At 42.0% G+C, this 121,031-nt stretch overlaps 32 protein-coding genes across 32 annotated transcripts; 22 read left to right on the top strand and 10 right to left on the bottom strand.

Moving 5' to 3' along the window:
- Nucleotides 1-20,527: 20,527 nt before the first annotated feature.
- PG994_008187 (uncharacterized protein) lies at nt 20,528-20,770 on the top strand (the record flags this gene model as incomplete). Its single annotated transcript, XM_066859596.1, has 1 exon — nt 20,528-20,770. The coding sequence occupies one exon, from the start codon at nt 20,528-20,530 to the stop codon at nt 20,768-20,770; it is 243 nt and encodes an 80-aa protein (XP_066715083.1).
- Nucleotides 20,771-21,862: 1,092 nt separating this feature from the next.
- On the top strand, nt 21,863-22,780 carry PG994_008186 (uncharacterized protein; the record flags this gene model as incomplete). The annotated part of the gene is made up of 2 exons (XM_066859595.1): nt 21,863-22,413; nt 22,693-22,780. The coding sequence occupies 2 exons, from the start codon at nt 21,863-21,865 to the stop codon at nt 22,778-22,780; spliced, it is 639 nt and encodes a 212-aa protein (XP_066715082.1).
- A 3,195-nt stretch (nt 22,781-25,975) lies between these two features.
- PG994_008185 (uncharacterized protein) lies at nt 25,976-27,718 on the bottom strand (the record flags this gene model as incomplete). The annotated part of the gene is made up of 4 exons (XM_066859594.1): nt 25,976-26,624; nt 26,682-27,443; nt 27,491-27,591; nt 27,653-27,718. 4 exons carry the CDS (start codon nt 27,716-27,718, stop codon nt 25,976-25,978), a joined length of 1,578 nt encoding a protein of 525 aa, XP_066715081.1.
- Nucleotides 27,719-28,743: 1,025 nt separating this feature from the next.
- PG994_008184 (uncharacterized protein) lies at nt 28,744-30,197 on the top strand (the record flags this gene model as incomplete). Its single annotated transcript, XM_066859593.1, has 4 exons — nt 28,744-28,872; nt 28,925-29,384; nt 29,436-29,528; nt 29,581-30,197. 4 exons carry the CDS (start codon nt 28,744-28,746, stop codon nt 30,195-30,197), a joined length of 1,299 nt encoding a protein of 432 aa, XP_066715080.1.
- Nucleotides 30,198-30,877: 680 nt separating this feature from the next.
- PG994_008183 (uncharacterized protein) lies at nt 30,878-31,704 on the bottom strand (the record flags this gene model as incomplete). Its single annotated transcript, XM_066859592.1, has 2 exons — nt 30,878-31,319; nt 31,682-31,704. 2 exons carry the CDS (start codon nt 31,702-31,704, stop codon nt 30,878-30,880), a joined length of 465 nt encoding a protein of 154 aa, XP_066715079.1.
- Nucleotides 31,705-31,916: 212 nt separating this feature from the next.
- PG994_008182 (cytochrome P450) lies at nt 31,917-33,711 on the top strand (the record flags this gene model as incomplete). Its single annotated transcript, XM_066859591.1, has 4 exons — nt 31,917-32,036; nt 32,099-32,406; nt 32,460-32,588; nt 32,643-33,711. The coding sequence occupies 4 exons, from the start codon at nt 31,917-31,919 to the stop codon at nt 33,709-33,711; spliced, it is 1,626 nt and encodes a 541-aa protein (XP_066715078.1).
- An 824-nt stretch (nt 33,712-34,535) lies between these two features.
- PG994_008181 (MFS general substrate transporter) lies at nt 34,536-36,179 on the top strand (the record flags this gene model as incomplete). Its single annotated transcript, XM_066859590.1, has 1 exon — nt 34,536-36,179. One exon carries the CDS (start codon nt 34,536-34,538, stop codon nt 36,177-36,179), a length of 1,644 nt encoding a protein of 547 aa, XP_066715077.1.
- A 31,576-nt stretch (nt 36,180-67,755) lies between these two features.
- On the top strand, nt 67,756-68,337 carry PG994_008180 (uncharacterized protein; the record flags this gene model as incomplete). Its single annotated transcript, XM_066859589.1, has 4 exons — nt 67,756-67,785; nt 67,830-68,079; nt 68,161-68,197; nt 68,262-68,337. 4 exons carry the CDS (start codon nt 67,756-67,758, stop codon nt 68,335-68,337), a joined length of 393 nt encoding a protein of 130 aa, XP_066715076.1.
- A 656-nt stretch (nt 68,338-68,993) lies between these two features.
- On the top strand, nt 68,994-69,494 carry PG994_008179 (HET-domain-containing protein; the record flags this gene model as incomplete). The annotated part of the gene is made up of 1 exon (XM_066859588.1): nt 68,994-69,494. One exon carries the CDS (start codon nt 68,994-68,996, stop codon nt 69,492-69,494), a length of 501 nt encoding a protein of 166 aa, XP_066715075.1.
- Nucleotides 69,495-71,598: 2,104 nt separating this feature from the next.
- PG994_008178 (uncharacterized protein) lies at nt 71,599-72,374 on the top strand (the record flags this gene model as incomplete). Its single annotated transcript, XM_066859587.1, has 2 exons — nt 71,599-72,060; nt 72,162-72,374. 2 exons carry the CDS (start codon nt 71,599-71,601, stop codon nt 72,372-72,374), a joined length of 675 nt encoding a protein of 224 aa, XP_066715074.1.
- Nucleotides 72,375-74,301: 1,927 nt separating this feature from the next.
- Nucleotides 74,302-75,625, top strand: PG994_008177 (uncharacterized protein; the record flags this gene model as incomplete). Its single annotated transcript, XM_066859586.1, has 5 exons — nt 74,302-74,542; nt 74,568-74,725; nt 74,794-74,906; nt 74,977-75,405; nt 75,484-75,625. The coding sequence occupies 5 exons, from the start codon at nt 74,302-74,304 to the stop codon at nt 75,623-75,625; spliced, it is 1,083 nt and encodes a 360-aa protein (XP_066715073.1).
- Nucleotides 75,626-75,979: 354 nt separating this feature from the next.
- PG994_008176 (uncharacterized protein) lies at nt 75,980-77,661 on the bottom strand (the record flags this gene model as incomplete). Its single annotated transcript, XM_066859585.1, has 8 exons — nt 75,980-76,021; nt 76,112-76,273; nt 76,346-76,379; nt 76,445-76,534; nt 76,601-76,775; nt 76,819-77,062; nt 77,185-77,311; nt 77,372-77,661. The coding sequence occupies 8 exons, from the start codon at nt 77,659-77,661 to the stop codon at nt 75,980-75,982; spliced, it is 1,164 nt and encodes a 387-aa protein (XP_066715072.1).
- A 529-nt stretch (nt 77,662-78,190) lies between these two features.
- On the bottom strand, nt 78,191-79,907 carry PG994_008175 (cytochrome P450; the record flags this gene model as incomplete). The annotated part of the gene is made up of 6 exons (XM_066859584.1): nt 78,191-78,629; nt 78,677-78,696; nt 78,809-79,302; nt 79,370-79,513; nt 79,593-79,728; nt 79,782-79,907. Coding segments are annotated over 6 exons (1,359 nt in total), but the record flags the coding sequence as incomplete, so codon positions are not given.
- Nucleotides 79,908-80,912: 1,005 nt separating this feature from the next.
- On the top strand, nt 80,913-82,024 carry PG994_008174 (uncharacterized protein; the record flags this gene model as incomplete). Its single annotated transcript, XM_066859583.1, has 4 exons — nt 80,913-81,267; nt 81,321-81,422; nt 81,478-81,629; nt 81,701-82,024. 4 exons carry the CDS (start codon nt 80,913-80,915, stop codon nt 82,022-82,024), a joined length of 933 nt encoding a protein of 310 aa, XP_066715070.1.
- Nucleotides 82,025-82,198: 174 nt separating this feature from the next.
- On the bottom strand, nt 82,199-82,939 carry PG994_008173 (uncharacterized protein; the record flags this gene model as incomplete). Its single annotated transcript, XM_066859582.1, has 1 exon — nt 82,199-82,939. One exon carries the CDS (start codon nt 82,937-82,939, stop codon nt 82,199-82,201), a length of 741 nt encoding a protein of 246 aa, XP_066715069.1.
- A 362-nt stretch (nt 82,940-83,301) lies between these two features.
- Nucleotides 83,302-84,824, top strand: PG994_008172 (uncharacterized protein; the record flags this gene model as incomplete). Its single annotated transcript, XM_066859581.1, has 3 exons — nt 83,302-83,643; nt 83,698-84,615; nt 84,645-84,824. 3 exons carry the CDS (start codon nt 83,302-83,304, stop codon nt 84,822-84,824), a joined length of 1,440 nt encoding a protein of 479 aa, XP_066715068.1.
- Nucleotides 84,825-85,332: 508 nt separating this feature from the next.
- On the bottom strand, nt 85,333-86,880 carry PG994_008171 (uncharacterized protein; the record flags this gene model as incomplete). The annotated part of the gene is made up of 3 exons (XM_066859580.1): nt 85,333-85,791; nt 86,176-86,591; nt 86,652-86,880. 3 exons carry the CDS (start codon nt 86,878-86,880, stop codon nt 85,333-85,335), a joined length of 1,104 nt encoding a protein of 367 aa, XP_066715067.1.
- A 323-nt stretch (nt 86,881-87,203) lies between these two features.
- On the top strand, nt 87,204-87,816 carry PG994_008170 (P450 monooxygenase; the record flags this gene model as incomplete). The annotated part of the gene is made up of 2 exons (XM_066859579.1): nt 87,204-87,282; nt 87,314-87,816. 2 exons carry the CDS (start codon nt 87,204-87,206, stop codon nt 87,814-87,816), a joined length of 582 nt encoding a protein of 193 aa, XP_066715066.1.
- An 11-nt stretch (nt 87,817-87,827) lies between these two features.
- Nucleotides 87,828-88,860, top strand: PG994_008169 (Cytochrome P450 monooxygenase 1; the record flags this gene model as incomplete). The annotated part of the gene is made up of 3 exons (XM_066859578.1): nt 87,828-88,271; nt 88,301-88,447; nt 88,495-88,860. The coding sequence occupies 3 exons, from the start codon at nt 87,828-87,830 to the stop codon at nt 88,858-88,860; spliced, it is 957 nt and encodes a 318-aa protein (XP_066715065.1).
- Nucleotides 88,861-89,107: 247 nt separating this feature from the next.
- PG994_008168 (uncharacterized protein) lies at nt 89,108-89,719 on the bottom strand (the record flags this gene model as incomplete). The annotated part of the gene is made up of 4 exons (XM_066859577.1): nt 89,108-89,325; nt 89,373-89,436; nt 89,491-89,538; nt 89,666-89,719. The coding sequence occupies 4 exons, from the start codon at nt 89,717-89,719 to the stop codon at nt 89,108-89,110; spliced, it is 384 nt and encodes a 127-aa protein (XP_066715064.1).
- Nucleotides 89,720-90,104: 385 nt separating this feature from the next.
- PG994_008167 (uncharacterized protein) lies at nt 90,105-92,198 on the top strand (the record flags this gene model as incomplete). Its single annotated transcript, XM_066859576.1, has 8 exons — nt 90,105-90,366; nt 90,428-90,878; nt 90,934-90,999; nt 91,048-91,138; nt 91,203-91,490; nt 91,576-91,758; nt 91,800-91,963; nt 92,030-92,198. 8 exons carry the CDS (start codon nt 90,105-90,107, stop codon nt 92,196-92,198), a joined length of 1,674 nt encoding a protein of 557 aa, XP_066715063.1.
- Nucleotides 92,199-95,513: 3,315 nt separating this feature from the next.
- PG994_008166 (uncharacterized protein) lies at nt 95,514-97,201 on the bottom strand (the record flags this gene model as incomplete). The annotated part of the gene is made up of 7 exons (XM_066859575.1): nt 95,514-95,720; nt 95,780-96,128; nt 96,201-96,447; nt 96,517-96,703; nt 96,758-97,003; nt 97,043-97,101; nt 97,156-97,201. The coding sequence occupies 7 exons, from the start codon at nt 97,199-97,201 to the stop codon at nt 95,514-95,516; spliced, it is 1,341 nt and encodes a 446-aa protein (XP_066715062.1).
- A 466-nt stretch (nt 97,202-97,667) lies between these two features.
- PG994_008165 (UDP-glucoronosyl and UDP-glucosyl transferase family protein) lies at nt 97,668-99,300 on the top strand (the record flags this gene model as incomplete). The annotated part of the gene is made up of 4 exons (XM_066859574.1): nt 97,668-98,227; nt 98,305-98,922; nt 98,981-99,170; nt 99,295-99,300. The coding sequence occupies 4 exons, from the start codon at nt 97,668-97,670 to the stop codon at nt 99,298-99,300; spliced, it is 1,374 nt and encodes a 457-aa protein (XP_066715061.1).
- A 486-nt stretch (nt 99,301-99,786) lies between these two features.
- PG994_008164 (uncharacterized protein) lies at nt 99,787-100,874 on the top strand (the record flags this gene model as incomplete). Its single annotated transcript, XM_066859573.1, has 2 exons — nt 99,787-99,924; nt 99,999-100,874. The coding sequence occupies 2 exons, from the start codon at nt 99,787-99,789 to the stop codon at nt 100,872-100,874; spliced, it is 1,014 nt and encodes a 337-aa protein (XP_066715060.1).
- Nucleotides 100,875-101,060: 186 nt separating this feature from the next.
- PG994_008163 (uncharacterized protein) lies at nt 101,061-102,215 on the bottom strand (the record flags this gene model as incomplete). The annotated part of the gene is made up of 1 exon (XM_066859572.1): nt 101,061-102,215. The coding sequence occupies one exon, from the start codon at nt 102,213-102,215 to the stop codon at nt 101,061-101,063; it is 1,155 nt and encodes a 384-aa protein (XP_066715059.1).
- Nucleotides 102,216-104,248: 2,033 nt separating this feature from the next.
- Nucleotides 104,249-106,492, top strand: PG994_008162 (polyketide synthase; the record flags this gene model as incomplete). Its single annotated transcript, XM_066859571.1, has 1 exon — nt 104,249-106,492. One exon carries the CDS (start codon nt 104,249-104,251, stop codon nt 106,490-106,492), a length of 2,244 nt encoding a protein of 747 aa, XP_066715058.1.
- A 321-nt stretch (nt 106,493-106,813) lies between these two features.
- PG994_008161 (polyketide synthase) lies at nt 106,814-107,962 on the top strand (the record flags this gene model as incomplete). The annotated part of the gene is made up of 1 exon (XM_066859570.1): nt 106,814-107,962. The coding sequence occupies one exon, from the start codon at nt 106,814-106,816 to the stop codon at nt 107,960-107,962; it is 1,149 nt and encodes a 382-aa protein (XP_066715057.1).
- A 218-nt stretch (nt 107,963-108,180) lies between these two features.
- Nucleotides 108,181-110,869, top strand: PG994_008160 (uncharacterized protein; the record flags this gene model as incomplete). The annotated part of the gene is made up of 2 exons (XM_066859569.1): nt 108,181-110,375; nt 110,431-110,869. The coding sequence occupies 2 exons, from the start codon at nt 108,181-108,183 to the stop codon at nt 110,867-110,869; spliced, it is 2,634 nt and encodes an 877-aa protein (XP_066715056.1).
- A 314-nt stretch (nt 110,870-111,183) lies between these two features.
- PG994_008159 (uncharacterized protein) lies at nt 111,184-111,571 on the top strand (the record flags this gene model as incomplete). Its single annotated transcript, XM_066859568.1, has 2 exons — nt 111,184-111,286; nt 111,462-111,571. 2 exons carry the CDS (start codon nt 111,184-111,186, stop codon nt 111,569-111,571), a joined length of 213 nt encoding a protein of 70 aa, XP_066715055.1.
- Nucleotides 111,572-111,773: 202 nt separating this feature from the next.
- Nucleotides 111,774-113,670, top strand: PG994_008158 (beta-galactosidase; the record flags this gene model as incomplete). The annotated part of the gene is made up of 3 exons (XM_066859567.1): nt 111,774-112,122; nt 112,480-112,902; nt 112,979-113,670. 3 exons carry the CDS (start codon nt 111,774-111,776, stop codon nt 113,668-113,670), a joined length of 1,464 nt encoding a protein of 487 aa, XP_066715054.1.
- Nucleotides 113,671-113,754: 84 nt separating this feature from the next.
- Nucleotides 113,755-114,165, top strand: PG994_008157 (beta-galactosidase b; the record flags this gene model as incomplete). Its single annotated transcript, XM_066859566.1, has 1 exon — nt 113,755-114,165. The coding sequence occupies one exon, from the start codon at nt 113,755-113,757 to the stop codon at nt 114,163-114,165; it is 411 nt and encodes a 136-aa protein (XP_066715053.1).
- A 1,003-nt stretch (nt 114,166-115,168) lies between these two features.
- Nucleotides 115,169-115,722, bottom strand: PG994_008156 (uncharacterized protein; the record flags this gene model as incomplete). Its single annotated transcript, XM_066859565.1, has 2 exons — nt 115,169-115,541; nt 115,718-115,722. 2 exons carry the CDS (start codon nt 115,720-115,722, stop codon nt 115,169-115,171), a joined length of 378 nt encoding a protein of 125 aa, XP_066715052.1.
- Nucleotides 115,723-121,031: the final 5,309 nt, after the last annotated feature.

Genomic DNA, 121,031 nt, shown 5'->3' with positions numbered 1-121,031 from the left:
TATTTCTTACCCTTTATCGTAATTATATAGCGGTGTTGAGATATTTAAAACTTAGTAAGTAAATAGGAATAATTTAAGTCCTATTTTTCCGATACGTGTTTATATTAAGACCGACGCTTTATATTTAAATATATCGTTATAACGACGGTACGCTTTTTAATTTAATGGCGACTTTATAGCTAGTTCGTAGCGGCTTCGCGTTAGAGTAACGGTGTAGAATTATTTTTATTCTTATTTCTTTTTAAGCGTTTATTTAACCGTTTAACCGCCTAGTTAATATTTAATTAATATTAATTAATCGTTACTTAGTTATAAAGTTATAGGAGCTTTGTTAATAGCTTTTTAAAGTCTTTTTTATATCCTCCTTTTTACGTTACGTTTTTTATTAATAATTTTTACCGTTTTTATATAAGCGTTACGTAAGAACTAGCTTTTTAATAGCCTTTATACGTATTTCGAAGCTAGCTGCCCTCGTATTTAGATAAAGGTTAAGGGGAGGAATTACTGCTTTAGTTTTTAGGTAGCGTTAAGGGGTCGTTTTATATGCTTTTATTACGGTTTAAAAATAGGAGTTCTAAATTATTATAAGGTTACGGACTAGCCCTTTTTCCGTATCGGCTATTTTATACTAAGCCGACGCTCCGTATACGAGTACGTTACGTATTATTTTTATATAGAGCTTTTTCGTTTTTCGTACCGAATATCTTTATATTAATATTGCGAGCTTAATAAAAGCTAATAAGTTATTATTTTCGCTTTAATTTTAAAGATATAGTTTTTTTATTATAATTTCTAATAGAGTTATACGTCGAGGAATTTCGTAAAGCTTATTAGTAAAATAATAGTGTTCTTAAGTTGTACTTATAACGTATAAGCTTTTCGTGTTCGAGTAAAATAAATAAGCTCGCTTTTTTTAAATTCGAACTCTATTTTTCTCGTGTATACTTAGCGGTTATAAGTTTTTTAAGCTCTTTTAAGTTATAATAATTCGTAGCGTAATCCGGCTTTATAATAATAAGGTTTATATTATTTATAAACTTAATAATAATAAGTTATTTATACGCTTTTAATTTTTTATATAAAGTAACGATATAAAGAATAAAAAAGATCGGTAATAACGAGGAGCTTTACGGAATATTAACGCGGAGCTAGATTTTTTTTAATAATTTACCGTTAAAATAAAAGCGGACCGATTTATTTGTAATAACGTTTTCGATTTATTAATAAATTTAGTCCGGTAGCCTTTTTTTGTAAAATATAGCGATTAGTTTTTATTAATTTATTATATTAAAGGCGCTTTTAATATCGAGCTAGAAGAGGGAGGCGATACCTTTTTATTTTTATATTATATAAATAATATTGGTAATTAATTAGATAATAAGCTCGGTAGATCGTTACGTTTAATTCTTTATTTAGCTTTTAAATAAAAGCGAGCACTTTTCGGCTATATTAGTAATTCGCCGGTTTATAGCCGTTTTTATTATTTTCCCGATCGTATTAAGTAATAAAATAAGTTTTTATTTACCGGGTATCTATTTTTTAAATGCCGTTTTATTTAACTTAGAGATTACGATAACTTTTACTGTATAGAAACGTTTAAAGAAGTAAGTAAGTTAAGAAGCTCGCGGTCGTTAAGCCGGTTAATGTCTAGAAAAAAGGTTCCCCGCACGCTTTAAAAAAGCCGGTAAATAGAAGGTCCTCCCTTAGAGCTTTTTAAAGTCCTATTTATTTAATAATATCTTTTATTTCCTTAACCGTTACCTTTATTTCGATCGAGGGAAGGCTAAAGGCGTAGCTCGTTACGTTATTTAAATCCGTAAGGTCGGCCTTTAGGTTAGGGAAGAACCTTTCCGAAAAGAGCGTAGCTTTCTCGTCGTAGCGTCGCGCTTCGATAATAGCTCCTTCGTAACGTCTTAATTCTGGGGTACCGGCTATTTATAGTGGCGTTTAGCTCCGTAATCGGGCCTATTATTCGAGCGACTAAAGTGTTTTAGAGTCGTAAAAGGTAGCGGCGACTATATAGCGCTAGCTTTTCGTTTTCGCTTTTTAAACGATTCTTTTTAAGTTCGTTTTCGATTCGGTATATTAATTCTAAATATATTATAAAAGTATTATAAAATAGGCTCGATATTATTATTTCGTTATAATTTACATTTTTTAAACCTTTAATAATTATTAAAACGTATTTTTATTAATATAAAAGGTTTTTTTAACGTTATTACGTTAGTAATCTCTTATAAAACGTTTATAAAGTTATTAATAGCTTAATTTGATTTTTCCAGGCTTATTAACTTAATAAGATCGATTAAACGTACTCCGGCTTCCGCTTTTATTAACCCTTTATTTAATATTATTTAATTTTATTTTTTTATTTTTACTTTATTACTTCGTAACGAGTTAATTTTTAATTTAATACGTATAACTTACGCCTTATAATTAAAACTTTTTAAGCTAAAATCTTTTTCGTATAAAATTATCGTTCTTTTTATTATTTAAGCTAGGTTTAGCGTAAACTCTCTTTATTTATAACGTTATTTTATAATTTCTTTATATAGCGTAGCTAGTTTTAAATTCTATCGGTCCGTAAAGGTAAAAAGGTTATTTATTTTATATAATTTCTTACCGTGTATATTTTAAAGCGAATAATATGTATTAAAGTTTTTAATGAACAAGTGTCGCCCGGGGTACGAAGCCTTATCGAAGTCGCGTAAAAGGCTCTATTATCGGGAAATTTCTTAGATTAGTAAATATATAAATTATATTATTAAACGGTTTCGATTTTCCGTCGGTATTATAACGGTAGCTTAATCGGGGCCTGCTTTAATTTTTAATTTATTAATATCGAGTCGTTTATATATATAAATAGCCGCTCGGCCTTCGCCGTAAATTATTTAATACCTAGTTATTTTTAAATAATATATAATTTATATATAAAGGTTTATTTATACTTCTTATAATATTAATATATTATACTTCTTTTAATTAACTAAAATAAATACTATTATTATTTTTAATATTATAAGGTTTTAATATATTACTTATAAATTTATAATAATAAAACTATAATAATATTTTACGTTAATAAAAGAGCGGTAGCGCCTCGTCAGCTTTACGAGCGTGTTTCTCTACTTTAATTGCTCGTTATTAAATTAAACCGTAAGCGGCCTCTTTTCCGGGAAATTATTATATACCTTTTTTTATTATTAATAAAAAATATCGCCGGTAATAATAAACGCCCTGTTCTTACCGAGTTATTACCGGTATTACGGACTTTAAACTAGCGTAGCCAATAAGTATAAACTTCCTTTATACGCTCTCTTTATTAAATTATTACGGAGTAGCTACGATCCTACGTCGTATATTCCCTACCGTAATTAACGTAACGTTTCTTACCTCGTGGTCCTTTTTAAGGGCACTCCTAGTCTCTTCTGGGATATGTTATTATAAAGTAGTAGCCGTACCGTTACTATTTCCGATAATATTTCGCTACGTAGCTATAATTATAATAACGGTAATATTATTAGATACAGAAGCTGGCGTTATACGGTTCGTAATTAAAGATTTCCGCGTTTTGTATTAAATTATTATTATATAAATTCTTTATAGCTTAAATAAAGTTTATATATAGGATAAGAGAAGCGTAATATATTTTAAAGTTTTTTAATAAATTACGTTTATATTTCGAAATTCTTTTCGAGTTATATTTATTTACGAATAAATTACATAATAATATAGCTTCGTTATAAATATTCCGTAATTTCTTCGCTAAAATCTTTTTCGTAATAATTATAAATTCTTTATACGTAAGTTATATATTATTTCCGAAAATGTTTAAAACTTATTTATTATTTTTTATACATTTCTTCGCCTCGTTTTTAAAAATAAAAACGATATCGTTATTAAATAACTTCCTCATTATAATAACTTCGCTATATTTAATTACTATATTTATATTCTATATAATATTTATTAATTTCTTTTTTTATATATTACTCGATTAATTTACGTTTTTAATTATTACTTCGTAAATTCGACGGGTTAAAACGATAATTTTCGGTTATTAAATAACGAGGTCGCTATTACATAATAACGCGGTTATAACTTAAACTTAAGACTTAATTTATACGGTTTTAAAATTCTATATAGTTTAAATAACAGCTTCCCCGACTATTTTTTATAATTCCTCGCGGGTTATCGGCGTATTATCGTCGTTATCGAGATACGGTCGTAATTCGGTCGTTTCGGTACAAAGTTCCTTAATTATTTAAAAAATCTCTTTACGCTTATTATTAAAAGCTACTAAATTAGCGATTAGTTTTTTTAAATACTTTAATATTTTTTCGATACCTTTTCTCGAATTATTTTCGCTATTAGGGCGCGTTTAAGGCGTTTATGGTCCTTAGTTATACGCCGCGACGTTACTACGCGGGTAGTGCTAACTCTACGCGAGTCCGGCGCGACCAGCGTTAATAACTATCGGATCATTCATCGGATCATTTATACCGTAGCGCCTTAGCTGCGTCCCCTTAATAAAAGTTCGGCTAAATTAATTCGACCTTATAGATTTAAATAATAACGTTTGTTTTCAATTATTCGATAATTCGATCGAGTTATTAATAATTTTTATTCGTTAAGCTAAAGCACCCCTCCACGGACCACCCCTTCGCGGACTAGAAAACCTACTAAACATACACTTTTAATTTAAAGTCATTTCTATAGCTAAAATTAGTTAGGATATTCTATTTTCTAATATTGCTAATAATAATATAGTCCTTTATCTCCGTTTTATCGTCTTTTATTTCGTCTATATCGTTCTGCGGCCTGCTTAGCAACTTAACGTTAGTGGATTCGTCCTTAAATATAACCCTACCCCTTAGCCTTTGCTTGGCCCGTCGTATATTAGCTATACGAATAAATCGCTATCCCGGTGCGATTATTACCTTTTAATGTATCTTAATAGTCTTCTTACTAAGTTTAGTTTAAAAATAGTTAATTTAAGCTTCGAGGCTTGCGATTTTATTAGTTTATTCGTTAAGGGCCTTACTAGCTTTACGAGTAAAGAGTTTTTAAGAAAAGAGGTTAAAAGTAGGGTCTATAGCGGCTAGTTTTCGACTATTATTTTTTAATACCTAATTATTAGAGGATATTTTAATAAGCGTTGAGGTTAATTTAGCGACGAAATCGGGCGTTAATTCTTTATTAACTGCCGGGGGTAGCTTTAGACGTAGTTAGGCGATACCCTTATCCTTTAAGATAATATATTTCGATAATAAAGGTTTCGATCGATCCCGCGGATAAATCCTAGCTATTTTTTAAGCATTTTAAATTATTAAAAGAGTTAAAACGTTAATCCTAGCCTAGCGGTATGTTTTTAATATATCTAATTTAATAGGCTTAAGTTTAAGGACCGCGTTTAGATATATTTTTAAAAGAATCCTTAGCTTTTTTTTTAATAGCTTAAAGACCCCTATATTTAAAACCTGTACGATATAATTATAGTATAGCTTATAAAAGACAAGCTAACGTATCCTATAAGCGAATATCCTATATAAGCGAATGTGTCATTTTTTTATACCTTTTTTAATAAAATATAAGTTAATTTTATTATAACGTATTTAATATATTAAAATTAATCGGAATCCTTATCTCTAGATATTTTTATATTATTTTAATAAGTACGTGTATTATGCCCGGGCTCTCCGTAGATTTTATAGCGTTATAAGCGTGTCCTAAACGTTTTTATATAATTATTTCTTTAATGCGATTCGTTTTATAACTATTTATTAATATCTTTTAAAATCATAAATCTTTTTTAGTTTATATATAAAGTGATTTTTTATTTTATAGCCGTTTTTTTTTCGTACGGCGGCGCTAGCTAAGTATTTTATTTATTTTTCGAAGTATCGCGTTTTTATTTTTTAAAAGAGTAACTCGGTATATAATATACGTTATAGTTTTTACGATTTAATTAAAACTAATTAAAATAAATATCGGAGAGTTATTTTAATACTGTATAATACGGTTTCGAATATATTCGGTTTAAAATTAAACTTTAATTAGGTTATTTAAAGTTTTTAATTCTTAAAGAATAAATAGGCCGAAAAACGTCCTTAAAAGTATTAAAATATATAGCTTTATATCTAATTATAAAATAATATATTCCGGATTATGTAAAACGAGTCCTATCTTTTAAAAGCTTTTTCGTATATTCGAAACGGTGAAAATCGCCTAAAACGCTTTTAAAAACGCTAGTAAGAAGTCTTCCTTTAAAACATAAATAATATACGCCCGTATAAAACATTTAATTTCTTTTCCGTATACTTTTTTTAATATATAAAAAATAGCCGATATTAAAAGGTTAAAGTTTATATAATAAATAAGAAAATATATAAAGTATAATAATTAAGTTCTTTTTATAATAGAGCTCGAAAGTTATTAAGTAATGGCTTTCGTAGCCGTTTAGAACTAAAAAGCGATAATACCCTTTCGTACGAGACTTAATATATTAATTAAAATATCGAATTTAATCCTCGCTTTTTTTATTTATAATTTAATTATTTTTAATAATTATAATTACTTAATCCTTCGGTAATAAATTGTTTTCGTATTAAAAAAAGAGTTGCGTTTTCTCGGTAAAAATAATATATAAAGGGATAACGTAACTATATAATTTAACGCCTTAAATAATTATAATTTATTCCCGGTTCTTTTATTATATTATTTTAAGCTTTCCGTATTAATCAGAGGTGGTTATAATTATTTTAAACGAGATTTAATTTATAAAAAAGCCGGTCTTATTAAAATTATAAATAACCTCTTTTTAAATCCCGTATTTATAAATTATATTCTATACGAGAATAAATTACGTATAATACGTATCGAGATCTTTATAAAAAACTTTTTAATAATCAATTTTTCGATTAAAACGCGTCCAGAGGTTTAATTATTATTATATAAAATTAAAAGCTTAATTAATATTAACACGTTCCGCGTTACGTAAACTAAATAATCGATTCGTTATATCTTCTATACTATTTAACCGGGAAAGAAATGATCACGTATTTAAATTAATAATATATTAAATAATCGCATTTTTTTTAAAATTTAAAAGTTTTCGAAAATTCGTAAATATTTCGCGTTATATAGGTTAATTATTTTATCTATGCTATAAAGTTTTTAATAAAACGTAATAGATTAATACAGCTTTTTATATATTTAAAATTATATTATTCTTTTTTTAAAGTTATAATATTTTCAGACGTAAAAGAATATAAAAAAAGGTTAAGGTTATAAAGAAATTTATAAAAGTAAGATATTTACTTATATAAGATATTCGTTTATAAGATACATTAACGTATCCTAAAAGCGAATGTCCCATACAAGCGAATGTCCTACTTTTATAAATTTCCTTATAGCCTCAACCTTTTTTTATATTCTTTTACGTCCGAAAATATTATAACTTTAAAAAGAGAGTAATATAATTCTAGTGTTTTAAGCGCTTTAAAAAGACTTAATTTTAAGCGTATAAAAGGCTATATTAATTTATTACGTTTTATTAAAAACCTTATAGCGTAAACGAAATAGTTAACCTATACGACACGAAATATTTATAAATTTTTAAAAGCTTTTAAATTTTAAAAGAAATACGATTATTTAATATATTATTAATTTAAATACGCGATCGTTTCCTCCCCGGTTAAATAATATAAAAGATATAATAAATCGATTATTTAGTTTACGCGATACGAAACGCGTCGATATTAATTAAGCTTTTAATTTTATATAATAATAACTAGACCTCTAGACACGTTTTAATTAAAAAATCGATTATTAAAAAGTCCTTTATAAAGATCCCGACGTATATCGCGTATAATTTACCTTCGTATAAAATATAATTTATAAATACGGGATCTAAAAAAAGGATATTTATAACTTTAATAAAACCGGCTTTTTTATAAATTAAATCTCGTTCGAAATAATCGTAACTACCTCCGATTAACGCGAAAAGCCTAAGGTAATATAATAAAAGAACCGGGAATAGGTTATAATTATCCAAAACGTCGGATTACACGGTTACGCTATCCCTCTATATATCATTTTTACCGAGAAAACGCACCTCTTTTCCTAATATAAAAACAGCCTATTGCCGAAGGATTGGGTAATCGCAGTTATTAAAAATAACTAAACTACGAATAAAAGAAACAAGGACTAAATTCGATATTTTAATTAATATACCAGGTCTCGTATAAAGGGTTATTATCGCCTCTTAATCCTGGACGGCCACGAAAGCTACCACTTAATAACTTTCGAACTTTATTATAAAAAGAACTTAATTATTATACTTTATATATCTTCTTATTTATTATATAAACTTTAACTTTTTAATATCGGCTATTTTTATATATTAAAAAAGATATACGGGAAAGAAATTAAATATTTTATACGGGCGTATATTATTTATATCTTAAAAAAGGACTTCCTATTAGCGTTTTTAAAAGCGTTCTAAGCAATTTTTATTATTTCGAATATACGAGAAAGCTTTTAAAAGATAGGACTTATCCCGTATAATCCGGAATATATTATTTTATAATTAGATATAAAGCTATATATTTTAATACTTTTAAGGACGTTTTCCGTCCTATTTATTTCTTAAGAATTAAAAACTTTAAATAACCCGATTAAGGCTTAATCTTAAACCGAATACGTTTAAAACCGTATCGTACAGTATTAAAATAGCTTTCCGACGTTTATTTTAATTAGCTTTAACTAGATCGCAAAAGCTATAATATATATTATATACCGAGTTACTCTTTTAAAAAGTAAAAACGCGACACTTCGAAAAATAAATAAGATGCTTAGCCGGCGCCGCCGTACGAAAAAAAAACGGCTATAAGATGAAGGATCACTTTGTATATAAGTTAGAAAAAACCTACAGTTTTAAAAGGACGTTAATAAATAATTATAAAACGAATCGCGTCGGAAGAGTGGTCGTACGAAGACGTTTAGGACACGCTTACAACGCTATAGAATCTGTAGAGAACCCGGGTATAATACGCGTACTTATTAAAATAATATAAAAGTATCTAGAGATGAGGATTCTAATTAATTTTAAAATATTAAATACGTTATGGTAAAATTAACTTATATTTTATTAAAAAGGGTATAAAAGAATGGGATATTCGCTTATATAGGATATTCGCTTATAGGATACGTTATATTTTATTAATAAGATAAAGCTATATTTTATTAATAAGATAAAGCTATAGAAAATCTTCGTTTATATATAAATTATAGCCGTTATAGATTAAAACGACTTATTTATTACCGTGACGAGACCGAATATAAGGAATAAAAATATTTTAAATCTAATCTAATACTATAAGATTATTAGTCCACCTTTTAGGCGATGCTTTAAACCGCTAGTTATCCTAAAGATGGCCATCTTAATCTGGAAACTACTGGCTTTGGACGTCGGCCCCTTTGAAAATAACCAGCGGCGGGAGGGCTACCCCATTACAGCCTACACACTTCAGGGTAGTAATCTATTCCTTTTTCTCGACGTCTTTTTTAAAGGCCAGATGGCTGGTAGCTTCGGCAACTACCTAGTGGTTACCGCCAACGCCTTAGCCGATACCTATTTCGTCGGTATTATAAAAGCGTTTAGAAGGGATATTAGCCAGCTCCGGGGTATTAAGTTTATTAAAAAAAACGTTAATATTAGCGATAATTACTTTATTAACGCGGCTATAATTAATTATTTTAAACTTAATAGTTTTAACGGACTCGTTTTTAATTAAAAATCGGGTATATTAACGTTACCTTAGCGTATAGGACGCCCTAGAAACGTTTAATATCCGTTAAGTTATATATTTAAACTTAATAAGTATTAATACGAAGCCTAGTTTAGCCTAGCCGATAACTTAATTTATTAATTAAGTCTCAAGAAATAGTAACAATACCTACTAATCCTTATTTAGCTCTTATTACGTCGGTATACTGGCTAGGCGCCGTATAACGTAGGATCGGTTGGTATCTTATCTACGGACGGCTTCGCGAACACCTAGTCCGAACTTTACGTCACGTATCGTAACTTACGCGCGTCTTTAAGTATTAAATAACGATATAAAGAAATAACTAGAAAAAAACGTATAAAATAATAATAATATATATAGTTAAGAGGTAAAGGTGGTAAGAGAAATCTATATTATTATCTAAAGGTTTAACGCGTTTATAAAGCGAAACGCGGTGGTTCGTAAAGGGGTGGTCCGTAGAGGGGTGCTTTAGCTTATTTAATAGGGTCCTTCCACTTTATATAATAGCTTAATTTAGCTCTTCCGGGCTTGTTAGCTCGATAATATTAGTTAAACGTGCTCCGGCTTCTGCTCGTACTAACCCCTTATTTAGTATCGTCTAGTTCTATCCTTCTATTTTCGCTTTTTTACCTCGTAACGAATTAGTTTCTAATTCGATGCGAATAACCTGCGTTTTATAATTAAAACTCTCTAGGCTAAGCTCTTTTTTATATAAGATTATTATTCCTCGTATTATTTAAGCTAGATTTAGCATAAATTTTTTTTATTTATAGCATTATTTCGTAATTTCTTTATATAGTATAATTAATTCTAAGTTTTATCGGTCTATAAAAATAAGAAGGTTATTTATTCCGTACGATTTCTTACCGTGCACGTTTTAAAGCGGATAATATATATTAAAGTTTTTCATAAGTAAGTATCGCCCGGGGTATAAGGTCGTATCGAGGTCGTTTAAGGGGCTCCGTTATTAGGAAGTTTTTTAAATCGGCGAGTATATAAATTATATAATAAAACGGCTATTTTTTTTATCGGTATTATAACGATAATTTAGTCGGGGCTTGCTTTAATTTTTAATTTAGCGATATTAAATCGTTTATATATATAAATAACTGCTCGGCCCTCGCTATAAATTATTTAATACTTAGCTATTTCTAAGTAATACGCGGTTTATATATAAAGGTTTATTTATATTTCTTATAATATTAATATATTATATTTTTTTAATTAATTAAAATAAATACCGTTATTATTTTTAATATTATAACGTTTTAATATATTATTTATAAGTTTATAATTATAAAATTATAATAGTATTTTATATTATTTTAAAAGCGGCGGTACCGCGCCGGCTTTACGAGCATATCTCTTTATTTTAATTACTCGTTATCGAATTAAATCGCGAGCGGCTTTTTTTCCGCGAAATTATTATATACCCTTTTTTATCGTTAATAAGAAGCGTCGCCGGTAATAATAAATACTTTATTCCTACCGAGCTATCGCCGGTGTTACGGATTTCGAACTAGCGAGGCCGGTAGGTATAAGCTTTTCTTACGCGTTCTCTTTATTGGATCGCTACGGGGTAGCCGCGATCTTACGCCGTATATTTTTTATCGTAATTAACGTAACGTTTCTTACTTCGTAATCCTTTTTAGGGGTACTTTTAATCTCTTTTAAAGTGTGCTATTATAAAATAGTAGCCGTATCGCTGCTATTTCTAATAATATTTAGCTATGTAGTTATAGCTATAATAGCGGTAATATTATTAGATACGAAGGCTGGCGTTATACGGTTCGTAATTAAAAATTTCAGAGTTTTATATTAAACCGTTATCGTATAAATTCTTTATAATTTAAACGGAGCTTATATATAAAATAAGGGATACGTAACGCGTTTCGGGATTTTTTAATAAGTTATGTTTATATTTCGAGATTTTTTTTAAATTATATTTATTTACGAGTAAACTATATAATAACGCGGCTTCGTTTTAGATATCTTATAATTTCTTTAATAAAATCCCTTTCGTAATAATTATTAGTTTTTTATAAGTAAGTTACGCGTTATTTTTAAAAGCGTTTAAAACTTATTTATTATTCTTTATATATTTTTTCGCCTTGTTTTTAAAAATAAAAACGATATCGCCGCTAAGTAACTTTTTTATTACGATAGCCTCGTTATACCCGATTATTATATTTACGCTTTATATAATATTTATTAGCTTCTTTTTTTATATATCGCTCGATTAATTTATATTTTTAATTATTACTTCGCGGGTTCGACGGGCTGGGACGATGACTTTTAACTACTAGGTAACGGGGTTGCTACCACGTAGTAGCACGGTTATAACTTAAGCCCAGGACTTAGTTTATATAGCTTCAGGATCTTATATAGCTTAGGCGATAGCTTCTCCGATTATTTTTCGCAATTCTTCGCGGGTTACCGGCGCGTTATTATCGTTATCGAGATACGGTCGTGGCTCGGTTGTTTCGGTGCGAAGTTCTTTAATTATTTAGAAAATCTTTTTACGGATCCTTTTAGGGGCTATTAAATTAGTAATTAATCTTTTTAAATATTCGATCGCTTTTTCGATACCTCTTTTCGATTTATTATTATTACTAGGACGCGTTTAAGGCGTTTAAGGTCCTTAGTTATACGCCGCGATGTTACTACGCGAGTAGTGCTAACTCTAAGCGAGTTCGGCGCGACCGGCGTCAATACCTAGAAACTTTTATATTACTATAATCAGGTAGGTAACGAGTCTATTTAGCGGATAATATATACCTTATAACTATTACGCAGTACTAGGTTTATACCTTAAACTAGCCTTATTTATAAACTAATCTCTAAGTTAACCGATATACGTATCCGTCCTTTCCGGCTATAATATAATCTCGTAACGCTCTTAATTCCTTTACGAAAACTACGAGTAATCGCTTTCTACCGGCGATACCCTAATTAATTAAAAACGCCCCTTAATATAATCGAATACGGTTACTTCTTTTAATTCTTATTTTTAACCGGTTTTATTAGCGATTACCTTTAATACGAGTAAGGAGCGTTCTATTATTACCGCGAAATCGTTCGTAAATCGCTTACGTCTCGTCACCGTATCGATCCACGGCCTAATACTAATCCCTAAGCGTAACCCCGGGAGCGTTTTCCCGTTATTATTATTATCTCTAGGCGCTCCGATATTTTTTATATATATAGAGTCTATATTATTTAATAGCCGATTAAACTTTTTTACTCTACTCTTTTTAAACTATTACGTCGGCGTAGTTTTAAAATAAGTTTATAATTAACCGACCTCGATCTACCCCGTATATCGTATAAGCGGCGGTACGTTATATTTAAATAAACGGCTAGCCGTAACTTTTCGAGCTTTAATAATTCCGTATCTATTATATTTAATAACTTCTTTTACCCCTTATAAATTCGTAAACTTACGTTTAACGCCTTCGTATCGAAACTAGTTATTATTACCCGACGGCCTAGAGCTCGGCGGGGCCTAAAAATATCCTATTATTATTCGAGAACCGAATAATATCGGATAGTTCTAAACTTATTCCTTCAAATAAGGAGGTATACTTATTATATAATCGTTTCGAGATCGTTTCGTAATCGATTCCTCGCCGTATCGGTTTATTATCGGACTATTAATAGTTAAGCGCGTGTAAAAACTTTTCGTACGAGGTTAAAATACTTTACTTCTTAATTATCATAACTACGATCACTTTAACCACCTCTCCACGACCGCGTAATAACTACGCCCCGGTATACTTATATATAATACGTTTTTAATTCAGCTCCCTCTAATTATATACCGAATTAAAAGGGTTCCTAACTGGCGCTACGAGGAGGTATCAGAATTCGACTTCGCCAGCCTTTTAGAAATCTTACTAGATAAGCTGTAATTCGTATAACGAGCCCTCGGAAAGGGATTTGAAAAAAAGATCGCTCTCTATACCTTAATCGTACGAGCTTACCGAGGAGTTCTAGAGCTTACACAGGCCCTTATTAATTAAAAACTAATATATAAAGCGTTATTCTTAAACCTTCGCGTATTACTAAATATAATAATAGATTAAAAATTATCGGAACGATATTTAATAAAGGAATTATATCGAAACCCGGCTATAAATACGTACTTAATTAATAAACGGTTTATAAATAACCGTACGAAAGGAAACCGACCAGCTTATAATAATAAATTATTATATAACAGCCGACCACTAGGACAGGATAGGAACCAGCGACTTATAAACATATTCCGACCCAGGCTATCGCATAAAATTCGGTAATTTAAATAAAAAACCTGCCGAATCTACTATAAATAAAGCTATGAATTAATAAACTACCTAGCCGAAAAACGAACTGGTATAATAACCTAATACCTTTAAACGTATAATAACATTAAATAAAAACTCTTTACCTAAAACGAATACGAGGATTTCGTCTAAGACTAAAAAAGGAAAAAAAAAGGAGCTAAAAAATAATAAAAAAGAGTACGACTACCTTAATCTAAAAAACATATAATAAAACATTACTTACTTAATAAACGCCGCGTTTTACCACCGGCTTACTAATAAAGATATCTACTCTTTAGAAATTACTATATAAACTAACTAATTTAACCTTAATAGCTTATATAACTAGACTTATTAAAAAAAGCTTTAAAATACTAGCGCTGCCTTACTTTTAATAATCGAAAAGTTTTAAATAGAGGCCTACATACGAAAAAACCTAGATATATAAATTAATTAAACCTTAAAAAGCGCCTAAATTAAGTTCGAAAGTTTAAAACTTAACTTATTAATTAAAATAATTAATATATAAAACCGATTAAAAATAACTAAGCATTATATCTTAAATATTATAACCCCTTTTCTATTCTTATTATATAATATTAATTAGTTTAAAACGTATTATAATAATATCCTCGATCTTATCGTATAAAAAATAGCGAAATACTTTTTATAATTAAAAAATAAAGATATCTATTCTTTAATACCGGCCATATAAAAACAATATTATATTTCACTAAACAACAGCTTTAACACCTTTATTAACGGTTTAAATACCCTCGTATAAAGAAGCTCTATACGTTTTTAAAAAACACCGGCTATAACGACATTAACCCTACTATTTTTAACAAAATCTAAAAGTTCTGCTCCTAATACTAATCGTACGATCCGGCGCTATAAAGATTTAAATTCTCGCTATAAAATAAATATAAGTTTAATTAAGAAATTATTATAAATACTATTTATATTAATAAATAAAACATATTCTATATAATTAATTCGAATACGTCTTTTTAAACGATTATATTCTTATATTCGCTTAATATATAAAATACTTAAAATACCCTTTATAAATACTAAATATACGTATATTAGAAACCCCTTAACTATATCTCGTATAATCCGGGTATATATTTTTAAAAATAATTTTAAAATTATATATAAATAATAAGAATTACTTATTAAAACTTATTAAATAATAAGTAAAATTATACGAACGTATATTTCGTTATATAAAACTTTTAATATTTTATAAAAAAATCTCGGTTATTATATAAATACCGAAATGATATTTTAAATAATAATTAAAATACTAAATAACACGGCTAGCTTTAATAGTTTAATACTTACCCTGCTCGTATTTAAAATATACCCCTATATTAATAAGAACTTATTACCGTTATTAAAGATTTAAATACGACGAAAAGCCGTATAAAAAATAATAAAAATACTCCGGAAAATATATATAGACGGCGAATTTTACCGAGCTTTAAATACTCGGAACAGACCGGCTATCCACAATATCTTAATATTCCCGCTCCGGAGCGAAGTCCTAGTTTAATAAGAAAAAGAAAAATAAATTAAACTATATAAAATAGTAGCTATTAAAGATTATATAATTTAAATAAATAATTTAAACGGTTCGAAAGCTTTTCGAATAATTTAAATTAAGCCGTATTATTAAAAAAAACTAGAAAACTACACGACTAACCGGAATTATAAATAGATCCGAAATAGCCGGTAAATACCTTAAATACCGAACCGATAATCGAGGAAATTACGGTAGCTCCGGTACGCCGTAACTAGGAACGACCGAGAAAATACCTACTCCGGAACGTTCGAGCCGCCCTATTCCTTACTTAAAAAGAATAAAAAAATTACAACCTAGCGGTAAAGTTTTAACAAGACGGGGTTATTATTTTATCCGGATACCCGTTTTAAAAATCTAACGCGGAAGAGATTAATAACTTCGCCGTATAAAGAGTTTTCGAATTTATCCGATTCGACCCGGTAAATATACCGGCTAGAAGATCTTTAAAACCCGACTAGTACGAGAAATTAAGGGTAAAACTATAAAGCTATACGAGAAATCTAGGCTCGTAATATAAGGCTATAAAGATATAAAAAAGGAAGCTATTTTAACCTAGTTACCGATAATTTAGCGAATAAGCTAAAAGCTCCTTTTAACCCTTAGACCGACCGTAATTCGAAACTTTAACGTATAAAGCGAGCTACGTAATATTATATAAACGTATACTTAGTCGTATAATAAACTAAACCGACTAGTTTACGCACGCTTATTAATAAAACTAAAAACTTAATATCTCGAAGGGAAGCTACTTTAGATCGTATTACCCCTATACGGACTAATAGAGTTAAGACTTTACTAGTTTAAAACATATTATAATCATTACGTACGAAATTTAGAAATAATAATTTTAATATATAACGCTTACTTATTATTTATTACGAAAGGACCGGACACCTTCGGTATTATAATAATATAAACCGACGATATATTTAGCTTCGCTATAACCCCTTTTTTTTAAAAAGAGAAACAAAAGCTAGTAAAGGAATAATTCCGTATAAAGCTAAAAAATATCTTAACTAAAAACACGCTAATTGAGTTTAACGGAGGTAAGGTTTAATTAAAATTATACGATATTTTTTTTAAATAAAAAAGATAAGCTAACTAATTAAAACTTATTAATTTAAAAACTATTAATAAAAACTAGTAATATATCTCTTAATATATAAGATGAGTATATTTAGCTTTTATTTATTAATTAGAGGCAGCGTATAACTTATTTATTGCCGCTTAAATATAAACCTTAAAAAATAAGGATATTAAGAGCTTAAACGAGTATATTAATTAATAAATTTAAAACTCGATACGCGGCTTAAGATATATCCCGCTTAACCTTTATCGTATAAAGATATATATCTTTACCGACGGCTCGTTCGCGAATAACGAAGACTTGACTTCTTAACTTAAATATTTATTCTTATTAAGCTAGGAGATAAATCGTACGAAAAACTAGTTCGAAATCTAAAGTAATATTATTTATTAAAGCTCGACGAAATATAAAAGAGTTATATAGAGCGTATTAACTAACGAACTATACGGCACGACTTTCGATATAAATAACAGTATCGCACTAAATACTATATTTAAAAGAATCGTATAAACCTCAGGATTTTAAGATATACTAATAACCTTTTATATAAATTCGAAGTCTTTTTATAACTATTTAATTAAGTTAAGTATAATAAATAAAAAGAGGTTTATAATTAATATTATATCCCTTTAAAAGTTATACGAGAGAAAAAGAAATCTTATAGATCTATTATATCGATAATAAGGATAACCCGGTAGACGCCCTTAATAAGGTATCCTTAAACAAGGCCCTCGAGTAAATGGTCTCGATAAACAGCCTTATCGTACGTATAAAAGCGTATATCGAAAAGCTGGACTCGCATATCCTTAATAAGGTATAACATATCGCGATATACGACCGTATTTATTATCATTATTACTTTTAAACAGTTTTTTTTAATTTATAATAAAAAGGAATACGCCTTAACGTATAATAATTTTTTCTTATTCTCGTTATTATTATTAAATAATTAAAATAACTAATTAAAAGAACTTATTATTTAATAAAATTAATATTAAAATGGTATAGTATCACTTATACGGCTTAAGTAAATACCGAATACCGGATTAGCGTAACCCATCTATACGAGGCCTTTAAAAAGAGAAGGCCCGTATTTAAAAAAAGGAATAAACTAATTCTATCGCAAAAATAAAAAACTACTAATATTAGAATAGCTAGAACTAAAGCTATTTATACTACTTTAAAAAGGGTGCTACGTACTTGCGCGTATAAACCCCTTTTCTATTTTATTAAAAAGTGTATACGATACCCTTCGTAGCTCGTACTAAGAATAGACATAAATATAAGAATATAGTAATATAACCTCGATTAAACTCGAAACCCACTTATACGTACGTACGAAAGCTTATTTAATAGTTTTATTAATATAAAATATTAAAAATAATTAATATAATAATCGAAAACGACCTGAAAAAATAATATACGTTTTAATTAATAATATATTATAATTAATATTAAAAAAGTATATTAATTAAAGGCGTTAAACTTAATGTTTTTATTAATTAAATTAAAATAACCTTATTACATGATATTAATTACTTTAAAAAAATAATAAGAAATTATATAAAGGATTATTTATTAATTAATATAGAATTATAAATTTAATTCTTAAAAAAATTAAAGCTTATAAAGCTTCGAAAATAACGAAGGGTATAAATTAATTAAAATTTAAAATTCGTATTAACGTACCCCACAAGCGAGCTGCGTATATAAACGAGCTACGCACTTTTTATTATTAAGCCTTATAAGTTATAAATTAATTTAATTATAACGCTTAAAATTAATTAAATATATTAATAATTATTATTTTTAAAGGTTTTTATATTATTCTAATAAGTACGTATATTATACCCGGGCTCTCCGTAAATTCTATAGCGTTATAAACGTGTCCTAAACGTTCTCGTATAATTACTCCTCCGACGCGATTCGTTTTATAATTATTTATTAACGTCCTTTTAAAACTATAAATCTTTTTTAGCTTATATACGAAATAATTCTCTATTTTATAGCCGTTTCTTTTTTATATGGCGGCGCTAGCTAAATATCTTATTTATTTTTCAAAGTATCGCGTTCTTACTTTTTAAAAAAATAACTCGGTATATAATTTATATTATAACCTTTACGATTTAATAAAAACTAGTTAAAATAAATATCGGAAAATTATTTTAATACTATACGGTACGGTTTCGAACGTATTCGGTTTAGAACTAGTCCTTAATCGAGTTATTTAAAGTTTTTAATTCTTAAGGGATAAATAGGCCGAAAAATATCACCTAAAGTGTTAAAATATATAGCTTTATATCTAATTATAAAATAATATATTCCGGATTATACGAAACGATTCTTATTTTTTAAAAGCCTCCTTATATATTCGAAATAATAAAAATCGCTTAAAACGCTTTTAAAAACATTAATAAGAAGTTTTCTTTAAATATATAAGTAATATACGCCCGTATAAAACCTTTAATTTCTTTTTCGTATACTCTTTTTAATATATAAAAATAGCCAATATTAAAAGCTTAAAGCTTATATAATAAATAAAAAAGTATATAAAATATAATAATCGAGTTCTTTTTATAATAGAGCTCGAAAGTTATTAAGTGGTGGTTTTCGTGGCCGTCTAAGACTAAGAGGCGATAACAACCCTTCGTATAAGACTTAATATATTAATTAAAATATCGAATCTAATCCTCGCCTTTTTTATTCGTAATTTAGTTATTTTTAATAACTACGATTACCTAGTCCTTCGGTAATAAGCTGTTTTTATATTAAAAAGAAGGGTACGTTTTCCCGGTAAAGATAATATATAAAAGAACGGCGTAACTACTTAATCCAACGCTTTAAATAATTATAACTTATTCCCGGTTCTTTTATTATATTACTCTAGGCTTTCCGCGTTGATCAGAAGTGGTTACGATTATTTCGAACGAGATTTAATTTATAAAAAACCCGGTCTCGTCGAAATTATATATATCCTCTTTTTATATCCTATACTTATTAATTATATTCCGTACGAAAATAAACTACACGCGATACGCGTTAAGATCTTTATAAAAAACTCTTTAATAATTAATTCTTCGATTAAAACGCGTCCGGAGGTCTAGTTATCGTCGTATAAAGTTAGAGGCTTAATTAACGTTAACACGTCCCGCGTCGCGTAAGTTAAATAATCAATTCGTTATATCTTTTATACTACTTAACCGGGGAGGAAACGATCGCGTATTTAAATTAATAATATATCGAATAATTAATTCCTTTTTAAAATTAAAAAACTTTCGAAAATTTATAGAGATTTCGGATCGTGATCGAATTCCGCGTTATCGGCTACGTAACGTCGACTCTAAGATATAATATATCGCTGCAGCTTTTCGTATATATAATTTCGGGTTATTTTATAACGTTTAAAGCGTTAAATTAAACCTTTTTTCTTTATTTTTTAATTCTATACTTATTAAGAGAGAAAAGTTAATTATAAAAAAGTTAATTAAAAGTACGCAGCTCGCTTATATACGTAGCTCGCTTATAAGGTACATTAATTAAAAATATATAATATATAAAAGAGAAACTAAACTAGGTTAAAATTAAAGAATCGAATTTTAAGATATCTATTATATTTATAGTCGAAAGCGATTATATTATAGTTTAAAATTAAAGGAATAGTAGCCATTTAAAGTTGGTGGTCGTTTTCCGCGTTCTATTTTAATAGGGTGTCGGTTATGAGGTGACATACGTTACAATGCCCATCGCTCATATGGAGATCCAGAAAACCCAGGCATGGAAGAAGCTCCTGCCCGCAAATACGACGGACTCGAGCCTGAGTGACGTCTGTGTCGCGACTGATAAGCCGTGGGCTCGCCTCCAGCTAGCTGAGGAGTGCGAAAATGCTGTACTGGGGCCAAGACAACATCGATATCCCGAGTATGAGCAGTACCGACGACCAGATCCATTCCCGAAGATATACAAAGCGGAGAACTGGTAAGCATAAACAGGCCAAGGAGCGCTTGGAAGTTTTTCCTCACAGTGCTGACTATGGTATCTAGCAAGCAGGAGCCGCCTATTAACGGGGGAGATCAAGCCGCAGTGGACTTTGGCGAGGAAGATCTGAATGAGAGGCTTCGTGCAGTTGAAGCTGAACGCGCTGCTATGCCTGCCGTTCCCAGATAGTATGGTGGCCTGAACGTCAAATTCGTCTTTACAGATGCCCTGTTGGGGCTTTCGCCTAGTCCATGGGACTTGATTGGTGCCTTTTTGCGTTTTGCAAGCGGCGTGCGACACGATGCTGTCAGCTAGTTTTAGACCGGATGGCCTGTGTTAAATCGACATTGGGCTGTCCGCTCTTAACAAGTACTGTGAGCATTCGGTCAGCGTGGTAGGTCCTGGGAGGCGGGGGTTCAAAGCCTTGGGTTTCGCATCTATCTACTGGGTCTATCTCATGTTATATATACAGGTCCTTGGTGTCTGAGCGGATACTAATTCATCCCTTCTGAACATGCGCTCACTGCATGGGGCACATAAGGCCTTCCTAAACCTTGACGTGCCTTCATCTCGCACTGAACCATGCTGTAGCGTGCTGCCATATTAGATTAGTTGCTCACAGATTATATATATTAATTATTATTAAAAAACACCTTTTTAAAACTAAGGTATAAAGTTATTTATATTAATAGGTATTTTTTATTAAGAAAACCTTACGTAATAAACGTTTATTTAATTCGTTTTAAAAAAATTCTCTCGACTTATTATTATTAATATAAATATATTACTTATTTATATAAATCTTATACTTAATTTACGTGTTAAAATATATAATTAATTATTATAATTATTAAAAACGCTATTAATAATTATTTTAACTATTAATTTTATTTTAATATAAAAACTTATAAGTATAATCTAAAGAATTAAAGGTATTACGGCAAGTTAAAGGCCTACTTATAAATAGATCTAGACATATTTAAAATCCTAAGAGATTTAACACGGGAAGAACTTTCTCCTGTTCAAGCGGGAACACCGAGAGGGTACTCACGTGTGCGAGCTGCGGAGGAAGAATACCAGACAGTTTCCAGGCACAATGCTCACACCACCGTTTCCACCGAGCTCGGAGCTAACCGGCATAGACCGCTGGGACGGCCGACATGCCCAAGACTGCTGCAACAAGTCCCTCGCCTTGTACACCATCGGCCACGATCCAATGCCAATATCCAACTACCTGTATCGCAAATGGCTGCGACCGTTCAAGAATCCGGTCGAGTTTGGGCAGTTCATTGCCAAGATCGTGGAGATTGACCTTGGTCAGTGTCTCCGAGTCGTCTCGGAACCGAATTCCGTCGAAAAAGTACGCGGGGTGGTGAAAGACATCCTCAGGATCCACCAGCAAGTTTTGCATGATATCGACGAAGAATGCCGCGCCGATCCGGACTACTACGGCATCTTGCCGCTTTTTTACTCGATGATCATTGTCACCAAGGAGTTCCCCAATGGAGTGCAGAACGACATTTCGCAGATGCAGGTCTACCTCGTTCTCACGGGCGATACTGAGCAGATGTACGACCCGGCCAGATTTCAACCCAACATCGTGCGCGAGAAGAGAGGCGGACAAATAGAAAAGGAGGTCGAAGATGTGTCTTTGGGCGTGATAACTTTACGTGCTTACGCAATTACCTTTTTTTCTTTTCACCTTTTCCAGTTCAATGCCAGCCAAAGCCAACAGACACAAAAGACTCGCACAGAGCAGATAACCGTCAAATACATGAACTCAAATAGAGGTAACTGCTTAACAGTGAGTCATTGATTTGCGGAATTGCCACCGAGAAAGCTAACTGTCCGTGGTATGAGGGCTGGATGCACCTTGCCCCCTTCATAATATCTTTAACTAAGCGAAGTTAACACAAAAGGCTTCAGCTCAAAGCTGGTTACGCTGGAATCTGCAACCCCCCAAAACCCCATCATTCCAGATGCCTCCGAAAGTCTCAAACTTACCCCAACATAAGCGAATCCCAATTCCCATGGATCAATAAAACCCTCAGAACAACCTCCGGAGATTGCAAAAATGCAATAGCAGATAGCTCTGCTGTGATAACAACTTGCAAAAGGAGGTGGTGGTCCAAAGAAGATGAGTCGGAATGGAAATTGTTTGCCAAGCATGCAGTTGGGTGCCTCCAGTGGCCGGTCACCTTGAGCTCTCGTATGATGATGTAGAAGTCGGGAACCACCGAAATGGATGGTTGGTGTGCCAGATCCCTGTCACGCTGTCCACTCAGACGGTTTTCCGATATGCCGATCCCACCCGGGGGGGGTTCATCTTGGGCAGTGCTTACCACGGCGTTCTCGTCATTTAATCCAACGTCAGACAATGGGTCATGTGTACTTAAAATAGACTTACTTTGGCAGACCAACGTCTCCTCTATCTCGAAGATCGGTACTTAAAGCAGCTCCTCCAGTAGGCTTGGATACTCAGAATTCACCCTTTTCAAACCACGCACACTATCTCTTCTCTTTCAATTGCTGTGCCCAACCAACGCAACAAACACTCGCGTAATCACCAAGCAGCTATCAATTAACACCAACCATGAACGAGACTAGATGCTATTCAAAGGGTAAGTGCCATCGTTTTGATCCCTAGATTTAGCGAACAGCGCGAAGGAAATACTAATTGATTGTCGTCAGAGGAGGTGCCAAGGGCTCAGACAAGAAAGGACGAGAGAGCTGAAGAGCGGCAATATCCCCCGGTCGCATTTCAGCCTTTTTTCTGCGTATACTGTTCCCACCATCATACAGCTCGATCCTGCAGCATAGGACTATTGGCGATGAGCACACTAGAACCAGCCACTCCTGATTACTGAGTTTGGAGACGACTGGACTTGGGACAGCAGCTCCAACGGGTTCTTCCTCTCACTCTCTAGAGGAAGGGAGGTCTTTGCGAAATGGAAGAAATCATTGGCATGGTACTTCAAGGGCGTCTGGCTCGGTTCAGAGCGATGCGAATATTGGAATAAGCTAGGCTGGGTTTTCATTATTCCAATGTCGAGAGACGCGATTGGATGTTGCGGGTTGCAGATAGATCACTGTCATTTCCGGTAATCGCCCACATCACGCCCTGGTTGGTTGGATTTGGTATGCCCATCATCTGGGTTTATGGGTGTGGATATTTGGCCACAACCGTGAGTCTGGAGGAACACAGAAGGGAGACTGAATGAAACATTATGAACGACGGAACAAGCTCCATGATAGTGGTAGGCTTCAAGCTGGTGCAAACTGAGGGTGTCCTACTGACCCATATAGCCATGCCACTATGAAGCCGTCAATCTTACTCACTGTCTGGCTCAATTGGTTCGAGTTACTGGTGGTACGAAGGTTGATCTACATGTCAAGGTCCGATAGTCAATAGTCTGCCAAATCAGATCTACCATATCGGAAGGTCTCCCCCGTGTCTAGCTGTGTTACTGATGCGACTTCGTTATTATTGATCGTGATTAACTTGATGAAAGTCGTGATATGTGCCCGCGGATCTAGGGGCTTCCTAAACCTGCAGGCGAAGTCCAACGGATTCCGAGCCTGTGATTTAGCCATCCATATCCCGAGCGTCATCCTGGCTGCAAGTCATTCTCAAGGCAGACGACCAAGTGCACTGTGATTCAGTATGTGACTCCATCAGGCGCCAAATGCCCCGGACTGCTCTGCGGAGTGGAGTGCAGGTACCACCTTCCACATAGACTCCTGTGCCGGCAATCATAAGATGAAGTCAAGCAAATGCGTCGCATTAGTCCTCTTGGGTGACTCTCTAGGCGCAGTTGGTTCTGTAGACGCAGACGCTGATATGAGGAGGAACGTTCGGCATATGGTATGGGTAGCATGGTGCTATGTTTGCGCCGCAATCAAGGCGGCGCGGCGCGTCGCGTAAGCATGCGGGCAATCGGGCAGTGTCTGCAACGTGCCATCCCGGGTGATTCAGATACATTTTTGTAAGTAGGTACTTCGTGGAGGCAGACAGCTACCGGCTTAGCGGTACCGCACATAGCGATTTGCTGAGATTGGTCGTTGAGCCGCGGAGCTTTCGAACCTGGGGGCCGATACGACGTGTGGGTTCCAAGATGATCAAAGCGGTAGGCCAGGGCCAACTGAGGGGCCTCCCGCCCCCTGGCCCCCCTCCCTCCACTGGCAACAGTGGCACAGGTCCGCACCTTTCCGGCTATTGACAGGATCGCACCTGCGGGCACATCTTCAAGGGTAAATGTCACCCCACCTTTCACCGGTGATTTCTCCAAGAAGCTCGTCGCAGCAGTCGAACCAACAGTCACACTTTTGTTTTACCAATAGCTTATCTGCCACGCAAAATATCTAATGCAAGGACCCCAACCAACTACCTGGCTTAGTAGATACGAAAGTCACGCATCTCATCATCATCCAGCATCGAAACTCTGGCGATGGTGGTTTTGTGTGACTCAAGGCTTTGCCGCCGTAATCGATCCCCTTCAGCCACACGCATTGAACAGGCAATATTTCATCGCAACTTATTACCATCTCTCAGTCCCGCGAGTTGCCTCCAAAGTGGGGGCCCAAAATCTGCCCTTATCACACGACATCAACGTATGATCCATTCTAGAACAGCATGTTGGAGGCACACCCGGATGTGTATTACATGTAACATCACGGCGTACAAGAAAGGCTTTTACCGTTCACTATGGTGAAGTATCTATGACAGCCGGAATCACCAGCACATCCCGTTTCTGACTCTGTGTGAAGCGAGTGATCGTGTTTAAATTATACAGAACCTAGGAATCCAAGTAATCTTCAATACTATCTAGTTCTCGTAGTATCAAAGATACTGGGTGTAAAACAGGAAAAAAAATGATCAAATGTGACACACAGCTGAGCATCCGTTATGCAAGGATACAACTTTGACGATATAGTGTTAGATCGAAAGTATACCCTTGGTTAAAGACCGTCCCGATTGTTAAGCATCCATCTCTGATTATGCCCCTTCCCGTAGCAGCGGAATACAAAGTGGGTTTACGCAAGCCTCCATAGAAACAGAAACACCCCTGATACTAAGCGCAATATACCGAAACGAGGAAACATCATGACGTTTTCTACCAACAAGGGTTTGCCATCCCATTATGCCGAGGCGGCACTGAAATCCCAACCATAAAAGGAAACTCGATCGCACAGGTTCAAAGCCAGATCGTTAAGGTAAGTTTCGTCGCCTGATCTTGACTGGAACCTTTCCGCAAGGAGAGACCGACCCGAATGGATAAGCCCCAGGCGGCGCTCCAAGATTTTGCTGACCTGCCAGCACTTCACAGTCATATAGGGTGACCATGAGGGCTAGTGTCAGTATGTTCAGACGCTTGGCGAAAACCGACCGGGGCATGCGTGGGGGCCGCCCCCGAAAGGCACCCACGAGCCCTCGGTGCCGGCAAGTGAGAATTTGAGAGTTTCCGTACCAGGCTCCCTCCGAGAGGAATCTGCCGGGCCAGAACTCATTCACTCCATGGGATGCGTTCTCTCCGGTACACCAGAACTCGGGATCCATATGAGCTGGGGTAGAGCTGGCAATGCACAAGTGCTTTCGAGGTATGGTCCAGTTGTTGACGGTTCTGTCTTCTTCCGGCCAACGGACGAGGAAGCCGTGAACATGGAGCCTTAGGGTCTCTGCAAAGACCGCCTGTAAGAGTGGCTGATGCACAAGTTTGTCAACGTCGAACCTGAGCGGATGATCCCCATTTTCTTGTATACAGGAGCTAACCTCCTCTCTGACAGCTTGAAGGAGTGACGGGTCGAGGAAGGTCTCGACGGTGATCCAGAAGGAATTTATGATTCCATTAGTGTTAGAACTGTAAAATGTGTTAGATCATGTTCTCGTCGCACAATATCAAAAAATCGTCTCTTACCTCCAGATGAAGGAAAGGTCCGCCGATGCCTTTGCTGCTGCATCAAACCCATCCATGTTGGAAAATGCCTCCTCTCTCTCGCGGAAGAAGCTGCTTCCCCAAAAAGGATCGTTCCCTTCTTCGTCAACCGCTTTAGGTGTAAAGTTGCGGGCTGCCCAAGCCCGCCAGTCAAGCACGGCTGCTAGGGCTCTATCCCGAGCTTGATGGGCCTTGCGGTTCATGAACCGGGGTCTCTTTTGAATGAAGTCTGTGATATTTTCGTCGATCAACCACATGTCCCTGGCAAAAGAGGGATGGCGCTGTATCACAGCGGGTCCGGCTAAAGCGTCTACCGCAGCTGTCGTCAAGTCAGACTTGAATATGTCCATGATATCTGGCAACTCAGTCCACTCCTGGCTTATTTGCAAAGAGGAGAGGCGCTTGGTCACATTGGAGCTCATTCTATGGAAAAGAGTCGATTGCCCACGTCCCAGGAGTAGGCGGTTCTGGATAACACGGCCATGGAAGTCAATCCGATTATGGGGCTTTACAGAGCTTCCGGCCCGCGGCGTGAAGTGTTCTCCTGAGTCGTCCAAGCGGCAGGTTTCTGCTGCCTCTTTAGGAGGAAGAAATGCATTCCTCAGGAACACATGGTGGAGAGATCTGGTCGAAAGGCTACGCTGCTTGAGGAGGGCAAAAATGTTTTGAGCGCCCTGGATGATGTAGACTTCTTGGAATAGGGCCTTGAGGCGCACAGGCTCTCGCTGCCAGAATACAGGAGACCTGTGTGGTTGTCAGCGGATGTTTACCAGGTGAAAGTGATTACCTACGTTAGCGCATACTGAAGCGGGTCTTGGAAGAAGCCGAAGGGCACACGTCCCAGAAGAGGTATCGTATGAGGGACTAGAGGAGGTCGGTGGTCCTTCTCCGTCTCCATTCGTTTAGAATGATATGTGGCTCTTGTCACCCAGTAGCACAACAAGAGCACACACAAGGTACCGAAGACGGCGTAAGCCGTGAGTAACTTGAGGGGTGGAGGATGTGTGATAGTTCTCCATGGCTTGATCGAGTAGACTTGATTCTCACATGGGTCAGTTCTATCAGTGGAGAGAACGTGGAATCTCAACCATCCGACTTTTGAGCTTAAATATGACTATAAGACTTACTTTTGTATTACACGTCTATTTAGTTGCACACCTCTACTTGGTATATCGTGTGATAGACAGACGCCCTTGAATTGGGGTGTTGGTTCTAGGACTCTGTATACACGCACGCGGGCCGGCGCGCACATGTAAAAACTGCACTTGACTAGTCCTCGGATGTCTCTCGATTGTTGCCTAATGGCCCCCATGCGAAGTAGCACTTCTACTTACGTGTAGTTACTTGGATACATCTTCGATAGCGATATTGCAATATCTCCCCCATCACCTATCATCCACTAGTGGCAGTCAGCGCCTCACCTCAGCCCCCCATTCACAGATGTGATCAGCCAAATACCCTAAGAGGGTTGTAGTGCATATAAAAGGCAGAAAATAAGTGTTATTCATAGTGCACGCCATTTTCACATCGCCCGCTGCAGATGGTGCGATTGACGTGTGATGTGGGGAGGACACGGGACCCGAGATTTTCAGCCCCCATCAATACCACCTTGTCCATCCAACTGATATGATCAGCTCCGCGGTGGGGGGTGGTAAGGCACGTCCCGGTCTTGCGTCAATGATTCATCAACCAACCTTGGACACTCATAGGCGAGCGCTTGAGCCAGGAATTTCCCGCGGTGTATGCACGTCGCAGGAAATGCGCATGACCTTTCCACATCCGTGGGCAGATCCACGCCGCTTGTCCATGTTCTCCGACTCTAGGGGCCAAAATAACGGCATACTAATCGGCTTATATCATCCCAATTAGGCATCATATGCGGCTTCGGGGCTATCCGCTGCCGGTGTTGGTTGGGGCTCGAAACCAGCATCTTGCTAGTCTTCTGTGTTGGTCATCCTCAATATAAAGTCGAAGGATCAACCATCTGCCACGCCATCTCCTTGTTACATACCACTATAACCAAGTTGACTCTCAGCCTGACAACATGGACGCCAGCCAATCCTTGAACTGGACTCTCATCAATCAGATGGCCGCTGCTCTTACTCCAGAGCAGCGTGACCAAGCTGAATGGAGCATTCGCAATACCGGTAAGATCCGATTGAACGACTTCCAGGTACGTCTTACGTCCCCTTTTCACCTGTACCTGCTGACCACTTCCTTCGTAGATGGCGATCGGCTTTCTTTTTGCACTTGCCTCTCTGGCCTTCTTTGGCCGTATCACCATCCGTCTCTGGTCTCGTCGGCGAATCTACCTGGATGACGGTCTCCTGATTGTGGGATATGTATCCCTGATTTTGGTGACGGCCATCTTCTACAAGCGAGCTCGGATAATCTACCTTGTCTTTTCTTTGATGCGAGGAGATCAAGTTGTTTCTTTGATAGCTATCCAGGAAATCCAAGACGTGTATAACCAGATGTATTGGTCCTTCTGCTATATCACATTTATGTGGACGACCATCTACATGGTGAAACTGTGCTACTTCGCGTTTTTCCGAACACTTCTTTCACGGATGCCAAGACCCCTGATCAGATACTATTGGGTCTGCGTTGTTTTCACCATCATTGCTTGGTTGTTTTGCGTCCTGCAGCAGCTAATCAACTGCCCATACTTTGGGGCAAGCTCATGTGAGTCCGAATTCTTCGGATGCTGGGAGCTTCCACTAATCAAACGTGTAGCGAAATGCTTCCCTACGCTACCAATCTCAGACTCGCTTCTGAGCTTTACCTTCTGGATTGGACCAGTTCTGGATGCGTTGACAGATGCTGCAAGTAAGTTTGAGAGCCAGGTGTGTGTCATGATATGATCTCTGACTGTCTCCAGTTGTCTCAATCCCGATTCTCGTCCTTCGCAAGTCACAAATGGCATTGCTCACTAAGATCGGGCTCGCTGTCTTTCTGTGTCTCTCGCTGTTCATGCTGGCCTGCTCGATCATCCGCGCGGCGGGAATGTACTACCATGGTATTCTTGATACACCCTGGGGTGTGTTTTGGTGTCATACCGAGGCCTGCATCGGTGTGCTCATGGCCTCGATCACCGCATACCGATCAGTGCTGATGGGGTCGGGGAAGTTCTTCAGAAATTTCCAGAGATACGTGGACAGGGTAATACTGATGCGGGCACATGAGGCCGAGCAGCCTATGAATGCCCAAAAGCAGGCGTCGACTGTCCGGGACCGCTTTTGCTATTTCCTGCTGTCTAAGATACCGAGTGCGACCCTGACGGGTCTGTCCTCCATGTTGGCCGAGTCAACGCGCGCACAAGAGACGAACAGCTACTTGTCGGCAACGGAAACAACACTGGATGTGGAAGTGGCAGATTATCATTCCCATCTGAAGAGCAATCGCTCTACGGAATCTGCCCCGGCTCGAACTGAAGCTGAGCATTCTCGAAGTTCCCACCAAGGTACTTCACCATTCTTTCAATCTTACCAAGGGTGACGGGCATCGAGAGATACTAATTCGTCCTTAGATTCATCAGATGCACCTAGCTCCGGAGCCGGGGCCGGGGCCCTGAGTTCGGAAGAGCCTGGAGATCACCAACGTCCACCCGGTCGCGTTGCTGCTTTCTTTCTACATTTATTATTCCCGCCTTCCTACCAACAGATCCTGCAGCATAGGGCTATCGGCGCAGAGCGCAGGGAAAGTACAATCCTTGATTCCTGCAATCTGGCTTACCCTTAAAACGGCAACATTACAAATATGTTACTTGATGCTACTTATAAGCTAGTGTGGCCACGAGAGAGCGATACTTGACCTATATTTCTTTATCTTGTTGAAAGTGTTCATTTGAGATGGCTTAACGACGGAAGTCCCTGCGTACAAGGTCGAGATCTCCTTTCATTCTCTTAGTGTTGTTGCTTTCCGATTCTACTAGTTGTCCAGAGCGCTTAACATGCGGGGACATTACTAGGAGCGTGAATAATATTATTATTATTAATAGTACGCCGTAGGCCGAAGGCCTTCGGTACATCTACCTAGTCCCTCGTGTAATAAACCGTGCCGAAGCTGGACTAAAAATACACGCTGCCGATATCGAAAAATCTACCTCACGTGCTCGACGTTACCGTGCTGGTTCTCACCTACCAGCCTAGTGACCCTTGCTTTAGGGCCTGAAGAGATTATCCGGGTTCAGGTGGTCCCCCGATCTCCATTGCTAGCTTATACAGCGGCAGTCGACCGGTCCGTAGGAGCCACTTTGCGATTACCCTTGCTGTATCCTTCTTTGCAGTAAGCGCCGCTAGATCGCGGCGAGTTCGCAGTGGACTAGGTGCTAGCTGTCTAGCTAGCTGCTCTTGCCTTTCCTCGAGGTCTTTGCAGTATAGAATCAGGTGTTCAGCTGTCTCCCGCCCTTCACCGCAGTTGCATAGCGGCGTCGGGACGTCTGGAACCCGGCAGGTGAACAGGAACGACCTAAGTCCTATTCTTCCGGTACGTGCTTGCATTAGGACCGACGCTTCGTGCTTGAGCATATCGTCATAACGACGGCACGCTCCCCAGTCTGGCGGCGACTCTGCAGCTAGTTCGCGGCGGCCTCGCGTAGGAGTGACGGCGTGGAACCATCTTTGCGTGAATAATATTTAGTCAGTGAATACAGATTTTGGGATCACGTGCAAGATACACCTATAATTTTTTTTTGTTTGTTTTGACCAAATGAAATGCATAGTACGAGAGTGCCAGGAACGGATCGTTAGCATTCTGATCTGGCCACGATATGGTTGTGCGAGGAGTCCTGCAGCTTGGCTTGTTTCGGGTCCATTTTTGGGCCTGCGAAGATCGGCGGATAGACGGGAGACATCCATGGTTAATTTGTTATTTTGGGGGCGGTAGTGAGTCGGGGGGCCCTGTGCCGGATTGTCAGTTTGGTGGAGAAGTGACTGCGCATACCTGAAGCGCTAACCCTATGTTATCACTCACTTACTTACCTTATGTACCTAGGTAGGTACATTATGTACTTATTTAATGCATGCGACCGCAGGTTGTTTAGGTGGGCAGTTAGGCGGGCAGGGGCAACTCGATGCAACCAACAACGTAAGGGATAGGACATAGGGATACTTCAAGTGCCTAATTTACTGGATATTCTTGCACTCTCCCCCAACCTGTGGTATTCTCCCTTCCTCAGCATCTTCCCCATCTTCATTGACCGCCCGAAAGTCGAAAATGTCATGGCACACGATTCTGTCAACGGCAGGCATCCTGCTGAGCACTTCCCTCGGATACCTTATCCATGTCGTCTATAACCATCGCCGCAAGATCAATGAACTTCGCAAGCAAGGTGTAGTGAGTTAAACACAAGCACACACACAATTGTGTCAAATGTACATGACTGACCCGGCTGGAAGCCCATGCCAAAGGAATGGAGCTGGTTTACCGGCCACCTCCTCGTACTTCAAGAGTACGTGAATCGAATTCCTCCCGACTGTTCTGTGCAGTTTGCCATGCGGGATCTCTGCCAGGAGTATGCCAACACCGAGGTTTTCCTCATGGACTTCTGGCCAGTCTACCCGGCACTATTCACGGTCTTCGGCCCGGAACCGGTCAATCAAATCTGCAATAAGTACAACCTACCGAAAACGGACGTTGCCGTTAGGTTTATGCACCCAATCACCGGTGGCCCTAACCTTCAGGGTATGAACGGCGACGAATGGAAGTACTGGAGATCCTGTTCAATCCCGGGTTTAGCACTGGAGCCATGCTCAACAGCGTTCCTTATATTGTCGATTCGATGCTGGTTTTTCGCGAGAAGCTCATCGAAAAGATTGGGAAAGGGATGTTCCCACTCGATCAGTTCACAAGTAAGCTGACCGAGGAAATCATCTTGAAGGTCACGTTGTAAGTTCCGTCAATGTTCATCTGGCGATCTCTTCCTCGGACTGATGATTAAAGGGACGACGATTCAAACGCACAGCGACGTCAAAATCCTTTGACGGCGGCACTTGGGCGTATCTTGAGCTGGCACTCCTTCTGGGATCCTCGCGTGCTTATGAACCCGCTCCGACCGTTGATCCAGAAGTACAATGGATACCTAGTGAACACCTACATCCGCAAGGAATTGGACAAACGGTTCCAAGAGATCAAGAGTGAGAGTCTTTCGGGTGATTTCAAGGAGAGCCCCAAGTCCATCAAGTCCGTTGTTAGGTTGGCCATCGAAGCGTACTTAGCCGAGAACCAGGCTACGGGCGCCACACAAAAGAATGCCCTCGACGAGACTTTCGCGGCATATACTTCCTACCAAATCAGACTGTTCCTTTTTGGTGGCACCGACTCAACCGCCTCTCTGATGGTCTACTTATATCATATGCTTGCAAAGCATCCGGACTGGCTTGACAAGCTGAGACAAGAGCACGACGAGGTTTTCGGCAAGATCCCCGACGACGCCTCGCACCTCTTGAAGGAGAACCCAAGCCTGCTGAACAGCTGCAAGGTCACCCAAGCGTTCATCAAGGAGACGTTGCGAGTCTATGCGCCCGCTGGAACAATGCGCGCCGGACGTCCAGGAGCGACCATCAAGGACCTGGAGGGGACCGAACTACCCATAGACTATGTTGGCGCGAACATCCTCCACCAGGCGCTACATACCAATCCCCGCATTTGGCCGAGAGCCCGTGAGTTTCTGCCGGACCGGTTTCTTGTTGGACCTGAGCACGAGTTGCATGCAGATCCATCTGCATTCCGCCCCTTTGAACAGGGCCCAAGGAACTGCATTGGCCAGACATTGGTTTGGAATGAGCTCAGGACGGCCTTGATCCTGACTTGCAGGGACCTCAAGATCACAGATGCATATGATGAATTTGATGCCAAGAACGAGGCAGCAATGGGCATGTTGGCGAGATTGAAGAGACGGGTGTTTGGCGAGCCGATCAGAACCCTGTATGGAGATCGCGCGTACCAAACGGACACTGGAGGGCTGCACCCCGTCAATGGCTACCCATGTCATGTCGAGTGGGCAAAATAGCCCCCAAGAAGACGGAAGGCGGGAGAGGTTTAGTGATCTAGTTATGTTTCATTGCAGCAGATGAATGGGTCGATTTAGCCGGTACCGAGCTGATAGTACATTGATTGAATTGCGATTATCTCTCCATCAATTCGCCAGTTTTCATTTCGGCCCCGCAACCCCGTAATTATTGATTCACATTCTGGGCGACCGGCAGATCCAGGTGGTGCTGAATTGACGCCCGGATCTCCCCGGATCAGAAGGCACAGCCAACTGCTAGGGGGCTGAGCAGGCATGTGGTGCTGGGGGATGGGGGCCGCCTGAACCGTTGGTTACATCCAACGCAGCCAACATTTCAATTATATGCAGCCCGACCGTGTCAGCGTGTGGTGGTGTCGCGGCTTTATCCACGCCCTGCAACGGATTCCTGCAACGAGTTGCAGTGTACCCGCGTATTTGCCAAGTATCACCAGAGCCGAGATGAATATATTTTTGCCGCGCATGGCGTGCCGTGATCAGCGAGCGACCGAGGCGTGCCGTGCAGCCTTGTCACATCATCTACTCAGGTGCCTGACCGGTTGCCTGATTCTGCCTTCGTTTTTCGCGGCGGTGGGTGGTACTTCCCATGCATTGCCACTCCTGTCTCTGGGTGTCAGGGCAACCCCCGAGTTAGGACCTTATCGATCAAGCCATCCTTCACGCTTGATGCTTCTGATCCAATTACCCTAGCAACATAGCTATAATCAGTCACATCATTCATTCGTGCCCAACAGTTTGATGGTAATACCCTCCACTTACACCTGGTGAAGGAGAAACCTGATGCCCCTCACAATAGATCATTCCAAATGGCATCACCGATGACTTCAAACGAGAAATCCGACACTGGCCAGAGCGTGACGCCGGCATCTTCTCCCAAAAGCGCATCGTTTTGGCTCGTGATCATATCCCTCTGTCTCATTGCCCTGACGGCGTCCCTCGATGGATCCATAATTGCCATTGCGCTCCCGCACATATCGTCCACCCTCTACATAGGCGACAAGTACGTTGAGGTGGCCAACTGCTTCGTTTTCGCACAAACCGTGGTGCAGCCGGGTATCGCCCAACTATGCGACATTTTCGGGCGTCGCTGGCCCATGATCATTTCTGTCACCATCTTCGCGCTCGGGAGCGGCATTGCGGGCGGTGCCAATGGCACTGCGACCATGATAGCCGGTCGCACAGTCCAGGGTCTCGGAAGCGGCGGCATCATGCTCTTGGTCGAGTTGATTGTCTGCGATATGGTCCCGCTGAGGGAAAGGGGGAAGTACTTGGGCATCGTGCTGTCTACTGCTGCAATGGGCTCGATACTAGGCCCCGTCGTGGGTGGTGCTATCGCGGATCGAGCGTGGCGCTGGTGCTTCTTTCTCAACCTTCCCATCTGTGGCCTTGTTCTCCCGGTTATGTTCTTCCTGCTTCGAATCAAGCACATTCCAACCCCTCTGAAAGATCTAGGTGTGAAGGTAGACTGGGTCGGCAACGTCATCTTCATCGGGTCGATCGTCTCTCTACTCGTCGGTCTCACCTTTGGTGGTACAGTGCATCCGTGGTCATCCTGGCACACCATCGTTCCCATAGTGGTGGGATGCGTGGGCTGGGCGTGTTTCCACGGCTACGAGCGTCTCATCAAAAACGCGAACCCGTGCGTGCCTCCACATATCTTCTACAACAGGACCTCGGCAGCGGCCTTCTACATGATCTTCGTGACCTCGATGCTTCTTCAGTGGGTGTGCTTCTTCTGGCCGGTCTACTTCCTGGCGATCCGGGGCACGACCCTGCTGCAGACCGGCGTCAACTTCATGCCGTTCATGTTCCTGCTCATCCCCGGGTCCGCCGTCGCCGGCATCGGCCTCTCTAAAACGGGACACTACCGCGGCCTCCACTTGATCGGCTTCGTCTTGAGCACGCTCGGGCCCGGTCTCAACACCCTGCTCGGCCTGCACACGCACGCCGGCGGCTGGGCCATGCTCCAGATCGTCGATGCCCTTGGCCGCGCCTGCATCCTTCCAACCACGCTACCAGCCATACTGGCCAGCATGCCCGAGAAAGACGTCGCGGCGGCCACGGGCGTCTACTCCTTCCTACGAAGCTTCGGCTACGTTTGGGGCATTACGGTCCCGGGCATCATCTTCAACAACCGCTTCGGCCAGCTGTCCTACCGGATCTCGAACCCCGTCGCCCGGGAGGCGCTGGGCGGTGGCAGGGCGTATGAACTCGCGAGCGGGCCCTACGTCCAGACCCTGAGCCCCGGGGTCAAGTCCGAGGTCCTGGGCGTGTATCTGGATGTGCTCAAGGCGGTCTGGTTCGGGGCCATGGCGTTTGGCGCCACGGGGCTGATCGCGGTCGCCGTGGAGAAGCATGTGCCCCTGAGGACTGAGCTCGAGACGGACTACGGCCTGGAAGGGGAGAAGCGCGAAGATGTGGAAGACTCCAGTAAGATCGTGAATGCGTGATGATGACACGCATTTGGGGATATGAGACTCGAATGCATATGAGGGACAGTCAAAGTAGCGTTAGGAGGGCATAGAGGATCTGTGGTTTATTACTCTACAAATAGGCTCCTTAGAAGAGGTGTTTTGGCTACTTGATATTATACCATGTGCAGGGCTTTCCGAAAGATACGAGCTCGGCTTCATGCGTAGATTTCAATAGAGAGTGTGTTGCACGAAAGAGAGCGTCAGATAGGGTATAAAGTGCTAACTAAAGGAAGAGAAAAGGATCACAAAAGAGAAGTGCCATGTGCTGCTTATATGTACAAAGGAAATGCTAGTATAGCGCGCTAGCCGCGTTAAGGAGCGTACCCTGTCTACCTCTCACTGCAACAGAGTGATATGATGGATTCCCAACTCAGATAGAGGTGAGCTGCATACAAAGAAGATTATATCAATGTCCGAATACATACCCGGACACTTCGAGAGCCGCGGATTAGGAGTGTCCTACTAGGTCGGTTTAGCCTATCTCGCGTTTTTGCAACGCTGAGAAGAGATGGGTAGGTGGTTTATGGCCCGTGTGTATCCACCTTTGATACGACGGGGTCTTCCGGAGGTTTGAAGACATCCAAGGGAGACATATGTGATTAACTTGGATTGCCGACGGAGTGTTGCTAATTGAAGATGGGTATGGTACGCTGCACATCAACTATAAGCGGTGGAATAGAAGGTGCTGCTGACTTCTGCTGACTTCTACATGACGTGTTTGGTGTTCTAGTGCACAGCGGCAGTCTTGCGGGGCATGGCCGGTATAATAGACGAGTGTCACAATTTTAGAGTAGGACACCAAGTGGGCGACTTTCAAGGTCCATATCAGAACCTTTTTACGTGGGTCCAATGGGATTCAAACATTGAGGCACCAAGTCGGACGGCATGCGCTGTGGGGAGTCAAAGTAAGTATGTAGGTAATGTAGCAGGGCCAGAGAACCTAGTCCAGCATGGTGGCTGACGTAACTAGGTGCACGTGCACACATCGGCTTATAAGCCAAAAAAAATAGTTCATTTCACTACAGAGCAGATAGATCAGACATACACACCACTTTTCACTGAATTATGCGTTTGATTGCAGTCGTCATACGATGAATTTTACCGAACAGAAGGCCGCGTTCTGACAGGAATAGCTCCTGTTTAGAGAGTGCCGACCACAGCACCATAGAGCATACGTGTTGTGTGTTTTCATCACCAAAGTTAACACCAACCTAACTACTATTTTTAATAATAAATTAAGGAAAAATTACAAAAATATAATCTCAGCGAATTTCTATTTCAATACAGCTGGTAATATCAGAGTCACTCTCAGAATCGGAACTAATAGCCTGGATCTTCTCATCTACGTCACTTTTAGCTGGGGGGTCCTGCTGTTGAACCCCCATCCCCTGCTTGACTTCCATGATGTCCCGTATCGTAACGTAAGCCCCATTGGGGCTCTTAACTGCCTGACGGGGTTTGGGCTTGCATAATTTATGCAACTCAGCTTGCAGTCGGTCCCTCTCCTGTTCTAAGCTGGCTATCTGGGCGTTCAAGGTATTAAGCCCCTTTCCAAGATTGCGAACCAAAAGCCTCCTGCGGGCGCCATCCAACTGCGCGCCCCCATCCCGAGCCAGGACTTCGATTTGGCGCATATGACGGCGTGGGCGCTTCCCGGAGAAGGGTCAGCTCGTTAGGAGGTGGACTGGGGGGCGGAGGGACTGCCCCTGGGGCTTGGCCTTGCTCGTATCTGCGCAACCTGGATTTCAGGGGCTTAGAGATATCTCTTGGGTGAATTCCGGTAACTTACCACCCACTAGCTATTACTTTTTCTTTAAAATTAGACTCGCGGGCCTTATGCTACGCTTAAATAAAGTTCGTTTTATTCACGTTTATATTAAATATTAATTAATAGCGGAGAGTTAAATAATTACGCACTCATCGCTTAAACATCGAAAAGGGGTTTATATTTAAAGGCTGCAGCACGTGGGAAATGTGCGCAGGTAAATATAGCAGTTAAACTTTACTTATAATACACTTTTTTATAAAGTAGTCCTAGGCGTGGCTGCCGTGGCCATCTAAGATAAGCAGGCGCAATTAGTTAGGGTCCTACGGCTTAGTCCGCGGCAGATAGATATTAAGCAGCTATACTATAGCTAGCTCGTTATTAATTTATCCTTTTAAAGACGCGGCGAATAGCTAGTCTTTAATATCGATAATTAAGTCGAAAAACTCGTCGCTTAAGTTTAAGACTATTATTATTATACGTTAACGCCTTTAAATATAATTAAAAGAGGTAGCGTAATATTATTAGTGTTAATAAACTCGATAGCCGTCGCTTATTCTCCGTGGGCGGTATTTTAAATAAAAACCTTAAATAATTTTAACGGGCCGATTATATAGTAAGTACTTTTTAAGCCTATAATATTATTAATCTTATTCGTATTATAAATAAATTTAAAGGGGATATATTAATAAATGCGTAAAAGAGATTATAAAGAGAATAATACTTAAATATTATATACGTAAAAGGATTAAAAGGGTTAAAAAGACTAATTTAATAAAGTTCGTTTTTTTAGATTTATTAAAGAGATTCGCAGCGCGACATTTTCCTTGTGTACTTATATACGCACCTTGACCTAGCTAGTTTAGAAATTATTAATATAAAAACTAATAATATTTATTATTTCAAGGACTTATTAAATAAATCGTTATAGGACGCCGTTATAAAATCTATACTAAGGAAATTAAAAAACTGCTTAATATTTTCTTCGAATATATAATTAACGCGCTTAAAATCCATGGTCTAAGAGAGTATAGTTTTAATCTTAAGATATCGAGTAATAAATCTTTTTACTTAATAAATTTTAAAGGTATAAAGGGTCTCGTTAGCTTTCAGTATACGGTTAATAAAAGGTTTAAATATGTTATGCTTAAAGGTAAAGCTTAGGTTCGTTTATCGAAGATCCAGGGTACGAAATGTATCTCTTAAGCAGTAAATAGTATTAAACATAAGCTTAAATTTAAGCTTAGTACCTTTTATTAATAATACTTTAATATAGCCTTTCGGCTTTATATTAATTAATTAATAGTAGCGTACGTAGTTTTAAATATATAAGCTTTAATATTATTATTAAGCTTTAATACTTAAGCTTAATATAGCTTTAAAGCTTTAATTAAGTTATTATTACACTTTAAAAAATATAACCGACGCTGTGATTAAATTTTATTAATAACCTTTAAGGCTGAATTTTTTTTTCTTTATTAGCCTTAACGTTAAGTCTTAATTAATCTTATTAAATTTAAATTAAATAAACTCCTTTAATAAGACTTAAAAAGCTTAAATAATTTATAAATATAATTTATTCTCTCTTTCTTTAAACAGTTTCTATTAGAACAGCTGGAACTAAAGCTGTTTATATTGCTCTAAAATAGGTGCCACGTGCCTGCGCGTACGAACCCCTTTTCTGTTTTTAAGAGGGGCATACGATGCCCATCGTAACTAGTATTATAAATAGATATGAACAATAGAATATAGTAACATAGCACCACTTAAACCCTATAACGAACGCTATCTAGGTTCTAAAAGAAACCTAGTAAAGACGTACTAGGGTTTATATTAATAATACGAGAGAGTATCTAAACGTGCGGTAGAAGTCGCTTTTATTAATATAATGAGTAATAGTTTATAAAAACGAAGGTAATTAAGGGGCGTAGGCTTAAGGGTATATATAATAGTTTTATTAAAGCTGTTTATTTTATTAATAAGTTAAGATTAATATTTAAATTAATTATTAAAATAGAAAGTATTTATATAAAATATATAAAATATATAAAATATATAAAAAACGTTTATCGTTATATATCTAATCCCTCTTTTATTAATCCGAGTTAGGTCGCTAGGAGCGTCGTAATCCCGTCGCTCCTAGATTACCGGGAGCGTCGTGATCTCGTCGCTCCTGGATTACTAGGAGCGTCGTGATCTTATAGCTCCCTTATCTTATTTATACGTAACTTTTAAGCTATCTTTTATTATTTGCCTTATCTTATTTATCTATTCTTATTTATTTATTTTTATCTGTCCACTTTAATCTATCCTCAGTTAGCTGATCGTGGTATATTATTATCGTATTATTACTTATTAACGTTCTATAGCGGTGTAGTAGGGCTATTATTATTAACTAGCTTTTTATATAGGGTTTCGTAAGCGCCTCGGGTTATCCTGGCTCCGTGCCGGATAATGGATTTTAGCCGCCTGTTTAGGTTAGGTTATAATACTATTTCTCCTCTCTTTATTACTTTGTTTTTAAAGTAATTAGTCGTTATAAGTACTCGTTATTCTCCTATCGTATCGGGATTTTTTATAAGTTTTCCTTTTTTTTATTTTATTATAATATATATTTATTATAATATATATTTATTATAATATATATTTATTATAATATATATTTATTATAATATATATTTATTATAATATTAGGTTGTATTAAAAAGTTTTTTATTAAAGCTTATAAGCGTTCTTTTTTTTATTATTTTATTATTTTTAATGGTCGCTTAGCCGATATACTTTATTCGTATTATTTTAAGAATAAGAAGTTTAATTACTATATTTCGGATCGTTTTTTACGCTACGAAAAATATGTAAGTCGTGGTTATTTATACGATAATTTTTTAGTAGCTTCGTTTTTAAAAAAGGTTTTAACGTAATAGCGTAAGCTAGACGAAGATAAAGAGGTTATAAACTAAAAACTTCTATCGCTATATTCGGAATTAATTAAGCTTTAGTTTTAGCTTACTAGAGCGGCGGGTCGGTTATTACGGATCCGGAAGATTCGTCGGAAAGTAAAAGAAAGGGGTGCCGATTTATTTAGTCGTAATATAGAGGAATTAGATAAGGAGGACGACATCCTCCCTATTTTAAAGGGCTACGAAAGTTGTTTGGTAGGGGACCTCTAGTTTATGGGCGTTCCTCTTAACGTGGACTGGGCTTCCTTAGGTCTGGCTGATTTCGGGGGTCTGGGCCCTCTGGTACCTCCCGCTGATCCTGCTGTTCGAACTCCCGAAGCTCTTCCGCGGCGTTCGTCAGGTGTTTTTTAAGTAGGTAACCCTTTTATTAAACGAGGTATTAGTACCTCCGTTTAGTTTTTTTTTATTAATAATTTTTTCGACTTCGTATTCGTATTAATTTATTATAACTTTTAGTTATGTATTGATCGGGGTATTTTCGGAGGCTGGCTTAAATAAAGAGATATAAAATATAGGGTGTATTTGTATTATTTTAAGTAGTAATAATCGATAATTAGTTTTTAAAATGATTTTTACGATTTTAAATAGTCCGATTTTTTAAAGTTTAGTTTATCGCTTAGTCGCTTAGTTTTTATGTTTCGTTATAAGAGATATACCTTTTTTTTTCTTTTAAGGTTAGTCTTTTTAATTTAGTTTAATCGGCATACTTTTTTATTCGTTATTAGAAGAAAGTGAGGTCTTATTATAACGTAATTTAGAGTTTTTTTAATTTTTCGATTTAAATGGTCGCGATTAATACTAGCTCTTTTTCTAAGGGTTTTCGGGTAATTTCCGGATTATATCCGTAGTTCGCTCGGAATAATAATATGCGTATAGTTTCGTTATCCGCGTTATTATAAACGAATTAAATTATAAATAATAATCGTACCTAGTTGTCTTATTTATAATTAATATAATAGCGTAAATATTATTTTAAAGTCTAGTTTATTCGCTCGGTTTATTTATTCGTCTAAGGGTAGTAAGCCGTCGATAGCTTATGTTTAACGACGAGTTGTGTTATAAATGACCTCTAGAATTTAGCGGTAAACAACTTGTTTCTATCAGAGATAATCGTTTCGGGTAGTCCGTACTAACTGACGATTGTTCGAAGGAATGTGTAAGCTAGGTCACTAGTATTACTAAATTCCTTATACGGTAAGAAGTAAGTATATTTCGTGAATTTATTCGTAATAATTAAGATGCTATTATAATTAACCTTAGTTATGGGTTTTTTTAATAGGGGCAGCTTAATTACGAAGTTAAGTGCGATTGTCTTCCACGCCTTATTTAGCGGTAGGATCGGCTGTAATTCTTCATATGGTTGATGTCTAGCGGCCTTAGCTTTGTTATAAAGGTCGTATTTATTAATTACTTTAGCCACGATCGGCTTGAGGGTTTTTATAGTCGAATTATTTAGTAATTCGTTTCCAGGTTTTAAATATTCTTTAATATCTATGTATAGGGTATTTATAGAATTCTTTAATAAAGTTTTTACGATATTATTTAGGGATATAGATCTTGTTTTAATAAAAGGTAAAACCGTTATAGTTTTCGAGATAATTTTTAAAGTAATTCGTAGGGTCGAGGTTTTAATTAAATTATTAAAACTTAATAACTTATTTATTATTACATTAAACGTGGTTCGTAACGTTTAGTTATTCTAAGGGTGCGAGGTTATTATTTTAATCGTAGGTGAGAATTGTTCGCGTTTCGGGCGGAACCTCTTTTTAATAGTCCGGTTGTCGGCTTAGTATATTCGGCGCGACCGTTCTCGTTACTTTTTTAATAAATAATAGTGAGGTTAAATTTTAAAAAGAATTTAAACTATCGTATTTATTATTTATTTAACTCTTTAATAATAATAAATATTATAAGGTTTTTATAATCGGTATAAACTTTAATTAGTTTTTTTATTTCGTTAAAATAATATCTTTATTTTTTATAAGTTTTAATAATAGTTATTAATTTTTTATTATAGATTTAATAATTAAATTCTAGTTTATTAAGCTTTTTCGAGAAGAATACGACAGGGTGCGACTTTCCGTTATCGTTTCGTTAGCTTAGTTATTTTTTAATCGTATAATCCAATGTATCGGTTTCGACTTTAAAGGGTTTAGACGGATTTGCTACGCGAAATATTAGTTCGTTAAGGATCCGTTTTTTATATCGTGAGAGGCCTTATCTTCTTTTTTTATTTATTAAAATAGTTCGTCTTTCTTTATTAAGTTCGTTAGGGGTGTCGCTATCCTGCTAAATCCGGGGACGAAAATCCGGTAATAGTTAGCTAATCTTAAGAAGGATCTGACTTCTGTAGCGCTTATGGGCGTAGGCTACTCCCTAACTGTTGAGATTTTCGAAGGTTCTATTCATATTTCGCCTGGGGATATTATATATCTTATAAAGGTGACGGATCGTTAGTGGAATTCGCTCTTTTCTAGGTTAACTAATAGGTTAGCGTCCTGTAGCTTTTAGAGTATTAATTTTACGTGTTTTTTATATTATCCTTTATTTTCTAAATAAATAAGTATATTATTAAGGTATATTACGATAAACTTATCGAGGTATTTTTATAAGATATGGTTAATTATTAATTAAAAGCTAGCTAGTATATTAATTAAGCCGAACGGTATAGCCTAGTATTCGAAATATTTATACTTAGTTCGGAACGCGGTTTTCTATTCTTTTTTTTTAATACGGATTAAGTTATACGCGTTAAGGAGGTCGAGTACTATAAAAATTTTAGCGTATAGTAGTTTATTTTATAAATCGCTAATTAAAGGTAAAAAGTACCGGTTTTTAACAATAATTTCGTTAAGTTTTTAATAATCGATATATATACATTATTTAAGTTTCCCGTCCTTGCTCTTTTTTAAAACGAAAAGGATAGGGAAGCCTGCTAATAATATAAATATGTTACAACCCGACCTAACCATGCGGCTAAAAAGACCCTACTTACCGGCACGGAACTATTATGCCCCGAATAGGCTACGATACTATAGCCACGGACCGCACCGCTAGCTATACTAATACGAAGCTAGACCTTCCTTAATAACGAGTAACGCTATTACCGCGTTTAGCGATAAAACGAACGCGCTTATAAAGTAACGGCGACCGTTAATAAGTTACGTAACACGGTAAACGATTAGGCGAGATCACTAAGTAGTATAAAACGTAATTAAGCGAGATTACTAAGTAGCGCAGAACGTGATTAGGCGAGATCACTAAGTAACGTAGAGCGTGATTAAAAGAGATCATTAAGCGATAATAAATTAATAAAAGAGGGATTAAATATATAACGACGGGCGTTCCCTTTATATATTTTATATAAATATTCTTTATTTTAGTAATTAATTTAAGTATTAATTTTAACCTATTAATAAAATAAATAACCTTAATAAAACGATTATAAATACCCTTAAATCTACGCACTTTAATTACTTTTGTTTTTACTAATTATTACCCGTTATATTAATAAAAGCGATTTTTATCGCACGTTTAAATACTCTTTTATATTATTAATATAAACCTTAATATATTTTACTAGGTTTTTTTTAAAACTTAAATAATATTCGTTATATTTTAATTATTTTTATTCTTACGAATTATTATTTAAATTTTTAAATAATAATATTATAAAAACTATATTTATATTTAGCCTTAATAACACCGTCTAATAAGGAAAGACTCTTATTACTACCTTTAATACCTCTTAACGGGACCTTGTTATAAATGTTAATAATAATAATAATAATAACGAGCTTATATAATAAACGCTAGTTAAGCGAATTAAAGAATTCGAATAAAAGAACGCTAATTACTAGCATTATTACGTTAAACTTAAAAAGGAGTATAACGAGCTCTTAATTAAAGGCAATTTAAAATAAACACCTTATAATATTAATAAGCTACGCGAGAAAATACGTCTCCTTTATATAATTATTAATATTATTTAAACCCTTATCGTATTAAAGAAGGGTATAAATATTAGTACGTTAACCCCTTTTAACGGGATAAGCGGGAACTTTTAAAACTTTTTTATTCAAGTTAAAGCTTATTAATAGTTTTATAAAAGAACGTTCTAAAACTTTACTTAATAAGTTATTTATATTACCTCGTTTTTTAAAAGTAAGATATTCGCTTAGTTCGAACCTAATTTAAACGAACTTATAAAAAATAATTAGTAAGTCGAGTTATGTCGTATAGAGGTATAACGTATTTTCGAGAGTTACGACGGCTTCGAGCAAGCTTTTAAGTCGTTTTTCTAAAACTTTGACGAAAAGAGATAGGCGGAGAAGGAGTTAAAAACCTTTAAATAAAAAGGATTAGCCGCTTTTTATATAGCTAAGTTCTAATGTATGATAGCTTGATTAAATTGTACCGAAGTTATGAAGATTATGATGTATTATTAAGGATTGAAGGACGATATTAAGGACGAATTTAGCCGGCTTGACGCCCCCGATAATTTTCTTTCGTATATAGAGTTTATTATTAAGATCGATATTTGTATATATAAACGACGCCGCGAAAAGCAGGGCGGACTTTAGCGGTGAATTAGTCGAACCTTAATTAATATAAGGCGACTATGTTAATATAATTATATACCGTTTAAGAATATTACGATATATAATTATTATAATAAGCTTATAAATTTTAACGCTATTAAGTATAATAAATAAGATAAGAAGTTACGCGGTATTTATTATAACTATTAAAAATTAGGATATTATATTCGAAAATATTAAGTATTAAGGAAAGATTTCGACGAGTTTTAAAAAAACGATATATTAATATTATTAAAATAGAAAATACTTTTATAATAATTATTAAAAATAATAACGCTATTATTAAATACGGCAGCCTATTCTAAATAGCTTATTATAATAATAGGTATATTTTTATTTAGCGGATAAAGAAGGTACTAAATAATTCTTTAAAGCCCCGGAAGGTAAGGAAGGCTATAGCCGAAGCGTTATAATAATACGAAAGGAACGACCCTTCCTTTATAACGAAGGTAGCGATTTAATAAACGATATTATAAGTTTATTAAAATAATTAATAGATTACAAACAATTAGTAAGTATATTAACGGACGAGTTAATAAACGAGATCGTTAAATTTAAAGACCTTAAAATTAATAAATAGTTAGCTATTCCTAATATTTCCTACCCCGATTCGAAATACCTACGCTAAATACTTATTACGGCCGGTTTTAATTAAAGAATTTATAGTAATTACGTAATAAAAGACGATTTATAAATTTCTTTTACTTATAAAAAATACTTTATATTTTTATAAATTTTATATATATATAACGCTTATATAGAACACCTCGTAAAAAAACTCGAATATAAATAATATTTTTAAAAGATTAATAAATAACTTATTACGTAACTATACCCGGATTATATTATTAAAAAAATTTGAACGTTAATTTTAAACGGACGACGCGTATACTTATTAATATAAAAAAACTTATAGTAATTATAATAATATTACTTAAAAAAACGAGATTAAAAGGAGTATTTTAAAAATTAATACCTCGAATACGTTTAAAAAAAATCGCGAGCTTATAAACGTTTAAAAGAGAGTACTTAATATTTTTAAAATATATAAATATATACTTGATAAAAAGACCCTTTTAATATATTAAAGAATTTATAAAACGTTTATAAATTATTACGAACTTAATAAACTTTCGAATCGTTTAAAAGACCCGAATTTTAAGTATTAAGGATAATACTTCGTATAAGGAGGAGTATAGAAACACCCTTATTAATATATTAAAAAGCGCTTTAAAAAGAATAAAAAGAATAATAACGACGATACGAAGATTGATCGTAAGGAATTATTAATTACTTATAAGAGCAGCGTCTAAAAAATAAACGCCGCTTATTATAAAAAGACGATAAAAGGCGGACTAAGATAGGTCCTTATATTAAATAACAAATAATTAAATTATTTATAAATATATTATATTAATAATAAATATAAAAAGAGTTTATATTAAAGCGTTACTTAATAACGAAGCGTAAAAAAACTATATTTTATTACGAATCGTTAATTACTTTAAATTCGAATAATAGGAGAAAAACGCCTTATACTAATTTAAAACTATTAATAAAGGATTTATAATTTATAATAATAAAAAAGTATAAAAAGAAGTTGTAAACTTTTCGATTAATATTAAAAAACGTTATAAACGAATTACGTATAATATTACGGACGTTATAAAATACGATATAATTTTAAAGATACCTTAATTACGGGTAAATAATTTTAAAATTAATTAAAAAATAAGTTAATTTTAATAAAATATATTAAAAAAAAGTTTAATTAATAAATAACGGTTTAAAAAATAACCTCTTAATAAATTTAAAGTTTTTAAAATATATATTATTATTAAAAAGCTTAAATTAAACGTTATAACGATTATATTAAAAAAGTACCGGTAATTTAAAGCTCTTTTTAACGAGAAACTAAAAATAGGCTTACTACTTTACACACGGTGGGATTATAAGATACCTTTTAAAAATAGGAAGGAACCCTTATTTATACTTATATATAAACTTAACCAGGAGTACGAACAAGCTTTAAAAGAGTATATTACGGAAAATCTCGAGAAAGGAGTTATTTAACCATCTATATTAGTAGTAGGCTTCCTCATCCTCTTCGTTCTAAAAAAAGAGCAAGGACGGGAAATTTAAATAACGTATATATATTAATTATTAAAAGCTTAACGAAATTATTATTAAGAACCGGTACTTTTTACTTTTAATCGGCGATTTATAGAATAAATTATTATACGTTAAAATTTTATAATACTCGACCTCTTTAATACGTATAACTTAATTTAAATTAAAAAAAGAAAAGAATAAAAGACCGCGTTCCGAACTAAATACGGCTATTTCGAGTATTAAGTTATACCGTTTAACTTAATTAATATATTAATTAGCTTTTAACTTATAATTAACCATGTTTTACGAGAATACCTCGATAAGTTCGTTATAATATACCTCGACGATATCATTATTTACTCCGAGAACAACTAATAGTACCGAGAGTACGTAAAGCTAGTATTCGAGAAGCTATAAGACACTAACTTATTAATTAATTTAAAAAAAAGCGAATTCTATTAACGATCCGTTACCTTTATAAGATATATAATATCCCCAGGCGAAATCCGAATAGAATTTTTAAAAATCTTAATAGTTAAGGAATAGCCTACAACTATAAGCGCTATAAAAGTTAGATCCTTCTTAAAACTAGTTAATTATTACCGGATTTTCGTTTCCGGATTTAATAAAATAACGACACTTTTAATAAACCTAATAAAGAAGGATAAACTATTTTAATAAATAAAAAAAAGAAAATAAGGCCTTTTATAATATTAAGGAACGGATCCTTAACGAACTAATACTTCGCGTAATAGATCCGTTTAAACCCTTTAAAATCGAAACCGATATATCGGTTTATACGATCGGAGGATAACTAAACTAACGAGACGATAACGGAAAATCGCACCCTATCGCATTTTTCTCGAAAAAACTTAATAAATTAGAACTTAATTATTAGGTTTATAATAAAAAATTAATAACTATTATTAAAACTTATAAAGAATAGAAATATTATTTTAACGGAATAAAAAAACTAGTTAAGGTTTATACCGATTATAAAAACTTTATAACGTTTATTATTATTAAAAAACTAAATAAATAATAAGTATAATAATTTAAATTCCTTTCAAAATTTAACCTTACCATTATTTACTAAAAGGGTAATAAGAACGGTCGCGCTAACGTACTAAGCCGACAACCGGACCACTAAAAGGAGGTTCCGCTCGAAACGCGAATAATTCTCACTTATAACTAAAACGGCAACCTCGCACCCTTAAAATAACTAAACGTTACGAACCACGTTTAATATAATAACGAATAGGTTATTAAATTCTGATAATTTAATTAAAACCTCGACCCCACGAACTACCCTAAGGATCGCTTCAAAGACCGCGACGGTCTCACCTTCTACCGAGACAAGATCCATATCCTTCAGCGGTATCGCGAAGACTTTATTAAAGAATTCCATAAACATCCTGTACACGGACACTAAAGGATATTTAAAACCTGGAAAAGGATTACTAAATAATTCGATTATAAAAACTTCAAGCTAACCGTGGCTAAAGTGATCGGTAAATACAACCTCTACAATAAAGCCAAAGCCACTCGACACCGACTACATAGAGAATTATAGCCGATCCTATTACTAAATAAAGTATAGAAAACTATTATACTTAACTTTATTATTAAGCTACCCCTATTAAAAGAACCCCTAACTAAGATTAATTACGATAATATCCTAATAATTACGAATAAACTCACGAAATATACCTACTTTTTATTATATAAGGAATTTAGCGATATTAATAACTTAACGTATATATTCCTTCGAATAATTATTAATTAGTACGGACTGCCCGAAATAATTATCTCCGATAAAAATAAACTATTTACCGCTAAATTCTAGAAGTTATTTATAATATAACTTGGAATTAAATATAAACTATTTACGGCGTACTACCCCTAAACGAATAAATAAATCGAGCGGATAAATTAAACTTTAAAATAATACTTACGTTATTACGTTAATTACGAATAAAATAATTAAATATAATTATTATTTATAACTTAATTTATTTATAATAACGTAGATAACGAAGCTACGCGTATTTTATTATTTTGAATAAATTACGGGTACGACTTAAAAATTATTAAAAAAACCTTTAGAAAGAGAGCTAATATTAATCGCGACTATATAAATCGAAAAATTAAGGGAATTCTAAATTATATCATAATAAAACCTTGAATTCCTCTAATAATAAGTAAAAGGATATACCGATTAAATAAGGTTAAAGGGATTAATTTTTAAAAAAGGAGAAAAAGTTTACTTTTTACGACGAAATATTAAAATAAAACGATTAAGTAATAAATTAAATTTTAAAAAGATAGGATTATTTAAAATTATAAAAGCTATTTTAAAAACTAATTACTAATTATTATTATTTAAAATAATACGGATATACCTTATATTTTATATTTTATTATTCGAGCTAACGGTTAAAGAAACCTTAATCGATATATAGTTAGAAGTTGAAATAGATTAATATAAGTACGAAATTGACGAGATTATTAATAAAAAAAAGAAAAAACGAAGCTTTTAATACCTCGTTTAATAAAAAGGTTACTTATTAGAAGATAATACTTAGGAATTTAAGAAACACCTGGCGAATATTATTAAGAAGCTGCGGACGTTTAAATAATAACCTCGGGGATCGGTTTAAAAGAGAAATCGGTCGCGTTTTAGTTTATAATATTAAAACCCCCGTGAACTTAGACGGTTATAACGGTTTTAAACTTTTAACGCTCTTGCTTTTTTAATTCGTTTAAAGAGCGTAAACTACGCTATATTAACTTAACCCTTTAAGTACGAGCTATCTCTTTTTATTTACGGAAACGAATAAGGCGAGTAACGGCCTCGTTAGTTTGGCGTTAGAGCTTTAAGAAGTGAGCCTTTACGGCGGACTTTTTTTGAGATAAGCGGTCGTGCTTATTTTATATACGCCGTAAAGAAGATAGTAAAACCCCGGTATTATTATACGTATAATTAGCACGAATATACTTTTTATACTTATTAACGCTTTTTATTATTATATAAAATTATCCTTTTATAAAATAACGACTGTAAAGTATGACTTCGAAACTAAATTTAGAAAAGGCTTTGACAAAGTCTATACGACGAACGGTGGAGGAACGATTAGGTTTGATTCGAGATTTTTCGACGCGATTATTTATAATAAGTATATATTATAATAAAAGCGATAAGGAAGGAAGAATTTATTATAAATTATAATAAACGGACGGCTAGGGTATTTATAGAGTTAATATTTTAAGGATAAAATAATTAAAAAGAAGAGAATAATATTATAACCCGACTTAATTATACGGCTAAAAAAACCTTACTTACCGGCACGGAATTACCATACCCCGAATAGGCTACGATATTATAACTATAGACCGTACTGCCAGCTATACTAATACGAAGCTAAACCCTTTTTAATAACGAGCAACGCTACCACCGCGTTTAGTAATAAGGCGAACGCGCTTATAAAGTAACGGCGACCGTTAATAAGTTACGTAGCACAGTAAACGATTAAGCGAGATTATTAAATAGCGTAAAGCGTAATTAGGCGAGATTATTAAATAATATAAAGCGTAATTAAAAGAGATCACTAAGCGATAATAAATTAATAAAGGAGGAACTAGATATATAACGACGGGCGTTCTTTTTATATATTTTATATAAATACTCTTTATTTTAATAATTAATTTAAACATTAATTTTAATTTATTAATAAAGTAAACAGCTTTAATAAAACTATTATAAATACCTTTAAATCTATATATTTTAATTACCTTCGTTCTTACTAATTATTACTTATTATATCGATAGAAGCGACTTCTATCGCACGTTTAGATACTCTCTCGTATTACTAATATAAACCCCAGTACGTCTTACTAGGTTTCTTTTAGAACCCAGATAGCGTTCGTTACAAAATAGTTAAATAACTCTTTTTTCGAGATTTTCCGTGATATACTTTTTTAAAGCTTATTCGTGCTCCTGGTTAAGTTTATATATAGGTATAAATAAGGGTTCCTTCCTATTCTTAAAGGGTATCTTATAATTTTACCGTATATAAAGCGGTAAGCCCGTTTTTAGTTTTTTATTAAAGAGAGTTTCGAATTATCGGTACTTTTTTAGTATAATTATTATAACGTTCGGTTTAAGCTTTTTAATAATAATATATATTTTAAAGATTTTAAGTTTATTAAGGGGTTACTTCTTAAACCGCTATCTATTAATTAAACCTTTTTTTAATATATTTTATTAAAGTTAACTTATTTTTTAATTAATTTTAGAATTATTTATTTATAATTAAAGTATTTTTAAAATTATATCGTATTTTATAACGTCCGTAATATTATACGTAATTCGTTTATAACGTTTTTTAATATCGATCGGAAAGTTCGCGATTTTTTTCCGTACTTCTTTATTATTATAAGTTATAAATTCTTTATCGACGGTTTTAAATCGATATAAAACGTTTTTCTTTTATTATTCGAATTTAAGGCAATTAACGATTCGTAATAAAATATAGTTTCTTTACGTTTCGCTATCGAGTAACGCTTTAATATAAACTCTTTTTATATTTATTATTAATATAATATATTTATAAATAGCTCGATTATTTATTATTTAATATAGGGACCTGTTTTAATCCGCCTATTGTCGTCCCTCTATAATAAGCGGCGTCCGTTTCCCGAACGTTATATTTATAAGTAATTAATAATATTTTATAATCGATCTTTATATCGTCGTTATTATTCCTTTCGTTCTTTATAAAGTATTTTTTAATATATTAGCGGATGTGTTTCTATACTCCTCTTTATACAAAATATTATCTTTAATATTTAAAATTCGGGTTCTTTTAATAATTCGAAAATTTATTAAATTCGTAATAATTTATAAATGTTTTATAGGTTCTTTAATATATTAAAAGGGTTCTTTTATTAAGTATATGTTTATATATTTTAAAAGTATTAAACGTTTTTTTTTAAACGTTTATAAGTTTATAATTTTTTTTAAGCGTATTTAAAGTATTAGTTTTTAAAATACTCTTTTTAATCTCGTTTTTTTAAGTAATATTATTATAATTACTATAAGTCTTTTTATATTAATAAGTACGCGCGTTATTTATTTAGGATTAATGTTTAAATTTTTTTAGTAATATAATCCGGGTATAGTTACGTAATAGGTCGCTTATTAATTTTTCGGGGAAACTATTCGTATTTAAGTTTCTTTGCGAGGTGTTCCGTATAAACGTTATATATATACGAGATTTATAAGAATATAAAGTATTTTTTATATATAAAAAAGATTTATAAATTATTTTTTATTATGTAATTATTATAAATTTTTTGGTTAAAACCGGCCGTAATAAGTATTTAATGTAAATATTTCGAGTCGGGGTAAAGAATATTAAGGATAGTTAACTATCCGTCGGTCTTAAGGTCTCTAAATTTAACGATCTTATTTATTAGTTCGTTTATTAATATATTTATTAAACGTTCGTAGTTTATTAATTATTTTAACTGGCTTATAATATTATTTATTGAATTATTATTTTCGTTATAAGGAAGGAGTTACTCCCTTTGTATTATCGCGACGTTTCGGCTATGGTCCTCCTCGTTTTTCGAGGCTTTAAGGAATTATCCGGTATTTTCTTTATCCGTTAAATAAGAGGTATACTTATTATTATAATAAGCTATTTAAAATAGATTATTATATTTAATAATAGTGTTATTATTTTTAATAATTATTATAAAAGTATTTTTTATTTTAATAACCTTAACGTATCGTTTTTTTAAAACTTGTCGGAAATCTTTTTTTAATATTCGATATTATCGAATATAATTTCTTAGTTTTTAATAATTATTATAAGTACCGCGTAATTTTTTATTTTATTTATTATATTTAATAGTGTCGAAATTTATAGGCTTATTATAGTAGTTATATGCCGTGGTATTTTTAAGCGGTACGTAGTTATATTATCGTGATCGCCCCGTATTAATTTAGGTTCGATTAGTTTACCGCTAGGGTCCGCTTTACTTTTCGCGGCGTTACTCGTATATACGGGTATCGATTTTAATAGTGAATTCTATATATAAGAGGAAGTTATTAGGGGCGTTAAGCCGGCTAAGTTTATTTTTAATATTATATTTTAATTCTTAATAATATATTATAATTTTTATAATTTTAATATAATTTAATCGAATTATAATACGTCGGAACTCGGCTATATAAAAAGCGGCTAATCCTTTTTGTTTAAAGGTTTCTAGTTCTTTTTCCGCTTATTTCTTTTCGTCGGGGTTTTAAAAGAGCGATTTAAAAGCTTGCTCGAAGCCGTCGTAACTTTCAAAAATACGTTATACCTTTATACGGTATAGTTTAACTTATTAATCGTTTTTTATAAGTTTATTTAAATAAGGTTCGAATTAAGCGAGTATTTTATTTTTAAAAAACGAGGCGGCGTAAATAACTTATTAGGTAAAGTTTTAAAACGTTTTTTTATAAAATCGTTAATAAGCTTTAATTTAGATAAAAAAACCTCGGAAATTTCCGCTTCTCTTATTAAATAGTATTAACGTGCTAATCTTTATACTTTTTTTAAATATAATAAGGGTTTAGATAATATTAATAATTATATAAAAAAAACGTATTTTTTCGCGTAATTTATTAATATTATAAGGTATTTATTTTAAAATGCCCTTAGTTAGGAGCTCGTTATACTCCTTTTCGAGCTTAGCGTAGTAATATTAATAGTTGGTACTTTTTTATTCGAGTTTTTTAATTTGCTTAACTAACGCTTATCGTATAGGTTCGTTATTATTATCGTTATTATTAACGTTTATAGTAAGGTCCCATTAAGAGGTATTAAAGGTGGCGATAGGAGTCTTTCCTTATTAGATAATATTATTAAGGCCAGGCGTAGATATAGTTCTTATAATATTATTATTTAAAAGTTTAAATAATAATTCGTAAGAATAAAATTAATTAAAATATAACGCACGTTATTTAAGTTTTAAAAGAAACTTAATAAAAACGTACTAAAGTTTATATTAATAATACGAGAAAGTATTTAAACGTGCGGTAGAAATCGCTTTTATCGATATAATAGGTAATAGTTTATAAAAACGAAGGTAATTAAAAAGCGTAGGCTTAAAAGTATATATAATGGTTTTATTAAAATTGTTTACTTTATTAATAAACTAAGATTAATATTTAAATTAATTACTAAAATAAAAAATATTTATATAAAATATATAAAAAACGTTTATCGTTATATATCTAATCCCTCTTTTATTAATCCGAATTAGGTCGCTAAGAGCGTCGTAATACCGTCGCTCCTAAATTACCGGGAGCGTCGTGATCTCGTCGCTCCTAAATTACTAGGAGCGTTATAATCTTATAGCTCCTTTATTTTATTTACACGTAACTTTTAGGCCATCCTTTATTATCTACCTTATCCTATTTATCTATTCCTATTTATTTATTCTTATTTATCTACCTTAATCTATCCTTAATTAGCTGATCGTGGTGTACTATTATCGTATTATTGCTTATCGACGTTCTATAGCGGTACAATAGGGCTATTATTATTAACTAGCTCTTTATATAGGGTTTCGTAAGCGCCTCGGGTTATTCTAGCTCCGTGCCGGATGGTGGATCTTGGCCGCCTGTTTAGGTCAGGTCGTAACAAACCCCTACTTATAACGAAAGCTTATTTAATAGTTTCTTTTAAAAGGTTATAATATTAACGTACCCTATAGTTTAACTAATTACATGGTTTAATTAACTATTTTCTCGTAATTCTTTATAACTAAGTTTATTTTATCTCTTTTTTATTATTTTATTACAGTTAATAATAATAAAAAAAGCGATATATAATTAATGTTTTAAACGCTTCGAAATAGTTTTAAATTAAGTTTTTAATTTATAGTATAAGTTTATAATATCTTTTATATAACTTTATATCTTCGATATCGCGGCGGTATTTCATAATAAAATAACGTATCTGTTAAATGGCTCTCGTACGTACGGTGGTTCCGGTTTTAATCGGGGTTCAATCGTTCTTATTCTATTATTTATATTTATTTTTAATACGAGCTACGAAAGGCATCGTATACCCCTTTTAATAAAATAGGAAAGGGGTTCGTACGCGTAAATACGTAACACCCCTTTTAAAATAATATAGATAGCTTTAGTTCTAGTTATTCTAATACTAGCAGTTTTTTATTTTGGCGATAAAATTAGCCTGTTCCCCTTTTTGGATACAAGTCTTCCCCTTACGAAAGTCTCGTACGGTTGGGTTATTCTAATCCGGTATTAGGTACCTATTTAAACCGTATAAATAATACTATACTTTTTTAACGTCGTTTTAGCTAGGTAGCAGGTTTACTCGATTAATTATTCTAATCGTTTATTTAAAAGTAATAATAATAATGGAAGGATCGTTATATATTTTAATATATTATACCCCGTAAAGGATTAGTAAGAGTAGTTTTATAAGTAAATATTCCTTTATATATAAATAATTCGTATAGTATAAATTCTTTTTTTTTATATATATATATATTTTTTTTTTTAAAATATTATACGAAAATAAATTATATACCTATATATATATTTATAAATATATATATATATATTCGCGCCATATTTAATTAATAAATTATTAATTCTTTCGGCGCTATTATTATTAACGTAATCGATCGTAATTAACGCTAAATAATATTACCGACTTTTTCGGTTTAAAATTAGTAAGCTATACTTATACTTTATATTAATATATAATATTTTTTTTTTTTTTTAGTTTTTAACGTTTATTAATTTCGTGTAATAAAATAAGGAAGTTTGTGTTTATAACTTACCGAGCCGCGATATCGAGATACGCGTACCGGTAAACGACGATATTCGTCGCCTATTTGCTCGTATTATTCGTTACGAGGGCTATTTCCGTGCGGTTCTCGTTTAATCGCGCGGTAATATTAATAACGTTTATAATAATCGGTGCGTCTAGTCCTATATTTCGTTTCGTAAATATGTTCGTTTCGACGGATATTAGGACGGCGCTTATGCTTTGTGCGTTTAAGCTTCGCACGGTAACCGGTGTTCATATTATAGCTTACGATTTATGAACCTTGATCCCGATAATAACGAGAATAAAAATAGTAATAATAAAGTTAAAATAATAGTTATATAACGATAAGTTAGTAATAAATAAAATAAATAGTTTTCGTATATATATAAGTGGCGTTTTTATACGGTTATTTTTATTATATTACTCGTTTAAGTTATAATATATTACGTTTTTTTTTAATTTTTATATAATACTTAATAAATAAAATATATTAATAATAATTATATAAAAAAGGATTAATAAAAGAAATCTCTCTCTTTTTTTATATCTTTTCTTTTTTAATTATTCGCCGTACAAGTTTAGCCTCTCGATATACGCTTCTATGCGTACGGTAAGGCTGTTTGTTAAGACTAGCTGCTCGAGGGCCTTGTTCGGGGATACTTTAGTAAAGGCATTTACCGGATTATCTCTATTATCGATATAGTAGACCTCTAATATCTCCTTTTTTCGTATAATTCCCGGAGGGACATAATATTAATTATAAGCCTTTTCTTATTTATTATACTTAGTTTAACTAAATAGTTATAAAATGATTTCAAGTTTATATAAAGGGTTATTAGAATTTCTTAAAATCCTAATATTTATACGATTCTTTTAAGCGTGATACTTAATATAATGCCGCTATTTATACCGGAAGTTATATTATATAGTTCGTTAATTAGTACGCTCCTAATAACTCTTTTATATTTAATCGAGTTTTAATAAATAATATTACTCTAGATTTAGAATTTATTTTTCGTATAATAAATCTCTTAATTTAATAAGATTAAGTATCTAAGTTAAGAGGTTAAGTCCTCGTTATTTATAAATAAGCCGTCGGTAAAAATATATATTTTTATATAATAAAGGTTAAACGAAATATATTTTAAGCCGCGTATCTAATTCTAGATTTATTAGTTAATCCGTATGTTTAAGTTTTCAATATTTTTATCCTTTAAGGTTTATATTTAAACGGCGGTAAATAGGTCGTACGCTACCTTTAATTAATAAATAAATACGAGATATGTTTTTTTTTATACGTTAAAAGATGTATTACTAGCTTTTATCGATAGCTTTCGGATCGATAAGTTTTAATTAATTAGCCTGTCCTTTTTATTCGAAAAGGATATTGTATAATTCTAATCGAATCTTGCTTCTATTAAACTCGATCGGCGTGTTTTTAATCAGGATGCTTTTTAGTTTTATACGGAATTGTTCCTTTACTAGCTTTTTTTCCTCTTTTTTTAAAAAAAGGGGCTATAGCAAAGTTAAACATATTATCGGTTTATATTATTATAATGCCGAAAATATTCGGTCTTTCCGTAATAAATAGTAAGTAGGCGTTATATATTAATATAATTATTTTTAAATTTTAAACGTAATAATTATAATACGTTTTAAATTAATAAAGTTTTAATTTTATTAGTTTATATAGGGGTAATACGATTTAAAATAGCGTTCTTTTAGGGTATTAAGTCTTTAGCTTTACTAGTAAGCGTACATAGATTAGTCGGTTTAGCTTATTATACGACTAAGTATACGCCTGTGTAATATCGCGTAGCTCGCTTCGTACGTTGAAGTTTCGGATCAGGGTCGGTCCGAGGGTTAAAAGGAGTCTTTAGCTCATCCGCTGAATTATCGGTAACTAGGTTAAAATAGCCTCCTTTTTTATATTTTTATAGCCTTATATTACGAGCCTAGACTTCTCGTACGGCTTCGTAATTTTACCCTTAATCTCTTATACGAGCCGTGTTTTGAAGATTTTCCGGCCGGTATACTTATTCGGGTCGAATTGAATAAATTCGAAAACCTCTCGTGCGGCGAGATTATTAATCTCCTTTACGTCGGACTTTTAGAACGGGTATTTAGACGAAGTAATAACCTCGTTTTATTAGAGTTTAATTATTAGCTCGTAATTTTTTTATTCTTTTTAAGTAAGGAATATAACGGCTCGAGCGTTCCGGAGTAGGTATTTTTTAGGTCGTTCTCGGCCGCGTCGTATAGGAATTACCGTAATTTCCTCGGCTATTGGTTCGGTATTTAGGGTATTTATTAGCTATTCCGGATTTGTTTATAATTCGGGTTAGTTATATAGTTCTTCGGCTTCCTCCCAGTAATACGGTTTAATTTAAATTATTTAAAAGGCTTTTAGGCCGTTTGGGGTATCTATTCGGATCGTACGGTTTTCGATAGCTGCTATTTTATATAGTTCGGTTTATCCTTTTTTTTTCCCGCCAGACCAGGACTTTACTCCGGAGCGGGAATATTAAAATATTTTAAATAACTAGTTTATTCCGGGTGTTTAGAACTCGATAAATATCGATATTTATACGTATTTTTCGAAGTATCTTTATTACTTTCCGTATAGCTTCTCTTTATGCTTAGATCTTTAATAACGGTGGTGAGTTCCTATTGATACGAGGGTATACTCCGAACACGAGTAGGGTAGGTACTAGGCCGTTAAGGCCAGCCGTATTATTTAAAGCTTTAATTATTATTTAAAATATTATTTCAGTATTTATATAATAACCGAGATCCTTTTATAAAATATTAAAGGCTTTATATAACGGAACGTGCGCTCGTTCGACTTTATTTATTACTTAATAAGCTTTAATAAGTATCTATTTATAAGTAATTCTTATTATTTATACGTGGTCGCGAAACTTTTTTTAAAAATGCGTGCCCGGATTATGCGAGATATAATTAAAGGGTTTTTAATATATATATATCTAGTATTTATAAAGGGTATTTTAAATATCTCGTATACTAAGCGAATATAGAAATATAACCGTTTAGAAGGACGTATTCGAATCGATTATATAAAGTACGTTCTATCCGTTAATATAAATAATATTTATAATAATTTCGTAATTAAAGTCGTATTTATTTTATAACGAGAATTTAAATTTTTATAATACCGGATCGTACGTTTAGTATTAAAAGCAGAACTTTTAAATCTCGTCGAGAATAGTAGGGTCGACGTTATTATAGCCGGCGTTCTTTAGGAAAATATAGAGCTTTTTTATATAAGGGTGTTCAAAATATCGATAAAAGTGTCGAAGCTGTCTTTTAATAAAATATAATATCGTTTTTATACGGCTGGTATTAAAAAATGGGTGTTTTTATTTCTTAATTATAAAAAGTATTTCGCCGTTTTTTTATATAATAAAGTTAAGGATATTATTATAATACGTTTTAAGCCGGTTAGCGTTATATAATAAAAATAAGAAAAGGGTTATAATATTTAGGATATAATATTTTATTATTTTTAATAAATTCTATATATTAATTATTTTAATCGACGAGATAGGCTTTAAACTTCCGAACTTAATTTCGACGCTTTTTAGGGTTTAATTGATTTATACGTTTAGGTTTTTTTATATATAAGTTTTTATTTAAAGCTTTCCGATTATTAAAAATAAAGCGGCGCCGGTATTTTAAAGCTCTTTTTAATAAGTTTAGTTATACGGGCTATTAAGGTTAAATTAGTCGGCTTATACGGTAATTTCCGAGTAAATATCTTTATTAATAAGCCGGTAATAAAACGCGGCGTTTATTAAATGAGTAATATTTTATTATATATTTTTTAGATCGAGGTATTTGTACTTTTTTCGTTATTTTTTAACTCTTTTTTATCCTTTTTTTAATTCCGGACGAACGCTTCGTACTTATTTTAAGAAAGGGGGCCTTATCCGATACTATTATACGTTTAGAAATATTAGTTCCTTATTCGGGACTACTTTTCGGCTAAGTGGTTTATTAATTAATAGCTTTGCTTATAACAGATTCGGTAGGTTCTTCGTTCGAACTTCCGGTTCTTATACGGTAATCTTGGTCGAAAGGTGCCGGCGGGTCGCTAGATCCTTTCCTGTCCTAGTGGTCGGCTATTATACGGTAATTTGCTGCCGTAGGCTGGTCGGTTTCTTTTCGTATAGTTATTTATAAACCGTTTATTAATTAAGTACGTATTTATAGCTAGGTTTCGATATAGTTCCTCCATTAAATATCGTTCCGATAATATCTAGTCCGTTATTATATTTAATAATACGCGAAAGTCTGAGAATAACGTTTTATATATTATTTTTTAATGGATAAGGGCTAGTAAAAGTTCTAGAACTCCTCGACAGGCTTTTACGACGGAGGTATGGAGAGCGATCTCTCCTTCGAATCCCTTTTCGAAGGCTCGTTATATAAGCTGGAGCTTATTTAGTAAGATTTCCAGGACCTCGATAAGTTATTTCTCGGCGTTCTCATTTTTTACTTATACGAAAGAGGTTATCGTTTAATTTATAAAATATTATACGTAATTTATTATCGTATTAAAATACGAGTTTATTAAATAGTATATTTTATCCTATCTCTTTTCGAGTCCGATATAGTTAAGATAGAATGCCTCCGTACGGCCGGAAAGAATGTCTAAGAAGATTGCATAGTATTAGTTTTTTAATATATCTAGCCGTCGGTATGTTTCGATAAATATCCGTACTTTATTATAAAAGATGTCGTACAGCTTGCCGGTATAGTTCTTTTCTTTTTTTTATACCTTTAAAAAAGTAACGACCTTATTTTAATCGATTTTATTTTTATAAATAGCTCGGCTTAAAGGGATATCGTATTTCGTAACGTACGCTAGACTAAATAATCGTATAGTCTAGTCCGGCGGTATTAGAGTTAGAAAAGGAAAAGGGATAATGTCTTGTAACGTTTAGGTACTTAAGAATCTAGGGTTAGACGTCGGGCTTAAAGTATCCCGTAATGTCGCGAATAATTATTCCGTATAAAGACCGGGTATTTCTCGTTTAGGCGGCGGTTATTCGATTATTTATTCTAAGGAAGGGTGTAAAACATCCTTTTTTCGGGTTTCCGAAGTCGGTTCTGCCGGTCGGTCTTATTAATATACGGGAGCGGCCGGTAATACTAGTTATACGAGCTTGCTTTTAAAGGATCCGCCTATTAATATATTAATTCCGTTTCTTTCGAAGTAATAATAAAGCTCTTTTTAAAATATACGGTTAACTTAATCGAATTAATATTCGGTCTATCCTTTAAACTTTGCGTTAAACGCTTTTTAAAAAAATATTCTTTTTATTTTTAATATATAATATTTTAAAAAATATTATACGAAGTACGTTATAAATAATTCGGGTATTATTTTTTTAAAGAATACTTTTAAAAGTTCGAGTTTTTAAAAAACGAAGTTAACGTTCTTTTTTTAAATTATTAAAAAAATCCCGGTATTTTAAAAAACTTTTTCATATATAAGCGGTTCGGGGTTTAAAGTTATTAATTTATCTAAGTTCGGTACGTCCGGGCTCGATCCCGATTCGCCGACCGCGATTAATTTTATTTAATAAAAGTTATCGTTTTATAAATCGTACAATAAAGTTATTTAAATATATAATTATATATAGCTTAGCTAGTTTCGCATATAATTAGGAACCTGGTCTCCTTTTTATAATATATACTCGGGAAAAGGGGTTCCTCCTCGTACAGTTAATTTAGTTCGGCTCTTCCTCCGAATTTCTAACGGGCGGAAATTCTTAAAGCTCCTTAACACGGTCGCCTTTACGTCGGTAAGGGCGTAAAACCGTCTCTTTACTCTTATTAATTTATAATCGCCACGGGTAACTATTAATTAATATTAAATAAGCTTTCGTATATACGGTAATTCCGGTTTTAATCGGGGTTTAATCGTTCTTATTTTATTATTTATATTTATTTTTAATACGAACTACGAGAAGTATTATATACCCCTCTTAATAAAATAGGAAAGGGGTTTATACGCGTAAATACGTAATACCCTTTTTAAAATAATATAAATAGCTTTAGTTCTAGCTGTTCTAATAATATCTTACAAGCGAATATCTTATATAAACAAATGTCCTATTCTTTTATACCTTTTTTAATAAAATATAAATTAATTTTATTATAACGTATTTAATATATTAAAATTAATTAAAATCTTTATCTCTAGATACTTCTATATTATTTTAATAAATACGCGTATTATACCCAGGCTCTCTATAAATTCTATAGCGTTATAAGCGTGTTTTAAACGTTCTCGTATAACTACTTTTTTAACGCCATTCGTTTTATAATCATTTATTAATATCTTTTAAAACTATAAATCTTTTTTAGCTTATATGTAAAATTATTTTCTATTTTATAGCCGTTTTTTATACGGCGGCGCGCTAAGAATTTTATTCGCTTTTCGTAATACGGTTACCTCACTTTTTAATAAAATGAGCCGGTATATAACCTGCGTTATATTTTATTAAAAAGTGAGGTAACCGTATTACGAAAGGCAAATAAAATTCTTAGCCGCGCCGCCGTACAAAAAAGAAACGGTTATAAAATAAAAAATTATTTTATATATAAATTAAAAAAGATTTATAGTTTTAAAAAAATATTAATAAATAATTATAAAACGAATCGCGTTAAAAAAGTGGTTATACGAGGACGTTTAAAACGCGCTTATAACGCTATAAAATTTACGGAGAGCTTAAATATAATACTTATACTTATTAAAATAATATAAAAATATCTAGAAATAAAAATTCTAATTAATTTTAAAATATTAAATACGTTATGGCGCAATTAATTTATATTTTATTAAATAAAGTTTTTAAAGGTGATTATTTAAACTGTATAGTTAATTAAATCGTGGGTACGTTAATTATATCTTTATATTAGAATAGCAGGAATTAAGGTTTTCTATATTATTTTTAAAAAAGTGCTACGTACCTATACGTACGAACCCCTTTCTTATTTTATTAAAAGGGGTATATAATACCCCTCGTAACTCGTATTAAAAATAGATATAAATAATAAAATAAAAACGATTAAACCCCGATTAAAACCGGAATTACTATATATACGAAAATTTATTTAATATTAATTAATAGTTACCCGTAGCGATTATAAATTAATAAGAGTAAAGAGACGGTTTTACGCCCTTACCGACGTAAGGGCGATCGTATTAAAGAGCCCCAGAATTTTTACCCGTTAAAAATTCGAAAAAGAGCCGAATTAAATTAACCGTACGAAGAGGAACCCCTTTTTTAAGTAAGCCAGCTAACGGTGCTACGGTCACCCCATACAACGGCGACCCCTAAATTTAGATAGCCCCTAACAGCACCACATATAAATTAGTATATAAACCAGTCAGCTTTTGATTTATAATTAATTAAATAATACCATCGTTTTCCTTTTCTTTTCCTCTTTCCGATGGGCCGTAAACTTGACGAGTCAGCACTACAACGCGCGATTCAAGATATTATAAATAGCTCGTTAATAAAACAAGCCGCCGAGAAGTATAATATCCCTAGAATAACTCTGAGGGCTCGGATTTACGGCCGCAAAACTATAAAACAATAGCTCGTATTAAAAATAGATATAAATAATAGAATAAGAACGATTAAACCCCGATTAAAACCGGAACTACCGTACGTACGAGAGCCTATTCAACACTTTAATTACTTTTTTTAATATTAAAAAAGCTTTAATCTATTCTCTTTTATAATTATAAAAGATATTACTTTATATTTATATTACGATCGGCGGGTTAGTCTCTCGCGAGGTAGTATTTAAGGCGTAGAATTAAATAAAAATAACCCGAAGAGTTATTTCCGAAGCTTTTATTTTATAACGTAATAATTAATTTATATATATTATAATATAATAACTTTTCGCCTTTATTAAATAAGAGACGTAGGTTCGATTCCTATACTTACTAAATAGGAGCTCTTTTTAATTACCTAGGTAAGATCGCTAGTAAGTAAGCAAGCCCTTATACGAACTAGTTACTCGTATAAAAGCTTTAGAGTTTCTTTATACCGAGCTTAAATAAATTATATAATATTAGGGGTTTATTACCCTAGGTATAAGGGTATACCTTTAGAGAGAAGGTATAGTATTACGATCGGCGGGTTAGTCCCTCGCGGGGTAGTACTTAAGGCGTAGAATTAAATAGAAATAACCCGAAGAGTTATTTCTAAAGCTTTTGCTTTATGGCGTAGTGGTTAGTTTACACATACTATAATAATTTAATGGTTTTATTTTTTAAGCTTTATTTACCTTATTTAATACTGTTTTATAGCGCTATTATTATCGTTTTATAACGAATAAAGTTTTTAAAAAAACTAAGTAGAGCGTACTAAGTTTATATTAATTTAAACGTAATAATACTTAAATATATAATAAGCTATACTTTTATTAATATAATAAATAATAATCGTAACGTAAGTTTTAAACTTAAAAAGTATAACCGAGATATTTATAAAAGCTATTAAAGTATATATATTATTTATAAATAAAAATAAATACTTAAATTAATTATTAAAATAGAGACTATTATTATAACCCGACCTAACCATGCGGCTAAAAGACCCCACTTACCGGCACGGGGATACGATAACCCGGTCCGGCTACGATACCACAGCTAGTAATCGCACCGCCAGCTATATTAATATATACATAGCTACACTTTAATAACGTGCGACAAAACAAGCGGCCCTAGCCCGCGTAGCGATGGGACGAATAAAGGCAGACATAACGACAAGGTACGATGAGTCACTTGACGGACCCCGGAGCGACGAAAGGCACGACGCCCGAGGTGAGCCAACCAAGGTTGGATTACCGTGATCTAAGGGATGGATCACCGTGAGCCAGCAACGAGATCACCGTGAGCCCACAGGTGATCCAAAGGATCGGTAGAGGAGGAATTAGATATATAACGGGAAACATCTCCTATATATTTTATATAGATACTCTTTACTCTAGTAATTAATTTAAGTATTAATTTAACCTATTAATAAAATAAACAGCTTTAACGACTCTATTATAAATACCTTTAAATCTACGCCCCTTAGTTACTTTCGTTTTTACGAGCTATTACCTATTGTATCGATAGAAGCGGACTTTTATCGCACGTTTAGATACTCTCTCGTATTACTAATATAAACCCTAGTACGTCTTATTAGGTTTTTTTTAAAACCCGGATAGCGTTCGTTACATGCCGTGCTCTTTTTATTCGGAAAAAAGGTAATAGCATATTATAATAAACAGCGTTTCTCGCTATAAAAAATACGTCCGTCGTGGTCGGTTCTATAACGGCTTTAGCTTATCCGTTTCTACGGTGTCTCGTATTATTAACGAGTCTCGCCGTTTACGCTCGGAAGAGTAGGCGGCTAGCGACTCTTTACGCGAGGTAAGCGCGGCTTTGGAAAAAGCTTATCAGGTCCGTGCCTGATGCATGATCCATCTTTGGAGAAACTTCCATGGCGGCATTGAAACTTTAGTTGCTCCATACCATGGATAATCATCCTCCGAGAGAGCACAGACTCTTGGAAACACCATGCACGGTTGTCGACAGGTCCTGTAGCAGTCGATCGCGGCAGTGCAAGATAACACAGCGAGCCCGGTGAGATGGCGGTCCCCGGTCTGCTGTAAGGAATAGGACAAGAAGGTAGAGAGGCTTGGAACAGCGGTTGAAGAACCCCTTTCTTACTATCGTTACTTCTTCCAGCAACCAAAGTGAGCTCCGCGTTCATATAGACGTCGCCAACTCTCGTTGATTCGATGATCCAGTCATCCTTATCGTCTTGGATGATTCCAAACGCATCAATCCAGATGTACCTGTACCCAAGCTGGCGTGCGATATGAATTGCCTCTTTATGTGAAAGCGTCATCTCCATTATCGGGATCCCACTCTGATACTCATTCAAGGTTTTCGTAGTGAGCTGTATGCTATGTCGTATGCCATCGCCCCACGAATACGACAGCGCCATGTAGCGGCCCAACCGGTGCTCTGTCACATATAGGCGTGGTGCCAAGGGCATTGTGGGTTCTCCAAGGTCGATAACACGGGTGGGCATTGGTCTTGGTATATCGCCGCCGCAGCGAGTAGGATCTCTCCGACACGACTGAAGCCAGCCGATCGTCAGGTTCGTGGCGAATTTCGGGTCTCTGGTGAAAGAAGAATCTCCTTCCCACATTTAATTGGCTGCAATATCACCTATTGCAGATTCAGCTAACTAAAGCCATCGTTGTGAAGCAATCCGGTTGCGTAACAACTTACCTGACTCGGCAAAGATATTGACCCTGGATCAGATATGGGACTGCCCCTTCGGACCGGCTTGGACTTGGATGTGACTTCCTTGAATGCTAGGAAAACCGTCGGCTATATCCAAAAGACTAGCATCAAGGTATATTGTCGTGTCCATTTCTTCCGAAGCATCGGGCAAAGTGCGGATGTAGTCCTCGAGACCTTCGCTTTTGCATTGTCCATCGAAAGAGGACCATAACATGAGACATATGTCACATGTCTTGGTCTTTGCGCATTGACGTAGATCGAGCAGGCTTTGGTGATGGGCTATCTACACAGTCCGTAAGCTCTCTATCGTCAAATGGACACAAAATTTGCATCTGTTGGCGTCCATTTCGTGGCTCTTCGGTGTCAGAACACACGACTGCGCTGTTGCAAACACGAACAGAGATGGAAGGATACGTGGCGACACCGGCACCTGTTGCCAGCTACCCCTCCACAAAAGAAAAGCAAAATGGGATCGGGTCGTCTTATGACGACAACCTGCGACCGAGAGGCTTGTGCCACTCCAGCTGGGCACGGCCGAAAACCTCAAGCATCTGCTCGGGGGACTCGGAAATTGATGCGTGAGTAATTCTGAGCCCCGGCACTCCCACCTTTCACCTACTAGTGCTGAAGGTAGGATAGCAGGGTCAGCAAATATAGGGGTATTTCCTGAAGTACGTTACCCCGCACGTGATACAGAGCAGTACCGACATGCATAGTACTTTAGGCACCCTTGACTTTCAGGCAGCGCTTACTTTTCAGAACGCGATTCGAGCAGGCTGCATATTAAATTTTTTCCAACCTGCGGGACAGAATATTGCCAAGTACCAAGCCCATTATAGCTACGGTGTCCTAGTTCTATACCTAAAGATACCAGCACTATTAGTTAAATCTGTCAAGGCTTCAAGATGGAGGACATTATTCTGGATTTTGACAAGGTAAGCAAGAACGAAGAGCAGCGCATAACACATCACCATCGCAGCCTTCTGGAGCTGAAGGGGTGCGCCGAGTCCCGAGCCTCGGCGCAGTGCCCACTCTGCTGTCTGCTCTGGCCAGAGTTCAACAGAAAACCTGCGAGGCGGACATTTGCAAACTTCTGAGAAATTGGCCCCGTGGACACGTCCTGGTTCTCCAGCAGCACGAAGGAAATGGCATCAGCATCGGTATAGCTCAGCCATATTGGACGAGGCTTTCTGAGAACGTCGGCCAGCTGGACCTTTTTGATCTGCCAGGTAAGTCAAGACTAAACTGGATTCATAGGCCTTTGCTTGATCTGATAGTAAATATTAATTGTTCTTATCGTTCTGGGCTAGGTAACCCCGCCGCGGACCACACCCTTTCGCGCTTCTTGTAAGTCAAGTGCCTCGATCCCCAGCTAGAAGAACGAAATGACCATAGCATTTCACAAATCCAGCTGTGGCTTGACGAGTGCTGTCCTAAACCTGAAAGGTGCGGAAGCCGGGAGGCAAGGCCGTTGCCCTCAAGGCTAGTCGACATTGCCGAAGCATCGAGTCTTAAGCACATAGAGCCTGCCAAAGGGGAATTGGGTCGTTACGTGGCGCTTTCCTATTGTTGGGGTGAGAAGAGAAATAACGAGAGCATACACAAACTGAAGCTCAAAACCGCCTTTCTGGAGGACATGAAGACAGATATAGACCAATCACACATGACTCTAACGCATCGCGAGGCGATCCAGATTGCGCGCGATCTGGGTAATTGATTCATCTGGATCGATGCCGTGTGTATAATCCAGGACGGCAATACCGACTGGGAAAACCGACCGCGTAGTTCGCCCGGCGGAACCGGGCCGCCGACTTGCTGGTTCGGAGTAGAACGGGCTCATACTGTGGGTCCCACGAGCCAGCGCGCTTGGTGTTTCCAGAATATTTTGAGTCGATGAACCGGCACGTACGGGACCGAACAGCTCTCGTTCAAATGCAGAGAAGGCGTTCTCTGTGAGAACTGCGCCGTGCAGGGATCCGACGAGTTGAAGCACACGTGGTACAACCTCGGTGTGTTGGTGGAGGAAAACAGAGTATTCTCGACGAGAAGCCAATAGAGCGACAATTGGGAAAATACCCAAATCAACTTTTACTTTCTGGCGACACTGGTGGAGTGGTACAAGCTGGCTGACACGTAATCGGTGATGAAAGTCTTTGATCTCGTTGACTGCTTCGCAGCTCTGGTGGGCATCGCCACGAGGTTCGAAATCGCCCTGGCCCGGTCTCGAGGCTCTGAAAAGCCTCGATATCTTGCCGGCCTGTGGGAGCCCGACATGGCTTACAGCCTCATGTGGAGTAGCGGCGTGCTCGAAGGGAAATCCCGGCTTCGAAAGCCACACAGACTGGACCGACAGTCAGGAGTGCGGCAACCGGTCGAGAGAGCCCTGTCGTGGTTCTGGATGGCGCTGCTAGGACCAGTTACTCTTATGCGCGTGAACTACACGGAGCCTTGTTGTTTCCCGGCACGTGCAGACGGCTGTTGGTGCGCACGGGGCTGGGGTATCGACCTGATCTCACACGAAAAGATCCAGAAGGCCCTGCCATTCGCGATCAAGGTCCGCGGGCATTTCTGCAAGCTGCGCGTCTCCCCGATGCGCGTTCTCGTCAATTATTTGGTTCTCAGGAAGAAGGTAAGGGTTCCCTGAGAAACCGAGCGCCCCCATCGTTACATCCACATAGAGAAGGTTAACAGACAACATGTGGAAAGCAATTGCGTCCTTCTGGTAGATGGAAACCAGCAACGCCAGCTCATCCGCAACCCTATAGCCAGCGGACTTCAGAATGGGTGATATTACAGGGAAAGAGGTACCTGAAGATGGAGTAAGACTGCGTTATACCTTATGGGAGGAGAGCGGAGCCCGAGCCCAAGCCCGTTGAGCGCGCATATTCGGGTGTGCCGATGCGTGTGAGTAGGCGATGGCGGCTATGACGACTACGGGTATTATATAGCGCTTATCATGAGTGCAACATTCTCAGTAAGGCCGATGATGATGCCTAGCCTGGTTCGGGAATCGTTGCGCGTGAAGCGGGTCATGTAGTAAGCGCGCCAGGTCGCATTCTGCTACCCATTGTGGTCGCTGATGCTGACTGATGCTGGATCCTCTCATCCCGTATTGGAAGGTAACCGGGAAGGATTCGGCAACGTTCCATAACAATAATTGCTCATATCGGGATTTTTTTGCCCTTTTCTTCTTCTTTCGTATGTGCATGCAGCATGTTATCTGCCCCTTCTACGCGCGTCACACGATTCTGAGTCGAGTGACCGTCGTAAAGCATGGCTTGACTATGTCCGATATGTAGGAAAGTGCAATATTGGCAAACGAGCTATGGAATTTCTTCCCCTTGATGGTACAGGCCTTGCCCTTTTCAGGATGTTTTACTGCCCCTCCCCTGGTTGGGGTTATCACCTCGATGTAACCCCACGATTATCTTTATGGCTGCTCACATCATCACCTGACTAAGGACCTGCTGTTGAAGCAGTGCCAATTGAAAGTAAAGAATTACTGCAGTGCCGCAGACTTCTACTTGGGAGGGGCAAATACATGTAGGATCCGCAAAAAATTCGATAGCTTCGACTCTGAAGGAGGGTTGCAAGCAGAAGAGGTCGAGCCAAGTCGGAGAAATCGCCCCATCTCACGTTGCATACCGGCTTTTCCTATTGGCCGCCATCAGTGACCTGTCTTACTGACCTTGAGTAATCGCCTTTCGGTCCATTCTGGAGTTCCAGCGGGTGCTGACTCAGGCAGGCAGCTGAGGCTCACGTTTTGGTGATATCGGTGGCTCGGCTTACGCAGAATGGAAAGCTGACGCCGAAACCCCTGGCCAATACGGCCATTCATGTGAGGCAATGGTCACGTAACTTCGACCGATTAGGCCTGGGCTTCCTGCAGCTCCATGCAAGTACCGTAAGTTACCCCTGAGCCCTATATTTGCCGTGGTTTGTTACTCGCTGGGATTATGTGAGACATGATGCGATCACCTGCATCTATAGATTGGTGTAGGAGTGGCGCCATTGAGACGAACGTATGTTCTCTCTGGTTTCCAGGAAGCTGGATCCTTCTGGTGTAGAAGCTACCACCATCTTTATTAGGTCAAGCGTACCCGGCTTAGGTGGTCGAACGACGAGGCTACCAATCACCGTGCTGCTAATGGTATCTATTTACTGATCCCAGACCCTCTCATCGTCAGATCCCGAGCTTGGCCGAGGACCTGCCATTACATACAATGGCTTATTACGAGGGGTATTCTAAGCCCGGCAAGTGTTGGACGAAAGGCCTGTACGTCGATGGTGTGGTTGCATCGACACATACTGTTACCCACTGTATGAACGCTGAGTAACTATTGTGAGGCTGCGTGCTTGGACGTTCGACCTACCAGAGTCGGAAGACCAGGCTCAACAAATTGAGCCGAGATGACTACGTAACGAGGCACATTTTCTACGAAACACTTAGATCTAGAATATGGCGCTGGGGATGTTCGCTTCGAGGATGATGGTTGCCCATCCGTTCCGGAAGGTCACCTGCAATAGGGCCTTACTCAGAGCATCTCTCAACAGATATGCCTAGGACTGCTGACCATGAGAGAGTATCGTGACATCCTTAGACTATAAAGGCCATGTATCCTGCTACCGATGTTGTGATGTTCTGTCTTGCTCATCAGGCAATCCACAACACACATAGACCTCTCTACCTAGTCTTTTCCAATATTAACCTCTATTTTCCATCCATCACTTCCTCCCACTCCCCCAAAATGGTCGCCCTCAACCTCTTCGCCCTGGCCACCGCCAGCCTGCTCTCGCTCAGCACCGGCTCCCCCGTCGCGGTCGCAAGCCAGCAGCGCGCCACCGACTTCGCGCCCCTAAACGCGACCGTCTCGGTCCAGTCGGGCCCGCAGTGGATCTCGGGCCCGTGGCAGAACTTCCCGAAGATGAGCACGTGGCTCACCTTCGACCAGATGTTCGAGGCCAACAAGAACTCGATAAAGTCAACGGGCAGCACCTGGGACGACGTCGGCCGCATCAACGTGGCCATCCGCAACGCCGCGTCCAGCATCGGCGTCGACGAGCGCGTCATCCTCGGCATCATCATGCAGGAGTCGCACGGCTACGTCGGCGTCATCACCACGTTCAGCCCGGGCGAGGGGATCCCCACCGCCGGCATCATGCAGTGCAGCAACTGCCCGGGCTACCCCGGCCAGACCGCCCTGAGCCAGGTAAGTAATGATAGAAAGACGCCTTGAGCTGTTTAATCCTTCCCACGTCTGAAACTAGAATGGGCTATATATGTTCGTGCTTTTTGCTGACCACTGTGCAGGACCAAATCTCCGGCATGGTCAACGGCGGCACCAACCACTTCAAGGCCAACCTGCAGGACTTTGGCGACAAGTGGAGCGAGGAGTCCATTTACCCGGCCCTGCGCGAGTACAACTCGGGCTCCGTCAACCAGAACGACCTCAGCGACGGCCTCGGCGCTACTGCCTCCTATGTCAGCGACATCGCCCAGCGTCTCCAGGGCTGGGTCGACTAAGTCAACCATAAGGAGACCTCTCCTATCTCTTCGACGTGAATGCCCCCGCGAATGACCTATTGATGGTGCTGATCGTGAGGAGGCCTCACTGCGTTGATACTTTTGAAAAGAGAATAACGGGACTGCATGTCTGAAATTGAGACTTGGGAGAAGTAGGAGTAATGGAAAACGAAAGAGAAGTAACAGGAGACGGGCCCTGCTTATGTTGATCGCTCGCAATGGTTGAGTGTCTTTTGTCGACGTCGCTCGTTCAAATGTCTGACATTCTCCGTAGTATATAATTAAATGGAAATACTATTAACATCTTCGATCCTTGCCTTATTCCATAACGCACTAAACCTATGCTATAGCCAAGTCCCATTACTAAGTGATGAGATGAACTTTTGGCGGCTAGATCGCTCCGAGCCACTCTCCTGGTACCAATCCCTGCGATAACCGCGATGAGTTGAGACGGCTAGAGCAGGGTAAAACCCAGGTTTTTGAGTTTAAACCAAGTTTTTTGAAATCAGAATAAACCAGTTTAAACCAATAAATCAGGTTTTTTGGTCACGTGCGCCAAGCCTCCTAGCTTGGCTGGGAAGGGGGCTGGAAGAGAGCTGGAAAAGAGGGAGAAGGAGAATTTCAGCCCCTTTTCCCCGACCATCGGGGCCACCGGAATATCGGCAAGTCTCGGGCCGGACTTCCGGCTGATATCGATAGGCTATCGATAGAAAATATATACTAAGAATAGTATAAAAACTGGGCCTGGTTTTTACCCTGGTTTTTGGGGGTTTAAATCAACCGCCAAGCCTGATATATTCAAAAAACTAAAAACCGGTTCTTTGAAAACCTGCCTTCGAGACGGCCTGTTATAACTGAGTCCCGACATTGAGGAAAGCAAAAAGTGCAAGTGGGGAGAAGAATACCCGTTTTCGGCTGCGCCTGCACTGTGTGGGTGATGGCCCTTGTCGATGCTGGGGGGCCCTGTCTTGTTCTCTAAATGTTTACCTTCTGTTATCATAATATAAACTTTTCTAAATTTAATTAATATTGGAAAAGACTAGGTAGAGAGGTCTATTGTGTATTATGGATTGCCTGATGAGCAAGGCAGAACATCACAACATCGGTAGCAGGATGCATGGCCTTTATAGTCTAAGGATGTCGCGATACTCTCTCGGACTTCAAAAGGACTGGAACCGACACGGGATCCTCGGCTTCATCAATGTGTCCTGGAATGTGATACCCTCATTTCATGGAGCAGGCCTTGGCCTTTTATAGCTCGGAGACTCGCGCAGGAATACGATAGCTCTCGGCTCTCGTGGCCACAGTTTTGTGACATGTCAATCAACATTATGGTAACCCGCAAGGATCCAAAACGGGCATCACCGAATCAATGCTGAGACGGTCAGTGCTGGCCCATAATATGTCTAACATGAACTTGAACATCAATAGCGTATTGATAGCGCCATTATACTACTACGATATTGACTGTCCATGGCCTGAGTCGCCAATACTATGCGCCAATGAGGAGTAAGGGTAAATGAATTCTATCCATCTTGGCCCCCAGCTTCCGAGAACGGCCTAGTCGCGTTTCCAACTGCAATTGCAACAATGAGTTGTCAGTGGGTACTTTATCCCGGACAGAAGCCAAGGAAGCGGAATCTCCTGTTGTGGTTGTATTATGTGTTGCTGATTATGTAATACGGTGTTTTCTGGATTACTGAAAATGGAAAGTCCATTATTTATCCTATTTGGGAACGTTGGAAGACCCCGTTTTGGTATAGACTTCATCGTCGGCCCAAAAGCCAATCAAAAGTTGCGCCCACAGGACCTCATTCTTCCAAGTAGTAACAATTGACTCTAGGAAGCCGCCGACCACTGTTACACTCTCATTCTTGGTTTTCGAGGAAGGCTATTCCATGTACTTCTCAAATTTCTTGTTGTCATCATGGGCTCGCAGATAGATCTCGACAAACCGACGGCTCGGCAGGCTGTGCCCATCCCAGCGTCGACGCGTCGGCGCTTCGAAGCAGCGGGCATAGACCTCAGTGGTGGCTACCCACTGCTTCCGTCCGACTTCGAATATCTCCAGGACGCCAAAGCCAAAGGGGACGAGGCCCATCCCTACCATGATGCCGGCCTACGGGCCGACCCCGGAAAGAAAGCGCTTTTCGGGGGCGGCCACGGCGGTCAATCACCTGACGAGCCACATAGGAACCGAGATCGTCGGTCTTCAGCTCAGGGATCTCAACGATCAGCAGAGAGATGAATTAGCCCGTCTCGTCGCTGAGCGTGGAGTAGTCTTCCTAAGGGACCAAGACCTTGCTCCCCAGGAACAAGAGGCCCTTGGCAGGTATTGGGGCGAACTTTACGTATGTCCCTTCCTAGTATTTCTTGGGGATTCAGTTTGGTGATATGCTGACTGGATATGCCTGGTTAGCCACAAGGCCCGTATGTGCCAGGTCATCCAGACATCACAACCATCTGGACGGATTTCTTCGCCAAAACCATTCGTAAGCCCACTTACCGTCAGCCGTTTCAAGGCTTCCACACGTATGTTACCACCACCTTTATCATGAAAGCACCGGATAAGCCTCGTGACTAATCCAGCATCGTCTCCTAGTGACATGGTGCATGAGCGCCACCCGCCGGGCTACACCCACCTCCACAAAGACGCCGTCCCCGACGTGGGCGGCGACCTACTGTGGGCGAGCGGCTACGCGGCATACTCGAAGCTCTCGCCCGACTTCCGGCGCTTCCTGGACGGGAAGCAGGCCGTCTTCTTGTCCAAGGAAAAGTACACCGACCGCGACGACCCGAGCGCGGGCCGCGTCCACTCCGTCACCCGGGCCCACCCCATCGTGCGGGTCCATCCCGTGACGGGGTGGAAGAGCCTGTACATCGCCGACGGCTGGGTCTCGCACATCGTCGGGCTGGACCGGAAGGAGAGCGACTTGATCCTGGGCTATCTGAAAGACGTGTACGAAAACAACGTGGATATCCAATGCCGGTTCAAGTTCACACCGGGGACTTCCGCCATTTGGGACAACCGGTGAGTTTTTCTTTTCACTACATGACACACGCAAACGGCCACGTAAATTCCCATCAAATAGCTGATTAGCTTGTACAGATGCACACTCCATACGGCAAGCTGGGACTATGAGAATGCGTCCGAGAGACATGGGACAAGGGTCACCACGCTCGCTGAGGAACCATACTTTGATGAAAAGGCCACCACTAGAAGACAAGCTTTGGGACTGGAAGATGATTAGATACATCCTTGATTGGTATCTGAATATAAAGAATACGCTTTAGGCTGCCAATAGACCAACTTTTGCCTCTGCTACGACATATGTTAAGTTGTAAAAACATAGACATTGTCGAGTCTGGGATGCTTGACCGAGCCTTGATTTGAAGGAGTGGATTGACAGTAACATACGACACTACTAATCACTCGGAAACAACTTAATCGAAAGTACTCTTAACCTGAATATGTATGTGCTACATGTTCTGGGAGGCAAAGTTGATAATCTTGGAATCATCTCTGCCGGAGGCAAGCACATGGTCATCATATTCTCATACTAATTCTTTCACCCATTGATAACTGCTGAACTACCACAACAAGCCTACGGAAGATCCATGATTCTCGTCTCTCGCACCTTCTTCCCCTGTTCAGCGTTCAAGTACCGACCACTCTTGAAACTCCAATGTAGGTTCGCTCGGGTGACGTCCCGACAAGCATCGATATATCTGCGTACCTCCCTGTCTGTCTCTGTGTCCCAGAACGGCAGCTCGGCAACGGCGTCGTCCCAGTCTCTCTGGCAATTCTCCATTAGCTCGCCGGTCTTGTTCATTGCCTCTTGCTCTGAATGTCCCTGCCGGATCAGCAGGCACATGAGGTTATGTTGGACCCCGAAGGCCTATTGGTTTTTGGTATTAGTCAACATCATTAAGAGTTTCGCCACGGCTATATTGGATGGGAGAAGACTTACGAGATCCTTCTTGTACGACAGGACATCATTGACGCTAGATGTTCACGTCTATCAGCAGTAGTTCCACATTCGCGGGAGGTCACAAGTGGGGCTACACACAGCCATGTAAGGTCCGCTGCCGCGCGCTCGCATGTAAGTACCGAGGGGTGTTCCATTGCTTCCTGTCGTGCCCTGATGCCATGCGCCCATCTGCCAAGTGTTTTGTTAGAAAAACGGCACGACGTACACCAAAGCTTATGAATGGTCCATGCTTACTCCACGACTTGAAACAGACAATAGGCGCCGATGGAATGCCTTCGAGTCTCCATGTAGTCTTCCAGGTCGGCGTCAAGCACGATTTTCCTCTGCGTTGCATCAACTTGTTTGAGGATAGCGAACAAACACTTTTTGTGCGTAAACTTCCATCGCTGCTCAAGCCCTGTGTTCTCTTCTATTAGTATCATACTGCTGCGCACGGATGCTGACTACTTTACCTGGCGATGGATTTCTCTGGAGACGAAGAACGAGGTTAGTCAAATTAAGTATTTTATGTATGCTATATCGGAAGGGGTTGTTCACTTTTTGGAATCGATGCCAGACGGACTGGAACATATACTGCAACGGGTGTCTTTTCGGTTCCACGGGAGGGTGCGTATCGTCTTGAGTTGCCAACATATCGATCATTTCCCTGGCTGCCTCGATAGTCTTGTCCTTCATGGAGCCCTCGTCAAATTCTTGCTATTGTCAGATCGAATTTAATACCACAGGACATGAGGGACTTACGGTCGTCAAAGACAAAGGCCTTCAGGTGGCTTTGGTCAGCTGTGTTTGAGAAACTTGGCTGGCCTGTTGCTACTCACCCAGATGCACCAGTCAACGGCCATACGGAAGGCGTCTTCGTCCGCTTCAGGAGCCGCCAAACTGATAAGGTAGGCAAAATTGGCTTTGGTCAGGATCTTGGCTGTCCGCGCATCCATCTTGACGAGCCTGGCCCGGCTGTTAGCGAGCTGCGACGACGCGGGGGGATCATGCCCCTGGCCTACTTACTCCTTTGTCCATGCTTCTGATCTAGGTCCGACAGCAGTCTCGTGCGGGTTTCTCTCGGGCTCTCCGGACAAGATGCCTGCGAAAAGGTCTGGAGTATACAACGCCCTGGTCTTGGACGCTTGCGGCCGCCCAAGCGGGAGGGCGTTGTAGATGAACGAGATGGCTCCGGAAACCGACATTTTGCTTGAGAGTAGTATATACAAAATGTAAATGGCCAAGTCAAAGGCGAGGTGAATTGGCGAGAACATAGCAATCTCTGTAGGACCTTGTAGTATCATGCCATGTTGCATGTCGAGGACGTTCGTGTTATTATACTTTTACACGTGACTTGAGGAATTCCCAATCTGGCGATTCCTTGTTTAGCGCCAACCACCCCTGTTGCGGACCCCCAACGGGGTTGTGGGATTCACACAACCTCATTGGTTGGACACAGTATCGGGACTTCTGTTAATACAGTAAAACCCCGGTATGGTCGACAATAGGCCAAGCTTGCATCGCCCGACACGACCTCATAGAATATGACATGCTGCGTTGCACACAATTGAACCGTGGAAGAGTCAAGTCGCGTGTAGTATTCAAAATAAGTCCATAGCTTCAATAATGATTTTTGGCAGTGGTGAATGTTTATTGGTAAATCAAACTGAGTGCAATTTATTAATCTAATCAAAACACAGCAGGAGCCTGGACACCCCCCCCCCCCTTTCCCGTATCGGCGTGCGCCGCACCGCCTAGCATTGGAACAAAACATCGTCAGTGAAGCGCGACATAATCATAGACTATGACTTCTACATCTGCCCTTATCCGGTTCTCCATCTCCCTCTAGGCCGCTTTCAGCTTTCTCATCATGAGCTTCGCCTTGGGGTCGGGAATGATGAACTCGAGCAAGTGGATGTTGCTCGGCTTGGCCTGGTGGTCGCCGAACCGGAACTCGTAGTCGGCCAGCAGCCGGGAGACCACCATCTTGAGTACGCTGACAGCGATGTTCCTGCCCGGGCACGCCTGGCTCCCGAAGCCGAAGCTCAGGTTCTCGAGGCTGGGCTGGCCAGCCAGGTGCTTGGCCGCCTCCACGGCCGAGGCCTGGCGCTTCCGGTAGCTCCGCATGGGGTCGAACGCGTCCGGGCGTGGCGTGATCGCGGGGTCGATCTGGTTGTGGATGCTGACCCAGCCGAGCAGCGCGCCTTCGGGGATCTGCAGCCCGTCCTTCATGGTGAAATCTTCCAACGCGTAGCGGTTCGGCGTGACTACTCGGACGTCAGCTCTATGCCAGAAAAAAAAAGTTGTTGTCAATATCGTAAACCGACTTACTGGATAGAGGCTGGCTCAGCCTTTGACTCTCATTGAAAAAACTATCAAGTAGCTCCAACTTGGACACCCAATCCTTCACCTGGTAGCGCTCACCGATAGGGCCGACCTCTTTGGTGACGCTGAGAATCTCACCCGGAGCGTTTCAAACCAATCAGGATGCTGGCACAAATCGAAGAGAAGGTTGGAGATGGCCATGGCCGTGGTGTGAGCTGCAGGCACGAGAATGACCAAGACGAGCGTGGGCAAGTTCTTCAGCACGTACTCTTTGTCGGGGGCATTGTCCAGCATCCAGGCCAGCATGTTATCTTCTTGGTCAACCTCGAGACCTTGGGCCTTCCGCTTCTTGGCCTCTTCGTGCCGGGTGATGCAGCGGTCGGTGATCTTGGCCGCTCCCGCTAGGCGTCTCCGGAGTCTCCATCTCTGGGGGATCACGTTCGTGAGAAGAGGGTGCATCCATTTGGGCGCGAGCCGCATGATGATGGAGGCCGCCACAAAGTCTTCCGTAAAGTGTTCGGCCAGGTCCATCCATTCGGGACTGCGGCATGCCTCTTTTCCAACGATCATCTTGCCCACAATGCGTTCCAGGAGTATTTGGATGATCTTCTGGATGTCAACCTCGGTCCAATCTGCCAACGTGCATATCAGTATGATAACTTTTTCGAGATGTCTGGTAGCTGCTAAAGTCATGCTCACCATCTGCTGCTGGCATCTCGACCTTCATGGCGTAGTCAAACTCTCTTCTCATTGCCTCCAGGTAAATGCCTTGCTGGCCATTGCGGTTCTCCGAGATGGCCTTGATAGCCATTTCCAGTGACTCCACATAGTATTCATTGCCCACTGGTCACCCCATTCCTGAGTAGCACAGGTCAGTTCATGTCCATCACGGTGTCCAAATACCGGCTGGGTGGTGATTTACGAACCATGAAATTCGCTTTCCCGCGACTAAGCTTCGCGTTGGGGATCGTCCTCAACTCAGAGATGTACTTGTTGGGAAGGATCGTGACGTCGAGGTCCTGGCGACGCAGTACGAAAGGCTTGCCTTTCGCATTGTACTGCCGCTTGTTCAGTAACTTGGCGGCCGATGTAACGACACTCCAACACTCACTTTTTGGTAACCGTCGGCAATGATTTTGTGTGCGTCCTTGGCATATCGAAGTTGCAAAAGCCACGTCGGCTCCAGCCAGGACCAATAACCATGAACAGGAGCGCCCAAGACCTTAATCCTGCGGTGAACTGACAGGGACGAGTATCCCAGAAGAGGCACAAAAATAGGACAGCGCCTTGCCAAAGACCGAGCTCCGGCAGATAGTCAGCGATTGGTGATTCAAGAAGCGGTTCTAAATGTTTATTTGTGATGCCAACATGGCCAAGGAAAGATGCGTTCTGGGCCATGATGTGTTCCACCACTACAGGGTGCTGAGGCTGGATAGTATGAGGTAAAATCAGACTGGCTCGTATGGGCCAACATTCGTCGGGGAGTTGAAAGACAACTGTCAATCAAAGCCCATATCTTGACTATAATAAGCCGGACCTGTGGTTTATTTTTGACTAGCGTCCGGGGCTGCCGCTTCCAGAAGCCCCGAGTCAATGGTCCGCTACCGGCCCGAAGTTGCAGATCCGATACGCTTAGCGATATAATAGAAATCCATGAGTCGAATATTTAGATTTGTCCTACAGGACACCAAATCTGTACGTGAGTTAGATCCAAAAGCTCGACCATGGACTCTACTACGTTTCCCCATACGTCACGGCCAGCAGCGATGCCGGAAATGACGAGCCCCACCACGTTACTGACACAGATTGTATCCCTGCTGCAGAGCCAAGCTTAGACGGGAGTATGTACGATAAATCCACATTGGCCACTGTTAATTGTGTCCTCAGTCACCCGGAAGACGACGGGAATGGCTATACTCGAGAGGACGAAAAGGGGCTACAGTACATGAATGAGACGGACATAATGGGAACGGCAAGCGCCTCGAGTTCTGGCAGTCCAACCCCAAGCCGTAGGCTGTCGGGGTCACAATCTTCGGTCAGCAGTACCGGGAAAGGTTTGCGAATGAGCAAGCGAGTTGCAGTAATGGAACAGGACCCCGTTCTGTTGAACAAGGCAACGTGCAGGCGCAGGAGATACTCGAACTCGAACCGGAGGGTGTCCGAAGGGAAAGGGTCGACTCCGTATTTGCACGAGAGTCTATAGGCCTCCCGAGTACGGTAAGTCCCTAGTAGCCACTTTGCAATGTCTCTCTCGTGGTCTGACAGTCCTTTGCCGCAGGTTGTTCGAGCACCGGCTCTATATGTCGAGTCAATGCCTGGCAAGAAGATACGCGACAAGGCCGCCCATGCCTTAAACATTTGGCTCCAAGCCACGGAAGGCAGCTTGGGCCAGATACGAAAGGTCATCAGCCTGTTGCACAATTCATCACTCATACTTGACGATGTGGAAGATGGATCGATCTCTCGACGAGGGAGACCTGCAACGCACATGGTGTTCGGAACCCCGCAGGCCATCAACTCGGCCGGTTATCAGATCAATACAGCCATGGTGGAGGTGCTGAAACTGGGGGATGCGCAATGCATCGGTATATTCGCCGGTAAGCTTCGCTGTTGTTTTCACCGTAAACGCCCGTCACTCATGATGCAGTAGAGGAGATGGACAGGCTGTACCTTGGACAAGGATACGATCTGTTTTGGACTTTCAACACCACACGACCAAGCATCGAGCAGTATATGATCATGGTTGACTACAGTATGTGTTGCACTACTGACGAAAATCCCATACCAGCTGACCCTTGGCTTCACAGAAACTGGAGCCCTGTTCAGTCTGCTTGTACGTCTAATGGCTGCCAAGAGTGAAGTCGGTCCAACAGAAGCCCCAGATCTCACCCGGTTAGTCGTGTTACTGGGGAGGTACTTCCAGATCCGCGACGACTACATGAACCTCACATCAGCCGAGGTAAGTACTAGCTCACTTGAATATAACTACCTCTTAAGCAGAGTTGCAACAACTAACATGTCCATTTATAGTACACGGATCAGAAGGGTTTCTGCGAGGACCTGGACGAGGGCAAATTCAGCCTCACCCTCGTCCACGCCTTGGAACACGCGACCGAGACGGATTCGCACGTGCTTCGTCACATACTTGCGCAGCGTCACATCGCCGGCGGCATGTCATTGGCACAGAAACATCTAGTGCTGAGTATCCTGAAAGGGACGGGCAGCTTGGACTTCACAGTCGCCGCCCTGCGTAGGATAGACCAGGAGATTGGTATTGAGATTAGCCGCATTGAAGAGGTGACCGGAGTTGAAAACAGGCCACTTCGGACCTTGTTTGAGATGCTCAAAGTTTAGACAGAACTATTGAATTTGGGACGTGGAGTAATGGAGTAAATTATTGCGATAGAATCAACTGTACAAGGTCTTTATAGCAATGACACAGCTCACGTGTGTAAGTACCTATACTATCACAGAAAGCTTTTTGGTCCTTGACAATCCCTCTCAACCTTTTTGAATGCTATGTTTCAATCACGATGAGCAGTGATCATGTAGAACTGCGCAGGAGCCCACTCGGCATCTTGATGAGTGACGGTAAACCCCTTGGACTCCAACAACTGCTCGATCTGGGGTCGAATACCCCGAAGGCTCCCACGTCTCCACCATGACGTTGCGAACCAAAGCCCAATGGGCATCGTCGAGCCCTTTGAGCACCTCCAGCTCCGCCCCTTCGACGTCAACCTTGAGCAAGTCGATGCGTTGGAGGCCAGGGCAGTTGCCCAGGAAGCGCGACAGTCTCTCCAGCTTCACGTTCACCTGCGTCGCGCCCCCAAACCGCGCATCGGCCGCCTCGCTGCCGCGTTTCTTGACCGCCTCTTCGTACAGCTTCCGCTTCTCCGCCGGGACCAGGGTCGAGTTCCCGGGCAAGTGGGGGAAGTACGTCAGCGCCATGGTGCCTGCCTGGGACGCCAGCCCGCACGGGAACGTCTGGACGCCCGAGGTGGCGTGGTTGAGCTCCAAGTTGCGGGTTAGGAGCCCGTAGGTCTCGGGCGCCGGTTCGAAGGCGAGGATCGTGCAGGCCGGGTACTTCTGCTTCGCGTAGAGAGAGAAGAGGCCGATGTTGGCCCCGGCGTCGACGATGAAGGGTGCGTCGGGGAGGCCCGGGACGTTGTAGCAGTGGTCGTCGAAAATCTCTTTGTAGATGAACTGCGCCTCTTCTTTGCTAGTGGTATAGCAAGATAGCTCACCGAACTCAACAAGCTGGACCGTCATGATGGTGGGAAGAAATATGAGTGACTTGGTATTAAACTGTTGGGGGGTTATTGCGACCTGTTGTTAGGAGCAAGGCATTTGTCGCAAACCATCAACCATAAGCCTATACGTTCTCCGCTCGTATTATTAAGTGGTCTCCAGATTCGGAAGGGTCTGCGACAAGAGAGTGGTCGCCAGTTGCGCTACGCATATTGCCGTATTGAGCTAGACCTCGTTGTCAGCAACGGCGGCGCCCGAATTGGTAATGCCGCCTTAGTTGTTGGGGTGCCATACATAAAGCTATGGTCTTTTGCTGCCACTCTCCTGGTCCCCTCATCGCATTCTATGTCGTTGCAGGATACCTTTCGATTCAACACACCATAATGTCAAGCAACGATGACGAAGGCAAGCCGGCGGCCCGACAGGAGGTACACGACTGTCCCTTGGCCACTGACCCTGAGCAAAGCAGTGCTCTGGCGGGCGCGAATGAACGGTTGCTAAAATGGAAACTTGACTTGTTCATCTTGCCTCTCCTGGTGTCGATTTTCTTCTTGGCGGTTATTGGTCAGTCAAACATTGGCAATGCATACCAGGCAGGGCTAGCCGAGGACCTTTCCCTCACGCCTAAGATGTTTGCCAATGTGAACAGCTTGTTTCTCGTTGGATATGTTGTTGGCCAGCTCCCGGCTACGCTGCTATTGAGACAGCTGGGGCCTCAACGTCAGGTATGCACACAAGACCTATCCCCAAGTCGATGTTCAATCCCCTAACACATGCAGTTTGCGGGCGCAATGGTCTCGTGGGGCCTCCTGACCATCGGCGCTTCCTATGCCAAGAACTACGGCACGCTCGTCGTGTGTCGCGTCCTCATCGCGGTGGCCGAATCCATGATCCAGGGCGCCGTTCTCTACCTGTCCTTCTGGTATCGATACGAAGAGCTCGCGACCCGCGCCTCGGTCCTCAGCGCCACCAACGCCCTCGCCGGCACCTTCAGCGGCCTGCTCGCCTACGCCATCCAGAAGGACCTCGACGGGCGCAATGGCTGGCGGGCCTGGCGCTGGATCTTCCTGATCGAGGGCGTCTTGCCGGTGGGCTGGTCGGTCATCATCCTGCTCCTGCTCCCGTCGACGCCCAACTCGATCCGCCGGGGCTTCAGCCCGGCCGAGAAGACACTCTTGCTGGAGCGGGCGGCCCTGGCGCACAACACCGGCAACAACAAGGTGGTGCCCAGGCTGATACTCCGCGTCTTGGCGGAGCCCCAGTTCTGGTTCATTGCGTCCATCCAGAGCGGCCTGCTGCTGTGCTCGAGCTCGACAGCCAACTTCTTGCCGGCCATCATGGCTGGGCTCGGGTATGAGGGCGTCCAGGCGCAGCTGATGAGTGCCATTCCCTATGCTGTTTCGTTTGCCGCCATCCTGGTGCTCTGCCGTCTCTCTGATCTGTCTAGGCTGCGAGGTATCTGGATTATCGGCTGCTGTCTCGTGACCGCCGTCGGCTACATTGTGCTCCTCACCACCACGAAGCTCGCCGGTCGGCTGATCGCGACTTGTCTGATTACGGCGGGCGCTAACGCCCCTGCCACCATCTGCTTCGCGTGGATGGCTAGTGTCAACGTGGGCTACACCTTCCGAGGGAGTGCGCTGGCTTTAATCAACATCATGGCCCATCTCGTTTCCCTGGGTGGCCAACAAGCCTTTGTAGACCCCCCACTATACCACCGGGGGAGACGGTGGCATTGGCTGTCGCACTGTTCACGGCAGCTTCGACCGTATTACTGATGCTGTATTTCCGGTGGCTGAATGCGGAGAAACGCCGCGAGCAGCATTCGGAGAACTCCGAGAAGCTGCGGGCATTGAGCATAGACGAGATCGGTAACCGACATCCAGACTTTTTCTTTAGCTTTTGATGCCACTCAGGTAGTTCAATATATATATGTATATAGTCTACATCATAGAAACTCATTAGATCAAACAGAGTTGCCCATTATACTCCAAAACAAACAGCAAGGGCAAATCAATGTTCTATGCGGCTCGGCGGCTCGAGACCACTTCCGGTGGAATGACTCCGACACAAATTCAAACGCCAAAAGATCCAATTATTAATACAAATGAAAGGGTAAACGGTGGATATATTTATAGATTGTTTTATAATAATATCTACGAAGTACTCTATCCTTCCAGGCCCTCATATCGAAGCAGTCGTTGAAGTCACTTTTACCCGCACCCCTTTCGTGTCCAGCTTTGCTTGGGGTACCATGAAGTCATGCGCAATCTCAACATCCGAAATATCAGTCTCGTGCAATTCGAACGTGAAGCGTCTGAAGAGCATCGCGAGAGCTAGATGAAGTTCGACGTAGGCCAAGCTGCGATGCCTCTTATCAGCCATTGCACCGTGCTCAGTAGGTTGATGAAAACTCACTTGATGCCAATGCACATCCGTGGCCCCTTGCCGAAAGGAACAAAGTAACGGCTTAGGCTGTCGCCATCTTCGGTCTTCGGTTTATCCAGCCATCGTTCCGGATGGAAGCAGACAGGGTCCGGGAATATCTGCTCGTCGCGGAGAACATCAAGTGTCGTCATCGAGACTGGTGTGCCGGGTGGGATCACCCAGCCCTTGTACTGCATGGGCTTGGTGGGCGAGACGCGAGGGAGCCGGACAGATACCCCAGTAGAGATTCGGACGCCCTCTTTCACGCAGGCAGCCAAATACGGCAGTTGCTCCAAGGTCGAGGAGTCGGGGATTTTCGTAGGATCACTAATGGCTTCCGAGAGCTCGGTACGCAGCTTATTCAATGAGGATGGGGAGTCCAGGAGGTGAAAGACCGTTGTAGTCAGAGCCCAGGCTACCGTTTCTACACCGGCCCCAATCATTTGCTGCGCTTCCGATCCCAAGCGGCGTATTGTTTTCTCTGGTGGTGGCAGATTGCTACGAAGCAATTCATGGAATATGGTCGGATGCTCCTTGTCGTCTGGGTCTTTCCGTGGTCACTGATAATCTTGGCAATCTTGGCTTGAAGGTCCTACCAGATCCGTCAGTAAATCGAACGGATGAAACTGCTGGGGTGATATTTTACCTTTTGCAATTCCATCATTCTGTAAATGTTGGGCGCTAACGATTGAAGGAAGACCCTCGGGCTCAACCCCAATATCTGCAGATGGTGAGTCGAAAGGTGATAAAGGTTGCTGGTGTGGCTGTTGTGCTCGACTCACGATGAATGCCACTGGGAACTGCAATCCAAAATGCGAAAACTGACGTACGGCCTCGTACGCAGAATGGAAGTTGACCTGGAAGTCCCGGGACCTGAGCTGATCGTATGAAAAGCCGAAGCAGTACGATGCTATGACATCGCCCGCAAAGGCATTGAAGGCGTCGTTCAAGCAAACCACTCTACCGGTCCCGTGGTAAGCCGCGAGCCCCGTGCTCAAAAGCTCGACCTTTTCGTGCACCAGGGGCTCCAGCTTGGTGATGCTCCGCTTGGAGAACATGGGGTTGAGGGGCGCTCGACGGATGGCATGTAGATGGCTTCCGACGGTGGACGACGTCGTAGTGTTGGCACCGAACCGGCCCGACATCCAAGCATATCGCTCATACTCTTTATGGCCGGTGTAGAGGTCGTCCCAGTACTTGCTGTCCTGGATGTGCAACTCGAACGGGTTGATGCGAACAATTGGGCCTTGGTGATCCCGTGTTAGCCAGCAAGGCACGCACGAGAGAGCAGGTCATTAGCACCTACCATATTTTTTGTGCATACGCTGGATTTGAAAGGTGAACTGGCCCCGCAATACGACGTCGTAGTAGAACTCGTACCATTTCGAAACGGCGGCCAACTTCGGACCCGGAAACTTGGCTAAAGGGCTGAAATACAGGCGGTACAACACAAGACCGAGGACGTAGGCGGCGTACAGAGCGGCAAGGGCGGCCCCGACTGTTATCGACGGCCGCATGAAGCTTGGGGATTCCATGATGGATAGTGAACAACCTCGCTAAGCCAGATGGTGTTCTTGCGTCAATGCTATGGAAGATGGCATCTTGTGCGATCGTTCTGGACGGTCCTGCAAAGTGGAGCCCGCAACCCCTGTCGGCGGCAGGCCCCGGTGTTCCGGCATGACCCTTTTGAGAAAACCCGGACCCTGGACTTCGGCCGTCCTGAGTTATTACGGCCAGCTCGCATTGCATGCTGGGACTCTAGATCGGACAGGACAACGATTGCGACGCAGTATTGCATACATTTCTTTAGGAAATTCTGTGATTAAGGTTTCTTGAGGTAAAAATAACTACGGACACCATGATGACACCGGAGTGGGCAGAGCTTCGAATGCCTAGCACGTCTCAATTGGCTGCTGGGGCCATTTTGTTGATCGTGAGTGAAAATCATCCCTCTTCTAGTCTTCACAGTCCCAAGCGCTTCACTGCAAGCTTCCCGAGCTCACAGGCCGCAGGCCTACTGGGTTGCTGCGGCAATCTACAACAAATTCGTCAGCCCCTTGCGCAAGATCCCCGGCCCCTGGCTCAACGCCGTGTCATGGCTCCCTTGGTACAAGTACTGGTTCTCCGGCTACATGCACCGCGAAGTGCGGCGCCTGCACGAGCGATACGGCCCGGTCGTGCGGATCGGCCCCTCCGAGGTCTCCTTCATCGACAAGGCGGCGTGGAAGGACATCTACAGCCTGAAGCGCTGCCGGCAAATCGAGCGGGACCCGACGTCGTTCCCCTCTCTCACGCCGCACGGGGCCAGGTTCGACCTCTTGACGTACAGCCCGGCCGACCATGCCAAGTACCGTAAGATCCTCAACCCCTGCTTCGCGGAGAAGGCGACCAAGGAGTACGAGGGCACCGTCCGGGCGAATGTGGACAAGCTGATCGCGCAGCTCTCGGCCGCCGATGGCGGCCAGGGTTAAGGCGCACGAACATGACCCAATGGTTCCAGTGGCTCACGTTCGACATGGTCGTGGACGTGTGCTGGGGCGAATCCTTCGACTGCGTCTCGAAGCAGGAGAGCCACCCCTGCCTGGCGCTGTCCATGGACATGGTCTCGCTCTCCTGTTTCGTCGTGTTCGTCGCCTGGTGGAAGGGGCTCAAGGACCTCCTCGTCCGGCTGTCGGGCGTCGAGGGCTTGTTCGTTCGCCTCGTCCGGTCCAAGTGCGAGCGGAACGTCGCGTCTTCTGCTTCGTCGAAGAAATCGAGCATTTACTCCAACCTCCATGCCGCCGGAGACCCGCTCGGCCCTGTGGAGGTGGACGGGAACCTGACGGCCATCGTGATTGCGGGAAGCGAGACGACGGGGTTCGCCTTGACCGCTACGAGCTACTATCTGGCCAAGAACCCCGACTGCTTCCGGACGGCGGCCGCAGAAGTACGGTCCGCATTTTCTTCGCCGAAGAGATCAATGACGATGCTGTGCGGAAGTTGCCGTATCTCAAGGCCACCATAGATGAAGCTCTGAGAATGACACCAGCTGAGCCCAATGGCCTGGCCAGGCAGGTCGTCGTGGATGGGCTGGACATTGCAGGCCATCATATTCCCAAGAAGGTGAGATTTGGTTGACCTGATGCTTTCTTGTGTGCTGCAGCGGAGAGTATACTGACCGAGCCTATCACACAGACTGCGATTTACGTCTCCCAGTTTGCTGCCAATCGCTCTTCGTCCCATTTTCGAGTTCCAAACGAGTATCACCCCAACGCTGGTTGGGAGACCCCGAATTCAAAGATGATGAGCTCGATGCCGTCCAGCCATTTCTTATGGGAGTCAATGTGTGCATCGGGAGAGGCCTGGCGTGGATGGAAATGAGGTTGACGCTCGCGAGATTATTGTGGGAATTCGACTGGACCATCAACGAGGCGGACGGGGAGGCTTTCGAGCGGTCCAAAGCTTGGCACGTCTGGATGAAAAGTCCTGTACACCTGCAAGTTTCCAAAAGGGATCCCCGCAGTCTTGGTGCTTAGATATCTGAAATAGTCGCACTATGTGTTTACTACTTAAAGCTATGTTGTCCGCGAAAAGGAGGTGCTGCCTGTTAGGGTACTTGCATCTGCCAAACCTAGTAAAGAGAACCCAGCCGTGGATAATCAGAAGGTAAAGCAGAAGATGAGTTATGGATACAGCAAAAAAGGCATTGTTCACTACACTGATATGGTATATATAGTGTGGTGGTGGTGGTGGTGGTGTTGTCTACACGAAGAATGATACAATTCAATTCCCTGCCTTCATACCAGGCAACTGCTGATGGAGCATGTAGAAAGGCAATTGATCCTTGTATACTCTCATTTCCTTGATCTTGTCCTTCTCGGGGCCGTCAGTGACTAGTTTGAATACGCCAATCATCGGGATGGTGACTGGCTTGTCTGGGTGCGACTCAAAGAGGGCAGTGGAATGCCCAGAGCTGTATATGGTGCCCTCGCTGGTGATGTCTGGGATGGTAAGCCGTATTCTAAGCAGTACCACGAAGGGAACTAACCATTGTTATATCTAGAATGAGAGGTCTTGATGCCAGGCATTTTCTTCATTGATTCCTTAAGATCCTGTTTTGATCAGCCATAGCCACTGGATCACTGGATGGACGCATTGTAACTTACCCCAATAAAGTTCTCAAGCCCAGACGAGGTCTGTAAGCCGCCCTCGTACTGCAAGTCCATTGCAAAAATTTCACTAAACCGTTCGTAATTGTACGAGTCAAGGATGTCGAAGACCTATCCCATATCTCCATGAGCAAGCAGGACAAACGCGGAAATGAAAGAGGAAAAAACTTACCTTGGCCATGAAGGTCTCGGCATCCTCAGCTGACCTAATCTTGCTCATTGACATTGTGAGAGAGCTTGTAGAACTGGCACTGCAATCTGGTCTGTAGCAGCTGAGAGTTCCGACGGTGTAATATAAGAGGTCTGGTTGATGTCATCACGCCTAAAAAGGATCGACCGGGAGTGGCTGTCAGGAGGTGTCATCGGTAGGTGCCGAATCGGGCTTGGTGCAATCTAGACCGCGTAGTAAGCCAAAGCATTAAGTAAGCAACCCGTTCGGAACTTCCAGAAGGGGTCGTAACTGCGGCTAGGTCGATATCTGCTTTTTGTCACTGTATGATAATAGTTAGGAGGAGAATATACACAAGGTTTGGTTGGTGTCCTTTTTGCAGGTGTAGCATAGCAGTGCTCTCACGACGCAAGATTACAGCAGATTTTAACATCACGACGCCATGGCTCTGGCTTCACTTTTCGAAAAGTCTCAGGACTTGATTCCCGGCCTCGGGAAAATTAGTTACTGGTATCTCACAGATACCATCATTGTCGGTATTGCATGTTACAGTTTTGCTCTTGTCATCTACCGTTTGTGGTTCCACCCCCTCGCCCGTTTCCCAGGGCCCAAACTATTGGCTGCAACCACTTGGTATGAGGCGTGCGTTGATCTCACTTACCACGACTTCCCTGCGCGACTAGCGAAAATATACGAAGAATACGGTAGGTCCAACCCGCCCTCAGTTCTCTTCCCCTTATCGCAGTTTGTAACAGTCTGCCCCAGGTCCGATCGTGCGAGTCGCTCCCGGAGAAATCCATGTCAACGATGCCGAGTTCTTCCAGACCGTCTTCGCGGCCGCCGCAAAGCACCGGACTGACATAATTCCTCCCCGTGGGCTCGGACAAGAAGGTGAGCAGAACTGCTATAAGTATTCCCTGGACTATGCTCAACTGGTCCGATTAGATTCCATTGGTTCGACGCGAACACACGATATACATCAGCTGCGAAGGAAGCCCCTCGACAGGTTCATGGGCTACCAGAACGTCGTTCGCATACAGTCCATCATACACGAAGAGATCAGGACATTGGACCACAAAATGTCGTCTTTGAAAGGCAACGGAAAGCCCGTTCGTCTCGACTGTGTCTTTACCTCCTTCACCGGAGATATCGTTGGACAAATTGCGTGCGGAGAAAGCCCTGCACTCTTGAAAGGAAATGATTTCACTCCCGAGTGGTAAGGGCGCTCTCGACTTGGTCAAGTTACCATAGCCTCAAACTAATAATTCCAGGTATGACATGATTCGAGGCGCGGCGCGAATCATCCCGGTTCTGCGTCATTTCCCTCAGGTTGGAGAGTAAGTTAGCAAGCGACCCAAACCAGAAGAAAACGAACACCCGGACAGCATTGACAAGCTCAGAATAACTCAGAGAATGCCCGACTGGCTTGTGCAGATCCTTGTCCCCAAGTCCGCTGGCTTCAAAGTTCTGCAAATGGTTAGTGATGTTCAATCCAATCCCCTATGATGGCTGGATATTTCGAATTGACATTTCTGGAAAGCTGGGTGAGAAGCGTATCGCGCGCATCAGAGCCGAGACAGCGGGTGAGAAGACCGGCGACCAAGAGGAGGGCGGATCTATGTTCCACCACCTTCTCCGGAGCGATATCCCGGAAACTGAGAAGATCACCGCGCGTCTGAATGCCGAAGCTGTCTCCTTCCTTGGCGCCGGGACGTATCCTACCGCAGCGACCCTGATATTCGTTGCATACTGCATCCTTGCTGATAGCAAGATTGAGGCACGTCTCCAAGATGAGCTGAAGGAAGTGATGGCGAACTTTGATGAAGAAGTAAGTCGCTTTTGAGACTCGCATAAGGCGCAAAGCTTGTGAAAGACAGGAGAAGAAAGAAAAGGTAGATGCTAATCGATTCCAGGTACCGGACTGGACCAACCTTGAACAGATCCCGTATCTCGAAGCATGCATCAAAGAAGGGCTTCGACTTCTGCGCCTGTTCCGCCGCAAGTCACGTATTGCCACTGACATTGACCTCCGATATGGAGACTTCGTCATTCCCAAAGGGGTAATTAGCAGCCCGAAGAAACCGTGGACCGTCGATGTATGTATGCTTCTGTGCTGACCAGACTCGCTCTTATTTAGACACCAGTCAGCCTATCGCCATACACAATGCACATGGACCCCGACGTATTTCCCGACCCCGAAAAGTTCAACCCCGACCGGTGGCTGGGCGACAACCTGGACCCCCGCATGAAGCGCAATTTCAATCCTTTCCTTGCCGGCTCCCGGAACTGTATCGGCATGCAGTAAGAATACCAAACGTCTTTTTGTTTGTGTATTTCGAGTTCCATACTGACCAATTGTCTCTACAGCGTCGCGTGGGCCCAGATGTACCTGATACTGGGAACGTTGTTCCGACCCAACAAAGATTACCGCATGCAGCTAGGCGATAGCGATGCTTCGGATGTCTATCCGGTGGTCGACAACGAATTCGGCGTTGCAAAGCACGATTCCCGGGGCCTCAATGCCCTTGTGGTCTAACTCGGGATTGATCACTAACTGTCAGTACTGGTTCCAGTAAACTGGATTTGAAGCGGTATGAAAATACTTAAGGCACATGGTGCTTGCTACGCCGTTTGTGGCAGGGACTCTCGCGCGTTTTGCAGGCTACGTTTCAATTGAACCACTGTAATGTGATATCCACTGTAGCGCCCGCTGAAAGCATGACGCACTCTACTGAAGCAATCACTGATAAATAGAAGTCACTAAAACAAAGCCCCCAATCCAGCCAACATACAGGGCAGTAGTACAAATAACTCATCTATGAAGACCTGGGTCTCTATCTGTATATTCGCCATTCTATTTCAGGTACTTAGTTTAAGAGTAATACCGGTAGCTGGCTCTTAAGTTGAGGCCACGTTTCGTTCGGTCAGCCGGCTGAAGCTTATGGGGTGTGCGCGGTCCTCGACAGCCGGCGGGCTCAGCCGATATTTTAAGCTAGCTTTTTCCGTTAATTAGCCCGCTTGTTGTCCGGATTCAGCTGTGCGTTTTAAATCTAGCTGATGCTGGCAGCTGAATCCCTCCTGCGATATCGTTGACGCCACCACGGCCTCTTCCGTGCTGCCGTCGAAATAGAGATAGCGTTCATCCGGAACCTCGAGGGTCGAGCGCGAGCAATACCACACTCACCAGATTTCACGCACGCCGGCGCGACGGACGATACCGTGCGCGAATTAATGCCACACTTACCAAAATATCGTCGCACGAGCCCCTTCCCTTAAAAGCCCTGAGGCCCTTAGAAGGTCCCCTGGAAGGCCCCCTAGAAGGCCCCCTAGAAGGCCCCCTAGAAGGCCCCCTGGGCCCCAGGCTTAAGGCCCTCGATCAGCTCATTTAGCCGATTCCAAGTTCACTATGTTTTTTAGTCAGGATCCTGTAATTTGATTTGTTAGACTCACGGGGTCTGATCGAAACATTCAGCCAGAGTCTATTTTAAATCAGCGACCGATGCGATTGAAACGCTTCGCTGAGAGATCCAGCTGTTATGCTTTGTAAGCCGAAAAGCTTCAGCCAGCTGAAGTATGAAACGTGGCCTGAGGGGTGACCGAAACCTGGTTCTGTACCCGTGCCACGCCACCACTTTATTTGAAATTCGCTAAGGCTCAGCAACTGAAGTTGGTGCTGATCAGTTGAATGACCAACTTTTCTCTCTTTTACAACACCAATGCGTTTTACTATCAATATTATGCCTATTTTCGCGCTTTCTATCGAGGATCGGTTGCAGGAAGCGACAGGCTTCTATTTAGCTGCAGAATTTGACCAATATTTCGGAGTTGGCGGATAACTATAACGTACCGCGCGAAACCCTCTCCAAGCGACTCCGCGGTCAACGACCTCGCGCCGGCCACTCACCAGCTTACTCTTTACTTACCGACGCCGAAGAAAAGGCTGTATGTCATTATATTGACCGGCTTGATCGAATTAACTTAGCGGTCCGGTCAGAATTCGTGGAGGATGCGGCCAATTTGATCCTAAAAGAGCGCGGCTCAACCACCGAGACCGGATCGATCCGAACAGTCGGCAAGCATTGGACCAGGCGTTTCCTTCAGCGTCACGGTTACTTCCACCAAACCCAAAAACAACTCGATTCGAACCGCCAATACGCAGAGAATATTGAAATTATTCGGCAATACTTCGAGCTGCTTGGACAGACCATTATTGCGTACGGCATCGACCCGGCCGATATATGGAATATGGATGAGACCGGCTTCCGGATCGGCGTTGGCAAGAGCCAATTGGTGGTTACGAAGCGTAAAAGGGCTCATTACATTGCCCTTCCGGAGAATAGAGAGTCTGCCACTGCAATTGAGGCCATCTCTGCCGGCGGGAGGGTTATACCGACCTTTCTGTTATTGACCGGTGTTATTCACCAGGCTCACTAGTATGACCGCCGGCTACACCCCGACACAGCATTACGGCCCTGCGAGACCGGTTATTCTAATGACGAGATCAGCCTTGAATGGCTTCAACACTTCAATTTACATTCGAAGAAATTACAAGTCGGCAAAAACCTGTTGTTAATTGTTGACGGCCACGGTTCACATCACACCAAGCAATCCGTACTGTACTGTGATGATAATAATATTGTCCCCTTCGGCTTGACACCGCATCTCACACATATACTTCAGCCGTTGGATGTTGTATGCTTCCAGCCGTATAAACACTGGCATGCGAAGGCACTTGATCAACTAGTCCGAGATGGCTGTAGCAATATAACGAAGCTTGAGTTCCTGGATTTGATCGAGGACGTACGTACGAAGGCCTTTAAGTATAACACCATCCTTTCTGCCTTCAAAAAGACCGGAATCTGGCCCTTCAACCCTCAGCCCGTTCTAGATGAAGTCCAACGGAGCAACCCGAAGACTCCGACCCCTCCACCCTTAATATCATCGTCGTCAGAAGCCACACCAGTAACTGTGCGCCAATTCAACAAGATTACCGATAAAATACAGGCTTCTTTAACCGATCCAGACCTCGATCTAACTCCTGACATAGCTACACGGCTAGGTCGGTTTATTAAGGGATCATTTACAGCCGCCGATGAACTCCTCCAAGTGAAGAGAGATCTTGGCCGAACCAAGCTAGCTGAACGCGTTTCTAAGTCTCGCCGGCATAATAAAGCATATCAACTACAGTCAGGGGGTGTTTTAACAGTAGCTGAAGGCCGGCAGATGGTCAAAAAGAAGATCGAGAGTGAAGAGGCTAAAGCTCGGCGTATACTACAACAGGCCGAAGAGAAGGCCTTGAAGAACCGGAAAAAGACCATTTTAGAGGCCGCAAAAGAGGCTCGGCGTTGGCGTACTATTGGTATACTTAAACCATGCGAAGTTATCGAATCCATTGGGAAAACGCGTTATTTGCGGCGTTTTTAATATACAGCATGCTATATCCTAAAAACCTGGTCATTTAACTGATCTGGTCATTCAACTGATCAGCACCAACTTTAGTTGCTGAGCCTTAGCGGATTTCAAATAAAGTGGGGGCGTGGCACGGGTAGCCTGTTACCACAGTGTGCTGTGCGTCTGATGAAGGTGGTCAGAGCGCCGAGACGCTGGAACATTGACCACCAGCAAATTTCAAGACTAACTGGATTGCTGCTGATCCAAGAAAACGAATTGATGTTCGGCGCATCTTTTATACATACGGGTAAACTGTTGGAATAAGTCGAAACTGATCTATTCTAATACGGACATAAAGGAGCCCTGGCCCTCATCGCTTATTAACTGTATTTCATCCCCTTACATGATTGGTGCCAAGGTAGTTATCTCAACGGGGTAATTCTTTAGGTTTCCGCAGCCATTAAATGGACAGAGGGGGCAGACTCAAGCAACGTGCATCTGTTCCCCCATTGTTGTCCAAAACAGCCTTCGCTTCGCCAACGCCATCCAACCCGCGAGGAGCCCCGTTGAGAGTAGTAGAGCATTTGGCCTCGGTGACGTCGAATGCTTGTGGCTTCTCCAGGCCACCAATGCCCGAATCTTCCGTGTGCTCCGATCCGGCAACCGACTGGTCGGAGCCCTTTCCACCTCGACGACCGGATCTCCCGCGTTCTGAGATTCGTCTACCGCCCAGGCGGACGAATCTGCGTCAATAGGGGCTCGGTTCTCCACATAGGTCGGTTCGTTCACCGCACCCGAACCAACCACGCCGCCGGATTCGTCCACCAACCAATCCAGATTGGTGTTGGAAAATATCTTGCCGTTCTTGACCAGTTCGATGTCGGAAAAAACCATTTCCTCGACGAGTTTCTCAAACCCGTACTTTGGCTCCCACCCCAGCACCTCCTTGGCCTTCGCAGCAGACCCGAGCAAATCTTCGTTTTCCACTGGTCGGTAAAACTTGGGGTTCACCACGACGCGAACTTTCCCGGTCCCCGACTCGGTACCGATCTCGTCTACGCCTTCACCCGACCATCTGGGGTTGAGAGCGGATTAGTTGGCAGATTCACACCAAGGGTGGAAGCGAGGCAAATGAGGTTTGACTTACTCGATCTTGGTTCCGATGACGCGGAAAGCGGCTTCGACGAACCGCCTCACGCTCGATGCTTCGCCGGTCGCTAGCACGTAGTCTCCACCGACCGGCTGTTGCAGCATGAGGTACACACCTTCCATATAGTCTCGGGCATGGCCCCAGTCTCTGGTGGCGTTCAGGTTGCCGAGTTCAAACCCGTCTGACAGCCCGCAGGCAATCAAAGCTACCTGTGAAGTGATTTTGCGGGTGACGAAAGTTGTCCCTGCACTCCCGAGATTAGCAGCGGCCAGAAGATTTCCTCGCGAAATTCCATAAGATGGCTGTCACTTACCCCGTCTTGGTGACTCATGGTTGAACAAAATGCCATTGGAGGCGTGAAAGCCGTACGCCTCCCGAAAGTTGGCAGTGATAGCGAACTGGAATTGCTTGGATACGGCATACGGCGAGACTGGGTGAAATGGTGTCGCCTCGGTTTGAGGGGCCGGTGCATCGTTTCCGAAGAGCTCCGAGGTGACCGCCTCTTCAGCCGTTAGCTTCGACTCTCTCCCGTTGCACTAGGGAAGGTAACTCACACTATAGAATCGGACTTTCTTCTCCAGTTTCAGAATTCTCAAGGCCTCCAGCAATCTCAGGGTTCCCAGAGCATTGATGTCGCAGGTTAACAGTGGAGTCTCGAACGAGACACCCACGTGAGACTGAGCAGCAAGGTGGTAGACTTCATCGACACATATACCGCCCAGGATCTGCAGAAGCGTCCCTGAGTCTGTCATGTCGCCATAGTGGAGAGTCACTCCATGGCGCACGGGGTGATTCAGAGCCTGCCGTCTCTGAGAGGACGGTCAAACAAGTCCGTGCACTTCGTAGCCCTTTTCCAGCAAAATCTCTGCGAGGTAGGAACCATCTTGGCCGGTGATTCCTGGTTATATAATCAGCTTTGATTGTGTGAATCACAACCGGAGGAAATAATGACCTGTTATGAAAGCCACCTTGGGCGTAGAAGTCTCGACAATCTCCATCATGAGATATTTGATGGAGTCTTCTTGAGAATTGAACGACGCTGCTACAGATATCGACAATGCCAAAGGCAAACGTTTTAGCTGATACTGAGTTTCTTAAGGGTAAGGCAGCCTCGGTAAGTATTCTTCTATGGAATTAATTGCTACAGAATAAAAATTGTCAATAAACAGGGCAACCTGGGGCGTACTCGGGCTTTCTATAATAGGGTGGTACAATTACCCGAATAGGCAATCTGTGCTTGGGAGGGTCCCGAGCAAGAACCATTGATTTCCAGATCAGTCAGCCATCCACAAAACAGGTTCCAGACTGCAGGTAATACCAGCAGCCAAGATTACCACTGTAGGTCCTGACACTCCCAAATACAATCATCTGTTCATTGGATAGGATGATTTTGTTCCTGAAGATTGGAAACCCCAGCGCCCCAACGCAGCCCAAAGCCCTACTCCGTGTGCGACCACAGACAAGATGCCCGAACGCCCAATCGTTCTCTTCTTCGCGATCAGCGACTTCGGCTACGTCAACGTGGTCCTCGCCACCATCTACGAGCTCCTCCGCCAGAACAGAGTAGACATCCACATCGCGTCGTTTGCGCCCCTCCAGCCGCGCCTCGACAGTCTCATCCAGAAGGTCCGGGAGGAGAACCCGTCCCAGCCCATCTCGCCCATCGAGTTCCACAACCTCGCCCAGTTCCCCGGCTTCGCCACCTGGGCCGCGGCGGGCAAAGACCGGAAGAAGGCGGATGTGCCGCACCCGCCCGGCCGCAACGGGGCGGCGCGCACCGCCCTGTTGACGCTGAAAGCCCTTGCCATCATGGAGCCCGGCCAGTATCTCTCATTGTTTGATTGGTCTGCCGACTTGACCAAGAAGCTGGACCCTTCACTGGTCGTCGTAGACCCCATCCTTCTTCCTGTGCACGACATGGCACGCACTCTGAAGCGAAAGTATGCGGTACTACATCCTTGGAATGTCGCAGACGGTGTGATACCGCAGCAGCCCTGGCTCGCCGCTTGGTGGAAATACCCAGCGTGAGCTTCCCAACCCGCTATGTACACCCGGAATCGTTCGATTCGGCTGATACCGGACTGCTTTAGATTCTCGACAGGGTTCACATACCCCGTGCCTGGAGCCAAATTGTGGACAATATCTATTGCTACTGGAACTCCAAGAAATGCCGCTCGCACCCACAGGTCGTCGCCCTCAACCAAGCAAGAGCGGCCCGCGGCATCGAAGGCGCCCTGGGCAGCTTCACGCCCTGGGCGCCGGACGTCCCGCAGATCACGCCCTCGCTGCCCGCGGCCGACCTGCCGATGCGGATCCCGCCCAACGTGCACGACTGCGGGCCCATCCTCGTCGCGGCGCCGCCCATCGAGGCGAGCGACCCGGACCTCCTGCGCTGGCTCCGGCGCGGCCCGACCGTGCTCGTCTCTCTCGGCACCCACTTCGAGGCCTATGCCGCGACGGTGCGCGAGCAGGCCCTCGGCCTGCGCGTCCTCCTCGCGGCGCGGCCGGACGTCCAGGTGCTGTGGAAGCTCAAGACCGAGGCGACGTCGGAGCGGTCGGGCCTGGAGAGCGTACAGCAGTTGCTTGGGCGGGAGATCGAGAGCGGGCGGATCCGGATCGAGAACTGGCTGAAGGCGGATCCAGTGGCTATTCTGCGAAGTGGCCATATTGTGTGCTCGGTGCATCATGGCGGGGCCAATTCGTATTTCGAGGCCACATGGTAAGCGCCCCCTTCTCGGGCGGACTTTAATCTGACTAACACACACTTCATTAAACAGGGCTGGTGTTCCACAGATCGTGCTCGCGATGTGGTATGATACATTCGACTATGCCACGCGTGTTGAGTATCTGGGGATTGGTACCTACGGAAACCGGGATATTGGCCACAGCTGTGTGGTCGACAATGACAGCTATGTGGCACCAAACCTGGTTGACGCGGAGGAATTTGGGGCAGCGCTATTGAGAACTGTCGGTAGGAAGAAAGGGGGATGCGCAGGCTATGGCGGAGAAGGCTGCGCAGTTGGGTGAGGTTTGTCGGAAGAGTGGCGGAAGGGTTGAATCTGCTAGGATTGTCACTGATCTTTGCTTCGAGGGGTGAAGAGATGACTCAAGATTATATCATTGGTATATACAAATCAATGACATGATTTCACGCAGCACAGCTTCCCAGACATGTAATTTCGTGAGCCGTTAATCATAGCCTGGTAAAACTCATATTCGGTGCTTATGACTGATTAGCCAAACCTCTTCCCGGCATCCCTTCAGAATTTAGAAGGGTCTTTGATCTGTGACTGTCACTTTCCAAATCAATAAGATATGATTTCTGTCAACCTCAAGGACTTGTCGGCCATGGGCTGAGAGCTGTATACAATTGCCATGACTAAGATACACAATTACACATTCTTGGCGGCCCACAATATCTTCCTGAAATGGCAAAAGATGCTATAACACGCAGCCGGGCTTACCTAGTTGGGTATAGGGTACGGCTTATTCCCCTTAGAGTGCCAGTACGAACCTCAAAGGGCTCGCCTCCATTTGGACCACGCAAATAGTATCCTACATACAACGAAGAAACCAGGTAAAGATGGTGCAATTCAACGGTCCCCATGGCAAGGTCACAGTGGCGTACCTGCGCCAAGGAGGGTTGAACCCCCCAGGGGAGCCGCCCAGCGAGTCCTTCGCGGGGAAAACGGTCGCCATCACGGGATGCGCCAGTGGTATTGTCAGTATCATCCATCGTCTATCAGTGTTTCATAGGTCTTCCAATAACTGACCAGCTACTCTCTCTCTTACTAGGGCTATCAAGCTGCCCTGCGTATCGCAGCGCTGAAGCCAAAGAAGCTGATCCTGGGCGCAAGAACGACCGAAAAAGGCGAGGGCGCAAAACGCGACATCCTCGCCAAAGTGCCGTCGCTTGACAGTTCGGCGATCCAAGTCGTGCCCGTCGAGTACACCTCTTTCCCGTCCGTCCGCCAGTTCGCCGAGACCGTCAAGCGGACGACGCCGGCGCTGGACTGCGTCCTGCTGAGCGCCGGCCTGGCGCTGCCGACCCGCGAGACGACGGCAGACGGCTGGCCCACGACGTTCCAGGTCAACGTGCTCGCCCCCGCGCTCCTGGCCGTGGCTCTCCTGCCGCTCCTCCGGGCGACGCCCGGGAGCGTGCTGGAGTTCGTCAACTCCATCAGCTACTGCAACGTCGCCAGCGCGGACGTGGCGCCGCTGCTGGCGGATCCCGCCCGGGGCGCCCTGGCGTACTTCAGCGGCCGGGAGCGCTGGACGGCCCAGCGGGCGTACTACGAGGCCAAGCTGCTGCTGATGTTTGTCCTGGACGGCTTGGTGGAGGACAACGGCCCCGCGGCGGCGGGCCCGACTATCCTGGCTTGCTGTCCCGGGCAGTGCAAGACCAACCTGTACAGAGAGTTCCCCGCGGCGGTGAGATGGTTCATGGCTGCCTTTAATGCGGTTATTGCGCGGACCGCCGAGCAGGGAAGCAGGACGCTTGTAACCGGACTGTTGCGGGGACAGGAGGCGCACGGGAGGATGTGGGTAAATGATCACTATGATGACTGGTCGCCTGGTATAAGCGAAGATGAATGGAAAGCCTTACAAGGGCGTGTTTGGAGTGAGGTGAAGGCAGTTTTGAGACAATACAAAGGTGATCTGAATACATAGTTTAGGGGCAGAATTGAGGTATGTTCAGTGTGAGTATGACCAATGTTTAATACGTTCAAATTGTAAATTGTTATCCAAATCATGTTGGTTTCCCACAATGGATGAATTTAGTATTCCTTACATTGAATGCAGTATACGATATATACTCTATTATGGCATCCGCACTACTCCATATGACCGGTTTTGTCAAGCGCTGTGCGACAGGGTCTTCAATTGCTGATCTATCCTCTCCCAGACGTCGCGTCTCAAGCGACACTCCAGCCACCAGCCACCAGACTCTTCACTTCTTCCCATTATGGCCGTGGCATTCCTCGAGGACCACCGGGATTCCATGCTCGTGCAATTGATGAACACAGGGCGCCCTCTGCCAGGTTTATGCTCTAGCTGCTGCTGCTCGCCGTCGGTGACGACGGCAGGCGAGAAGTCCATCTGGAAGAGCTTCCCGCGATGGCAGTTGGTGAAGGAGCAAAACAGCATGCTCGAGTCCCCGTATAGCGGCATATGCCCCGTCCTCGCCTGGCTCTCGCGGAGAGCCGCGTCTTGGGCCTGGACTTGCTCCACCGTGCGGTGCAGCTGGATAGTGCTCCGGACCCGTTCGGCGAGAAGGCCGAGGGGCCAGCTGGGACTGGCATACCTCCCCGCCCATTCGAAACACGGGGCGGAATACGCCGCGTTCGCCAACAGCGAGATATTGGGGCTTGGGAGGAGACCCAGATCTGCCAGAACGTCCCGTGCATCGAAATTGTTGGTCAGACAAACGGTGCGGCTGGGAGGGAGACGGAGGGCCCTGACTATAAGCCTGGTCCACCATGCGCAAAGAACGTCACTATCCGAAAGGAACACCTTGGACGAGTCCCCGTCATTTCGGGCCGCTGCCAGATCCTCTCTCGCAGATGAGGCTAGTTTGCTGATAAACATGCCAGGAACGAATACGAATCGCATTGTGGCTTCGGGGTACCAGAGGCGTTCCATAATATTCCGGACCACGAACTTGAAAAACCCCCAGCCTTTTAGTAGTCGATCTGTGAACATGTACCTTGGAGGCGACTTTCCTTTCTGGAGATTTTCCAATGGGTCTTCGTCCTTGTACCCCATGTATGGCGCAATGGCATCGTCGTCGCCCCGAAGCGTTGCTGTCCACGCCCTGTAGAAGGCCATGAGACCCATGGCGTCCGTGAGCGTATGCAGCAAAGTCACGGTAACTATGGTGGCGTCCTGGAAGCTCACTACGTGGAAGGCGAGCTGTGGGATATCATTGTAGAGCCAGTCTTCGAAGGCCTCCGGGGTTGTTGGGGCGCGCATATAAGTGCGGAAGGAATTGGCTGCTGGCTCGTGTACCATTGGGATGTCTGTATTCGCTTTGGGTATATTACATAATATCGGATGGTCGCAGATAGACATGTCATGCTTGTCTGTAGTAAAGAGGAAGAGGGGGCGATCTTCCGTGAACTCTGCAGGCAGGTGATATTCCAATTCACCGCTCTCCTATCCGAGGGTGTCAGTACAGTGCTCATCATACGTCTAACCCAATGGGTGGTATACCATACCGTTCGTCTTAACCTCGCACCAAGCTGTCGCCAACCCTCTCTTCGAAGCAATCTATCAGCAGCTCCGCGTAGCATCTTTGTATCCAGCACATCTTGAAACACCAGGGTGAAGTCAAGGCTCTGCGCTCGGGGACGTCCGACATGGCCTTGGCGGGTGCCGCCAACCTGATCCTGAGCCCCGACCACATGATCTCGATGAGCAACCTGCACATGCTGAACCGAGACGGCCGGTCCTACTCGTTCGACAGCCGGGGCGCGGGCTACGGCCGCGGCGAGGGCATCGCCACCCTCGTCATCAAAAGACTGGACGACGCCCTCCAAGCCCGGGATCCGATTCGCGCCATCCTCCGAGACGCGGCCGTTAACCAGGACGGCCACACGGCCGGGATCACGCTTCCCAGCGGTGCGGCTCAGGAGGCTTTGGCGCGTAGCGTGTGGGGCGGGCTCAGGCTGGATCCGCGGGGCGTGGGCTACGTGGAAGCACACGGTACCGGTACGCTGGCCGGCGATAGCGCGGAGCTCGAAAGCATATCTCGCGTATTTTGCCGCGAGCGTGATCCAGCACGGCCGCTCGTGGTCGGATCAATAAAATCCAACATCGGTCACCTGGAGAGTGCCAGTGGCCTAGCCGCCATGATCAAGGCGATCTTGATGCTGGAGCACGGCGCTATCCCGCCCAATGTTAACTTTGAGCACGCCCGGCCCAGTCTGGACCTCGCGGAGAAGAACATCGCAGTTCCGCGCACTCTGCAGCCGCTGCGATCTCGCGAGGGTGTTCTGCGAGTAGCCGTCGACAGCTTTGGGTACGGAGGTACGAACGCGCATGCCGTCTTGGAGCGGCCGTCGTTACCGGACACAGCTGACGAAGTTATCGCGGAGAGTGTCCCGCGGCTGTTTACTCTAACCGCCGCCAGTCAATCCTCGCTGCGTAGCCTACTGGCCGACACGGCGGAGTGGGTTTCGCAGCACGAGGATCCTACTTCACTTGGAGATCTCGCTTACACACTCTCAGATCGTCGGTCTATCATGCCCTGGCGCTTCAGCACAGTCGCCTCGACCCCGCCACAGCTCCTCGAAGCTCTGAGAAAGGCATCGCAGACCACGGACGCCCTGACTCGAATTTCACCAGAGGTCAACGTCAGTTTCGTCTTCAGCGGGCAAGGCGCTCAATGGGCTGGCATGGGCTGCGAGCTGCTTGCGGATCCCGTATTCTATGCCTCTATACGTCAATGCTGTGAAATTCTTGTCATGATGGGGTCGCCCTGGGACCTAGTCGAAGAACTCCTCCGAGGGCCGGAAAAATCTCGGTTGAAGGAAGCCGAGCTGGCACAGCCCATCACAACGGCGATCCAAATTGCCCTTGTAGACTTGGTGCGCTCTTGGGGAATCGTCCCCGACTCAGTGGTCGGGCACTCCAGCGGTGAGATCGCCGCCGCATACGCTGCTGGCCATCTCTCCCATCACCAAGCCATCAAGGCAGCATACTTTCGTGGGTTTTCCTCGACAATAGCGAAAGGCAAGGGCTTTGGTAACGGAGCTATGCTCGCTGTCGGAGTCAGCGAGGATGAAATAACCCCGTATTTGAAAAAGCTCGAGCAAGGAATTGCCGTGGTTGCTTGTCAAAATAGCCCTAGCAGTGTTACCATTTCTGGAGATAACGCCGCCATATCCGAACTCTCGGATATCTTGACAAAACATGAAATCTTCAACAGAAGGCTGCTTGTCGACACCGCGTACCATTCCCATCATATGCAGGCTGCGGCGGAGGAGTACCGAGCCAGTCTTGGAGTTGTTGCGCAGAGCGGCCTGCCAGAGACTACCATCAAGATGTTCTCTTCGGTAACGGGTGGTCTGAAGTCCGAGCAGTTTGACGGCGACTACTGGGTCTCGAATCTCGTCAACAAGGTCAGATTTTGTGATGCGCTCCAAGCTCTGTGCCGGGCAAACCACACGTCTTCGAGGAGCGCGCTGCCACACCGCGTCTTTATAGAGATAGGACCGCATTCCGCGCTAGCAGGTCCCGCAAGGCAATGCATTGCTGACCTGGGAGAGCCCCTTCCATACAGCTATACTTCCGTGCTGACCCGTGGCACTGGGGCCATCGAAAGCGCGCTAGCCATGGTTGGAAGCCTTTTCTCCCGCGGCTATCCATTAAACATGTCTGCGGTGTCGTCTTCGGACCCGACGAGGGCAAAGGCCGTCGTGCTGCACAATTTACCTTCGTATCCATGGGATCGGAGCAAGAGGCATTGGCACGAGTCCCGCCTGCGGAAACACCCGTACCACGATCTCCTCGGCGTCCGGATGACGGACAATACACCGCTGCGGCCGGTATGGAGGCACATGATCGGGGTCGAGGACCTCCCGTGGCTTCGGGACCACGTCGTGGATGGCCTGATTATCTTCCCCGGCGCCGGCTATCTCTGTATGGCCATGGAGGCGGCGTCGCAGCTAGCCTCGGACCGCTACCCGGCCCGCAAGATCCGGCGCTTGCGGTTGCAGAATGTGGCTTTCCTCAAAGGGCTGGTTATTCCCGACAGCCGTGCCAGAGTGGAAGCCCAGCTGGCGTTCAGCCCCGAAGGGACCGATCGTGGCACTTTCATGCACCACGCTTTCTCGGTCACTACTTTCACAGGCGAGGAGCATTGGAACGAGAACTGCCGGGGATCCATTGTCGTCGAGTTTGCATCCGATTCTCCAGAAGGCAACTTCGAGAATTTGGTCACGTACGGAGAAACCGCAGGCCAGCTCGATCGATCGTTCAGTCGATACATGTCGGGGGTCGAGCTTTACTACGAGCTCAATCGGCTTGGCAATACTTACGGCCCAACCTTCTCGGGCATTGAGGAACTGGAGCTCGGCCAGGATGTTGCCGTCTCTGTCGTCGCCATTCCAGATGTGCGCTCCGTCATGCCCGCGAACTATCTTCGACCTCACATTATCCACCCTTCCACACTAGACATTTTGTTACACAACAGTTTGCCTCTGGTACACCAGAAGATGGGAGCAGGCTCGGTAATGCCTGTCCGGATAGACAACATGCTCGTCTCCCTAGACGTCGACAATGCGCCTGGAACTATGCTCTCGGCAGTAACCACTCTGACTTCGAGTCGATTCCGAGCGGCAGAAGCAGACATCATGGTGTTTCCCGGCAGGCGCTCCCAGACGGCAGCCCCGGTCATTTCGGTCTCGGGAATGGAGCTACGCAGCCTGGCGGCGGAACCATCGGGGGCCGCGGGGTCCCCAGTTGGACGCAACATGTGCTATCAAGTTCAATGGGTTCCCGACGAGCGATTCCTCTCAGCAGGCACACTTCAAGCTCCTGATGCATCAGCTTCGAGCTCTTCACTCAGCCGCTGTTACGATCTGTTGTCTGAGTACCTCCGGCACAAGGCGCTTAAACAGTCGGGCCTTTCCGTGATGGAAGTCGGCGGTGGGTCAGGAGAAACCACTTCGGCGTTTCTTGGAGCTTTGAAACAGCACGATAGCGATCCGGCAGTATATGACCTTACTTGTGGGACCATCTCCGATGGTCTGCCTAGCGAACTAGGGGTATGGTCCGACTTGATCAATAAGCGAGCACTCGATCTTGAGACGGACCTAGCCAAGCAAGGCTTTCAGCAAAATTTTTATGATATCGTCTACGCATGCAATACTATTCTCTCTACATCGGATTTAGCATCGAGTCTATCCAGGGTGCACCAGCTCTTGAAGCCGGATGGAGTGCTGCTAATTATCGGGGATACGAAAGAGCTTTGTGGTGGTGCGTGGTCAACCATGCTACCTCAGGCTTCTTTCAAGATGCAGCTCGTTAAAGACGCCGGAGATCTCAGTTTCATGGTTGCAAGAGCTCTGTGGGATGTTCCTAATCCTTTCGTCAACGCCAGATTCATCCTAGAACCTACCCTACCAAGCTTCCTGCGGAACATTGTTGCCAAGATATCCTGCAGGCTCCGCATGGAATACGCAAATATTAGCACTGTTTTAGAGACCTCCTGGGACGACCAGCCGCCCGAAGATGAGGCCATCAATATCGTAATCGACGACGGCTCCGCGCCGCTTCTTTTTTGATGTTGGGCCCCAGAGGTTTCAACAAGTCGTGGAGCTTTTGCAAAGGCGTTCTCGAATCCTTTGGGTCAGCATGCAAAGCGACGAGAAGGCAAGGGCAAGCCCCAAGAAGCATCTCATCACCGGATTGGCGCGAACTGCACATGCAGAGAATATTGAACTGGAAATGGTGACTGTCGATGTGCAACAGACATTGACGGAAGAGATCTGGCCAGAACTTTGTGATTTCCTGTCTGGAATCATCGGGTCTTTGTCTGAAGGGAAGTTGCTGCACGAGAGCGAGAGTACGTGTACACCGGCACCAGTGTCTTAGTCCTGAGAGTTATGCCCAGCAACACATTGAATCGCCAGATATGCCGGAGCCAGGAGACAGTGACGGAGTTTGAAAGCTTCATCCATTCGCGAGTTCCACTCAAGCTCGATGAACAAAAGGAGAGTGCGGCCCAAGCCATCTTCGTTGAGGACGGGAGCGACCGCGAGACGCTGCCGGACGGATTCGTCGAGATACAACCCAAGGCATTTGGTGTGGTTTCGAACGCGAAGGGCGAGACGCCGGTCAACGAGTACGCCGGTATTATCGTCGCCACAGGCCTGGGTGTGTCTACCCTGAAAGTCGGCGACCGAGTGGTTGGCTGGACAGAGGCGTTTTATGCCAACCGTCCCAGAGTACCCGCATTGCAGGTCCAACTTCTTCCAGACCAAACACCTTTCACTGTTGCCGCGGCATTGCCGGTTTCTTTTATGACGGCATGCCATGCGCTAATCAGCATCGCCGATATCCAGCCCGGGCAGCTTATCTTGGTCGACGGCGCCGCGAGCGAAGTTGGCCAGGCGGCCGCGGCTGTAGCGAGGCATCTAGGAGCTTCCGTCATTGCGGCAGTGGGTAGTTCAGACGAGGCCAAGTTCCTAGAAGATTCGTTCCAAATGGTGTCGACTCACATAGTCGCCCGTAATAGTCCGTTCGTCAAAGAGCAGCTGCGGAAGGTTATTAGTGGCAGTGGGGTCGATGTTGTTCTTGGCTGTGTCAGATCACCTGTGCCGGATGGGATCATGAAGATGCTGAAGCCATTTGGGACATTGGTGCAGATCCGAAGCCGGGGAAATAACCAACCTCCCAATGGAACCGTATCGACCTTTGATCTCGGGTCTCTCTTGAAGTCAAACCCACAAAAGGCTTCGTGGCTATTGAAACAAGTCGTTCAATGTATTAACCAGGGGTTGCCATTGTCGCCACTCAAGATGGTTACTTTACCGATGGATGGATTCGAGGAAGCACTAAAGCAGTCTCGGCATGATAGCATGTCCAAATATGTCGTTCAAGTCGAGGACGACTCAATCGTGAAGAGCGCAAGACCGGCGCACACGCTCCCAAGACTTGAACCCAACGCGACGTATGTCATTGCCGGTGGGCTAGGAGACTGGGACGAAGGATGCTACGGCTTATGGCGAAGGCTGGAGCGCGATACTTCGTGACACTGTCCAGGAGCGGAGCCCGGCCGACCGAACATAAGACCGTCGAAGAAGAGCTGCGGAGCTTTGGGCCCGGGTCACAGCTGCACTGTGTGAAGTGCGACGTTTCCCAAGAGTTAAGTGTCGAGGCCGCACTGTCTGAGATTAAGGCCACGGGATTTCCTCCAGTCAAGGGGGTCATACAAGCAACCGTCGTGCTCCAAGACTCAACGCTCGACACCATGACTGCGGAAGTCTTCAACAGCGTCCTTCAAGCGAAGGCGCATGGTACGCTGAATCTTCAAAAGGTCTTTACATCGGCAGAGGATTTGGCGTTCTTCATTTGTCTCTCTTCAGCAGTCAACATCATTGGCACAGCCGGACAAGCGAACTACAACGCCAGCAACTCACTCCAAGATTCGCTTGCCCAATTCAATCAGGGTTCTGGTTGTTTCTACATGACACTGAATATCGGTGTGATTGAAGATGCCACGGTTAACAACGAGGCTATCATACAGTCTTTACGGCGCCAGGGCTTAACGACGATATACCATGACGAACTGGAGGCCTTCTTCGAGTATGCACTCAGCGCAGAGGCCCGCCAGGCTGGATGTCACCAGGCCGTCTTAGGCTTCACCCCAGAAAGCGTAACAGAGACGACTGCTGTGAATGGTGCTGCACACACGCTCATGTTCACCCACGTCCGTCCAACAACCAAAACACAGGCCACGGATACCAATAACAAGAGCAAGACGTTCGAAGAAGTCCTCGGCCTGACGGACGACCAAGACGAGATTGAGGCATTCGTGGCTCAGGCCATTGGGGCGAAACTTGCAGATCTCATCTCGGCCGACCCCACCGACGTGAATCTCGATGAGTCGGTCACGGACCTTGGCCTGGATTCCTTGATTGCCATCGAGCTCAGAAACTGGATCACGCGGGAGTTCAGCGCCCCGATCCAGTCCTCCGAGGTCCTTGACAGCCCCAACCTGTGGAGCCTGGCCAAGAAGGTGACTTCGCGCTCCAGCCTGGTTCCCGGTGACGAGAACACCGATGACGACAGCACGAGCGGGGCGTTTCCGGCATCGACTCTGCCAACGACACGGTCGTCTTCCCAGGAGCCGCAAAAGAGGCAGCCACCACTTCCCACCCCCGATGTTGCCGAGGTTTTGCGCATGCTTGCTGATTCGCGGAGAGCAATATGCTCACCAGGGGAATTAGAAGCAACGGAACGGGCGGTCGCCGAGTTTAACCAGACGGGATTGGAATTGCTGGATTCTCTCAGGGGCGATTCGTCGAGCGCAGAGTCACGGTCCGACTTTTACGACAGACACATCCACCTGCAGCGGCGTGAGCCTCTGCAAGACCACGCCCTCTTCTACATCGGTCATCTCACCGACGGTGCTCCTAGGCATACCCAAGCCGAGCGTGCCGCCGTCATCACATTGGCTGCGCTCGACTTCAAGAAGCGGCTGGAGAGTGGGCTGCTCCAACAGAACTCGCTCAACGGCGTGCCATTGTGCGGCGAGACGTTGCAGTGGCTGTTCCACACCACGCAGGTACCAGGCCTAGAGATCGACCAGGCGCGCAAATACCCCTCCAGCAACAACATCGTGGTACTGCGCCGAGGCCACATGTACGAGATTGCCGTGCACGAGCAAGACGGCTATGCGTCACTCACCCGCCTCTTCGCCGATCTCATCCAATCCTCGGAGAAGCAGGCCGCCGCCCCCGCCGTCTCGGTCTTGACGTCCAAGCGGCGGGATGAATGGGCGGGCCTGCGCTCGCAGCTCCTGGGGGTCGGCGACGCCGCCAGCAACAACAACAACAACGCAGCCACACTCGCAGCCATCGAGTCGAGCGCGTTCGTCTTGTGCCTGGACGACGGCGCGCCCGAGACGGCGTCGGCGCGCTGCACGTCGATCCTCGTCGACGGCGGCCGCCTCGCGAACCGCTGGCTGGACAAGCTGCTGCAGTTCACCGTCGCCACCAACGGCGTGTCAGCGCTGCTGGCGGAGAACTCGAAGCTCGACGGGCTCAGCACGCGGCAGCTGTGCGAGCACGTCACGGACGAGATATTGGGCACACCCCCCAGCGGTGGCGCTGGCCTGCAGGACAACGCAGCGGTGGCAACGGCCGACACGCTGCCGGGGTTGTCAGTGGTGCGTCAACTTACGTGGGACCTGTCCCCCGCCATGGTGCGCGCCGTCGCCGAGCAGACGGCGAGCAACTTGGCCCACTACAAGGCCATCAGGGCCAGCCGCCATCACTATGCAGCACTGAATCGATCGTTTCTGGGCCGGAATGGACTGCGGTCCAAGGGCACCGTCTTGATCGCCATCCTCGTGGCGACGCGTATGTTCTACGGGTACTTCGAACCGGCCTGGGAAACGATTACCGTTTCCAAGTTTGCCAAAGGCCAGATCGACTGGCTCCAGTGCCTGACGCCGGACATTGCGGCTTGGATTGAGGCGGCCCTACTCTTCTGGCAGAAGGGGAAAGGGGGACGTGGCGGATATGGCGCGCAAGCTCAAGGAGGCCGCCGTCGGGCACGCCCAGTCGGTGCGGCGGGTGGCCGACGGGCACGGTTATATTGAGCCTCTGTACGCTCTCATGGGCGCGGCGCTGGGCGAGGGGAAGGCCCTCCCCGCTTTATTCGAATCGGCGGCGTGGAAATACAGCGACAGGCATCTTTCACCCAAGAAGTGCAAGGTGGACTGCCTAGGGTCTGGAGGCTACTTGAGAATGCAAGAGGGTGGGTTTTTGATGCCGAATCCGGACTCTGTTTTCGTTCACTACGAGGTTCACCACAGTGATCCGTTAATTTTGGTTCAAGGACAGGAGGAGGATGCGGTACGGTTTGAAGGTTGTTTGGAGAACGCCATTGGGTTGGTGCGGGACATTATTGAGCGAGGGATCTCCAGGGCATAGGTAGATTGAAGGGGGGAAAAGACGCTATAGGTCAGTACCTTTTTATTTCTAGAATATGCCCAGAGCGTTTTATACAGGAACTAGTCTTTGTATCTTTCGCTTAATTAAAGGCAAATGTAGGAAGACTTCCCCCAAGTTCTCCGCTTCAAGGGGTGAGCAGGGGCACGAACCTAAGCAACGAGGATGGTAAGTTGGGGTTTCTGGATAAAGTTGACCGGCTGCCCGGCGTTCAGTGATTTGGAAAGAGAAATATGTTTGGTTAAACTGTTTTCCACCGAACGGGCAATATTTTTACCTCCGATAGTTCACCCATAATGGTGTCGCTCAGGGGTTTATCGGCCCTACTGGGCGTGGCCATCTCACTTGTTTCCGTTCTAGGACAAGACACCACCACTGATTGGCCGGTGCATAATAACGGTCTGAATAAAGTTGTCGAATGATGTGTGAGCGAAGCGCAAACCTAACCTTACCTTATCTCAACTACCACGATGCTATCTACTTGTGTGCATCATTGGGCTAATACGGCACAGGGACCATCATAGCTTCATGATCAACGGCGAAAGACTCTTTGTCTTTTCTGGAGAGGTATAAGTGTCTTCTCTCCCCTTCCTCGGGTCTGTGCTGACCTGGGCAGTTCCATTACTGGCGATACCCTGTGTAAAGTACCCCTCCCATCACATCATGGTGGACTTGGCTGACTGACTATTTTAGGCCAGAGATATGGCGAGACCTGCTCGAGAAAATCAGAGCCGCCGGGTAGGTAGAGAGCTCTAGAACCACAACTGCTGCCCAAAGGCTGACCTTTCAGCTTCAATGCCTTCTCCATCTACAACCATTGGGGTTACCACAACCCCAACCCGGGCGTCCTGACTTCGAGACCGGGGCCCACAACTTCACCTCCATCATGACCATGGCCAAGGAGCTGGGCATGTACATGATCATCCGTCCCGGCCCGTACGTGAACGCTGAAGCCAATACCGGCGGGTTCCCCTTGTGGGTGACGACCGGCGCGTACGGTGAGCTGAGGGACAACGACCCCCGCTACACCGAGGCCTGGAAGCCATATATGAGCGCGATATCCCGCATCATCGCGCCGCATCTCATCACAAACGGCGGCAACGTTGTGCTTTTCCAGATCGAGAACGAACTTGGGAATCAGTGGACCGATATCTCCAACAAGACGGACAATGTGGAGAAGAGGATCATTGGCGATAAGTACTACGAGACCAAGATCCTCACCCAGTTCACACGAAGTAAGCAATCCAGTATGGGAAGGAACGGGCTGGGTACCGGTTAACAATGAGTAGTCGCTAAGGATTTGGCCCTCACAAACCGGATCGGAAACGTAAATGACTTACTAAACTTTTTCCTACGCCAAAGAAGGGGACACCACTGATGATATTCTAGAGCACCGAATACACAGACAATCCATCAATCGCCACTTCAGAGCTCCGAAACCCCGACACAGGTGCAGCATTCTATGTGGTAATGCATGCAGACTCGACCTTGTCGAATCCTGAGACATTCAAGCTCCAAGTCAGCACATCAAGAGGCCCCAGTAGGTTCTAGAGCACCATGATCTATTTAACTACACTACTATCATCTTCTAGTTACTGTGACTCAACACGGCGGCGAGATTGCCCTCAACGGCCATCAGGCCAAGATCCTCGTAACCGACTTCAGGTTCGGGTCCAAGACGCTTCTGTACTCCACTGCCGAGGTTCTTACGTATTCAATCATCGACGGAAAGGAGGCCCTGGCCCTTTGGGTCCCGACAGGCGAGTCGGCGGAGTTCAGCATGGAAGGTGTGAGTTCCGCCAGGCTCGTATTATGCGGGGGATGCGCCAACGTCAAGTTCTTCGGCGGCGAAAAAGAAGCTAACGCAACAACGGTGTCATTCACGCAAAATGCTGGCATGAGCATTGTGGAGCTGAGCGACGGGTCCAGGATCGTGTTGCTGGATCGGTCGGCGGCTTACCGATTCTGGTCTCCGGCGTTGAACAGTGACCCCTTGGCTACCGGCAATGAAACGAGTAAGTTGAAGAACGCATCTCCCGGCTGAAACAATCTTACTGACTTTGAAAGTCCTTGTACATGGTCCGTATCTAGTGCGATCTGCCCTGATCGAAGGAAGCACGCTGAAGCTCAGGGGTGACACCACCAACGCGACGAGCCTCAGCGTCTTCGCACCGAAATATGTCTGCTCCTTGACGTGGAACGGCAAGAAGGTTGCCATTACCTCGACCAGCAACGGCGTCTTGACCGCGGCAGTGGGAGGCGAGGCGCCGCCCAATTTTACGCTGCCCGCCCTCGACGGGTGGAAGGTGGCCGACAGCCTCCCCGAGATCCAGGCCAACTACTCCGCCACGAGCGCGGCGTGGGTGTCCGCCACCCACGCCAACACCTCGAACCAGACCGTGCCGGCTCTTAACAATCCGGTGTTCTACGTAGACGATTACGGCATCCACGTCGGCACCCACATCTACCGGGCCACTTTCCCGACCACATCGGAGCCGCCGACGGGCGTGTTCCTCAACATCACGGGCGGCACCGCGTTCGGCTACTCCGCGTGGCTCAACTCGCAATTCATCGGGTCATGGCTGGGCCGATCCTACCTCGACAGAGCGGGCTCGACCTTCTCCTTCGCCAACGCAACGTTGGTAGAAGAAGAAGAAGAAAGGGGGCAAGGAGAACGTGTTGGTTGTCGTCATGGACAACTCGGGCCACGACCAACGGGCCGAGGCGCTAAACCCGCGTGGCATCACCAACGCCACGCTTTTAGGCCCCGCGACGTCTTCTGAATCTGGTTACTCGTTCAGCGAGTGGAAGATCGCCGGCACCCCGCGCCCCTGAACGAGGGCGACCTCTGGACCGAGCGCACGGGCATGCACCTTCCCGGGTACGACAACTCGGCATGGCCCAGGACGAGGGAATCCACCGGATCTACCCTGTCGGTCCCCGCGGGCCTCGACGTGTCCATCTCCTTCCGACTCACGGCGAGCGAAGACGACGCTTCCTCGAACCGGCTGCGCGCGCTGCTCTTCGTCAACGGGTACCAGTACGGTCGCTTTACCCCGTACATCGGGCGCCAGATCGACTTCCCCGTGCCGCCGGGGATCCTGGACTATCATGGCGACAACACCATCGCCGTCACGGTGTGGAGCCAGAGTAGCCATGGGGCGGAAATGACGGTCGGGTGGAACGTCGACTACGTGCACGAGACGAGCTACGATATGCGGTTTGACGCCGGGTATCTCCGGCCCCAGTGGGCGGAGGAGAGGCTGGAGTATGCTTAAGTCAGGTCTGTTCTTCTTGATGCATATACAATAGTGTTCGTCGTACTGGGTCTTGTTCAGGAGAAGCCGTGTACCGGAGGCCATTGACGCAGCTGTCGAGACATCCGCATTGCTCATAAGTATGTACCAAGTGATTGAATTGGCACATTTACAATTCATCGGTGAAAATGCTGGCGAGTAACGTCATAATGACAATTGTGGGAAACGTGGTGCAGTGTTACGAGTGGTGGCAGTAGTGGCAGTGGTTAAAGGACCGGGCTTACCTTCATCTAGCTCATACTGGGGAAACACCAAAAGCATTCGCCGCATGCAGTTTGTGTACTAGAGCAGAGCCCGTCTGTTGCAGTCTCGGGGAAGTAAGGAAATGATGCTGAAGGGCCTCGGGGAGATACTGTTTTGGGGATCGCCACTTCGAGCTGCCTTTTGAATTATTCGTCTCATGAAAAACTTGCGAGCCACTCTGATGAGTAGGGTTGCCGTGGTGGTTAGCACCAAGCCTTCAGCGCCTACAGTCTCGGGCCATAGCAATCATTTAAATGCTGCACTCATAGCATACCGCTACTCGTCACGGCTTAGGCGAAGGTGCTAGTCATATTTTTCGTATATATAGCGTTTTAGTCAATAGCTAAACCAACTTTAGTCGATTGAGTTGTGCTTTATACCACAATGTATTTAGCACGAATGTTCCCTTGGTGACAAGTGATCGGCGGTCATGCTGCCAAAGATCATTTACGCACCGTGGCTGTCTTCAGCTTCGTCGGATCTTAAAGGAGTGTCAGCGAGCGGGGGCTGACAGCGAGAGGGGGTTGTACATTATGAAATCACCCAATCTGTCGTTGAACAGTGCCTCGCCTTCCTCACCACCACTGAGGCTGAAGTATTCCAAATTCGGAAACCGGCGCGCAAAGCGTTCTGCCATTGACGCAATTTGTTCATCCGATTTCTCAGGCCACAGTCGTGGTTGGTGGTCGGCCAACTCCAGATCCAGGTCCCATATGCTGTCCTATATTATACCATCACCCTCTTCCCAGTCAATCGTAATGAAGGACAAGGCTAACTCCTTCAAATTCGGGCAGTGACGACCAAGCGACTTGATCGATTGAAGTGTAAGCGGCTCGTCAAACTCATCGACTCCGTATAACTTGAACTCCTTGATGTTCGATAGACTGCGCGCGATCTTCTCCATCATGGAGTCATCCAGGCCCTCGACATGCGGGTAGTTGATCTCGTCGCCCACTACGATGCTCTTAAGTTCTGGGCAGTTTTCGGCGATAATTAGCAGGTCCGCTCCTTTGAAGCCGAAGCTGATCTCGCAGATGCTGTCAAATTTAACGACCAGGTCTTTAAGTCGCGGGTAGTTGACAAAAGCCTCAATGCTAGTGCACGAAGAGGGTAGTGTTGCGTGTAGTGTGGTCAAATCCGGGACGTGGCTGCTCAGTAGGCTGAGTCCAGTCGTTGAGATACCTGTATAAAGATGATTCAGAGCCGGGAACGTTATATCGTCTCCTTGGATAAAGTCATCCTGGATGAGGAGAGATGTAACGTACGTCACCCCATAATTGACCCCCTCAAAAAATTAATGGTATAAATCGACCACTAACTTTAAATAGTAACCATTCCTTTAATTTTAGATTATGATATAATCGCTTTTAATAGTAGATATAATAGTTCTTTTAAAATCTTATTCTTTAATTTTAATTTAATCTAGTTTCTCTTTTATACGTTATATGCTTTTAATCGATATAAATTTTAAGTTCGAACTAATTTATACCCTTCGCTTTTTTCGTAGCTTTACGAGCTCTAACTTCTCTTTTAAGGATTATAATTATAATTTCGTATTAATTAATAAATAATCCTTTTTTAATATTTTTTTAAATCTTTTTAAATAACCGGCGTTATATAATAAAGTTATTTTAATTTAATTAATAAAAGTGTCGAATTTAACGCTTTAAGTTAATACACTTTTTTAATATTAACTATAATATACTATTAATTAAAAGAGTTTAAATAAGTGTGAGAGCCTTATCTTAACTAGTTAAGGCCTGTGTTATCTCTTCCGATCGTTTTCGGTTGCTGTTTTTATTAGAACAGCAGGAACTAAGGTTTTCTATATTACTCTAAAAGGGGTGCCACGTGCCTGCGCGCACAAACCCCTTTTCAGTTTCATCAAGGCATACGATGCCCCTCGCAGCTCGTATTAAAGATAGACATGAATAACATAATATAGCAATATAACCCCGATTGAACCCGGAACCCACTTGTACGTATGTACGAAAGCCCATTCAATAGTTTTTAAGTAAAAGAGGGCTGGTGAGTGGCTTAGCAACATATAAGCCAGTTAACGGTACTACGGTCACCTTATATAACGGCGACCCTAAAAACTAACAATAATATTACATAATAATAATACGAATAATTTAATTAAAAATTAATATAAAATCTTAAAAATACTATTTCAGTCTCGAAACACTTCTATAACACTCTTAATCTCAAATTTAGAGTTAGATTTAATTATAACGGCTTCCGGCGCCGACGATAAAGGAGTAACAGCCTGGGGTTCCGGTATAACGCCATTTATTTCCCTCTTAACTACTATAGCATCTCGTATACGCGTAAACTTCTAGTTAGGGTTAAGTATTACTCTTTTCCTCTTTTTACCTCTTTCTTTTTCTAAATTACTTTTTAAAATTAATTTCTCGTGCTCCAATTGGCCGATCTAGCCGTTTAAAATATTCAGACTCTTTTAGAGCTTCCGGAATAAAACCCGGCGCGTCGCGCTATTAAAAATAGCATTATTATTATTAAACGTATCCGCTAACTCTTTAATTTAGCGGCTGGTCGTAAATATTAATAACGCTATAAAAAAGAATTATTTATCAAAAACATCAAAGGGAGGCTTAAATAGTCCTGCTTTTACCTGGTTTTCTATCCTCCGGTTCCGGCTATTAAAGGGCTTATTAATATCGCGAGGAAATATACTAGTTACGGCCTAGCCGCCAATTATTATATATAGCCGAAAAATAAACCTTTTAGCTAGCTCGTAACACCGGAAGAAGTCCCTTTTACTCATATTTATATTATTAAACCCTATATAATATAAGGTTATTTTCCGGTAGTAAGTATCCTTCAACACATTAAAAAGACCAAGATCTAAGGGTTATAATAAGTGCGACGAATATGCCGGAAAGAAAAGAAGCTATATCTTATATTTTAAATACGTTATAATAAAGTCCTCGCTTATATAGTTAACGTAACCATCCAGGATAATAAGCCGCTATTAATCCTTGTTTTTAAGCTTTATATAAAGGATAAAAACCTTATTTAACTATACTAAGGCTAGCTCCTTATTAATCCAGCCTTTAAGGAATACCGTAAAAACCTAATCCTTTATAGTATTCGTTAACGAGTCCTCTTCCTCTAAAAACTATTACTACTAGACCTATTAACCTTTAAATATAATAAAAAGAGGCAAAGCTCGGCTTAAAGCGTTATTATATTCGACCGCAGAAGCTTATTTTTAATTAAGAGAGTCTATAACTAGTATTTTCTTTATTTTAATAAGTCTAATAATTATTATATTCGTTCTATAGCCGAGCTAGTTACCAATCTCGTCGATATTAAACCGAAACTTTAAAAGGATCGATTTTAAAATAGGATTATTAAACCGCTCGAAAAACTCGATAATTTTTTTTACGGAAGTTACATTAAGCCTTAAAAAATCTATCCTTTTAAAAAAAGTAGCACTAATAAATAGATAACGAGTAATAAATCTTTTAACCTAGTGCTTACCGAGGATTATATTAATCCCGTTAATTTAAAAAATCCGTTAAGCGAACATTTAAAAAATAACGTACGCCGGTAAACAGCTTAAATTATACTATATAAAGTACTAAGTCACGATCTAAAACTTTTCCGCTATTATTAAAGCTTAGAAGGACTTATTCCGTTATTTTATAATTTTACGGCCGTAAATCCGAGCCCTCAGAATTATTCCAGGGATATTATGCTTCTCGGCGGCTTATTTTATTAACGAGCCATTTATAATATCTTAAATCGCGCGTTACAGTACTAACTCGTCAAGTTTACGGCCTATCGAAAAGAGGAAAAGAAAAGGAAAACGATAGTATTATTTAATTAACTATAAATCAAAAGCTAACTGGTTTATATACTAATTTATATGTGGTACTATCAAGGGCTATCTAAATTTAGGGGTCGCCGTTACATGGGGGGACCGTAGCACCGTCAGCTGGCTTACGGGCTAAAGACCACTACCACGCTAACCACCCTTAATATTCTAAGCCGATAAAACCTTTTTACGAGCTCTAGTATAGTATATAAGAAAGTTTTATTTACCGATAAAAGTTAAATCTATTAATAAAGATAAGAAATCGATCTCTTTTTAATAATAATCTTTTATAAAGGTAAAAACCTTAATATTAAAGGGTTAAAAAACGTGTAATAAATAAAGGGGTAAAAATAATAAATAAATATTATTTTAAAGAGATATAAAATCGTTAGTTATATATATTAAATAAGCTTTTATACGTACGTATAAGTGGGGGTTTAAGGGGTGCTATATTACTATATTTTATTATTTATATCTATCTTTAGTGCGAGCTACGAGGGGCATCGTATGCCCCTCTTTATAAAACAGAAAAGGGGTTTATACGCGTAGGTACGTGGCACCCCCTTTAGAGTAGTATAGAAAACCTTAGTTCCTGCTATTTTAATAATATAACTATTATTATTAAATGAGCTCTCGTATGTACGGTGGTTCCGGTTTTAATCGAGGTTTAATCGTTCTTATTTTATTATTTATATTTATTTTTAATACGAGCTACGAGGGGTATCGTATGCCCCTTTTAATAAAATAAGAAAGGGGTTCGTGCGCGTAAGTACGTAACACCCTTTTTAAAGTAATATAGAAAACCTTAATTCCTGCTATTCTAATACTAGCAGTTTTTGTTTTAATAATAGACTTAAGCAGCTCCTTTTTTTAAAACGAGTCTTCTTTTCGTAAAGGTTTCGTACGGATAGGTTACGCTAATCCGGTATTCGGTGCTTGCTTGAGCCGTATAAGTGATATTATACCTTCTTAATATTAATTTAGTTAAGTAATAAGTTTTTTTATAATAATAATAATAAAAAAAGTTATTATATATTTATATATATTATTTCTCGTTATAAATTAAAAGGAATAGTTTAAGAGTAATAATAGTAATAAAAGTAGTAATAATAATAAATACGCCGTTATATATCGAGATACGTTATACCTTGTTAAAAAAGAAAATATCTCTTTTTTCCTTTTTTTTTTTTACTCGCCGTATAAGTTTAGTCTTTTAATATACGCTTTTATGTATACGGTTAACTTATTAATTAATACTAATTATTTAAGGGCTTTATTTAAAAATTTCTTAGTAAAGGCGTTTATAGGGTTATTTCGGCCGTCGACCTAGTAGATCTCCGAGATTTCCCTTTTTTTATACGATTTTCGAAACGATATAATATCGATTATTAGTTTTTTTTTATTCGTCGTTCCTAGTTTAATTAAATATTTATTAAGTAAATATCTTTATTAATAAGCCGGTAATAAAACGCGACGTTTATTAAGTAAGTAATACTTTATTATGCGTTTTTTAAATCGAGATAGTTATACTCCTTTTCGTTGTTTTTTAGCTCCTCTCTTTTCTTTTCTTAGTTTCGGACGAAATCCCCGTATTCTTTTTAAGTAAAGAGATCTTATTTAACATTATTATACGCTTAAAAGTATTAGATTATTATACGGGTTCGCTCTTTAGCTAGGTGGTTTATTAACTAATAGCTTTACTTATAATAGATTTAATAGGTTCCTCGTTCGAACTGCCGGTTCCCGTACGATAGCTTTAGCTAGAAGGTACTAACGGGTCACTGGCTGCCTTCCTGTTCTAGTGGTCGGCTATTATACGGTAATTTGTTACCGTAAACTAGTCGGTTTTCTCTCGTACGGTTATTTATAAACCGTTTATTAATTAAGTACGTATCCTTAGCCGGGTCTCGATATAGTTCCTCCATTAGGTATCGTTCTAAGATCTTTTAATCCGCTACTATATTTAACGATACGCGAAAGTCCGAGAATAACGCTTTATATATTAACTTTTAATAAATAAAGGCTAGTAAAAATTCCGGAACTCTTCGATAAGCTCTTATAACGGAGGTATAAAGAGCGATTTCTCTTTCGAATCCCTTTCCGAGGGCTCGTTATACGAGCTAAAGCTTATTTAGCAAGATTTCTAAAACCTTAATAAGTTACTTTTCGGCGTTTTTACTTTTTATTTATACGAAAGAGGTTATTATCTAATTTATAAAATATTATTCGTAATTTATTATTATATTAAAGTACGAGTTTATTAAATAATATATCTCGTTTTATCTCTTTTTAAATCCGATATAATTAAAATAGAATATTTTTATATAACCGGAAAAAATATTTAAAAAGACTATATAATATTAATCTTTTAATATATTTAGCCGTCGATATATTTTAATAAATATCTATACTTTATTATAAAAGATATTATATAGCTTACCGGTATAATTCTTTTTTTTCCTTTATACCTTCGAGAAAATAACGACTTTATTCTAATCGATTTTACCGTTATAAATAACTCGGCTTAAAAGGATATCGTATTTCGTAATATACGCTAGACTAGATAATTGTACGGTCTAGTCCGGCGGTACCGGAGTTAAAAAAAAAAAGGGACGATATTTTATAACGTTTAAATACTTAAAAATCTAGGGTTAAACGTTAAGCCTAAAGTGTCCCGTAATATCGCGAACGATTACTTCGTATAGAGACCGGGTGTCTCTCGTTTAGGCGGCGGTTATTC

Source organism: Apiospora phragmitis, assembly GCF_038363925.1.
Source record: "Apiospora phragmitis strain CBS 135458 chromosome Unknown utg000007l:2111988.0-4706623.0:1.0-2598199.0, whole genome shotgun sequence".
In the NCBI taxonomy this organism is placed as follows: domain Eukaryota; kingdom Fungi; phylum Ascomycota; class Sordariomycetes; order Amphisphaeriales; family Apiosporaceae; genus Apiospora; species Apiospora phragmitis.
This window is presented reverse-complemented; position numbering and strand designations above follow the sequence as displayed.